The sequence below is a fragment of the Scardinius erythrophthalmus genome (genome assembly GCF_964197995.2).
Source record: "Scardinius erythrophthalmus genome assembly, chromosome: 23".
Taxonomy (NCBI): Eukaryota; Metazoa; Chordata; class Actinopteri; order Cypriniformes; family Leuciscidae; genus Scardinius; species Scardinius erythrophthalmus.
Window position 1 is genome coordinate 12,690,586 of NC_138243.1, and position 144,179 is coordinate 12,834,764.

A 144,179-nucleotide genomic window follows, 5' to 3' on the forward strand; every position below is an offset into this window, starting at 1 on the left:
TTGAGCTAAAATCAGCCAATCGTCGAGGTAGTTTAACACTCGCACTCCCCGCTGTCTCAGGGGGGTAAGTGCTGCGTCCATACACTTCGTTAATGTACGAGGTGCTAGTGATAGGCCGAACGGTAGTACTGTGTACTGGTAAGCCTGCCCCTCGAAGGCGAATCTCAAGAATGGCCTGTGATGAGGCGATATTTGGATGTGAAAAAAAATGAGTAAATGACAGAATTTTCATTTTAGGTGAACTTTAAGGGAGACTCAAGAGTCAACACTCTTGATGAGCACTTAGGAACTTCATGCTGAGTTGACACATCTATAATTTACTCTGTCTCTTTTTTTAATGTCAATTGGACAATTCTGCATGTCTTTTTACCTAACAGTTCAAGATCTATGCTACATCATTGTTCAAGATTTGGTAGGAGTTGATGACATACGAGTACTAACTCTTCATTTTAATCATATATGTATTCTTAAAAAAGATTGTTACATTTCTGATTTGACTGGCTAGCAACGTAGCTGGCTAAATGCCATGGTTTCTCCATACATGTGAAAGTGTTATTCAAATTATTACTTATGAATGCATAATATAAGATATTGCATTAATACCACAGTGTTATTATTTGATGTTTGCTATTATTTTACATAAGCTCTTCTTTATTGTGCACTTTATTATGCAGTGCAATGCAAATCTCAGCAGATGTTATCGGTTAATGTTCACACGACATGCAGGTAAACAAAAAAAAAGTTTTTTTTATTGTTTTTTTTTTTATTATTATTTTAATTAAGCATTTTTTAGGATTTAATTACTTAACCCTTTATAGAGAAGTCATTGAAATACTTGGAAATTCAATATTTCAACCCTGGAGTGTTGGTTGTTATTACAAGACTTTTTAACTTTTGTGACTTAAAAAAAAAAATGATGTTGCAAATCAAGGTCAATGAAGTTACCATATATGGTTCCTCACTGGTCTATGGTCATCCCTCCACCCCCCACCCCCCACCCCCCAATTTATTTTTCATGTGTCAAAGTCACTTCTTCGACAAACTAGGGTAATTTGTTTTCCAAAAAGTGGATATATACAAAAAATAAGACACATATAAAATATAATTAAAAAATATTAAAACACATACTATCAACGTAATAGAATATTTAGGAACATTTTTTCTTTTTCACGTGTCACAATTCCAGTACAATCACTTCGGCAACTGCTTGATAAAGCAGTTACTATCAGCATTGAGGCACAGGAGGACCTTACAGATGCTGCAGACCATGTTTGACCTCAATATGTTCCCCTTCCTGCTGCAGTACTTGCAGGTCTGGCGGTTGGTGTAGACCAGTGGTCTTCAACCCTGCTCCTAGAGAGCTACAGTCCTGCAGATTTCAGCTCCAGCCCCAATCAAACACACCTGGACCAGTTAATCAAGCTGTTCAGGGCTGCTTGATAATTACAGGCAGGTGTGTTGGAACAGGGTTGGACCTGAGTCCTTGTGGCTGAATGGAAACTTAATGGATGAGTGCACACATACCTGCATATGCTTATGTGATTACAACCGATGGAAGGCAGATTTTCACAGGAAGTTAAGGAGAAGCATTATTAGTTTTCATTTTCCTTGAAAATAAAGAATTTTCATGGACTGTTACAAATTAGTATTCAAGTCATAAGACAGTATGAATTGATCTAAGGAGTTTAATGGTTAATCTTTAAATATTTATTCTGTTGATTACATAGAGAGGGGGTCAAAAATGGCTGTGTTAATGATGTAATGTGTAATTAAAAAGGGTCTTAAATGGAAAAAGACGATATAGTTTTAATGGCATAAGGATCTAGTTCTAAACTGCCCTTGTAGTTGAACAGCAGATGTGGGCCTATAGAACATATTAATTAGCTGTCATGTTTTGAGACAAATTAGTGAAGAGAGATAGACACGTGATGGCTAGATGATTGAGGAAGTGGAGCAGATGGAAACTCACTGATGAAGGACATCAAGATGGCAAACAGGAAATAGATAAATATGTGCAGCATCTCATGGGTATATATTATACTTAAGTTGGTGGATATGCAGTCCTAGTAGTTGAAGTCTTGGCTGGTAACTTGAAATGTCAAAATTGTGCTTTTGAACAAGACATTTAACCCTCATTCAACCCCCGAGGGACTGTCTCAATAATAATTCATTGTTGCATTCTCAGTGAACACGTTGTTCAAAGGGACAGTGCGGCTGCAATGTCAAGTCAAGTCAATGTGTTGGTGAAGCATTTGCGAGAATGTTTCTGTCACTTTGGCTAAAAGTGTAAGCTAAATGACAAATTAGTATGTTAAAATGCATTAATGATCTTAGAGGAAAAAAAAATACCCCATTTAGCTCCAGCAGCAGATAAGCCAAAGCATCATACAATAATAAAAGCATCTGAATTTGCTACAGCTGGCAAGCACTGGCAGCAAACATCTCGCAGTGACAACGCCCATGTGTTTGTGTGTTGATTCCATTCATAACTGCCAAGGATTATCATCAGACCTTGAGCAGATTTCTGGGGGGCAGTGGTGTTTTTTTACAGAGCAACAGTCTTAAAAAAAATTCAGTTTATCACACTGTTTGCAACATTTAGCTTTTTCTATGTGTTGTTCACACGTGACGAAGGCTACATTTAATGTGAAATGCAACCCATTTTACCACATTAATGTGATGTTTTTTAAAGTAAAACTGGATGTTCAGAGGGAAAAAAGGCTGGCTAGGACTTGTTTGTATTGTGAAAAGTAGACATTACATACCAGAATGGAGCCAGAATGAATGCAAGTTTGCTATGGGTTAAAACGGTCCAATACAGTGCAACAGTTTGTTTTGAAGTGAAAATCCCATTTATTTTCTCCATAAAGAAATTGATTTTTAACGAGAATGGTTAAAGACAGACCTACTGTAAGCTACAAGGTTGTTAATCAATGATATATCCTTTTGTTGATTAATATGCATTATTATATTTTTTATCATATACATTTATTATTATTATTATTATTAACAGCGAAATTCCTGGTTAAAATCTACATTACCTATGATTCGGCAGCAAAATCTCCTCTTATCATAATGCTCCATGGGATTTTAGTTCTTTTCCTTATTAAAGCCATCTTGTACCTTTGTCTTTTTGGACAATTTTGGAACACTTTTTTTTTTTTTTAAATCAAAATTTGTTGTGATTCACCTCATAGCTGGTTTGGTTCATGGCGTTTAAATGTGTAGTTTGTAATATTGGCAGTCAAAATTCAAAATGTTGGAGAGAGTTGTTTCCCCCGCCCCCTCCTCCTCAGATTCGACGCTCACACGGGTTGCCAGATTGAGGACACGCAACAGGAATGAATGCAATTGACAATGGAAAGTGACTAGCCTTACACTGAAAGTTGATCAGCTAATTGCAGAGGCTTTTTTTAGGACAGACAGAATCCGCAATCCCTGACCCAGTTCGTTTTCTGGCTTCCATGGCTGCAATACGCTGTATTTTCCACAAACTGGCAATCTGTGATGTCGAAATATTATTGGGTAAATTGGCAGTGGGCCGACACGGAATGCACATTTCAAAGTAGAATAATTTAGTGTCCTAAATCTCGGCAAATATATTATATTAGTTTTATGCTTTATTACAATAAATAAAAAATACATACAGCACTTTTAACCAACAAATACTTTTTTTAAAACTCCTTATGGAAAAAAATACTGCCAAAATAAAGGCAATTGAAAAAGTGGGCAGGCACTATTGAACTCTATATGATATTTTATTAACGATGTTCGGGAAGAGCACGTTCAGATAATCTATCAGAGCAAGAGGAGGCTTATATGTAGAGCCGAATTACCTCTGTTCCACAATGCTGTTTCCATTTCCGATTATTCCTATCCCGGCCAGGGATTGGGGGGAGAGTGCTCTGGGTTCGGGCCAAATTCCAAGCTCAGAGCCCTCTTCTCGGACAGCACGCCAAATACATATATATTTTATACTATATTAGATTATATGTAAGTGTGAACTCATGTGCACATGGCCTTAGTGACATCAATAGGAAAATAGTTTGACAAAAAGTCATCTACGAAATAGTTTTTCTCTCTTTAGAATAATGTTAAACGGGGTCAATTCTCATTTCATGTTGACTTTAAATATGTAATTTTAGGTTAAACAAAACTTATTCCAAGATAATTACTCTGATCTAACTTAATTCTACAATAAATGCTGCAGTCATGACTCTTCGAGACATTACTAGGATGTTTTTATTCAGATTTAAACAAATATTTCTGACACATTCTTGAGCCTCCGTCTTGCCTCAATTTTAAAGCATCACAAATAAACCAAGACGTTTTTGAGGGTGTTGCTATTTTTGAACGTCTAAAATCATCTCAGTCTGACTTGGTGGCACATTTGCAAGTGGTATGGTCTGAAACCATTACATAAGAGAGAGGAACAGAGCAAAGACAAAAAAGTAAGGCCACACGATAGATTGCACACTATAAAATACACCAACAATTGACCCTCTCCACAAATGGATCTTTTGTTCCACTCTCCCTGGAGCACTTTTCTTTGAATATAATCCAAGTCTTTTGGCAAGAAAGAAATGATTACACATAATAACAGCCTAAGACGAACATCATTGGCACTGACGGCTCTCCATGGTGATACGTTTCACGTGGCTCTCCACTTTTGTTCTTGTTCCCCACGTCTCTCGGCTTTCCAGCACATGCTAAAGGTTCTTTAGAGATAAAACAGGAAAAAAAAGCTTGACATTTTCTCAAAGAATCTCATATACTTACAAACATCATTATACACATTTTACACAGGGCTGTATGGACCAAGTCTAGCCAAATTGTATGTTCAAACGTGTCGTTGATGAATCCTTGTAGTTCGCTGGGAACAAATTTGAGAAATTAAAAAGGGCACAAATTGAGATTTCATCAATATATATTTTTTCTTTGAACAAAAGAAACATTTACATAAAATTATTGGGTAATGATCAAGGCAGTGAGCAATATTGTACTGATGTGTGCTGGGGATAGCGAATAGTGATGTTTTTATAATGGTTACTTTATATCTCTAGGTAAATATACAGAGAGAGTTCATCAATGGGTCACATGATCGTCCGGCTGCATTTTACAGCATGTTCTCAATCATCTGTCCATCATACTATGAGAGAACATCGTGGGCTACTTTCCTCCTGGCAAGAGAAGAAGTTTATAGAAGTTCTCTGTGTTCCCTGTCAGCTTCTCAACAACGCTGGTGGTTCCTCCCTTTCTCTTGGATGGGGCAGTGGCATTTCTAGTCTTTTTGAAGCTCCTTTTAGGGATTTGTTGTTTTTTGTTTCGACTGGTTTTTAAAGATGGCGTGTGATACACACATACACACACACTAAGAGAGAGAGAGAAAGATCAATGTCAGTTTAGAGAAGTTCTTTGATTGAGGTCAGAAGAATCCTTTAGATGCTTCCTGGTCTTGTAGAGTCAGGCTGTGTTTACAGAACCTGATTGACCAGTGCAAAGGCCAGTGTCAGTGTGGCGGCAGAAACACTGATTGAAGTCACAGATGAATGTCTGGCTCTGTTGTTGTCAGCCTGGTGAGAGCCCGCCGAGTCAATGGATCCCTCCATATTGGGGTTCACCACATTCTGTAGAAATATTACAAGCTTTTTTTGGTTATATGCTTTGTTCAAGTATTCAGATTACGGGTAATTCCTGTTCCTTTATTTACTCAGTAACGTTAAACACATTAATTGGTTTGTGATATAATTTATTAAGAGGTATTTCTATAAAAGCATATAGGAGACATTCAGAAAAATGCAGGTATTTAAACTTTATTAATTTTAACTTCATTATTTATACAGTGACAATGACTTGCTGTTGTTTTTTTTTCCTGAATGAATTCACATCCTGCAGCTTGATGCCATTAAAGTTATGCCTTATTTAGTTAAAGAGATATTACAAGACTAGAAGCTGGAAAGTACAATCAAATGATATTTCAATTGAGAGAAAGAAAAAATGAACAGATGCAATACACTCACCTAAAGGATTATTAGGAACACCTGTTCAATTTCTCATTAATGCAAATATCTAATCAACCAATCACATGGCAGTTGCTTCAATGCATTTAGAGGTGTGGTCCTGGTCAAGACAATCTCCTGAACTCCAAACTGAATGTCAGAATGGGAAAGAAAGGTGATTTAAGCAATTTTGAGCGTGGCATGGTTGTTGGTGCCAGACGGGCCGGTCTGAGTATTTCACAATCTGCTCAGTTACTGGGATTTTCACGCACAACCATTTCTAGGGTTTACAAAGAATGCTGTGAAAAGGGAAAAACATCCAGTATGCGGCAGTCCTGTGGGTGAAAATGCCTTGTTGATGCTAGAGGTCAGAGGAGAATGGGCTGACTGATTCAAGCTGATAGAAGAGCAACTTTGACTGAAATAACCACTCGTTACAACCGAGGTATGCAGCAAAGCATTTGTGAAGCCACAACACGTACAACCTTGAGGCGGATGGGCTACAGCAGCAGAAGACCCCACCGGGTACCACTCATCTCCACTACAAATAGGAAAAAGAGGCTACAATTTGTACGAGCTCATCAAAATTGGACAGTTGAAGACTGGAAAAATGTTGCCTGGTCTGATGAGTCTCAATTTCTGTTGAGACATTCAGATGGTAGAGTCAGAATTTGGCGTAAACAGAATGAGAACATGGATCCATCATGCCTTGTTACCACTGTGCAGGCTGGTGGTGGTGGTGTAATGGTGTGGGGGATGTTTTCTTGGCACACTTTAGGCCCCTTAGTGCCAATTGGGCATCGTTTAAATGCCACGGCCTACCTGAGCATTGTTTTTGACCATGTCCTTCCCTTTATGACCACCATGTACCCATCCTCTGATGGCTACTTCCAGCAGGATAATGCACCATGTCACAAAGCTCGAATCATTTCAAATTGGTTTCTTGAACATGACAATGAGTTCACTGTACTAAAATGGCCCCCACAGTCACCAGATCTCAACCCAATAGAGCATCTTTGGGATGTGGTGGAACGGGAGCTTCGTGCCCTGGATGTGCATCCCACAAATCTCCATCAACTGCAAGATGCTATCCTATCAATATGGGCCAACATTTCTAAAGAATGCTTTCAGCACCTTGTTGAATCAATGTCACGTAGAATTAAGGCAGTTCTGAAGGCGAAAGGGGGTCAAACACAGTATTAGTATGTGTTCCTAATAATCCTTTAGGTGAGTGTATGTATGAATACATTTCCAGTTTTTCATGTTAGAAGTGCAGCATCATGACAAAATGAAAGAAAATGAAATTATGGTCACTTTATTATGAGTGTGATAAAAATAATATGATTTCCATTTAAAAATAAATAAATGTGCATTTGATCTTTACCCAAAATACGTAGGTAAGAACAAAGTAGGAACAAGAAAATTATGTTATGATTTATGAAATATTTCTTACCTCGTCAGCACAATCAAAACTGTTAGAAGGAGAACATTTCTGCTCACTGTCCTGTGGAAATAGAAATAATTAATATTCTTAGGATTTCATCCATAACCTCAATACAGCACTGGTCAATGTTGATTGTGTCTGGCTGCCCAACATCCATCATTCCATCATGAACCAACATAATTACCCAAGACTGCTGTATTGGAACAGTGTAATAGGGATGTTAAAGTAAATTGTGTAATTTTTGGATGTTACAATACTTCTATCCTAGCTTAATAGAGAGAGACTGTGAGTAAACTATTTGATTCCCCTGAAAAGTAAACACTGTGGCGCTGTGAAATCATTATGTGATATCGTCTCAACCACTAACGCGAGTGTGGCGAGCACGACGAGGTCGAGGGCCGTGGGAGGACGGCGCGAGGCCGGTGGCGTGATTGATAATGAGCGACACGTGCGCGACGCACCGGTCTCGCATCTCTCACGGAGGAGCGGAAGCATAAAGGAGGAGCGACGACAGTGAAGAGCGAGAGAGGACAGGCCTGATTTTTAGTTCATGTTTTGTTTCTGTTTGTGTTGCCAGCAGTCGTCCGTGAGGGGCTGCTGGCTTTTACTTTCATTTTTGTATTTGTGTATTTTATTAAATATTGTTGAATGTCCGCCGGTTCCCGCCTCCTTCTTCCCGTAACATCTAAACCCCGTTACAGCGAGTTATCTGTTTGGTTGACCAATGACAGATGGGGGTGCAGACATTTAAAACGTTCCCTTTAAATATTCAGAAATCAGTTGATTGTGAAGATGGAAATTATGTGACCTATCTTGTTAGAAGGATTCACTTTTTAAGTGTCACTTTTGTGCGAAATGTCACTCATTTCAAGGTGTTTTTAGCAGGTGGGTTTTTTACATGCCATGAAGCATGAAATAAATGCATTGGATATTGGAAGCAGTTGTGCACTTAACATGTTCAAGAACTTCTCAGCTAGTTATAGTTCGTTAACTAGAAGACAATCATAAACGTAACATCTGTCTTAGTGAGAAAAAACAACAACTGCAAAACCATAATTAAGCTTTACGGAAAAATCGCAAAATGGTTTGCTTGATTGATTCTTTGAATTGCTTTTCCCACAGGAAACATGGCATTTTTAGAGCTGTTTTAGAAAGAAAGAAAGAAAGAAAGAAAAAAGAAAGAAAGAAAGAAAGAAAGAAAGAAAGAAAGAAAGAAAGAAGAAAGAAAGAAAGAAAGAAAAAAGAAAGAAAGAAAGAAAGAAAGAAAGAAAGAAAAAAGAAAGAAAGAAAGAAAGAAAGAAAGAAAGAAAGAAAGAAAGAAAGAAAGAAGAAAGAAAGAAAGAAAGAAAAAAGAAAGAAAGAAAGAAAGAAAGAAAGAAAGAAAGAAAGAAAGAAAGAAAGAAAGAAAGAAAGAAAGAAAGAAAAAGCATGAAATCAATGAATAAAGTTCCTTTTTAAGATAAAACACTGACATCAGAGGATTAACAACACTGTTGAAAAAAAGCAAACAAACAGAAACCCAAGCAGAACTTCATAGGCATTGTGACATTAAAAAGCAAGATTAATAACTGATAGTTACAGTGCCCTATTTAACAGCACAGTCAATTCCCAGACTACATCGAGAAATTGATTCATCTCAGAAAACATGAATTTCCTTTTGTACCCATCTGTAAACATTCCATGGCCAATTCACTAAACAGTTGCAGCCATTTTGCGTCCACAATATTTCATCACAAAACCTACATCATATTCACTAGGGTGGTCCTTATCAAGAGCAATTTTCTTTTCTTTTTTTTTTTAAATGTCAGTGTCTTAACCTCTTAAACTGTTCCTTTTAACTTCAAAATTAGAAATATGCAAAAATGTTGACAAAAAAAATGATATAATATATTATTGAGGTAGCTCAATCATGTGGAAGATTGCCTATGTTAAGCTGTGCGGCGTTATTGTGATATGCAAGTAATATTAAAAGTTGCTTCAAATGAACTACATTTTATTGAAATCAGAGCAACACTGACATGACAGCAATGACAACAATCTTAAAAAAAGCTCAAAGTTTTCAACAATCCCTCATTTCTGATGCTCAGCAGCCAGTGTTGACTTTTTGCAGTCTGGATAGATCCGTCTGTGATCTTCCACCACATGAAGGAGAAACTGCAATTGTTCTTCAGAGTGTGTGAGATAGCCGTTGTATTCTTGAATCAGAGCCACTCCTCTCTCGGCGTGATCATTGACTACTTTCATTGCATGTATGGTTGCCTGTGCCTTCTGATAATCTGCTTGATTCGGCCAAAGTTCCAGGTCAATTTCAAGGAACGTAATGTAATGTAATTTTTTTAACCAAAAAATGTGTTCTAAACCCAAACAATAACCAAGGTGATCATCAGTAGAAATATGTATTGATTCCACCAGGAAAGGTAAATCTGCTAAACCGGGTCATGGATGGATTAATTTGGATTTAGTTTCTATAATAAGTAAACAGAGATATGTATCTAAAATATGTATCTAAAATACATATTTAGGAATATATGGTGCATTAGATGCTTTTATGGAGATTTTTTTGGAATTTTATCGCCACTAGAATACCACTAGACTTTGGAATATCGCCAGGTACGATACCAATTCAAATGATCTGTTTTTACGAAAATCATCAAAATCTCAGAAAGTTTAAAGCTATTGAGCTACCAGTAATTATTGTTACTGCCATAAAAATTGGCATGCTGTATTTTCTTATATAAAGGAACAATTTGAAGGGTTAAGACAACTGGAGACTTTAAAAATAAGGACCACCCTAATATTCACCCCCCCCCCCCCCCCCCCCCACACACACACACACACCTGTAATCCAGTGTAACCAGGCACTTGTGCTCTTGATCTGCTCTTGTGTAACAATATAAGCAACAGAATGACGTTAAACTCACGTCATGTGCTTTTGGTCTTGTGTATATATTGTTCCCAAAGGAGGCTGGGTATTTTATCATATTTAATAGAATCTCAAACAATTCCAGTAATCTGTCAACTAATTTATTTATCTGTTCGGATAGAAAGCAGCTCTTTTGTTTCTGCATCGGTACAATTTGATGACGTTTCTTTCTTCAATGTAGATAATAATGTTTTTTCAAATGCTTTTCTATATACTGACAATTGGTCCTGTTCATGCATAACCTCTAAACATAAAAAATACAGTTCAATTAATGAAAAGTCTGTATTTGTGAAGGCACCTTTTGTCATTCTATTCAGCACAAACGTGTATACTTTCTATGCAACTATACCAGTTCTCTTTTTCTAAATAAAAAGTTGCCAAGGTTGGAATAACATTTGAAAAGAGATTCAGACAGAACAAGTATTAAGTAAATCGAACTTGAAACAGTAAATCTGTTGTCTGCAAAAAGTGTTATGCCTTACAATATCCAAATTGGACTTTTTTTTTTTATCACAAACTAATATCATGATATAAAATGAAAATTCAACCATTATGGAAATGGATGGCTGTTTTCCCCTTGTTTTTATGAAAAGCTGGAGTTTTTCAATGAGAGACACAAAAAAATCACAGACTTGACATTCTTGATTACAGTTGCATATTCAATAAACACATTCCATACTCGCACATTTTTTACTAAAAGCACAAGTTCAACACACTTGTAAACGCGCCAAGTAATCGAGCAGATATGAGCAGCAATGTCAGAGACCATTTTTCACAGATTGACTGTTGCCTCCTATGACAATTGCCAGAAACATAAATTAAAATAGTTATTTCCTGTGTGACTACATGATATTTCTGTCTGTGGAGTTTTCATAATTTGTTTCAGCATGGATGAGAGAGTACAGTCATTTTCTTTAGTGCCCAGGGGCTTATAACTGAATCCTCAGGACTTAGGGCAGAACTGCAAGGCACGATATGATGGAAGTGGTCACACAAAGCCATATCTCTATAATGCAGCCCCTTTCAAACTTGGATTAGCTGACAAATTAGTGTTTATGATGACATCACTCATTTGCATAGGGTTACATAGCTTCCTGTCTGCAAGCAAAATCATACTAACCAAACCATCCTTTAGATCAATGCGACAATCAACATAACATCTAGAGGAGAGAGAAGGGTTAAATGGGATATGGACATGACATGGGCCAGATTCAAACCTTAATCTTACATCTGAGCATCAAGGCTCAATATTTTATGAGCATATGCATTAACCAGTATGCCATGGCAGACAACTTTCTCCAGGAATTACAGACCTCGTTGGTGTGGACAGCCATGCAGAATGTCCCCACAAGCTGACAAATGTGCTTATTTTATGAATTATTCACCTACATACTGAATTATACAAACTTGTTTTACCTTCCACTTGACACTCTGCATATATTCAGGTAAAACAGGAGAAAAGAGGAATTCTGCTTCCCTCAGTTATTTTAATGATTGTAATAGTCAGTGTCTCCAAGGTTTGGCCTATAGATTAAAGCAGGGTTTAATGGAATTTCTGTGTTTTGCTTTTGTACATGCACAAAGCAGGTTTTTGCACTATTCTTGACATCCAGAGCAATTTTAATGTTAGTATGTGACACGCACAGGATTATCTAAATTGAATGGAGGCTTCTTTTTTCTGCTTGGGCTAGCATAAATGAGGAGGGGGGAGGGGGCAAATACGACACCAACCAATAGTCACATCCTGCTTGTACAATGACAACAAACGCAACAACGGAACAGAAATCATTTAAAACTAGAGCAAGTACTTTACATGTCAACATTTTTATATTCAGAAACAAACAATCTACAAATTCAGAAACTAGTAACACTTCAGTGAATACTGCATGGCAACCACAGATCCTCAACTGAAAAAGTGCCCCCAGCTAAGCGTTTTCAGAAGAGCTAGCTAAAAACACTTTGGTGGACACATGGCCTAAGCATAATAAAAACAATCCATTGGCCAACTAGCCCAATGACCAATTAAACTAGCCAAAATGATGGCGTAACACAAATTATGCCACCGACATACCGAAAATACATATTGAAATACATAAATACTTCCCAATCACTGAAAATCACTGTACTCTTCAAGGTCCCGTTTTTCGTGTGTTTTTGAAGCTTTGATTGTGTTTACAGTGTGCATTATATAACATGTGTTCATGTTTCGCATGAAAAAAACCACAGTATTTTTCACACAATTTACTTATCTGTATACCGCTGTTTTCACTGTCCTAAGAACGGGCTGATGACTTCCTTGTTCTATGAAGTCCCCCCTTCAGAAATACGTAACGAGTTCTGATTGTGCCAGCGGTTCCTGTGTTGTGATTCGACAGCAGCTTAGCGCACGTTGCCCGGAAAGGTCACGCCTCTTACAATAACGTGGAGATGCATGCGCTCAGGGAAGACCAAACAAAGGTGATTGGACTCCGGGATGAAAATAACAGTCTCGAAGACATGGCAACAAACACACTCTACAAACGCAACTCTTCCTCTTCTCCGTGGGAGCGCAACAAGACCACGCCCCCCTTTTTTGTGTATTCTTGTGGGCGGAGGTTAGTCAAAAAACTGTTCTAGTGACGTCATTAAAGAAGGAAGTAGAGGGATGTAGTCCAAACCGGCCGTTCGATGTAGGCGACTTCTGTTAAATAAAATATCTCGCTTGGCATTGAACTTTGAGCTTTATAATTTTACAGATATTATTTATACTCTAACAACAACATTACACACTAACTAAAGTTTAAAACATGGGATCACGAAGAATGAGACCTTTCACATTACCTTAAGACTGACAGCTGGTGAACAAAATCTTTCGGTGTAGGTGATAATCCTTTCATTTTTAGCTATTTGAAAATGAACAGTTTTAAGATCTTGTTCTGATGCTACTTTCTCTTTGCTCCATGTCATATAGTACATATTAACACCAGTGCCCCTCATAAAAATATAATCTAGCATGGTTTTATCATTGGTAGACCCTAAATTGGGTAGAGTAAATTATTTAAATACAAGTTTTTCAGTCAAATAAAATATATAAAATATTTCAGGAAAAAAATCAACCCGTGGTAACAATTTTAAAAGTATCCCAATTCCGTGGTAAAACCATAGACGGGAACTTTATAACCAAAATTGGCAAAATAATGACCGTTTCCAAAAGATTTCCTGAACACTCCCGCTGTCTGTAATTGGCTAGACAATCAGATAGCCCCGCCCCAAACCCACACCATTGGTTGAGCTGTTGCTGTGCCAGGCTGGTCGGGATTCTCAAACAAACAAATCCAGTGTTGAAAACACCTCAGCACAACAGTTTACAGTTTTGTAGTGAAATCAACCTACAAATAGCTTATAAGTATTTTAGAATCAAAAAACTGCACACAACCTTTAAATTCCTTAGAGGGTTAGTTCACCCAAAAATGAAAATTATGTAATTAATGACTCACCCTCATGTCGTTCCAAGCCCGTAAGACCTCCGTTCATCTTCGGAACACAGTTTAAGATATTTTAGATTTAGTCCGAGAGCTTTCTGTCCCTCCATTGAAAATGTATGGACGGTATACTGTCCATGTCCAGAAAGCTAATAAAGACATCATCAAAGTAGTCCAAGTGACTACAGTGGCTCAATCTTAAGTTTATAAAGCGACAAGAATACTTTTTGTGCGCAAAAACAAAACAAAAATAACGACTTTATTCCACTATTAATTTCCTTCTCTCTGGGCCTCGAGTCTTTTCACGTAGTGTTTTGGTGCAGCGCGTCTGTGTTGCACGTCACACGCATCACACATGACCGGCGTCGGCCAATAGTGAGCCTACGTGTGACGTACAACACAGATATGCTATACAGTTATACTATGTGAAAAGACTCGAGGCCCAGAGAGAAGGAAATTAATAGTGGAATAAAGTCGTTATTTTTGTTTGTTTTTTGCGCACAAAAAGTATTCTCGTCGCTTTATAAACTTAAGATTGAGCCACTGTAGTCACTTGGACTACTTTGATGATGTCTTTATTAGCTTTCTGGACATGGACAGTATACCGTCCATACATTTTCAATGGAGGGACAGAAAGCTCTCGGACTAAATCTAAAATATCTTCAATTGTGTTCCGAAGATGAACGAAGGTCTTACGGGCTTGGAACGACATGAGGGTGAGTCATGAATGTCATAATTTTAATTTTTGGGTGAACTAACCCTTTAATGTTTAGCCTTGGATTCACTGGGTAATAACATAACCCCATGTAATTGACAACAATGTTTTCAGACCTACCTGAAGGTTAGCGCATGTGGAGAAAACACATGCACTGTCTATTTGCTTGACATCATTGGAGTTGATGACATGTTTGGTGATGATAGCCGGTTGCAGATTGGTACGTACTGATGGGACTGCCGACTGAGACTCCGTGATGGGAACTAGACCCGCATCCGTGCCATAACCAAATGCCTGGATAGCGTTTCCTGCACACCGAAACAAACGCACACATGTGCAAATAAAGACGTTAAAAAATCATGCATAAAAAAGCCATGACACTTTCATGTAGGAAAAAACAGACCCTCTGCAAAAGAGATCACGTGCCCGTAAGACATAGCATTTCTCATTGATATGCTATTTAGGTTAAGCCCATAAGGATGGCTGTTCAGGATGCGAGTCGTGAGGTTAGGTGAGATTTTATCTCCACTCACTCAGGCAAGTGTTCTCTCTGAAGTCTCGGAGGAAGGTCTCGCACTCAGCTTCGTGATTTCCACTGCCTCGACAGCCACACCAAGGGGAAATGGTGATGTTGGTGTGGCTGGCATCCACATAGTTTGGAGTCACATCTGATCCTGTAAGGCCAAGGGTAGAGATTCTCATAAATATTCATGAGATGGCAACATGCTGGTTTATAGGTCTCGCTATCTGGAGTATAATGTGCTGTTTGGCTCAGTATAATGGCCAGGGGTTGTTGGTCTGCTCTCTTCTAGAGATACATTTGTTCACAGCATAACCCTCCAGGATTTATTCCAGATAAAAGGCTACAAGGATGCAATTAAAAATGTTCTCTAAAGGTTTGCAGTCCTAATTTACACTCTAGACGTAGTAATTATTTTAGATTATTTTTTTAAAATTGCCACACACACACACACACACACACACACACACACGTCTGGTTTACTATCTTTGTGGGGACTCTCCATTGACATAATGATTTTTATACTGTACCAACTGTATATTATATCCCCTTACACTAACCCTACCGCTAAAACTACCCATCACAGAACACTTTCTGCATTTTTACATAAAAAAAAAAAACTCATTCTGTATGATTTATAATCTTGTTTCCTCATGGGGACTAGTGTTGGGCGATATGCTCCATTTTCATATCGTCCTATCGTCAGCCTGTGAGATCGGCAATACACGATATTATCGTGAGTGGGGCGGGGCTTACTTATTTGATTATTAACTTGCTTATTTGCTCATTAATTTGCTTGTTTTATTACTTCATTTTATATATGAGAATCTTTTTCTGTTTTGCTAGCAAAGGTGGATTGTTTATTAATAGGCTATATCAGGTTATTTCCCGGTATAGTGAGGTAAAAAAAGATCCTAATAATTTTTGTATCTGAGTATTTCAACATGTCAGCGGGAAAACTTATGACTTGACTCCGATAAAGGAAAACGGGTTAATGCGTTTACATGACCACATGCATTGTCAGTTTATTCAGCATAATCGGGTTAAGAACGTGCCTGTAAATGCGCTCATTCCCTGAAAGTGAAAGCAGAAACGGACTGAGCTTTCAGCATCTGTCGCTGCATTAATGCCGCATTCTCTCAGAGACGACGATGGATATAACGGTATAGCAACTATCTTAATTTACTGGCTTAATATTTCTTTTGTGGACTTACATTAATGACAGTGAAAAAATCAGAAGAATATTTCTTGTTAAACAAGTGTTTGAAGCTGCTTTTGATTTTCACAGATGGCAGAGTTGTGCTGTGTTCGTGAACTTAAAGATTAGGCCTACAGTATATCATTTTAGTGATATTAGTATTATTAATATTTTGTCATTGTATTGTTTTCAGTGTTATTAGTTATTATATATATGGTTTGTTAATGTGCTATGGAAACAAAATACTGACGAACAACGATGCCTTTTCATCTTTGATCTGTATAAGAATGATGCAGCTGTTAAAACAAGTACTCTTGATTACAATTTGTGAATGGATCACCTTGCAATTCAATTTTGATGTGGGATGTAGTTTTTTAGTCTGTTTTAAAAACATTTAGAGAGTCCTCATTCGCGCGTGTCGGTGATGTCGCAAGTGTTAGGTTATGTGTTAGCGTTAGTGATGTCGTTATGAATTTAGGCAAGGCAAATTAATTGTAGTTCCTAATATTAATTGAATAACAATACTAGCTTTATTAATAATAATAACAATAGTAATACATTAATGATAAAACAAGCCAATTATAGTATTGATATTACGATATCTCTGACTATCGTCAATACACGATACTATCGTCTATTGGCACAACCCTAATGGGGACCTCAATTTAGGTCCCCACAGTGACACAAGGCCCCATGAGTCAGTGTGCATTCAGGTTGAAGTCCCCACCGGGATAGAAAAACAAGCACACACACATGCACACACACATACACCCCTTGTTTAAATACCCCCAGCCTTCAACGGTTCTCCTGCTCTTGATAATCTTTCTTAAAAGTAAAATTCCTCATGCATCACTAATTAAAACAGCCAAGGAAGACAAAATACATGTTCCAAACACTCTTCTCCACAAAATTCTTAATATTGCTGTGCAACACATTATAATCACTCACCAATGAGTCCAACGTAGGACACCAGACAACCGTGGTAGTTATCATTAGGACAGCTTGTTATTGAATGTGGTGTCGTCTGGCAATTCATGTGGAAGTCTGCCAGCCTGGATCTAGTCCAAAAACAAAACAAATTATAGAATTTAAGAGGCCCAAAACATTTTTAGCACATTTGACTGAATAGGATTTAGATGCATGCCTGAATAACCCAACTAGTCTATCTATATTTATAAAGCAGAATTACGGTACATGACGCTACAGAAAGCATGGATTATCATCTACTCAAATAACCGCGGTCTGTACTTCCTCTCTACAAGGTGCTCCAAGAGTCAAACGTCTTTTGATCAAGGCAAAAGGGAAGATTTATTCTCACAGCTATTTATTGCCGCCGCTGCATCCGCTATCATCTGTGCTCTAATATCCAAGACAGAAACAATACGCAGCAGTGAATGTGCAACATTGAGATGCATTCTGTCAGGCCTAACTAGTGGCTAGTGGGGTTCCAATTCCGAAGGCCATTTTCTGCTCGACTCCATGTGGTATTTCTCCAACTCGAACAATCTGCCTCAAACAGCCTCTTCCTAGGGGGTTGTGTGCATTCAGAAACAGATTGCTCCAAGCACTAGACCTGAGGTGGGCAGGGGGTCACATTAGTACTTATTCTTGAGTATGAACTCTCTCCCCGAGCACTTTGCACACACATAAACTCACGACACAGCCTTCCCTCAAATAACGCGAGCGAGATGGAGATATCAGTCTTGGCGCCCTCGTCCAAAGACCCTGATTAATAGTGAATCATCCTTTGCAGCACTTTGAACCCCTGACTCACCAACGCAGCTACGGTGTGAATAATAACTGAACCGTTCTTACTGTGGGGTCCATAGGTGTTGCTTGCATCCCGGAACAAAGAATGTTATCTGCTTCGTTCTCATGGGCACTAGCCGAAAAGGTCATCCTTTCTACTCTGCTATATTGACATGGAAATGGATGTTCCTCTGATGCTTTTTGTGCTGTATTTTCACCCAAGCTTTATCTCTAGATAACCGCCACCGTGACTCACAAAAAAAAAAAAAAAAAAAGGCAAAAGCAGCAAGGTGTGTAAAATCAGCAATCAAGGAGCAGCGCATGCTGATGAGACGCAATCCAAAGTGGACGGCTCTGAAAGGGCGAACTGAAGTGATCCTGAATTACGGCAATAGCAGTTCAAAGATATTACTCAATTATGTTAATTCTCAACTACATCATAGCTTTAATTTCTAGAGCTGAAGTATAAGACCTTGTTTGCATAGTGCAACTAGCGGAGACTTTGTTACATGGGGGTTGTTACATGGGGTCAGTTGTAACATGGTCAGTTTAAACAATATGAAGTGAGAAGTGAGATACACTGTCAAATACACATAATTACACACAAAGACTGCACAAAATGGGACACTGTATAAGCGTATCCTTGATGGATAAAAGTAGTAATGTCAAATATTGTGGCAATTAAATTTACTCATTCAAAAAATTATATATACATATGTGTGTGTGTGTGTGTGTGTGTTAAAAACAATTTGTATTTCAAATAAATGCAGTACTTTTGAACTTTCTATTCATCAAATAATTCTGAAAAAAAAAATGTCACAATATCCACAAAAATATTAAGCATTTGTTTTTAACATTGATAATAATTAAGAATGTTTCTTACAGCAAGTAAGCATTTTATAATTATTTCTGAAGGATCATGTGACACTGAAGACTGGAATAAGGATGCTGAAAATTCAGCTTCGACATCACAGGAATAAATTACATTTTTAAATATTAAAATAGTTATTTGAAAAAAAAAAATATAATAATAATAATAAAAATATTTAAAGAAAGGATGACCTTTTCGGCCAGTGCTCCTGAGAACGATAACATTCTTTGTTCCGGGATGTAAACACCCTGCAGGCAACACCTATGGACCCCACAGTAAGAACGGTTGAGTTATTATTCACACCGTAGCTGCGTTGGTGAGTCAGGGGTTCAAAGTGCTGCAAAGGATGATTCACTATTAATCAGGGTCTTTGGAGGAGGGCGCCAAGCCTGAGATCTCCATCTCGCTCGCGTTATTTGAGGGAAGGCTGTGTCGTGAGTTTATGTGTGTGCAAAGTGCTCAGGGAGAGAGTTCATACTCAAGAATAAGAATAATTTCACAACATTACTGTTTTTACTGTATTTTAATCAAATAAATATGCCTTGGTGAACATAAGAGACTTTTTTCAAAAACATTTCAAAAACATTGTACTGACTATAATAAATCTATAGAAAGTTTGAAAGTTTTTTTTTTTTTTTTTTTTAACACCCACACAAATATTTGAAAAAAATATATTATCTTGCCACAATCTTACTTTTTAAAACAGCATGATTTTAAACCTAACATCTGTTTAATTCATGTTAAGGCCACTGAAGAAACGTTTCATGTGAATTCAGCATGTTACCTCACTTACTTCAAGTTCTACCAGAAAGACTCGGGAGAGTTATTTCAATAAACCATACATTTATTGACAGCTCAGCAAGCTGATAAACTACAAAGTCATTTGGCGTAGGCCCCGTCCGTAGTGCATAATCCGAGAGTATCGGATCTGCAATTCCTGCCTAAAGATGAAGGCAGGGGCGCAGCCGACCCCCCCTGGGAGGTATGGACGGGACCATCCTGGTGGTGGTGGGGAGGATGGGGGTAATCGTCGCTTCAGTATCTGCGAACTCAAACGTGTAAGTACCGTGCTTTTATACAGTGAGCATAAGAATATGATTGGATAGAAGTGAAGGCAATAAGTGACGTAGTAATTGAGTCTTCCCAGCAGAACTTATGCTAAAGCTTTCATTTCTGTGCAGAGATCATGAATATTCTATCAGTCTACCATCATGATTCAACCCCTTGAACTTAGACGGCCATGTCCTGAAGCGGATATGTGAAGTTTGTAGACGTGACAGAAAATACACTTGAAAAAAGTGAATGTGCAGTTTTTACCTTAAGGAGCTCTTTCTACTAGCCTACCAGACTCTCGTACATTTCATTTGTACAGAGAGTCTGGCCACTCTCCATTGACAAGCGTTAACTTCTTTGTAGGCGGGTACTCTGTTGAAGTTTAAAACGATTGAATCTGCCCAGAGCCACTCTGGATCTGCCATAACCAATCACTAATGTTTGGTCGTGACGTAACCCTACAAATCAAACTAGCGCACGACCTCAACATCATCGTTTTCAGCCACTCCCTCTGTTCACTGATTGGACCGGTAAAAATTTGGCTGGAGAACACCCACGAATGTACCGCAAACCAAGACAACGTACTGAAGGAAAATGAAAATTGAGCGGAAGTACGTAGGAGGGCGGAGCCAGGGCATCTTTCTACTGCATCTGACCCTTAAATATTAGGCTATTTATTAACAGTAATTTCAATGATTTGGAAAAAAAAAAAAAAAAACAGTTAAAGGTAGAGTGTGTCATTTGTAAACGACCGAAAGTAAAACAATGATTGTTTTCAGACATGTTCCCAAAAAACACTCCCCCATCTGCTATTGGTCACCCAAACAGATAACCCCGCCCCCAAACTCATACTATTGGTTAAGCTGTGGCTGGGTCAAACTCAAAGAGAGTAATGGTAAAAGCACATGAATTTATTTATTTATTTGTGGCAATCAATTTACAGATTACATGTTGTTTTTTCCACAAATGGCTGGGATAGAAGAACATTTTAACATTCAAAAATTACAAACATCTCCTTTATTTTGGTTGATACATGAAGTGTATTTTTAGATGACAAAATTAGGTTATATGATGAGGTTTGAGTTGTTGTTGTTTTTTTTTTAATGGCAAAGCAGGAAAGATGAACAACATGGACTGCCTTGTTTTTCTATTAAACCAGGAACATAATAACGATGCTTGCCTAACTGAACGAATCCCTCAGTGGAGCTGATGATTTACATTGTTAATTACATTCTGGCTGGCTCAAGGAAGCAGAATAGATATGTGTAAATGAATGCCCCTGGTAACAGGTTAAACCTTCATCATCAGCATTAACGTTACCCGCTTCCCTCAGGAGACATCATCAGCCCGCTATGTCATTCAGGGACATCTCTAAACGGATGTCACTCTCTCGTTGCCAAACATCCTGTGCAGAAATCATCCAATCATTCTCTAACTAGAGTTACTGAGAGCAGTGGTGACTTGCAGATGATGAACAAGGGTTACAGAAAAATAATTACTGGGTTTGGTTTTTAATTTCTCTTTCAACAACTCTTTGAAACAACTGATTGTCAAAATGGTTTAGTCAGCTGCATCTATCAAATGCTTTATTCTAGAGCTGCACGATTCTGGTTAAACTGAAAATCACGATTATTTTTTTATTTCGCTTCAAATAGAGATCATGATTCTCCACGATTTTGAACACACAACTAAACAGAATAACGTATTTTACTAGAGGTTCTGACAAAATATGAATAATTGAATAATTTTAATTGAATTAAACAAACTGTAGAATCTGTTTATCTACTTTTTGTTATCTTTCAATTATTTTTTTTACTTAAGTAAAAAGTAATGTAACTGCATTTTCGTCCGCTGGTATGGTGACGAATCAGGTCCTCCCTCGAAATCAGGGCTGACAAAACGTTGCACAACGTTTTTTAAACAGAAACGGTGATGCGTTGAACACACTGTTCTGATGACGCAAGAGTTGCAACTATGGCAGCTGAGAAGGCCATTCTTTGTGTTCTTTGTGAAGAATTTTCGGAGCCTGATGAAGTCGGTATAAATATGTGTTTAATATTACAAAATATGCCCAATGTTACAGTTACTGCACTTACCGCAGTTACCGCCCAGAACAAAAGAGAACATCCCAATCGAGTGAAGGGATTGCTGAAACTGAAATGGAAGCACACATTTTACCTAATTCAGACTAAAACAAATCTATTTAGCCTCACATACTGACTTTATTTGTAGTTCATTCTGTTTTAATACCCTGTATTTTCTTTCTCATTTTTAGGAAAAGCACTTAATTACCATTGTTTATTTCTATGCCAAATGTCATACACTTGCAATGAAGCTAAAAATATAAACAACTACATCATGTTGATATCCTATATTTTTACAATAAAACTTACGACAAACATGTCGTCTAATATCCTCAGTTGTTGCGTATACCGAGCTGCATCGAACACATTTGTAAATTACTTTCCTTGAACCCATTCTGCGAGTTCACTTTAATACCGCATGCTTTATATACATGTTGCTTCTGATTGGACTGCAGTTCTGACACACCCATCAAACGAGAAAACGTATCTCAAACCCCGTTTCACATAAGTGCACGCCGTTTCCAGGAAACATGATGTTCAACCCGGAAACCGTAGCAAAACGTTGCGCACCGTTTTGAACTTGAACGTGCCCCAGGTCTATGTTAGGACCCCAAGCAATCCCATTGGCTAAAATTACGTTTAATAGGTACTCTCTTTAGCACCTGATTGCAATTCCTACAAAATCATGTTATTATAAATGTTGTTAGAACTATGTTATAATGACCATTAATGTCTGTATTAGTTTGACCCAATTTCAAGGGAGGACCCGATTTATCATGACACCGGCTTTGCCCAGTGATTTTGGTCTTTATATTGACTCCTAGTGGCCTGGATGATGAAGTTTGTTTACTAATCACTGGTCCCTCGCTGCAAAGCTGTTCGTTTTGTTATTCATTCTGTCTCAACTGTCAGGTGGATTGCATATATGCTGACCCAAACCATCAACGGACAAAATTATGTTGCATCTGAATTATTTTTGCTTTGTTTAGACTGGGTTCTCTCTGCACTGGCTAAAAACTACAGTATATCAAGTAAAGTATTATTTTTGTTGTTATTAGTAATAGTAACTTAGTCCATTGCACGGCTGGTCAAATGACGTAGAAATGGCAGAGCCATTAAGTGGGTGACCTGCTCCATGCAGAATACACTTTTTTTTTAGAAGACTAATATGTCTGAGCGTGTAAGAGTAAATTTCTATTCTTTCATTGATTATTTTTTAAGTGCAAAACTATTTTAACTTTCACAAAATTACTGAGTGTACCTTTAAGATGAAAAATATGTTTAATTCTTCAGCTGCGTATCATTGTTGCCCAGTCATTTCCTAATTGGAGTTTTTATCACTGATGATTTAGGAACAGATGGTTTGGCTGCCAGTCCTCTTCATACTCTGGCCTCAGTCCAGCATGGATATCCACAAACAATAAACAGCACACATTCAGACAAGCAAAGTATCAAGGCCAAATATTTCAGCCATGGAATTTTTCCTTTTTATACTTCATTTGGACTTGGTTCTTCAGCTGTTCAGTGCACTTCAACTTTAGCATGTCCTTTCTGACATTTTTCTGACACACCATTAAGGGTGTGTTCACACTTGTAGTTCAGTCCTCTTGGTTCTTTTGGTCCGGACCAAAAAAGAAAATGATACATTTAGTCCTGGTTCACTTAGCGTTCACACTGAACCTAAAGATACCAAGAAACCCCCCTAAAGCCAAATGTGTAAAGTCATAAACGAAGATCTGCTGCAAGGAGACGCAGTTTTGATGCCTGTACCGAACTGTGATGGGCAACACTGCGACTATGATGACAAAAAATAGGTATGATTGAGCATTCTGTCCTTTTTAGGATTGAATCTTGTGACATCATGTCCTGTTTTTGGTTCATTTTTCAGTCAAACCACAACAGAGTTCGTTTGAAAGTGGACCGAGACCCATCTTTTCAGCAGTCTCGGCCCGCTTGTTTGGTGCACCAGGGTTCAGATGGCAGCGTTCATGCTTATTCAACTGAACCACTCTAACAGATCAATCACACCAGAGTTCATTTTATTCGAACCACACCTGCCAAGTGTAAACACACTTTCACACTAGCACTTTTAGTGTGCACCCGGGTTCGACTGACGTCAGACGCTGTCTTCCGAACTCTGGTGCGCACCCGTGAACCGTACCCGAGTCTGCATAAAAAGGGTGGTCTGGGTCTGGTACGGTTCGTTGCTGATATAAACGCGTATGATTCGCTGCTGTTTTTGACTGTGTATGATTCAACAAAACTGTGTGTATATCTAATTTCTGTTCGCCTTCTGCAGAAATGGACTCCTTCATTCTTCAGAGCATTTGCAGCACATTCGCTGCAGATATACACAAGTGCAGTTATGTGCTGATGCTTAGATAACAAAACCAAAGGTTCAAAAACAAAAATATAAAAGTGAGGTGAGCAACGCTATGCACTTTGCCACCTTCTCCTGTGTCGTTGTTACCAAGAAACGGGGTAAACAGCTTTGATGATGCAAACGCACCACAATTCAGACCCAAATAATATAATGTGAAAATAATCCAGTGGGGGTAAGGGGAGCGAGGAGCAATTGAAATATATAAACACAAATCTATGAATCACTGTCATAAAAAATGTGACTTAATTATTCCATGACACTGATCAATAATATGCATTCTTGCTGGATTTACATGGCAATAAAATGTTAAAATAAAAAGTTAAATGAAAGAGAAGCATTATGACCGGTATTTAAACTCTAAACTTTGTACCTACTTTTAATGTGATTTACTTCCTGCGTGTGCATATTTTTACGCTTGTGTGGTTAAATTAGCATCTTCTAAGAAGTCCAGAGGTCCAGCGGGATTCAGGACCATGACCATGACTTCTAAGCAATAAGACCATGAATCATTTACACAACTCCTGCAGGCACACTGAATCTAATATCCATGTCACCTGACTCAAATAAGAGTCTATGACTGGCTTTTTCAACATTTAAGCTTAAGCCAAAGCTTCATCTGTATGGTAGCTTATTCAAAATGGGGTTTGGACACTGTCAAAAGCTCAGATAAATCTTATTTGTGTTCAGTTATGGCATCAAAAAAGCATCAAAGAAGTATGTGAAATGTATCAGAATGCACCATTAAAAATTCAAATAAATATTAAATTTTTGTAAATACTTGCTTTTAATTTAGAATTGTATCACCATTACATATCTAGCAAAATCAAATGATTGTTCTTCACATTTACTTGTGAACATAAGGATATTTTATCCTTCTGAGACCTAAATTATATATTAAAATTGGTCACGCTTTATTTTAAGGTGTCTGTGTCACTGTGTAATTATGCATTTAAGTACTGAGTATTAATAATGAACATGTACTTACTATAGAGTTAGGATTAGGATTAAGGTTTGGTTTAGGGTTAGTTGCATGCAAGTATGAATATTTTATAGTTATTACTACAGTAACTACATGTAACATGTGTAACAAGGACACTGCAAAATAAAGTGTTACCTTAAAATTATATAAAGAGGACAACAAACAATGTCTTTCTTGTAAAAAAAAAAAGAAAAAAAATCCTGATTTGAAAACAAACAATATTTTGGTAAGGAAGAAAGAAGGTTGGTAGGTAGGTAGATGATAGATAAATAGGCAGACAGACAGACAGACAGACAGACAGACAGACAGACAGACAGACATGTAGGTAGGTAGATGGATGAATGGCAGGGTCTTGGGAAGTGATTCAAGTCAGGGACAACAATACATATGAGTGTGTCTGTTTACTGTATCTCTCAGCCAGGCCACTTCACTGAGTCAGTTCTATTGTTGGATGTCCTCCAGTCTCCTGCTATGAGAAAGGCAAGGTGATTTCTGGAGGCTATCACAGATAGAAAGGGCAGCCAAAGACCTCAGGTTGGCCTGGCGGGGGCCCTCACTTTTCTCTCAGTTCACACATCATACAGTGTTTGAGGACAAAGAGTCTGGGTCCCAGTGGCCATTCGTGTAATAAGAGCCGGAGTTAAGGCTGCAGCAAGCTTGTTAAAATCAGGATGGATGGTTTGTTTTATATATTGGCTATTCCTATAATGCAGTATATTTTTGTGCTCCCACCAAGTATGTCTTTAAAAAATTGGATAAAATACTACATTGTTTTTACATATTATTATATTATCATATGGATTTTATTGTAAGAAAATATAAGTTATTTAACCCTGTAAAGCCTTGAATATGAAATAATCCATTTTTAACAGAACAGTTTATTGACGCTTTAGAGAAAATAAAAAAACGGCTTGAACAAACTTTAATCATAAAACATGTTTTATAGCACATTGTATGATGCATCTGGCTTTTCTGGCACATATTGTATAGTATGATATAGTGAAAATATGGAGCTCATACTCGAGGAAGGAACTTCATCCGACCGGTATGAAACTCGGTGGCAGTTGCTATGTGGGCTTGATTTGAAAAAGCTAAATGGTTATAAATAAATATTCACACTTGAGTTGTTCGTGGTCGTCATAGGAAATGAATGGGAAATACACAAAAATACGAAAATACAGAGATTTTTTTTTGTGTGTGCATCTGTGCAATCTACAAATCAGCCACGATGCAGAAAAAAAGTGACTCTCTAAAATATCTAGAGCGCAAAACACACACCCACTCAAACACACAGTCACTTACACACAACACACTGTTATACACAATCAACTGAACTGGAGTGGCTGTAACAATATGGCAAAGAGCCAGAAGTCTCAAATTAGAGGTTGAAATCAGGGTGATTAAGCTCTGATAAAGTATTTCTGTTCATTTTTGTTACATTTTTATTGAATTTTGATGTTATGTGTAACAAAATGTATTTCCCTGTGTTCAGGTTTGACTATAGTAAAAATAATGCAAAAACTGACACTTCAAATCAACATTTCTAAAACTTGACCAAAATTTGTCTTTGAGAATGTCTAAACATATCTAAATCCACAACTTAATAAAATAAGTATTTATGTCTAAAAACAACTAGATAATTGATATGCGTTTTTATATGGAGCTATACAGGAATCTAGTGGTTACAACACAGCATTACACAAGAATACATTACACTGAACAAAACAATTACATTTCAGGTGTTTGGTCACTTTTGACCGCGGACAACACAAGCGTGACTCCCAAATGAACAATACCAGAGTTTTTTTTTTTTTTTTTTTTTTTTTTACAAAATTGTTTAATAGGTAATGTATTCAATATCACTTTTCATCCTAGTTCATAGTTTTTTTGTTTTTTTTTTATATCCCTTTAACTGAAATCAAGTTTCCCAATGACATCATCCCCCAGGAAGTGACATCATGTCTGTTGGGGAAACAATTTTATAAACATTAATGCTGTGTTATCTAAGTCCTTAGATTGATTTAATATCCATCTTGTAAATCTGAGACAGGCCAAACAACGCTGATTACATGTGCCATTTGATGTTATTTCCAATATGGTGAAATTGTCTGGGTGAGTCATAGAGCAATCTTGTTCAGTTTACGTCTGACTGTGATGATGATTGACTGGAATACTCTGGAATGGTTTTAAAGTTTGAAATGGGGATTTGGTACTGTTTTGTAGCATTAGTTTTAGATTTGGTGTGTCACTCCAAAACATTCCATCCTGTTTGATAAATTACAGAAATCTATATGAAACTATCGAAATACAGTTATCAACATGACTTTCAAGTTGATATCCTCATGTAAGTTATAACTCAAGCAATGGCTAGCTTTAGCTCCTGATTTTCCATCCTGTTATGTTCCATCTTACAATTTTTGTGAGGTTGTGTAAATAATTTTCATAAAGTTTGAGTGAAGGAAGCTTGAGCAAAGCGTACTTATTGAAGTTTTCTATACCCTTTTATAGAAATAGGCTTTGAAACTTGTTTAAAATGTATTTATTTATTTATTTTTTTGCATTTCTGTTTGGTGCCACTAGAGGCACAAATATGACATGCTTCACCTTTACACTACAAGTACATTAATTTGTTTTAAAAGTTAGCCGGTCCAAAAAGTACTTTGTTTTATAAAGAAATAAATGCCATTTCATTCACAACAGTAAGTGTGTTTACATGGAGCATTGTATTCCTATTACAATCTGTTTAAAAGTCCAATCCGAATGAAAATGCTCCATGTAAACACCTAAATCGGAGTAAAAATGCCTAAACCGATCAGGTTGAGAGAGGTTGGATAAACTTATTCTAATCCATTCAACTTTCGATAAGATTGAAAACCGAAACTGGAAAGTTTTGTGCATCTGCGATGACGTTGAAATGGCGTAATGATGAATGACACACAAGCTGATGTTGTTGCTGAATATAATAAATGACTGTAGGTTCAATCTACAATTCTCTTTCAACTCATCGTCTGTGAAGTGGTGCATGACAGCGTTGTCCCACAAGTGCTTGCTTTTTGTGTGCTCATCGTCATTCCATTTGAAACTAAAAGTGTCCATGTAAATGTGGCTGGTGTTGTTGCATTTCATTTAATATAATCTCCAGTCTTGCAATTCAGTTAAATAGTGTTTGTGACCCCTAACTTCTTTTTTAAGTATGAGCAAGAAGATTCTAGAGTTGCTTTTTCTTTCAATGCCTTTCAAAGACAGGTTTGTCTTCAGGACATCTCTTGTAGTCCCGGGTGAGCATTGATGAATGACGCATGAACTGGGGAGAGGTGAGCGCAGGCTTTAAAGAGAAAGGCTCATTTGACACACAGCCAATCGATTTTCTCGTAGTTCACCATACTAGGTTAATTAACACTCCCCATTCAATAAAACATCTATTCTAAATGTTAGTAATAGACTACAAGTGTTCTCTGGTTGTGTGATCGGTCAATGATTTTAGTTCTTCTGACATTAAGACATTATGTGATAAGACAGGGTCAAGACATTGCATGCTTGGATACACTGTATACTGATCAGATGTTATAGTCAATGCAGTGCTGCTGTGGGCTGTCTGTCAGCATGAGTGTTTGGGTCAATAATATGCTTCTAATAGGTTGTGTGCCCTTGGCTATATAGATTACATATCAGTTACATCTGTAGTGAATTGCTTTTTGACCACCTACTGATTCAATCTCTACATTGTTTTTGAGCATATGGATCTCCTGCTGATCCAATGTTTGTAATCTGTGTTCAGTATATGAATTGCCTACTGATCCAACCTCTTTCGGTTTCTGCTGTCCGTTCAACAGCTACTCAATAAGTAGGTCTTTGCACTTTTCACAAAATACCTCAGGGTTTCTGCATGCTGGGGGCAACAGGAGGACAGGTGGGACATATCGAGCAGCTCCTCCCCTTTTTTTAAATAGCCAGCAGCATTTTCGTTTATATCACAGCTCGTCCAGAGCCGTTGAGCTCCTCATAAGCTCTTATGCCAGTCTAATAGATTCCTCCTTTAGATTTAATATGAAACTGTCACTAAAGCAAAACAGTGCACATAATTTTGCTGTCTAACTCTTTCTCATCCTAATTTCCTTAATGTCGCTTTAAAATAAGGCATTTTGTGTAGAATTCAAATGGGTCAGATTTGTTTTTTGGTCCGTGCCGTATCGCTCATATGTTCCGCTCTGTGCTATCGTGTCTCTGGACCGTGTGACAATGCAAAACCAGACTTTATTCACCCCAATAGAAAGCATATTTATACTGTCTGAATCATTCCCTATCCGCTATATAGTGCACAATGTGCCATTTACCATATAGAAAATAGTAATTGTGTGGAAAAAGTAACCGATTTCAGCCACAGCTTTAGCGTCTATAGTGTAGGGGGCAGTAGGGCTCCTGGCAGTAAATTTAGATATGGCAGATTATGGGTCTTAGCGTTAGTTTATGACAAACATTTTGGAAGCTTTATATTACTTTATATAACACTTTTGGCAGAGGTCTAGTGTCCTTGCGTTATTCAGCCTGAGAGTGGGGGTCTAATGTTGATTGACATACTTTAGTACACACGACACATATAATTGCCTTAAAGTAGCACTCATTGAATGTTGTTTTAGAATATTACAAGTTGTGGAGGAATTCCTTTGAGGAAAAGAAAGTAATGTCTATTATCATAATACTAAATTTTAATATATCCTGCTCACGTTATGACTTAAAATAGTATAGAAAAACAAGAGCTGCCTTCGACTAAAGATTTTTCTAGTCGACTAGTAGTTGTTCATTTAAGCAATTAGTCGACTAATCTCGCATTTATATTATTAAGCCATAAATCATAATAATTAGCCTTTAACTGCCTATAAAATGCATGCACCTAATCAGTGCTCAAATGCATGCATAAAGCTTGCCACAGCGCACTGGCAAACGTAATGATTATAAATGTGTCATGAAAAAAAGGAAAGAGAAATTAAATCATTTTAATTTATTGGTAATGTTTTCTGTATTTTCGGCTGCAGAGATCAAGTCGACGATGCTGAATCGTCATCTCCGCAGTAGCTAGTGGACGCGCCTATACGCATGTTTCATAGGGATTACATAATCTGAGAATATTTATTTTCCATTTGAATTTGTTCATTTAAACGTAGGCATTTCAAGCTTTCTATAGATATATTTATAATGTCTGTGAGGCAAGTTGTGCTGAGTTTCAATTTGTTTCTATGACATGCTCAAGTTCAGTGAGACCGAATCGGCAGAAAACACCATTATTTTACAAAAGCACAACGTTTTGTAGTTATTCTGATTTCGCCACTTCCTGAGGAGTTTAGTATCTGTGACTAAACAACTAATACAATTTTGGTTGACCAAACCTCTTCTATTCGACTAACGGTTAGTTGACAAATAGGGGTCAGTCCTAAGAAAAATCCCAAAATAGTTGTTGCAGAATGCTGAACACATTTACAATTTATTATTGATTCAGTTCTTATAGAGGTCTATGTTTTGGATGAATAGTCCATACAGACAGGCCATGGCTGGTTAGGGGCAGGGCGCTTCAGATTCTAGAGAGCATTTGATTGGACAGAAAATCTGGTGAGATGCTGAAGTGCAGAGTGATGTCATCAAAATCATTGATGCATATTGGTTTTTGAAAGCTTATATCTTTTTAAATGTGAATTTTGTCATGGTTTTGAGCACACTTGCTTATAGATAACCTAAATGCCAAAGAAAATTAGGACTTTAAAACTTCAGAGTTTTTGGAGCATGCATACGTTTAATTGATTATCAAAATAGTTTGGTTGAAGCCCTAGTGAAATTTGTCGCGTTTCTGGTGCCGTGACCCGGACGGGATAACCTTACCTGCAGAGCGGATCTGAACGGCAGGTCCTCCTTAGCTCAAGGCAGTTGGGTTTTGTCTTCTCTTCATATGAACAAGCAGGCATGATGGTTTGGCGGCGACGTTCAGCACACGCTTTATCCCGACAGGAGCAGAAGAGTAACGGGTAGCTGAATTCCGTTTGTACGCGGTCGAAGAACTGCCGCAGACCTCTGTGGCAGCGTTTTCGGTTGCAGGTTTCATGAGTTTGCTGAATGGGAGTTGCAGGGTTGCAGGTGGCCATGAGTGCAGTGCGTTGTTTCTTGCAGGTGTCGTTGAGGTTGCAGGCCTTCGTGGCATCCAGGCATGGGTTGCAGGGCTTGCCTGTGTCAGAACACAGATTCCCTTTTGCAGAAGCGGAGTCCATGGCTGTCGGCACAAATAGAGGGCAACAGTGAGGGTCAGCATGCTTGGCTAAACAGAGACAAATCAGATTCAAGTGAAAATACATATTTAGATTTTTCTACTCAGGCAGCATACTGTCAGGTTGCTTCAGCTTTTGAACCTGCAAATGTCAGTGCACATGTATTCTTCTAATAAAAGTATTTTGCAAGGCACATATATGAAAATAATCAAGACAAGCGCATTTATTAAATATGACCCTAGCTGCGCATGTGTCCTCCAAATTAGCCTCTTTTCACATCTCGGTTTGAAAACCATGACATATTATGACCTTTTCTGACTCTTTGATAAGAGCTAACATGTGCTCTAATGGCGTTTTTCATTTCAATGTGCACAGGCGGCTTCATGGTAGTCAGGCTTTTGTCCTTTGAAGCATGTTTAATTAGATTTTACCCAATGAGAACTGCTGGATAAGCCATTGTTAGAAGTCTTGGGTGGTTCAGTGTGAAATAGCTCTTGCTTGTCATTTAGAAGATAGTCTTTTCAGATTTTTGAAATCTTTTTAAGATGACTTTGTCATTGTCATGCTCCAGGATGAGAATCATGCCACACTGGCAATATTTAATTATCTACAGTTTAAGGAAACATTTATCAGGATTATTTACCTTCTTATTTTAGTGCATCTTTAAAAAATACCAAAAACATTTTTTTTTTTTTACTTTGTAATGTTTAATCAAAATGTCATAACTGTCATAACTGCATTTTGTTTATGCGGTTTACAACACGAAATATGCAGAGTACTACGATTCCTGAATTAAATATTTTTTTAACTGATTTTTTGGTGCGAATCAGTAACATATACAGCATGACCATGCAGTCTGATTTTCAAACAAATGAACTTTATGAGCTGATTCATTTTACTGAATTAATAACAATGAATAAATGAATTACTCTTTTGAACCTGTTCTTCTTAGAGATTTAAAAACTTCTTGTACATCCAGTATAGTCCGATTTTTAAGACCAACTTCTTTTTGGCAAAAAAAAAATAAAAACATTAAAAGATAAATTACATACAGGGTGACCAGTGTAGTCTGATTCCTGAAAGCATGAATATTTTGAACTATATATATTCTGTTCTTTTTCGTGATTCAGAAACACTCAGCGCAAGCAGTGCAGAAAGATTCCTGAACGAATGACTCTTAAGACCCCCTGCTTTTGTGAATCAATCATATAGAGCATGACAGTGTAGTCCAATTTCCAAACAAATGGAAATGTTTAACTCTTATGAGCTGATTCTTTTTTGTGAATCAATAACATACAGTGCAAACAGTGTATTAGTTATGTTTAAATATGTGTATTAAATATGTTTTTGTATTTTTTGTTCATGGGCAATCCACTTGTCCTATTCATATGATGCAGAATAACGCCAAAGTGACAGGGATGGAGATAAAAATACCATGTATGCTGTAACAAAATTGCATAATGTTGCTGTTAAACAGAGCAAAGCACATGGGAAATATTTCGTAGCTTGGTCAAATATACCATTTTGGCTAAGGGGGGTCTGGCAGCAAAGACACGGCCCCCAGAGTCCCCCTTTATCTGTAATGAGTGTGTGTGTCAACCAGTGTGTGCATGTTAAGCAGTTTTAAACATCCTACCCCAAAGGAACACTGGCCAACATTTCCTCATGTTTCCAAAACTAATTATCACACTGTGCATCTTCAAATACACTAATAAATCTCACAGTTTGCAAAGGGCAAAACTGTTCAAGTGGAAAAAAAGAGAAATGCTCTCAAGCCCTGTCAGAAGTGATAAATATTCTTTGCATATAGGAACGCAATGGCCAATTAGCACTACGCCAAAGCTACCCTGTTATCTCTCTGACAGACAAGGTTTTTACAGTATCCGCGACTCAAAGCGCTTCCTTGCTGCGTGCTCGCACATGTTTTATTAAAGCTGAGGGAATCGGGCAGGGGCTTCAAAACAGATCTCACCGAGGCCTCGCTTCTCACAAGGTCATGTAAGTGGAAAGTGTACCTGTCCGCTGATTACCTCTCTGGCAAAAACATCCTTGCTCTCTCGCCAGACTCACAAACTCTCTTCTGCTTCACAAACCCCTACAGGTCCTTAGGCAATAACTGCATTTATTAAAAAGCCTGTTTTTACATTACTAAAAATGATCAAGTGGTTCTAATTAAACTTGAAATGTTATGTTTTGATATCATGTCTTGAATATTTATGTTCCTTAAACTTTTTTTGGCTTCAGAATAAATAATGGACTACTTGCACAACAACTACTTCTGCTTTCTACTAATTATGGCTCAGATGTTTCCGATAGCAGTGTTCAGCACTCCACAGACAGTTACTCGTGAGAATGGAGATTATTATGTTTTAAGGCTGTGAGTGTATTAAAACAGTGAATCATGTGCTCTGTTAACATGAATTATATTGAACCTGCTGAAATTAAATATATTTTCTTTTCCAAATATGCATTCTGAATAATATATTTTCCTACTAACCTGCAGCAGCCTAGTGCTCATCTCCTAATTTTTGTATTCCAATTTGCTCCAATAACAAAAGGAAAAATAAATCAATGATAGTGTTTCCACGGAATTCCAAAAGAGGGAAAAAGCAATAGAGAGATTGATTACAGTTGTCAAAAAGACTGAATGTTTGCCGTCAGCCATTGCATTAACACTCAAAGCAGAAGTGCTAAATGATCAAAGAAAACTTCACTAGATTTGTGATGTTGATAACTGTGGAAGCGCATCATCACAGTCTGTGAAGAGGGTCCATTCCAGTCTTTTAAAATAGCTTGAATGAGTGAAGAAATTTCACGATGTTAAACATATTAAATTAGTCTTAAACAGTAATGCACTACTACTATACATATTAATTAAGTCATTTAATTAAGAGTTTTGACATAAAAATATGATAACAAGAGTTCAATAAATGTTCGATATCATTTTTATGCGCCAAAAGCGGAACGAAACAGTGCTACTCATTTGAACTGCGCCACACGGACCATTTATCCGCTCGGCTCAAAGTTCAAACAGCGTTTACTCGCTGATCGTGAGATTACAGCACTGTGAGATCCAGTAAGAAGCACTTGAATTCAAATGTCTTGGTGTTTTAAACTAGTTTAAAGCCAGATGAAAAACAGGAGAAACACTGTGAGCAATGATACAGTCAGAAGGCTTTAAATCTACAAATCGCCATCATTTACCCTGGATTTACTGTAGTAACACTAATTGCACCATGGTATTGTGGCAGAAATGTGGAATATTCATATCAAATTGTATTATATTATTAATATAGACATATGTAGGGCCAGATTTTCTAAACAGGGCAAATTAGCGTGAGAGCACAATTCCACAAATGCGCCAATGGGAGGAACAAGTTTTGCGCGTGATCTTCCGCTGACGTGCAAATTTAAGAACACAAGTACAGTCAAATCATTTATATAATGACCAACACAATCTACCAAGAGCAGCACAAATTAGCATTGGGTCGCAAATAAGCAGAGCTGGTGCTCATCAGGTGCGGGTCGACACAGGCACAACTTGTTAAATGCAATCTGACAAACACGTACACACACACACACACATATATATATATATATATATATATATATATATATATATATATACTGTATAGATACATAGATTTTACACATATGCTTTTCTCAGGAAACAGCATGGCAACACAGACCAAGGAGAGGCTGTGGAAAGAGGAGTTTTCTGCTGAAGAATTGGAAGTGTTAGTTGAGAAATCTAATAATTATAGTAAAATACTTCAAAATCACAATGTCCAACCTGCTCGCTAAAGGGACATATGGAACTCTGTTGTGGGCAAGGTAAATGCAGTCGGGGGAACATTGTGTGTTGTCCATGGTCCTGAACCGGGAAAATCAAAGGGGAAATCTGACATGGCTTGAAAACCCTGTTTGACTTTTTGGAGAGCATTTTTGGGAATGTTATGTGAATCTGCACCATTTTCAACAGTGACTTGAGGGCCACGGATGATTCATTTAAATGTTCTCCACACATAAATTTTGCATCTGAAAGGGAAACTACAAATGCATATGCAATAAGGTCAGCCACAAAAACAACTCAGTCCACGCCTTTTCAGCGCTAATTTTCCACTGCATGTCTTTAGTAAATCCCGACAGTAGTTTTTTAACTCAAAAAGGTTTGTGCTGGCACAAGCTGCTAGTGAATCTGGCCCATAGCCTTTTAAATGCATTAAAGGAGGAATATATAATTACATTATTTTTTGTGATTAAGCTATAGCATTTGTGCATTTATACTAAATGTAGTTAGGCTACTGTTTTTCATACAAATACCATAGAAACCTATAACGGTGGTGGCCGCCCTAACTTAAATAAATATTTTAAAGAAAAAAACCTTCGGGCGCCAGACAGGAATAAACCTGTCAAAAATTAACTTAACCCAGGATAGCAGAAAAATAACCACCTGTTACACAACAAATTATAATAATAACCCCAGGAAAAAGGTCATTTCACAAGGAATATTTATTCTTCCATATGTTCAAAATCATAATTCACACAGAAAACGAAATGGGCAAAAAAATAAAACAAAATAAGAAATGAAGTTCTCAGCGGTCTCTGGTCTGTGAGATCCGAGCCCCGTGCCGGAAACCGACCGCGTCACGCTAATCCACGTTCGCAGATTCGTGTCCACATTCATTCACAAAAAATGTCCATAAAAAAAGAAAAGAGAGAACAAAGAAAACATTGGATAAACATCTCATAAATCTTGTGGTGAATCACCAACATTAAATCAACAGCAACAATAATTTTAACGGCAACAACAATTATAAACAAAATACTAAGCACACAGAATGTGCGAATATAAAAGCTATGCGAGTGGGTGCGTGCGTGTGTTGCAGTGTGTGTAATGGCGGCGCAGAGGTACTGACCACGTTTGCAGGTATTGAAGGCACCAATGAGTATTGCGAGTCACCAGACACCAAGATAAGTGGATAAGCGGTTTTTGCCCTGTCTTCAGGACAGCTCATGACAGTTGGTCTGGAAGTGCAATGCTTCAGTCACGCACCAGACATACACGTGAAACAGCTGATTGACACGCAGCCGTCTTTCCACCATAAATCCTCACTCATACGGGCAACCCTCATGTGCAAACAAACGGATGACGCTTCTGATTCAGGTACGACACACTCCCTTTAAATACAACTTCCTTCCGTTGTTAATTGACACTCCACCCAAAATCACGCTAAAATGAAAGTGAAAGTAAACAATGTTGTGGGGCAGATTCTCTTGTTTGCCACAAACCCTATAGCCTAATTACATTTTTGAGCTTGCTATATGTGTGGTTTTTACTGTGGTTATCATGATCTAAATGTATGGAAGACCAATTGTTAATTTTAATTAGAGGTGGGCATAGATTAATTTTTTTAATCTAGATTAATCTAGATTAATTTTGAAATTAATCTAGATTAATCTAGATTAAAATGGCTCATTTGAATTCTGCCGAAGGCATTCAGAATATGTGTGCTACCCAAATAATGACTATAAAAGTAAGTCTTTGAGAACGGGTTTCTCAAGTCAGGTGGCGCATTAGACCAGGGGCTCATCTCCTGTTTCCAAAAAGCATCACAAACTGCTTGAGAAAGCTGTTCGACTCACTGAAAAGGTTACTACTGTACTGTTACCGTCCGTAGGCAACATTAGGTAGGCCTATGTTATTATCAACTACTATAGGCTATCAATTAGAGATGGGCGATATGGCCTAAAATCTATATTGTGATATACATTGCAGCCTCTTGCGATAACGATATAAAACCATTTCAGAACAGGTTACACAGACCCTGCTAAACAACTGCTAAGTGTATTTATTTATTTATTTTAAAGGGTGTGTGTAGTTTTGAGAACATATAGGCTATTGTGCAAAACTGTAAGTATACAACATAATTTTGCAGATAAATAAAATGTAAGTACACTAGCTGCAGAGACTTAAGTAGGTCTAATGTTTATTATGGCTTGGAGGTTATGAAACCCCAAATTTAAAATTAGAATATTGTCTAACTGATGTCTTTTCAGTTAAAAAGAAACACAACAACGTTTCTTAAAATCGGGCGCAGACAGAGATTATGTGCTAACGTTACACCACTAAGATATTGGGAATAATACGCGCGCGCTGGTATTCAGTTTAAACTGATATGTTTCGTTTTGAATTTGAGGTGGTAGAACGGATAGTCGCGTGTTAACTTACCGAACTGTTACCTCACACACTCTGTCTATATAGTTTGCTGCTGCTCGTTGCACCGATCTTTACCAGTTCACCAGCTTTCACTTTCAGCCGTGTTGATGACGACGAATCGACGAATATGCGTTGCAGCCGGGTGTTCCTCGCGGCCGCGGGTAGATTGCGTCATCATAGCTTGTGTAGTATTAGAAAGCTCCCAACGCAACTTGGAGAATAGATTAACGGCGATATTTTTTTTATCGCGCGATAAGAGTCTCGCGTTAACGCAGCACGTTAACGCCGATAACGGCCCACCACTAATTTTAATAAAACAGTCAGAATATTTAAAATTGACCATGTAAAAAGGAGGTTGTACTACTTTCAACTCAATAACTGTCAAATGTGCATTTCTAAGAGACAAAAATGTAATAATTTGCTGAAGATACGTGTCATCAAATTCAGACAACACAAATGTTTCATGATTTGAAACAATATCACCGGTTAGCACATGCAGACACTAAGAAATCATTTTTCTAAGTCTTTGTAATGTTCTGACAATAAATATTAGTTTAAAACCACAATTAATGGTCTGTTGAAAATCTGAGCAAAAATGCCTTAAAACTTGAAAGAAATAAAGAATTGGCATTTTTCGTGATAATTATTGATATCGACTGATATGAAAAATGTTATTGTGATCATTTTTTTGGCCATATCGCCCAGCCCTAATTTGTGATATTATAAATGGTGAAGAAAAAAATGCATAATTGCATTGACAGCCATTAAAAAAAAAATCTGCATATTCTGACTAAATACAACATAATGACAGAGCAATTGCCTTTAGGAAAAACGGGAACGCTAACGGATATCCTCCAGCTCTTATAGACTTCCTTAGATCTCCTAATCATGTTGACTTTGAATTTTTGACCATGCTTCTCAGAACCCTTTCTTGCTTTCAAATCCGCTGGCAATTGCAGAGCATAAACGCTCTTTCAACATCACTCCCATCTTAGCTGGCTGTTCCACAGTAATCAATTGGAAACACTCATCGAAAACATCCTTTAATGTTGCACTGCTCTCTCTAGTGTGGCTATTTTTTTTTTTCTTCAAAAAAGTCCCTTTCTATTATCCTCTTATCTCCCCTTCCTGTCTTGAGAATCTATCATACCCGGGTTCAATGGCAATTCTTCGGTTTAAAGAACCAAGCAGATGTGAGCGGTCATCTGTTCACTGAAAAATGAACAGGAGAGCCATGTAACAAGATGTCTGATTATTTTTATGTTATGAGTGCTTTTTCCAGTCTTGCTTTTGAAGCAGAACGTGTGCTTGGATGTGTGTTGTTTTGGTCCTGATATTCATCTTATCTCATGTCGAAGGGAAAGGGGTCTCTAACAAATCCTCAAGGAGAGCCAGCTTTACGGGAGCTTCGCCAGAGAGGGAATGGATTTATGGAAGAAAAATATTTGATTTTGTTTTGGCTTCATCTCTGAGTGGAGAAAATCTGCTGCATTTAGACTGCATCTTGCAAATCTGCATTTGAATCACCTTTTACACTGTAGACTGAAGCAACATATTTGGTTCATAGTCATATTTGGTTGAGTGTAAACGTGTACAATTTTGTTTATAAGTCGATTTTGGGATCATAAATCTAGTATCATCTCTGCTGGTTCTCTTGTGTATTTTGATATCATCTGCACAAGCTTTTTAACTAGCCTACATGTTAAAAACAAGCAAAAATCATGTCAGCACAGACAGGGAGGGTTGTAATAATACAGCTTTCCAAAGTTCTCTATGCAGTCTTACGTTGTTGGTGATGCTTTCTTAAAGGGGATCTATTATGTCCCTTTTTACAAGATGTAATATAAGTCTTGGGTGTCCCCAGAATGTGTCTGTAAAAGTTTCAGCTCAAAATACCCCACTGATCAATTATTATAGCATGCCCTAATTGCCCTTTTTGGGTGGAAGCAAAAACACGCCGTTTTCGTGTTTGTATCTTTAAATGCAAATGAGCTGCTGCTTCCCGCCCCCTTTCAGTGGCTTAGATGCTGGGAGTTTATGGAAACTCTACTGTTCATTATTACAGCCAACAACAGAACAGTTATTTTGCCTATGTAGCTGAGACATTTCATCACTATTGCTCTAGCCAGGATATAAACATGGCGGACTGTGAGGCTCACATTTAGGGCAGGATCTATGCTAATAGGGTAGAGATTGACACCAGTCGTGGGTGGGGCTTGACCTAATTAGGAAGAAAATTGGGACAGCTCTTTTTGATACACTAACTGTGTCCGAAACCGCTCACTCATTCACTCATTCATTCATCCCTATAAAGTGTATGTCATTTTAGTGCACTATATCTGCAAGGAGTGAACGAAATAAGGTGAGTGAATTTGGACGCTGATGTTTACACTGTGTGTCGGAGAGCTGGAGCTGTCGCAGAAACGCTTCATCACACATAGTGACAAAACTCCTTTTAACTCCTAACTCCTTTATGTTACTTTATAAAATAAAATTAGCAACAATAACAATCATAATGACTTTATTTTGTAATTATACTGTATATACCTCCGTGCCAGCTTTGTAGATTCATCGATTGAAATTGTTAGAAACTCTCACAGATGACGTGGTCGCTGAGCGCCCTCAGACAACCGATTACATTTAAATGAATACGCACCTACAGATGATTTACGAATATTTTTATTTTCATCTCTTCCTTACAGTTTAATGAATTAAGAACAATGCCACAAATTATTAAAACACCTGGCTGTTAGTAAAACACATTAAATTGAGTAATGCCTAAATAATTATTTTAATAAAAAAAAATATGGACCTATATAATTTACCTTATTAATATAATTTCATTTCATTTTAATTTCATTTTATTTTAATATTCATCCATATAATATTGTCTCAATATTTTAAAATGTTTTATTCAAGTAATGATTAATAAAAAATAAAAATAAAACTAGCATGAACTAGCATGAAATACATGTTAAAGCAGAAATAAAAAAGCAGTAAAGTAATCTCTGGTTTAAACTCGATCATGTGCGCTCAGTCCTCTCCGCATTGGATTGTGGGAAATAGTGCTTCAGCAAGTGTACATCGAATGTACACTCATATTCAGAGAGGATTGTTGGTAAAAGTAGTGAACGAATGTAGGGAATGATGTCGTTCACTCAGAGTTCGGACACCACTACAAAATGGCCGACACCCGATATAGTGCACTATATAGTGGATAGGGAGCAGTTTTGGACACAGCTACTGTTTCTGATTTATACTGTAGGTATTAGAAAAATGGAGTGGGTGGATTTTTACCATTATAAGATGGTTGTTTACACACACTGGACATTCATGTTCAAACACCATGTAAAAGTGAATTTTGCATAATAGGTTCCCTTTAATGTCAATTTGCTCAAATAGCATACATTTTTTGTATATTTTCACTTGAAAATGAGAAGTACACGCAAATCAATGCAATAAATATGAGAATTTGTTCAAATGCGGCTAACATTTCTGTATAGACTTGCCTTAAGGCAGTTGTTTAAGTGTATAGTAATAATTTGAGTACTTATTCACGTGTTACATGCGTTTTGTATTGCCGTATACAGGAATTTAAGAAGTAAGGCACAATCTATGTGCATTATGCAAATATCCGAGGATCAGTGCAGCCCTGTGTATTCAGGTCACTTAGTAGAATATTAATACATTAAAACACCATCTTGACTGTGCTTGTTGGTCCATGTATTTAGTCTTTTTTTTTTATTCTTGCAGAAAGCTATTTAAAGGGGTTCAGATTCGATTTCACAAACCTGTAAATGAGTGTTTCTTCCATAACAAGCACATTTATGCCCCAGGGATTGACTTTTATTAAAACAAACACCTTTTTTTTCTTTTTGTTGTATGAATGTCACATTAAGATTAACACGTCTTAGAAACATTTCACCAGAATTTTATTCTATATCTTTGCCACTTCTAAAAGCTTTCTATGCTTAGACCCAGACTTTCATTCTTAAAATATATTTTAAAAAAATCACAGAATTTTATTTAGTAATAATATTTAAAATTATGATCAAATAAACAAAGAGAAATAAACCAACCCTTTTCATATCACTTTTATTTTAGTATTCTGTATACTATTATATTATTTGAATTAGCTTTTATTTTTATATTTTCAGTTCTCATTTTCATTTTAGTTTAAAGCTGCAGTCCGTAACTTTTTTGGGTTAAAAATTATCCAAAATACGTTTTGTTCAAAACTATCTGCTTGCCTTAGCTCGATTCAAAACGGTAAGCTTGTAATAATGTTTTTAACTCTAGTGGTACTGGTGGATTTCCACGGGAAATTCGAGCATGTCTTTGTGTCATTATGCCACATCTGTACACATAAAGAAGGAGTTTCGGCTAGTAGGCTATATGTGCAGCTAATGTGAGTGATTCCTTCAGAGTGATCACGGGTGAATCTGACTGCAGTAGATGTGAAAGATATTAATAAAAATGATGTTATTTCAGTCAGCGCACATACCTGTATTTACATCCTGTTTTCGGTCGAAGTCCATAGTAATCGATTGTCGAGTTCACACGCATAGGTTTAGTTATCCCGTGATCACTCTGAAGGAATCACTCACATTAGCTGGGCACTTGTAATGACACATCAAGGATGTTAAGAGGCTAAAAGCAGGTTTAAAACTTGCCCCATTGAAGTCAACAGGGTGCAAATTTTAAAAAGAGGATAACATGGTGTAGGCAACACCGATTTTTGTCGTTGTTCTCTGTATTGACAGCACTCCAAATTTACAAAAAAATGAGCTCAATGTTAAAATTGACCGGAGTTCTCCTTTAAGTTTTTAGTTATTTTGTCACATTCTTATTGTCATTTATATTAGTTTTTGTTTCATATGTATTATCTGAAAATAATTAATAATGTAAATTTACACAATTGTTTTGGAGAAGTTAGCCTACTTATTTACCAATGGTGTGTGAAGAAATAGAACAGAAAAATGTTGTAGCTCTTCTTTTCCAATCAAGCTGCAAAAAGTGTGAACATTATTTAAATGTGTGTATTTATGATTTTTAAAATGATATATGGAAGCTATACTGTCAGGAAAAAAGCTACAGCTTTGTGAAAATTTAGGGTGCAAATCATAGTCGGAGGGTGAACCAACTTCAGGGTAAGGCTAAGGAGACGTGCTTCCCCTTTAAAAATGCATACATTTCCTTGTAATAGTTTCAATTTCAAGTGTCACTGCACAACCGAACCTACACATCCTAGCATAAATGCTCCTGATCAATTATTTGTTGTTAACAATTATTTACGTTCACAAACCACTGTTAATTTTAACAGTAAAGAACTTTCTTTGCAATTATGGCCAGTTGTAAATAATTTGTCTGTCCACACTAGACGCGACTGCGAGATGCATCAAAATCAATCAAAACCCACAGCCAATCAGAACAGCGTGTGGGCGGAGTCTCGCAACAAGTGCACAGTACCAGAGAGTAATCTTGACGGCACTCGCAAGAAAATGGATAAGTAGGCTAGGTAATCAAATTCACAAATATTACACCATTTAAACATTATTAAAAATACATAGGCTTCTGAGTTGCTAAAACAATCTTTGTCAAATAATACACTTGTTTGTTCACAGTTTGAACGTTCTTGTTTCCATTTGTTTAATTTCAAGATCTGAGGTGAATTATCCATTGTTGCTTTTACAGCTACAAAGCTGGGAGCACTAAATGATATTCAAAGTCACATTGCATGCTTTTAACATTAAATAAAGCACATTAACAGTACCTGAGATTATCATTGCCACACTTTGTGTTTGTTGTTCCAGCCACGGCATCGCAGAAAAATAGAAACCGTTTCTAAAATAGAATCGTCGCGTGTCGGCGTCGCGGCTGGTTAGGACAAAAACTCTGATTATCATGCAAAAGATACCTTTTATCGCACGTCGTGTGTCGCGACACATGCTCCGCCTATGGTACAAATGCTGTGGTTGTACACTTACTGGCTCATATTTAACTAATATGTACAAAACTGGCCATCATGAGGTACAAACTGCTTGTCACTGGGGCAGCACCTTTCAGAGGATGAATTTGTACCATATTTAGAGGTACATTATAGCACTACAAGGCTCAATTTAGTCACCAAAGACACATATTTGCCTTTAAAAGGGACAAACTGTACGGGTACCAATGTGTATCCATTATAAAGGGTACACCAGGTGTACCATTGAGGGTACTGCCCCAGTGACAAGCCGTTGTATCTCTAAAGGTACAATTTTGGAGGTCTTTTAAAATAGGTTTACATATAGGTAAAAAAAAACACTTTGATTTTCTCATAATATACATTGCACATCACTAATTTCTCAAAGAGTCTGAAAACGGTTAGTTCAAGTATTCAGTCTCTCTAAACCCCTCCTTTCTGCGAGATGAATCTGCTCTGATTGGTCAGACGGCCCAGTTTGCTGTGATTGGTCTACCACTTACAGAGTGTGTCAGAAACAAAACACCTTTTACCATATCTAAATATCAGCTCCGCATCCTCAGTGTCTGATACACAGTGGTATGAAGGGGAATGATGGCGTCGGTTTTTACATATCAATTAGAACGCGAGTCCTCATCCTTTTTAAGTGCTCACAAAGTGGATTTACAGCGCTGAAAATAGCGTCTTCTCAACAGGTCGACAACACTTTTCCAGGCCTCAGCTACGTCTAAGTAGACGTTGTTCATTGACAGCATAACAACACATTTGTTACATTGTTAAGTAGGCGTGTAAAAGGAAGTGAGACTGATGACTCGTTTCGACAGCTGAGACTCTTTTCGAATCCGAGGATTTTAAGATACAATAACTTTATTTGTAGTGCCATTTGATCTTTAAAACTTTGCAAGCCATTTACATTCACAAACAGCTATTGTACACACTGCATGAAAGGTAAAATAGAGGCACTTTAAAATGTAATTTCCATCACAGAATATTTATCAAATGTCAACTTTCGAGGAAGCTCCCAAAATAGTATAGGTATTCAAAGCATTGACTCTGAAACTCTGAAACAAGGTTTTAGATTTACATTTGGTCATGTGCATTTATTGTGTGGTAATATAAAACGACAGCACAGCAAAACAGGTGCAAGACAAATACTGCAGAAATAATTGAAACTGCCATACTTCTCACAAAATATGTCCTTGCCTATAACATATGAAAATATAACACTTCCTCCTAGTGCATTTACTACCTTAAATGTCTCTGACATAAATAATTCTCGATATGATTGCATATGTTGCCATCATGTGCCTGGATGTGGTTCTAAAGCACCTGCAGCCCGCAGTGATGGTTTTTCAGATGGCAACAGTCCCTCTTATATAAGGCTAAAGATTACCTCTACTGTGATTGAAAATATGAGAAACGTAAACAGCCACATAAGGACTTGGAAACAAAAATAGTTTTTTTTTTTTTTTAGTGTCTGTGTGGTGATAGCTTTTGTAAAAAGCCATCAGCGAGACTGCAGCATGTGTTTTATTTTCTATACATGTATTCTCTGTTTACCTTTTCACCTAAACTGGTTGCTGCCTCCCAACAAACCATATCCCAACAGCCCCAGCATGTCATCTGGTTTGTAAGAAAATGTAATCCATATGGAGACAATGAATAAGAGAGAGAGGTAAAACGTATGAATCATAGAAGCTGCTACTGCTATTCAATGCCGTTCTCAAAGCTGCAATTATGATTAAAACGTTCTCGTCGGTGGTCTTCTTGAATGGCCATCATGACTAATACACATAGTCCCATTTACATTGTTTAAGATGAATTGAGGCTGTGCTTTAGTGACAGATGGCGACTGCTGTGTAATTACTGTATAGCACAGAATTTTCCTTGCAATACATCCGTTTGTTGGAAAGCGTTTGAATAATACTTTTTGTGTGTGTTTTTTTAATTACTTAGAAATATAAAGATTATAAAGAATAAAGATTGCTATTGTTAAAGAAAAGGTCTCACTTTAATCAAAAGCATGTTAAACTGGGTAGTATTTATCCTTAATCTTTTTATGAAGTAAAGAACGTGTTTATGTAGAGATTTGAACTGATTTGACGTGTTTTATTTTGAGACTTTCATATTGAGTCATTTACTGTATAATAAGTTCTGGTTGGAGCTTGCTTTGATAAACCTATAAAACAGAAATTACACCTATAAGTAGAAATATTGTGGCTGTCAAAAATTAAATAATAAAAATAATTAATCTTGCAATTTATGCATGTTTTCTTTGTAATTAATGGCTTAACACATTCATGTACTTGAAAGACAGTTGTTCAACCACTGCAGTGTTATTTTAGTGTTATTATTTTTTAATTAGCTTTTATTTTTAAATTTAAAATTTTAATTTAAATTTGATTATTTTATTGCTTATATATATATATAGCTATTTAGGTTTAATTTAGAGCCCTGCATATGACATATACATATATATATATATATATATATATATATATATATATATATATATATATATATATATATATATATATATATATATATATATATGTCATGTGTGTGTGTGTGTGTATATATATATATATATATATATAATAAATTTAATATGTATATATTATAATTTACGTAAAATGAAGGAACGAATTAGTAAAATGTGTGGACGTGGCGTATAACATGTAAGTTATAGTGGGAACAAATTCTTAATTCGTGGCTATGATATACATACTTTTTTTCCCCCGCATGGCTCCGTAAGTTTTGGGTTTAGTTTAAGATAACCCTGACCCACCGTATTTATTCAGGCTATTTAAAAAGTTAGTCATTGTAATAATGTGTATAATAATTTTATTTAAATGTAATATTAATGACAATAATATGAGTTCGGAAAACATTTCAATATGAGTTAGGAACAAAAATCGAACTTTTGCTAACTAAAAGACAGTAGCTATCCTTGAGCCATGCTATAGCATCACAGTCCCTTTCAATCATTTCAGATTCACAATTTTGATCCAGAAAATACTTGACAGTGTGGACAATGGACATTGACGCTGATATGTAAGCAATAGTTCTTTTCACTCTTGACTGGATAAAACCGGATATTTTTCTCATGCTGGTTGTGCTAATATAACATCACACTGCAAACTGAATGTCTATAGAAATCAATTTATCACAATTAAACCATCTGAGAAAGATTCTGAGAATGTATATGAACTTAAAGGACAGTGCTAACCTTGAGCAGAGAAACTGGGCTTTCTTTAACCACTGAATAACATTGAAAAGTTTATTAGATCTTAACTTACCAGAAATAATGGATGCAAGTCGAAACTCATCAGAGAGATGCATTGGTTCATATGGGGAGGTCTCATACAGTTCTTCACCTTGAAAATAATGAAAAGCATAGAAATATTAGATATCAACATTATTTGTGTTTTACAAGAATATAATATTCTGGTTAGGACACAGCATACAGGTTAATTAATTGGTATTTTTAGGAATACATCTACATCTAGCAAGAAGTGGATAGATACAAATTCTTAATTCTTTATAATTACACTTTCAAATGGCTAGACTCTTATAAATTCTAGTACACTCTCTCTCAACAATTACAGCTCAGCAGTCTTTTGTCCAAATTTGTACTGGCCAACAATCACAAATTAGCTCCCTGGTGTTGCATTCCATCGGCTATGTCCAGAAAATCTGCTGTTTTCTAATCCAGGGCCTTGAGCTGTAGGCCACAAAGAAGTGCAACAAATCTGCTAACTGGTCCCAGTAGAGGTGCCAATATAACAATGAAAGCTGTGACACTAGACCTTCAACAGACTGATGGGAAGCTCTCAAATGAAGACTTCCAGCTGTCCAGCTCCTTGACATTTTCCTTTGAGATCCAGGGGCTGGATTCACGAAAATCTTCTTAAGGAAGAAGTTCAGAAAATTCTTGAGCTAAATTCTAAGAGGTGCAATTCTTGAACAACTTCTCAAATAGTTTATTAAGAAATATCAAATATTTCATCCCTTAGGAATATTTTATCCCTTAAAACTCATCTTTGATCACTAAAATGACATATTTAAATTTTTTTTTTTTTTTATGCCTTAAAATAACTTGAATGTAACTCTAAACCCTTGCTTCATTTAGTATACGTGGATCCATAAATATGCTAATTATCCCACCTTCACTAACTCACAACTGCACTGTAGTAAACACTGCACAATGGCTGCTTTAAAGGGATAGTTCACCCAAAAATGAAAATTTACTCTCCCTCAAGTTGTTCCAAACCTGTATGACTTTCTTTCTTCTGCTGAACACAAAAGAAGATATTTTGAAGAAAGTCGGTATCCAAACGACTGATGGACCCCATTGACTTCCATAGTAGGAAAAAAAAATACTATGGATGTCAGTGGGGACCAGCAACTGTTTAATTACCAACCTTCTTTAAAATATCTTCTTTTGTGTTTAGCAGAAGAAAGGAAATCATACAGGTTTGGAACAATTTGAGGGAGAGTAAATGATGACAGAATTTTCATTTTTGGGTGACCTATCCATTTAATGGCTGCTTTAATTCAGCCATATATGTTTGAACCAGGAACTGATTCAGAAGAAGAAGTGGAAAAGTGAATTATACAGGCTCGCTACAAGTCAATATATTAGAATGGTAATGTGTTTTATGCATCGCTCTCTACAATGTCGGACACATAACAGTAATTAATATGATTAGCCTTTGGCTTGACTACGTTATCAACAGCTAACAATTTATTGCTAATGTGGCCATGTGCCATCTCAGAGTCAGGAAGCTGCCTTCTAAAAATCTGTATCCTTACAAACTTTGAACAAATCAGACCGTCAGTGGAGAAAGGCATATAGTTCATCATACCATCGTAATACATCCTATACATTCACCCGCTATATTGCCAAATGTACCCGTTTTTTTCATATCAACAGAAAAATATACCGGGATAACCTGAAATCTCATTAGATTTCCCTGCTTCAGAACATACAGTAGTTAATGATATGCTAAAGCCCGCCCTCACGTTGACGTGATTACAAGGTAGTTTGTGGCGTAGCGATTTCAAACCTCGTTTTTGAGACTGTCTTTAGATCACTGCAGTTTCCACAATGGAGCTGACTAATGAATTTGCACATGGTTTGTCTTAAAGCATATAAAAAACGACATAAAAACAACATTAAAAACTTGATTTCACCACAGGGGGTCTTTAAGAAGAAAGGTGGGTATTGCTAAAGATTCGCCGAATGAAAAACACCTCAAAGCCCATCTTTTTCCACTGCTGCAGATTACCATAGATATCATAATAAGCGTGCAGACTATTTTGGTTGGAACTGGCTTGACGGGAGTTAATCACTCAGAGACAGAGTCGTATTTTTAATGCGCTGAGTCAAAAGTTATTTTAAAAGAGCCTGTCTCAAGATGCAGCCGTCTTTCTTCCCATTCATTTGCGATCTTTCATGCACTTTCTCCAGAGTGAATGCGATCTGTGTCTGTGTGTATCTCGCTAGTTCTAGCTAGAGTGAACGCTTCATGTAGAATATACGCACAAATTATTGATTTGTGTCACTTCAGAGTACTCGTCCACATTCATGGTACTAGTAATGTGTATAATATGTAGCTAGTGTTATGTTGTAATGCTTAAAACAAGCCAATAATTTCATTAAACATCTTATTTGTGCAGATTTAAGACAGGGAGGAGGTTATCCCTGTCAGTTAAGTCCAGTCTTCCCCCTCGGGGTAGTTTTTGTTTGCATTTTGTTTTATTTGTATTATTAATAAAAAGCCCTTGTTTCCTGCACTTGAGTCGTTGCTTCCACCTACCCAAAACCTGACAATCCCAACTTTAAGAAGTTATTTACAATGATTTTTAAGAGCACTGGGTCTTGTTCACTAATAATTGTGTGGATTATTTTGTATTTGTACGCACAGGAGAACTTATCACAAAAATTCCTATTTCACAACACATACTTATGGACATGAATTTGTTCTTAAGACATAATTCAGGAAGCATGTGTATGCACAAATTATAGTATGATAGAGTTTCATTTCATCTAATATATTTCATCATAAACAGTCAAAGAGTAAGAAAAGCTGCGTTATAGCTTCAGCTGCGTGGTTTCTCTGAATAAAGCAGCAGATATACGCTTATGTATATCGCTAATCAGAGGTCTGTTTAAAATGTGTTTATTGTGTTTATAACTGGTTTGGAGAATGGCACACTTGGCATTGTTCAAGGATCTGGAAAAATCACGTCTGCAGAGAGCGACGAAAGACTGAAAAGGAAAGGTTGTGCGGAAATATGGAGATGGTTTGGACGTGTTTTATGCAAATGACTAACTTCATTCACTAACATTAGAACGAGATTAAGAACGAGCTAAAGAAAAAAGATTTTTGGGTGGACTATCTATTTAAGAGTAATGAATGTGAAAACTAGTAATGTTCAGTGTGGTGGCAGTAGTAAAGAAAGTATTGTCTTTCAGTTAAAATAGCCTTTTTTTCTTTTCTTTTAATTTAAATTAGAATGTGCTTAATTTAGCTAAAAATAATAATAAATAAATAAAAATTGTTATAAGCTTTAATTGCTTTGACATGTTATTGAAGCATGATCTTAAAAAGATTATTATTTGTTTTTACATTTCAGTCTTTCCCATTTCAAAAAAAGTTACCAAGACAACCACCTTATGAAGGGATAGTTCACCCATAAATAAAAATGTGTAATGTACTTGCCCTTTGGACCCTGCTATTTGTATGGGCATTAACAGAAGAAACATTTTTCAAATGTGAAAAACGTTAAATGTTTTTCAATCAGTTTTAAATATTTTTTTTTGTGTTCCACAGAAGAAAGTAAGTCATACTGGTTTGGGCTGTTTTTGAACTATTAAAAGGACTTAATAGCTTTGGGTCAGTCTTCCAGTAGAACTGGGTTTAATTTAAATTTTTTCAAAGATAGATGAAGATGAAGGTCACAGTCAGAGATCCACTTCCAGATAGGCTATACAATGACTCGGTGGTATGCATTGGGTAGGTTTAGGTGCCATGTTTAGAGCTCCACACTGAAGCCATGTGTGCTACCGTCACCCTAGGATGGTTCTTAACATCATCAGCCCAGCCTGAGCTTCCCTATTCCCAGCCCAATGAGCTCAGAGGGCCTTTTGGTCTCCGCAGTGTCTTTGTGTCCACTCCAAATGTACCTCTGGCTGGGAATTCTTTTATGGGATCATCCTGGATCAAGAATTTATCTGCTGTGTCACTGTAGCTCTCTGCTATCCGCCTCCCAGCTCTGCTGCTGTGTGGCCACCTTTATGTTCTGTTCCTCAATGAGTTAATCCTGCACACACAGCCTTAATCTCTGCCATACCAGCCCGCAGTGCCTGCTTGGGGAAAATATTGCAAAGTTCCAGAGGGGAACTGCTAGTGGCATAAAATAAGTGGACACATAAATCTCGGGATAGAGGCATTTGTCCCCCCGTCACATTTGTGGAGTGTACTAGGCATGTATTTAGCATAAATTAGGTGTGTAATCTTCAAAACTTGATCCTTCTGAGAGTTTTCAGCAGGGCATTAGAGAGCAGATGCTGACATGATAAATGCAAAAGAGCAGTTATTGGCCGAGAGTTACTCTAGTAAGCAGATTTAACAATGCAGAGAACACAAACATCCACTGACATCGTCCTTGCCGCTGACTTTGTCCACTGCACTGTTAAAAATGCTGTGACTTGAAGAGTTTAACAGATGGAGAGCGTTCCCAAGATACCGAAATTAGACTCGCTTTTGGATGCTGGAAAGATTTCAAATGTGCAAACTGCCGTAGAAGTGACTGTTGTGTTCATGCGTGAATTGTATTGTGAGTACTATTTTGTAAAGGAAGTCTGAACTGTTGTGTAATGATGTAATGTGTGCGAATGGAAGTGATGAGTAAACAAGATGGATGAAGCTCGCTTCTCCTGTTTGTGTGCTTTGCTTAGTCCTGACAGATGCCACAATGACCTTTCAGGAGTTTATATTCACTAAATTAGATTGAATAAAGAGATAAAACAAATTAATTAATCAAAACCTACTTAGTAGCCACAAGAAAATGATGTCATGATTGGCTGACGACAAAACCGTCAGTTCTTGCGCGATCCCAAACCCTAGTTACTTTCCTAAGCTGTGACGTCAAAGGCATCAGACCTAAAAATATAAATACATTTGATGTTTTGAACAGTCCTATAAATCAAGAACTGCTCAGTACACTCTTAAAAAAAGGTTATTTATTTGCATTGGTTGTTCTAAGAAAAAACTTTAACATCCACGGAAACGTTCCATTGCATTAAAGGTTCATTACAACAGAAAAGGTTCTTTAGATTATTAAAATGTTCTTCACACTGAGAAAAAAAGAAAAGAAAAAATGTTTTTTTGAATGGTTAAGAATTGAAAGGTTTTTTGGAGAACCAAAATGGTTCTTCTATTAAATCTGTAATATAATATAATATAATATTGCTTGGAAAAAAATATATGGTCAAAATACATTGCTGTTTTGAATCAAAGTAAATGGAGAAAGATAGGTTAACCGCCAAACCTTGACATCTTAGAAAAACAACCTGATTTACCCTTTTGTGTTCTACAGTCATTTCTATAGTTCTGTTATACGCATTGGTGGGGAAGAGGATTCAACAAGGGCTGTGGGTTTTCATAGTAACCGAGCTGAATATTAAGTTGGCTTGGATAGATACAAGTCACCAGACATGAGTCAGAAAGGCTACCCAACTTGATTAAAACTTGCACTGTCTTTGTGCTACCAATTTTAATTACCTCAGACAATAAAGTTGGCATAATTTCTAATTAACCTCTCCATCGTAAAAAAATGCACTTGGTGCTTTCTTCTTGTAAGCTGGGGCCTTTGTTGGAGAAACATCTTCAATGGCATATTTCACACTCAATCGGGGAGCAAGACTTTCAGATAAAGACTGTCCCCATCTCTGGATTTGAACAGCCTATGTCTTCTCCTCATAGGGGTAGAGATGTAACAGCATTGAAAAATCCTCTCATAAGCTGGATTTATCCTCCACTCGCATAAAACTTTAACTGTGAAGATGTGTAGAACTGTTTTCTCCAACCACAGCCTGTTCCGTAAGGCTCAAAAACCCCTTCATCAACACCAGACCAGAAATGTGTTTCTTTTACCATGCTTATATATTTTCTATTAATGATTTACTTTGAAATCTTTTTTTTTTTTTTTTTTTAGGAAATTGAAATTATTTTGATTTAATAGATTTGATTAAATTGATTACATTTGATTCATTCAAATTAAATATTATAATTAAATGTATGCATTTTTTAAATTGATTTAAAATGAATTCATGAGAGAAAAGGAAAAATAATTAAAAAATATAAATTTCCCTTGATGTTCAGATGGAATAAATCTCACAAATATTGATGCATAGATGAAAAGTCAAAATGAATATAGGAGCATAACTATTTGAGACATGTTTTGAGATTTATTCTTTTTTATTTTATTTTTTTTATTTTTTAACATTGGCAATTTACTGTCTCGAAATTATGTGTCGAAAAAAAAAGTGTTTTTACAAGACCTTGTGCTGTTTATTATTATTATTATTATTATTATTATTATTATTATTATTATGCAGATGTTAATTCAGCCATTCTGTTGGATAAAAATTGTCCCTAATGTAAAATGGAAATGAATGGTAATTTTATTTTATAAATATAAAATATTTAATATAGGCTATAGGAGAAAAAAACAATATGGTGTAGCAATATTTTAGAACTATCAAATCTCTCTGCATTAATAATAAAGAAGTAGCCCATGTTTGTTCGGGATTTGAACCCGTGTCATCTGAATTATTGAAACGTAAGTTATAGCCTACCACTCGGCCACGAATTTGTTTTGTTTTATTTTGTTTGAAATGTATTTTTACATATTTTGCTTTCGTTAATGTTAACCAATTCTGTTGTAGCATAATAGGCCTATATTTTTTCCCTAAAAGTTTGTTTTATTCTCTGCTTTGTTTGTTTATATTTTTATATATTCAATCAGTCTCATTTTTGTTCAAATAATGAAAAAAGTTAAACCGACTAACATCGGTTAGTAACTGCAAGTCCTGAAAATGTTTTAATTTTACGGTAAATTATTTTAATTTATTTCACTGTTATGTTTCAGTTAATAAATCTACAAACACATTAAAATAACACGAAGTAAATGACAAGTAACCTATTGACATAGCCTTTCTAAATTATAGAAAAACTGGGCACACAATGTTAACGTGTGTCTACTTTGTTTAAATTTAATGAATTTGAATTCGTTTAACCACAATATTTATCTTGAATTTATCTGTGACCTCAGCTCAGATTACTGCCGCGGCAGATTACGTCATAAAGAGAATAAACTGACACTTTTCAAAGTCTGTGATTACAGCGCCACTCAGCGGTAAAAGGCAGCAAATACACATCCCAATTTTGCCGCCGCGGGAACGGCGGCGGTAAAAGTCTCATTCTGGTTGTCCACCATCCGTATGGTCAAGTGGTCCCATATTTGTATTTTGGAACATTTAGTGCATCAGTTCTTACACTAACTCATCTATCTAATAAGACAGGGATCAGCAACTCCGGTCCTGGAGGGCCACTGTCCTGCAGAGTTTAGCTTCAGCCCTGATAAAAACTCACCTGCCTGTATCTATCTAGTAATCCTGAAAACACTGATTGCCTTGTTCAGGTGTGTTTAATTAGGGTTGGAGCTAAACTCTGCAGGACAGTGGCCCTCCAGGACCGGAGTTGCTGATCCCTGTAATAAGAGCTCTGAAGTAAACTGCAGTTTGTGATGTACTTACTGTACTGTAACTTATTACAAGCAACACGATTCTATTATACTCTCTCATGGCAAAAAAAAAAAAAAGTTTCCCTGCTATGATTTTTAGAAAAAGGATCCATTAGTCAGATCCATTATTGAGAAGCACCAGGACCTGATTGAATAAAACATTTCGAGCTTTTAAAACCTTGCAATGAATAATTACTGCTCACTGCGATTAGATTTTATGCAAAAAAAGATAAAGTTACATTTTGGCTGACTCGTATTTATGGACTGAAACAATCTAACCAGTTTATACATTCTCAGGTAGGTATATTTAGTGAGAGAAGGGTGTCTGTCGCAAACAGCAAAGTGGGGTCTCTGTGGTGTTGAGTTTAAGTGTTTGTGCCCATATGAGCCTGATCTATTATTATCACTATCAGAACTGGTTCAGTCTAGCTGAGCATGGCTCTGTCACTGCGTTTCTTTTCTCTTGCCACCCCCAGATATGAACTAAACCAGTCAGCAGTAATCAGAACAACAACAATGCTGTGCAAAACGAGGGGCTTTAGGGGATGCTTTTGAAATTGCTTTCTTCTTTTAAAATCAATTATACCACACAAATTCTCTGCTTGAACAAATAAATAAAGGATGACTTGCAATGCCGAAGTGAACTCATCTGCATTCATGCGTAATGTATGCACTTACATTTTAGTATGTTCAGATAACTGAAACGTACAATATCAACATTTTGACTGCATCTATACTTGCAATTTTAGAGATTCACAACTCTTTACTAGACTTCTGAAGGCTGATTGAGACTAAAGAACATTTGTGAGTTTCATACTCAGACTTAATCTCATAGCAAAACTCTCATATCAGCAAATGAAACTTTGTCCACGGAGAAACATTTTAATGTCAGTTTTGTTTAAAAATGAATTTGTAAAAAGAAGTCACCCTTTGCATGGCTGAATTGAATTTGGTCTTGAGGTATAATTCTCGCTTTGGGGTGTGAGGGGTGCTGGTTCCAAATCCCGGACAAGCCCCCAATTTATTACCTTCCTCTAATTTGATCAATAATCTTTTATGATGTTCTTTTTATCATGTCTTATGGTTTTATAAAGTATTGAGGGTCAAAATAATTGACCTAAATGCCATTTAAAGTTATTTAATTTTGCACAGGGGTGAGTAAATGAATATTCAAGGCAAAGTAAAATGCTCAAGGTTGGCTTGATGAGAAATGGTTTGTTATGGTAAGATTTATTATGAAAATATCTCCAAAGAGTCTGGAGACAGTTATTATCTTATTTTCATGAGGGGGTAGGGCTTACGTTTCCCCCATGTTGTGCCTTGTGGGAATCAAAGGATGCAATTAGCAAACAAAGAACAATTGCCTGATACATTGCCTCTATGGAACAAAGTAAATCTGTTTTGGAGTCTAAGCAGATTCATTAATCCTCAAATACCAAATGACTTGGCAACAGAGGGCCCAGTTTTGCTTCACACTTTGTCAGGTGCACAATAGCTAATGAATTCTGCCCTTTTCCCATCCTCATATCAACATGCTTGTTTAATTAAAGCTTTGAGAGAGGGTGGACTACACTGATATTTGATTAAGCATGCTGTTTAAAACCTGCACCTCCACAGCAATGAAATCCTGGACTATCTGGCGTACTTTGCTAATTATCTTCAATCAATTTAGCTCCTAAAACGTCGCTTGGTTAATACTAATCTTCTGATAAGCTGAAGGAATGTAATTACAGAATCAGCATAAGTAAAGCTGGAAAAATCATAATGATGGTCTATTTTTTATATATATATATATATTTATTTGTTGACTCATTGACTGCTGAAACGGGGTGGCTCATGTATCATTATTCACAGAGAATGTTACAAAAATTAGTGCTTTACTGGGACATTATGACAAAATGTCAATATTTTGATTACCAATGTAATTATGAGCTGAAGTACTTGTGAATGCAGACACTCTAATAGAACGAATGCGGGACTGGATGTTTAGTTAACAGGAAACCATTTACTTCAGTAATCTGACACAGGATATTTAATGAGGAAAAAATGTAGGGTGGGACTTGATTATATCAATGGGCATTTGATTGGATTATGAATGCTGCGTGGGACAGTATTATTTTTGTATGTCAGTGTAATGATAACAGCTAATGTTTTAGCACATTAACTGCTGTATTTCTGATCTGAAAATGTGATAACAGTGTAAAGCATGTTTCATCGCATGGCATTCAATGGCTCAAATGTAACAAGAACAGCTGTCCATATTCTCACTATTTTGAAAATAGATAAATAACTATAAAAGTTATGAATGAAACCCTTTGCATAATAATCTATTTGTACTATAAAAGATAGTTATTTGATTAAGTTTTCATCCTAAATATTTCTAAATACTTCCAAAAAAGAATTTATACATTGTAACCACAACAGTCTGCTATTGTGCTTATATTGGCTTGTATTAAGTATAATTTTGAGTCTTGTATTTCAGATGTACTTGCAGACTTAGTTATGCCAGGGGACATTCTGAGTTGTTTTATTTAAAGTCTAGTCTCTTAATTTAATCTACTAATTAACATGGACAGCTATGATAAAAATTAGCATGGGCTCAGGCTGAGGTCATAAGCCATATATTTGACTGTAATTACATAATTGCCCCTAGTGTTCAATGACAGAGAAACGGGCAAACTGCATGCAAGCAAAAATTTGCTTTTAAAATTGTCAAAAAAGGAAGCCAGATGAGGAGGAGGAGGAGGAGGAGGAGGAGGAGGAGGGGGGGGGGGGAATTATGATGTAGCTATGATGTCAAACTATGATGTAGTGCAATTTATATTTAGGTACAGATTGGTACGTTGTCAGTAAGAATTCTCTTATCCTCACTAATGCTATTATTTGATCAGAAATACAATAAAAACAGTAATATTGTGAAATATTATTACAGTTGTAAATATTGTATCTATATACAGTGCTGGTCAGAATTATTTGCCCCCTTGGTAAATACGATCAAAGATGGCTGTAAAAAATAAATCTGCATTGTTTATCCTTTTGATATTTAAAAAAAAAAAAAAAAAAAAGCAAAAATCTAACCTTTCACTGAAGTAAAAGAATTGAAAGTGGGGGGGGGGAAATCACATTATGAAATAAATGTTTTTCTCCAAAACACATTGGGAACAATTATTTGCCCCCTTTTATTAAATACTTTTTGCAACCTCCTTTTTCCAAGATAACTGCTCTGAGTCTTCTCCTATAATGCCTGATGAGTTTGGAAAACACCTGACAAGAGATCAGAGACCATTCCTCCATACAGAATCTCTCCAGATCTTTCAGATTCCCAGATCCATGTTGGTGCTTCTTCTCTTCAGTTCAGCCCACTCATCTTCTAGGCTATAGGGTTCAGGTCAGGGACTGGGATGGCCATTGCAGATGCTTGGTTTTTGTATAATCTTTGATCATATTTACCAGGGGGGTAAATAATTCTGACTAGCACTGTATAATAACATATTTGTTTTTTATACGTAACTTTTTTATACTTGCATAACTGAATTTACTTCAGTGTCACATGATCCTTCAGAAATCAGTCTACTATGCTGATTTGATGTTAAAGAAATATTTCTTATTAATAATATGAATGTTGAAAATAGTTTTTAGGATTGTTTTATGAATGGAAAGTTCAAAAGAACAGCATTTATGTGAAATAGATTTTTATTTATTACAATGGAAAAGTCTTTACTTCAATTAAATGCATCCTTGCTGAATAAAAGTATTCATTTCTTCTTTCTTTTTTTATCTCGCTGACCCAAGTCTTAAAACCGTAATGTATTTTTATGCACGTGGTGTACATATACAAATACAGATATATATATATATATATATATATATATATATATATATATATATATATATATATACAAATACAGATATATATATATATATATATACTGTTCTAACTGTTTTTTATTATTATTATTATTATTATTATTAATATATTAGGCAGAAGTAGGCTAATGTTTTTATCAGACAGAAACAACTGCACACTGTATGTTCTTTTTACAGGTTATATTGAAAAGTGCAGAACCAAAAATGCAGTGCTTTTCCCATTAAAAAGAGTAAATATGCATAATTATCAAATAATTTAGACTAATTATAACAGCCATTATCTTTCCATTAGCACAAAGCAATCATTACGCTTTGAAATAATCACTTAAATGTTTCTTTATTAATGTAATGTATTAATTAGTGTTCCTCCAGCTAAAATGTACTTCAACAAATCCAAATAGCAAATATTTAGTTTGTTATCTGCATTAACAAGTAAAAAATATTGTTTTAGGCTCACCATGACACCATGGCTTAGAATACAATGTTTTCAGCTACACCATCTTGTTTAAGGGCTCTGCTCTCTCCACCTGATGTTTGGCCTCACAAATCCTGCAGGTTTCATAAATCCCGGTCAACGGGAGATTTTAGTTCAGACGGAGAGCTTCATGTAAATTGCAAAGCACAACCAGTCCTGTGTTTCTAAATCTGGAGCAGACGGCCCAAGCATCCTAGTTGGCAGTGTCTATTGGTGATTTTCTGAATGCCATAACATGCCTGTCTGTATTATGGATCAGACTGACTATTGCCCACGCTGCGAGGGCTTTGACTTGGCAAGAGGGAGCGATAGAGGCGAAGGGGTTATGCTCCAACAGAGCGCTGAGTCGTTTTAGCACTGCGATGAGGGAGAACTCTGGCTTCCTGATTTTTTTTTGGCAAACTCTCAAACGTCTCACGGTCTTGCCGCAACTTCAGCTCCTGTATATGCTCTTGAAAATAAAGATTCTTTATTGGCATCCATGGTTCCACATTTAACATCCATGGAACCTTTCCATTCCACAAACGGTTCTTTATAGTGGAAAAACTTGTTCAGATTATTAAAATGTTCCTCACGCTAAGAAAAAAATTGGTTCTTTTAAGAACTGTTCACTGAAAGGTTATTTGGGGAACCAAAATGGGTCTTCTATGGCATTGCTGAAAAAACACCCGCATTTGGTACCTTTATTTAAAAGAGTGAACACTACGGTCAAAAGATTAGAATTAAACTTACTAAAGGCGGGCGTACACTGTGCGAGTTCGGACACTCGGGAGGTCGTGAGATATTGCACTCGTTACGAGTCAGTTAATCTGATAACTGCGTCAAAGCAGCTGGTACACGGCACGGCTGTCGTGCACAAATTTTATCCCGAGCCGGCATCAATCACGTGAGCTTTCACGCTAAACACAGAGACCGGAGCTTTCAATGTTGCAGGCAACTATAGCTTCAGATAGTAAAATGGAAGAAATGTGTGCAAATGATTTGTTGAAAAGCAGAGAACAGTAGCCATTCCTTTCAACATAAAGAGAGAGAGAGAGAGAGAGAGAGAGAGAGAGAGAGAGAGAGAGAGAGAGAGAGAGAGAGAGTGTATGCGCACACTGTATGGTTGCTGCCACTGAGGTATAGGATCGATTTAGCCTGTGACGTGGTTGTGTATGATTTGGCAATAGGGGACAGCATATACGCTGGTGAAAATCGGGCCGACTCCCCTATTTTTTTTTAATTATCGGAAGGTGCTCATAACGTGCTCGGCTCGTAATTCCTCTGCGAGCCACGACCATGCGAGCATCACCGATTTCCACGCGATTTCTCCCGAGTGAAAAAAATAATCTGCGAGCTCGAAAATCACACCGTGTACACCTGCCTTAAATGTAACATTAAATGTTACTAAATTTAACACTAAATGTTAAATGTTTTTGAAAGTTTCTTACTCTCGCCAAGGCTGCATTTATTTAATCATAAATAAAATAAAACTAATTTTGCTAAATGCTATTACAAATTAAAATGACTGTTTTCTATTTTATAGATTCTATAAATGCAATTTATTCTTATGATGGTAAAAACGAATTTTCAGCTGCCATCATTACTCTAAAGCGGGTCGCACACCGGACGCGCAGCTCAGCGCCGCGCCGTGCCATGTCTAGGACAACTCTCACCTGAAAATCCGATAACATCAACAATTTTCTGATTTCTGTAAATAAATATAAAACTAAATGTATATTGCAGCACAGGGTGAAGTCCGTATATACATTAACTACGATTTGAGACACATAAATGTAAATTTAATATAAAACTATGTAAATGGCGCTCTGTGGCGCGGCAGGATTTTGAACACGGTCCTGAGCCGTTGCTGGGCGCCGCGGACAGACGCCGAAGGGCGCCGCCGGTGTGTGTACTCTCATAGAGAATAATGTGTTCGAATTTAAAAGACGTGGCGCTGCGCGGCGCGGTGCTGAGCTGCGCGTCCGGTGTGCGACCTCCTTAACCTTCAGTGTCACATGATCCTTGATAATAGTAAGAAATGTTTCAAGATTTCTGAAGGATCATGTGACTGAAGTCTGGAGTAGTGATGCTGAATTAGGGCTGGGCGATAAAACGATAACGATATGTATCGCGATAGACACGTAATCAATATCAATAAAAAATGCGTTCGATAAAACGTTCGATAATTTTTTATTTTTTTTTTCGTCGGAAGAAACCAGCAAGCAGGTTTGATTGCATGAACAAAGGCACTCACTCTCTAGTAACTAGATAAAACAGGAAAAGTCAGCTCGCCTGACTTGAAGTCTGACCGTAGTCAGACCAATGTCATCTGCAGATTATGCAAGACAGTCGTCAGTTTCTCTGTTATTCGCGTGCTGATGCGCTGTTCTAGCGTGTGTTTCTCAGCGTGTACATGTGAAGCTCACATGCACTAAAAGCCTGTCTACCAGCGCCTGAATACTAAGTAATCTTTCGAGTCTTATTTTGCTCATACTGTTATATACACACAAGGTTTACATAAACTAGTCGGATATGTCTAAAGTGAAAGCAAACTTGAGAAAATTGAGAGAAAATCTGCATGTCAAATGCGTGTATAATAGACGCGTCGCGCGCAGTTCTTAAAGAGACAGTAGTAATAGTAAACACATTGCCGCTTGTCCCTAAAGGGATAGTTCACCCAAAAAATAAAAATTATCTCATTATTTACGCACTCTACTGTTGTTCCAAACCTGTATTAATTGCCTTCTAATATTTTCTAATATTAATATTTTGAAGAATGTGGGTATCCAAACAGTAGCTGGTCCCCATTGACTTCCATAGGAGAAAAATATACTATGGAAGTCACTGGGGTACATCAACTGTTGGTCATTCTTCCAAATAACTTTTATTTTCAACAGAAGAAAGAAACTTATTCGAGTTTAAAACAACGTGAGAGAGTAAATTATGAAAATTAGAATTTTTAGGAGAACTATCCCTTTAATGTTAATAAAACAACAAAATGTAAAGAGAAAATCACTCACTGCTCTTGACTAATAACTTTATTAATAGCTTTAATAAGTATCAATGTATAATTTATAGAAAATAGAAAGAAATAGATTTATAGAATTTATAGAAAGAAGTTGTAATATTATATTTTTGCCATATCGCCCACCCCTTTATAAAGCATTTATTACGTATTCTTTAATTTTGCACCTTAATGTTAAGAGATAATTGTTAAGTGTTCATTGTGATTTTAGACTTTTGAGTTTTCCATGGTCGTGTTGACATTTCTGCCTTTATAACTGATGGGATTATAATCAGAGGTAGGTTAAGTTTAAAATAAAAAATCTTTAAATGTAATATATTTGTCTCCTGAACTGGTCCTTATTTTAAATATGTTATAAAAAAATTCAATAATTATCGATATCGGCCGATATAAAACACTTATATCGTGATACAGTTTTCAGCCATATCGCCCAGCCCTATGCTGAATATTCAGCTTTGCCATCACAGGAACACATTCATTTTTTTTAGTATATTAAAAGACAGGTTCTTTTAAATTGTAATAACATTTCACAATATTACTGTTTTACTGTATTTTTGATCAAATAAATGCAGCCTTGGTGAGTGTAAGAGACTTCCTTCAGAAACATTTAACAGTAAAAAAAATGTTACCGGTAGTAAATATTGTGCCCATGCTTTCTGTTCCTCTTTTCTACTCTTTCTTTCTACATCCTAACGCAGTGTGACCAAGATTTGACCTGTTGTGTTTTGTTTTATGGAGGCCTGTTTCTAAAGAAACAGAAAATCCATTCCATTCAAACCGAATGGCAGAGAGATGAACCTTTGATGGGGCCACTCTTAGTTTGGGTGATTATTGCGTGTGCTCGTTGGGCCAATTGTGTAGCGTCGGTGGATTTGATAGAGTTCTGTCAAGGCGCAATCATTGCTGCATGGTCCCTCAGGGTTCAGATTCAGAGCAACCTGTATTTTTCTAGAGCTCAATGAAATGGCTGTAGTAGATTGAAGAGCAAAGTCGCAAGAAAAAAAAAACATCATAATGAGGGCTGGTGTTGTCCAAAGTAGGACGCGAAACTGGGTCCGGCCATTTTCAAGTGTTGGAGCGACATCAATAGAGAAATTCCCAAAGAACAAATTGTTTGTTTGGGAACAGAGGACATTTATGTAAGTATTGCGTATAAACTGGAACACCCAAACAAGTTCTTGCAAATTGTTAATTCCCTGTATGAACAACACATTCATCTATGTCTGTTGCATCACTGTGTCCTCTAATGTGACGGTTGGAATGTGGCACATTTGCATGACATTAACTTTCTGCAGTACCTAATCTGTTTGTACACAGCTTCTGATGAAAGGAAGCTGTGTGATTTTTATTTTATTTTTCCCCTTACCTCAGCAGGCAGTAAGCAGGCCCAGCAGTCCACAATGCCTCATTGAAATGCCAGACTTGAGAGGGGCAGTTGCTTTAAAAGGCTCTCTGATTACTCGCATCAATAGGACCCTATTTGTTGTGACTCCCGCAGCAACTGCCAAAGCAGATGGGTTATAATTCAGGCCGATTTGCACTGCTTAAATCCTATAATGATTCCTCAACACTCCCAAAGGCAAACGCTAACTGCCATCTCAGAAGTCTGAATGCTTCCGTGATGGACTGACTGTAAAGAGAGCAGGTACGCGTTGACTTGCTGTGAAATCTGGCTAATTGTCAGATCCGCACATCGACGCCATCCTATATCTATGGTACAGTTCTCCCTTGCGCCAAATAAAAAAACAAATCACCTATAATGCAGCACCTATAATGCAGGTTCTACCATGACCAATTCGATACACTATATTTTAAACATTTCAAACAATGTCACTTAAAGGTACAGTTCACCCAAAATGAACTTCTTTTGTGAAAGAAAAACACAAAAGAAGATATTTTGAAAAAATGTCCATACAGTGAAAGTCAATGGGATCCAACTTTTCTTTTGGACCCCATTAACTTTGATTGTATGGACAAAAACATTCTTCAAAATATCATTGTTTGTGTTTCACAGCAGTGTTATTTCAGTACTGTTTATATATTGTAATACATTTTATTAATATTTTAGTTTAGTTTATTTTTTTATTTTAATAGTTTTTTTCTGTTCATTTTTTAAATATTAATGTTTATTTTATTTTATTTCGCTTTTTGTTTATTATTATTTCCAGTTAGCAACTTTAGAGCTTCAACTGTCTTTTTTACAACTTAAAGTTTGTATTCTAATATTTATATTTTATTTCAACTTTGTTTCAATTCAAAAATGTTTTAATAGTTGTAGTTTTAGTTTAAGATACCCCTGTTTGGAACGACATGAGGGTGAGTAAATGATGATCAAATGTTCATTTTTGGGTGAGCTGTCCCTTTAAAGCCGAAGTGGGTCACCAAAGGGATACTCCCGCCCCCAAACTCACTCCATTGGTTGATCCATTGTTTGGGGCTGATCGGGATGCCTAAACAAACTTTACACAGTTTTAACACTTTTCACAGAAATCAACCTACAAAAATGGCTTACGTATAGCTGTCTCTATATGGGATGGGATAGAAAAGTACTTTAGGATCAAAAACGTACCTTCATTGAGACCCATATGAATACTCCAGTAGCTCTGCAGACATTGTAGCTCCCTCTTCATGCCCCTCTTGCAGCGGCAGTCATACAGGGGGCTGTCCTGCAGCACCTCAAGGGCGGCTTGACACTCCCTGTTGGCCAGCATGGTAGTCCTGTCACGACCTACCAGGCACTGGCGCATGATGCGAAAGCGTGAGCTGCACTGTGAGTTTTGGTTGCACAGCTCACTGGCCCTCAGGCAGTCCATGGGGGCTCTCCAGCCATGAGTTCCCAGCCCTGACAAAGCAGAATGGCTGGCCATGGAAACTACCACCTCATCTGTGGGAAGGGCATGGGTGTTATTAGACTGTGGTGTGAAAGAAGTTTTTTTATGTATTTGTTTTTTAATGACTTCACACTTGTTTATCTGACACATAAGGTCTATATTTAAGTAGAACACATTTAAAATGTACAATATATGACAATACAACTTGAAAAATTGAGATGTAAAAAATCCTAGGTGTATAAAAGTTAGGCCTATTTTATTATATAAGTGGTTTTCTCTGCGCCTCTCCTTCCCGTGTGTTCAGCACCACGGACAGTTCCCCTTTAGCACGCACACAGTACATGCCAATCTCTGTGCTTTTTTCTCCCAAAAGCATCATTATCTAATTAGCACCTAAAAACGTTTACAGGTTATAAAGAGACAAATTCACATATGCATAATTTGCAACATTTGCGAATCCCACACACTAGGCCTAAATTTAGTTGTAATGTATTGTACTATAACGTGTAATATGACAAGTCGGACAACTAGCCATAGCTTTATGTAGGCTTACTTTAAAGCATCAACAACTAGCCTAATGATAATTGATGGGGCACAATCTTTTGAGGTTAGCTTTGCATAAGTGTATTTCTGGTCCTATTTTTTTTAATTGCTGTTTTGGTTGTAGATAGTTGAGATGAATGTTTAATAAATTATGTACAATAGCCTATTTATGTAGGCTATTTGTATTTCTCCAAGGTACTATTTGGTAGACCACCAATCCAAACTGAAAGTGCTTGAACAGCGTACTGTTGCTATGGTTACCTCAAGCGAACGCGATTTATGTTTTAAAATATATAAATATTATTTATAATAAGTATATATTTATTTTATAGGTAAAAACGTAACTTTGGGATTGGTATTTATTTTAATTTTTTAAGTCATTGAAAAGTATTCAGGCTTTGTACTTTTTATTAATGTATCCCGACTCCACTCCCCGATCCCAATATGAACCCTGGACCAAATAAATAAATTATATATAGGCTATATATATGTGTGTGTGTGTGTGTGTGTGTGTGTGTGTGTGTGTGTGTTAGCCTAAATTAATAAACGTCTAAATAACTGAATAAATAAATAAACAAGCAAGCGATTATTTCGCACAGCTTTTGTTAACTTAATGTCTATAAAGCTCACATGAATAACGTTAGCCTATATTCGAAACGAGTAGTAGACGACGCAACCTTTAAATAAAATTAGAATCGTTTATGTTTCAGCGTCTCGAAAAATATAGCTTTTTAGGTTTTGACAGCATTTTCACGTTATTAAGTTTTGACATTGGTCTAGTTCAGCACCTTTGGACCTGACAGCTCCCGTAACAATGCCCTAAAGTTAACGAGCAATCTACTGCTAGTTGGGAAACGCGTTTCTGCATCGTAATATAAGCATTGCATTGCAACATTATCGGGATGGGAAACATAGTATCTAATATTACACTGTTCATTTAATCCTGATCTTTCCTCTGACTGAGTTATGTTGCAGTCTATATGAGACTATCAAAGTATAAAAGACTTCCAGCATGAAAGAAGAGTGAGTTCATTCTGTAAACTGTACACCGTCAAATGCCTACTTTACTCAGGCAGTTAAGCCATATTACACTCTCTCTCAATATGATAAATGATTGTCTGCGTGGGTTTTCATCATTCTCTCGGGTTATTACTTTTTGTCTCTAGTGTCATTTTTGAAAAATTAGATGTACTTACCCAGTAAAAACAGGACGCTCAGAATATTCAGTAAAATCATGATAGATCCCATTCGAACTACCCGTGAAGTATTACGATCCCAGATTCCGTTAATGTTCGCAGACAAATCCAACGGTTATTTAACGGACGTCCTTTTCAAACATCAGGTTCATTTCCAACAGTCAGTCGCTGGTTAAAATAGCGTCAGAATTAGTTTAAACCTTACAATTCCAGAACTTGGATATTTCCTGTTGGGGCTTTTGAGAAATAAGAGAGTAAAAAAAAAAAAAATACTAATTGACGTTTATTTGATGAAACTGTTCAACATATCCTTTCCACAAGAGCGTCGAAGCATTCCTCTAGTTTGGGAAGAAAAGGTAGCACGAGACAGCGTTTTAGTCCGCGTTTCCAAATGTGAATAACACTTGAATATACGACCGTTAGATAATCTTTAAAAACTTTTATTTCATAGATGTTATGATGCAAACGACAAAACTTCGAACGCCAAATAAGTCGGTTTTGTCTGTCATATGACCGGTCATTCCTGTATCGTACAAACGCATGTTTTAAGCACGTTCAAACTGAAGTTGGTTGTTTGCGTGAACTAAAAATCTCTCCGGACTCCTGTGAGTAGCAATGAATCTTCCAAGCTGGACAACCTTGACTTTCATCAGAAAATCCTTATGTGTCCACCAGCGTGCCTGTGGCTTTAGAACTGCCTTCGTTTTTCCGAGTCTGTGATAATGAAGAAAACAAACAGGGAAAATGGCACTTCCAGTTCAACTTATCTTCTGTTTTCTGTGGCGCATGCAAACGCTTTCTCCCACGAAACTGAAGTTACATGTCCGACCCTTGGGGCTCTGTCGCGCTTCACGTCAGAGAGGGCGCAATGAAAACATATCACCGCATGAATCTGACCGCTTCGCACTGGATGAGTGCACAAGGGCATCGACGCACCACAGCACAGTCATGTCTGAGACGACCTTGTACTACACAAATATGACTTGTTGGCACTCTTGTTTGGATTTATTTTCTCCTCCTCCATCATTGGATTAGCTTACTTCCCTCACATTTACAATTTTCATTTGAAAAAATATATATATATTATATTAAACCTGTTAATGGAGGACAATTTGCCATTTTTAAGTGAGCACTATTATATAGAATGGGATGTGCTGTGAATTACATTTCCATTGGTTAGTGTGTAATGTGTGCTAAAGTAGCCTACTTCAGTGGCAGTGTAATGGAGACAGGGGCTAGTTGTCACAGGGGCAAATTGTTGGATTACAAAAACGTGTTTTCTCAAGCAGTGGTTTTATATTATGGGTTAAACATTAAAATAATATCACCATATTTTGGATAAAGACAATAAAAACCAAAATCACTTTATACATCTTAGATTAAAGCAAGTTATCACATTTTTAGGAAAGGTTGTAATAATGTGTTGATTAAATAATATTTAATTATTATATTATAATTATAAAGTATTTTTCACCAAAACAATTATATTTTTGTATAACATTTTGCTGTGTCAAGAAGTGATCTTATTTCATACGTGTTTAAAAATATGTTGCTACAAACCGTAGGCTACAATACACTAATTATTTGGCAGTTTTCTAATGTGACAACTAACCTCTATATTGTGATGTTTGCTATAGCTTGAGGAGGAGATGAGGAGGATATATTCGCATCAGCTAGATTGTATTAACAATGATTCAAAACAAAAACTATATTTGAAAATCAGAACAACCATGTTAACCTGACAAGAACAGACAATTATGAAAAAGAAAAAAATACAAACAAAACAATTAACAAAATAAATAATAAATAAATAGCTGTGCATGATAATGAAATTAACAAGAAACCATAGAAACAAGATTGTTTGGTTTTGCATGTGTTCTACTTCTGTTAAATATATATACAGTGTATATATATATATATGTGTGTGTGTGTGTGTGTGTTTGTGTGATGCGATCTGGGAAAACCCGTCTGATGTTGCGCTGGTACGTTTTCAGTAAAGGGCTTCAGCCTCCGCTCCCGCTAGGCCACCGCAGCAGCCTCCAATCAGGACTCAGCGTGGAGCCGGCCGCAGGCAGGCCGCCCAGCCCGTCTCGGGCACTGCCAAACCAGGTGGCAAGTGTCAGACCAAGTGTCCCTGAGGCAAGCCACCCAGGGATGGGGGAACGATCTCTTCAGATTGGTTACCGTTCCGCCGCTGGCTCCCCAGAGTTCAGCAGTACCTGAATTGTCAAAGAAAGAGCAAAGACTGGCGGTGTGCAACCCTGTAAAGCCTTGCACCCATCAGCCACCTCTTGTAGGACCACTCTTTGCCACTTCTGCCAGCCGGCAGTGGGTGCGGTTCGAGGACCCGGTCACGCTTTCTCACGCACTCTCTGTCGTTAGAGACAGGTAAGTGTTGCACCACACACTCAGACTCCGCTTCAGGCCGCCTTCGGGCCTTCCGAACCGGGTCCTTGTCCTCTACCTCGCTGCCTCACCCGGGGTACATCTGTGGTACCTTTGGTCCCCCTGGGCCGGTTCATAGAAGCCTAGAAATTGCTCCCAACTGATCCAGCTGGCTCATCCGTACTAGCAGACTCGGCTATACGATTCAGTTCGGCCGGCGTCTGCCCATGCTCAGCGCTATTTGTTACACTTCGGTGTTCAGCGAATGTGCGTCTGTCATGTGCGCGGTCATCGCACTCCTACTGGTGAAGGATGCGATTGAGCCGGTCCCTCCAGCCGATTTGAAGACCGGCTTCTACAGCCCGTACTTCATTGTACTCAAGAATGGTGGTGAGTTACGGCCAATCTTGGACCTGAGTCTCTTGAGTCGGGCCCTTTACAAGCTTCCGTTCAAGTTTAAAACTCAGAAACACATTTTCTAATGCTCCGTCCCTGAGATTGGTCTGCAGCGTTCGACCTGAAGGATGCGTACTTCAGATCTCTACCCTTCCGCAACGCAGTTCATGCCTGTGTTCTTGCATTCAAGGGGTCGAAGTCTCAGTACAAAGTCCCACCCTTCGAGTGCTACATAGCCAGTTGGGTCTTCAGGTCAACTGGGGAAAAAGTCAACTCTGGATCTCTTTTCTAAAGGATCTGTTTTTCCGGTATGGAGATGGACTCGGTCCAACACGTCCCTCAAGAGGAACGTGTCCGGTCGGTGTTATACAGAAGTGAGAAAGGGTCCCACTGAAACTTTTCAGAGGCTCCTGGGGCATATGGCAGACGCAGCTGCAAATAGATCGGCTTCCTCCATATGAGGACCGCTTCAGCACTGGCTTCATGGCCGAGTCCCGAGTTGGCCGTGACCGAGCGGCCCGCTCCGTGTGACAATCACCCTGTCCTGCCGCCAAACTCTCAGCCTGTGATCAGACCTTTTGTTTCTCCGGGCCAGACGCCTTTAGAACAAGTGTCCACTAACGCCGGCTGAGGGGCAACGTATAACGGGCGTGCAGTAACGGGAGTCTGGGCGAGCCTCCAACTGCATTGCCTTGTCCTGCCAACATCCATTGCCTCGAGTTGCTAGCAGTACACCTTGCTTGATGCTGCAGCTCAGCAAGCCTGGACTGCTCAGTACAGCGACCGTTGCGCTACACTTCCCTCGCATGTCTCAACTCGCCCGTCACCTCCTCTTATAGAGTCAGAAGCTTCTGAGGTCGCTTCATCCACTTAACCTTCTGGGGTCGGCGGTCGCGCCGGCGATACCAGCTCGCTTTTTTTCTTGTCAGTGCAAAAGAGACTCAAAATACTTGTTTAGAGGTGATGGGGCAATTACAGGTCTGCGTTCCTTCACATGGACGATTTGCATGTCAATTGCTCTTGCGCACGTGGGTGTGGTCACATTAGAGTTAATGAGCATGGGCTGTAGAAACTGTACACGTCGTTGCTATCATGCGGATTATTTAAACAGAGAATATTTGTTTTTGATAGAATTTACATCATTTAAAAATAGAGACTTTGTAAAGACCACCCATTGGCCCAACGACGGAATCCAATGGTGTTGGCGAAGGTATAATGCGTGTATGTCTTTCCAGCGCTCCAGTGAAGTTCACTTTATTTATTAGAATTTAGTTTCAATATTACTTTAGCTCTACGCTTAATCTGACTCCAATTTCAAATGATAATCAAATTTAGATTGTGTTTCTTATTAGAAAATAATAATGAATATTGATTATGACTTAATTTAGATCTTTGATTATTCTGATTATCCCATACTTTCAATTATTTATTCATTAAAGGACCTGGTATTGCTTTGAGACTTCACGTCGCGAATGTGCGCTCATGATCACAAACAAAGCCAGTTCTGATATAGTCAGAGGATGCAGTGCGAACTGTTTTACCCTTAAGCGGTCGCTCTCTGCTTACTCATAACAAAAGGTGTAATTTTTTTAATAGTCGCAAGATGCAACATGATTAGTCAGTGAGTCAGAAATCGGAGGGTCTCCTTAATGATGTGCCCCATGCTCCATTCATTAGTGCCTTCGGTTTGATCTATCCTGAAAGAGATTTGCGGAAACACCAGACTACACATTAATCTACTAGAAATAATGATTTCAGAATAATGCAGAATAATTAAAATATAACATTTTATTTGTCAGGTAAAAATGTATCATGCCAATTACACAAGTAAATTATTCAAATCCAATTCAGAAATAATAAATACATGACATCAATTACTCCACATGTTACCTCCCTATGGGCAGGATGTGGCTTCCGCAGCGTACACTTTCCCAGTGTTAACAAGTCTGAATGAGTGGGTCTTGCGGAACAGCAGTGACTGACTTCCCTGGCCTAGCCCTGTCCCATCTCTGCCTCAATAATGCAGGGGGATCAGAAGGCTTTTGTCTAGGCACTGGAAGGTGGCAGCACTAGTGGCGTTTTAATAGGGATCCCGATCAGTTGACATGTTGACTACATTGAACGTGAACGACTGAAAGGGAACGTCTTGGTTATGTCTTTAACCCTCATTTCCTGAAGGAGAGAATGGAGACGTAGTCCCGTCGCCACTATTGCTGGACCACCACTGACTCCGGGCTCTTCAGCGAAAAGTGGTGTGTGCATCCACTTCCGTATTTATACCCGCACTGCGGGGCGGAGCGTGAATGCAAAGCTCGCCCACCAATGTGTGTATTGGCTCGAGGTAGCCAATAATACGAGGGTTAAATACGTTTTTATATAATAAGGCAAGGGTGTAGAGTTACATTCAAGCTATTTTAAGGAATGAAGACGATAAAAAAAGAAGGCAATAAAATCTTCAAAAATGTCATTCAAGTAGACACTCTTCAGAGTGACCCTATTTATTTATTTATTTATTCATGAATGATTGATCTATTTGTTACTAATTCATTGACCTAAAAAAAAACTCATGTTTGAGTTCAAGCTTATGTTTGAACAAATCTATTTGTATGTCTAAATGAGAACAAGAGGAAAATGCCATTTATATAATGGCGTGTCTAAATGAGTCGAGCTAATTAACCATAAACAGAGATAAATTTGTAATGTAAATCTGTAAATGCACATTGCCTGTCATAAACAAACTGTTTGGGATGAAGCATAGATGCATTACATTCAAAAGCTTAATCAGATCACTCCAAGTAAGTACATGCTAATTCTTCTCCAATTTCCTCTTAAAAAAAAAACAAACAAACATGTTTTTTGCATTTATAGTCCCTATTACATAAATGACTATCTTGTAACTGTATAAACTGATAATAAATTCCATTACATCATCAAATATAGCTCTGAGTAATATAAATAATAAAAGTAAGCACTAACATGTGCAAATGGCTTGTTTCAGAGAGAAATGGGCTTTAACAGGAGAGTTGTTTTTCTGTCTGGTAAAAGCATATTCATGCACTTCAAGTAGCTTGATATTTGCCCCGTCATCGGTTGCATCGCTCTGCAATTTGGAATGATACAGTTATAGCTTTTTTTAAATCGACAGTCAGGGAAGAGAAACATGGCTACTTTGTCAACATGTCATCGTGCAGGTTTTCCCCCTAAGCCTTTTTAAAGTAGAGAGAGGAAACAGGCAGTCGACATAAAAGACGGCAGTCCCTCTTAGCGAGCAGAAAGCAGCTTTTGACAAGCCCATTATGAGAAAGAAAATAATTGTCTCGCTTCTCGTTGTGCAGAACCCTTCAAGGTCCTTCAGAATCCTGCACAAAGCTGAGACGTTTTGATGTAGTTATCTAATGCAGTCATCAGTAATGTACATTTCATCCTATCTGCTCTGTTTGCTCCAGCAGTGCTTAACAGGGCCGCTGCATAACCATGTATTCCTTTCACCTGGGTGCAAGCGTCTGTAAAACACTTCGAATGATTTAACTCTAATGGGAAACGATTGTTTTGTGCTTTAAGCGATAGTGTAGGATTTCCTGCTTTCTAACAGCTAAAAGCTGATTGCAGATTTGTTGTCTCACACACTAGAAGTTCCCAGTTCTATCAATATTTATGATATACAGTAGCTCGATGTTCTGTGTAAAACCGATGGAGGTATTCAAATAAGCCTGAACGAGGCAGGCTTTTACTGCAGAGGAGGATAGAATATCATTATCCCGGCAGGCTGTTGTGCTGTTGTCGTTTATGTGCATTTGATATTTTTTGGCTTGTCTCTCAATCTTCCCATCAGCATTCGCTCTGCAGGATCAAACTGGCACGCATAGTGGTCTCATCATTCCGCTATCCTGAAAAAGAGTAACTGGCTGTGTTTTGGTCACTATTATCTGATGTAATTATCATGTCCCGTTTTCATATTTCACACACAAAGGCATGAGCCACCATCTTTGCCATCGTAGATTATGCGAACTGAGCCAATCTATGACTCAAAATGCGAGATTCTCAATGAGGTGAGTCATTTGAATCCATGTAGTGTATTTTAATGATGTCTTCACTGTGTTTTGCTAAAACCTTATCTGAGTTCCGGCTGAAATGGAGAGCGTCATTAAATCTACATGCTGTAGGCGACTTGCTTTTGTTTGTGTGTACGTCATAGATATGAAAACAAAAAGTCGCATTAGCAGCTCTTTCTAATTACCATATTGGAAAGGTCAAGGGCCGCCTGTGAACACATGTGTGTGAATCAACAGATGCTGTCTGCAGAAGGAAGTTGTCTGTTCTGCATATGCAAGGATCAATGACAAATAAGTAGCAACAAAGATGATAAAGGAAAAAAATATTTAAAACATGAGATAGTTTCATAGGAATTTACTTTTTGTATTCATGTTGGTTTCCTTTGTTTTTGAAAAACTTTTATTTAAACCATGTTTACAAATGTTTAAATGTATTAACTCGAAAAAGGTCATGTAATATTAATATATTTTCCTTTGACCTTGTACATGTGAGTGAACAAAATGGTTTTTTTTTTTCAAAACAAGAAAGAAATTAAATATATAAATGTTTATTTTATAATGATTATTTAATTCATTTAAATTATTATTTTATATAATTCATAAGCATCAAGGTTTAGGGATTTATACCACATGGCAATTTATAACCTGAGCTAAACATGTCTTGTCATAAAAAAGAAAAGTTTTCTGACACTTTTACTTGACGACCTTGACACACAGTCACAAGGGTCTGTGGGGGTCTTCTCTATGGTGTCATTTATTGTTTTATCATTTTTTAACTTCCATTTTTTGGTGTGTTGATTTGGTGGATAAAATACTTTTTTTTTTCTTCATTATGATATGACAACATTTGTATCATCCTAACATTTTTGTCTTTATTCCCATGGCAACAATTTTTTTATAAATAACCTCAAATGTAACACAAATCACCCTAATTTACATTAAAATAAGAATAATCCAAACTATTGAAATAAAATATAATGATGTGATGGGTCAATCAGGGACTTTTGGAAATGTCCTTTTACTGTTTTTCATTGTGAGGTATATGGTAATATTATTCATTTTTACTTGCAAAATAGCTACACATTTGACAATATTTTACATTAATGTACATATACTTTCATATTAAACCATTTACAGTTTTTTTAATATGGTAAGGTAACTTACCGTTTACCAATAAACAGGTTTTATTGCAGTATTTTTACAGTATTTTTCTGTAATAAATCACAAAACATTTTTACAGTATTCTATACATGGTTGTATATGTATGTATATATATATATATATATATATATATATATATATATATATATATATATATATATATACAATTCATATATATAATCTTAAACACAACTCTTACCCAGCATTCTCTGCTCTTCGACCTGGAGGCTCTCAAGAATCTGCGTGGGTTTGTTTGCTCAAACCTCATGCCCATAGACTACATGACAAGGTTATTCTCTCAGACATACAATAGCAGCAAAAGCAATGACATATTTAAACAACATAACCCAGCGATCACACAGCAACAGTCCTTGCCCGAACTTCCAATCTGAAAGCACTGACCTTGTCATCAGCAGAGACAAAGGTGACTTTAAAGTGAAACGAAAAAGCGCACTCCACCTCCTAATCTGTCATAAGCGGTGCGGCGATGTTTGTGATGATGGGAAAGGAAACGATGTGACAGACTTTCCTAGTGGAAAACTCTCTGTCCACAGAGACTGTCCACATTCTTCACATGTCAGTGGGGCGGGACAGGCTGTTTGTACGCTAATGAGAAACAACTCTCTCTTTTTCTTACCTCCATTTGACAGCATTATGAATTCTTACATAATTCTGCATTATATGTTCTATATTTCAAGATTGAGTCCAATGTCTGAAGGCTCTGCCCTAAATGCAGCTTGATAAGCCTTTAGACAAAATCTTAAAAAATAAGAGTTTGCATAAGTGTTTTTTTTTTTTTTTTTTTTTTTTTTTTTGAGAATCATATTTAATACATCAGGCTTTTATGGCACATACATAATCCGAATATGGAGAATATGGAGCTCAGTTTTGTTCAGAGGCCTAAACTGAGCAAAAAATATCCAGATTGGTGCAGTTGCTGATATTATTATATGGCCACAAGTAAGATGAAATTCTGGTGGCTTATAGAGTTGTCGCTCTATAGCTCTTAGTAAGATGATATTTATGATAGTTTTATGATCAAAGTGCTGTAACTATCAATCAGATGGCAGAAGGCTTGTAAAAGATGTACTACAGGTTTTTAAGCAAAATTTTTATCATGTCAAAAATGTAGAGGCCCTGTTTGCATGGATCGCAATGCATCAGATCATTACCGTATGAATAGCGCTCGCTCTCCGTAGGCGTGTTTACATTAGTGTCTGGACATCTCTCTATTTTCATACAGATTACATAAACAGAGGATATTTGTTTTCGTTTTTGAATTTGATCATTTAAAAGTAGACACTTAAATGTTTATATAGATATATGCTCATGTCTGTGTGACAAGTATTCGCTGAGTTTTGTTTCAGTTTAGAGACGTGCTCCAGAAAACGTTTCACAGAGATGGCAGGAAGAACACCCTGTTTGTCCATCCTATCCTCCTTCCACTCCAACGCATGTTAAACACTTTATTTATTATTAGCGTATGATATCGTGCTTCTGTGTAGATATCGTTATATATAGTTTATTATTAGCGCACAATATTGGTCTTCCATGTTGTTATCATCATATATCGTTTATTATTAGCACACGATATTGTGCTTCCATGTCATTATAGCCTATATCGTTTATTATTAGCACACAATCTCAATCTTCTGTGTCGTTATCGTTATACAGTGCTATGCATAAGTTTAGACACCCATACAGTTTGACTAAAAAGAGGAATAAAAAATCATCTTTTGGAAACTGAACTTAATGCCTTAATTTAGAAAAATTAGGAAAAATCCAACCTTTAATGACACCAATTTTCTTTGTGAATGAATAATGTATCGTAAATAAATAAATGTTCTTCCTTAAAATACAGGGTGCATAAGTTTGGACACCCCTATGTTAAATTCCCATAGAGGCAGGCAGATTTTTATTTTTAAGTATTTAAAAAACATCATCACATAGCCTTCACCATACCTAGAGATTGGCATGGTTTTATTTCAGTTAGCATAATAGCTGGTTTAATTTGCATTGAGAGATGATCTTATGGAAAGTACCCCATGCCAATCTCTAGGTATGGTGAAGGCTATGTGATGATGTGGGGCTATTTTAATTCCAAAGCCCAAGGGAACTTTATCAGGATGCATAGTATCCTAAAAAATTTTTTTTTTTTTAATACTTAAAAATAAAAATCTGCCTGCCTCTATGGGAATTTAACAAAGGGGTGTCCAAACTTATGCACCCTGTATTTTAAGGAAGAACATTTATTTATTTACGATACATTATTCATTCACAAAGAAAATTGGTGTCCTTAAAGGTTGGATTTTTCCTAATTTTTTTAATTAAGGCATTAAGTTCAATTTCCAAAAGATGATTTTTTATTCCTCTTTTTAGTCAACTTTAGCATGGGTGTCTAAACTTATGCATAGCACTGTATATAGATTATTATTAGCCCACAATATTGTGCTTCCGTGTCGTTATCGTCATATATAGTTTATTATTAGCACACGATATCGTGCTTCCGTGGTGTTATCGTTATATATCTTTTATTATTAGCGCACAATATTGTGCTTCTGTGTCATTATCGTTATATATCGTTTATTATTAGCACACAATCTCAATCTTCTGTGTCGTTATTGTTATTTATAGTTTATTATTAGCCCACAATATTGTGCTTCCGTGTCGTTATCGTTATATATAGTTTATTATTAGCACACGATATCGTGCTTCCGTGGTGTTATCGTTATATATAGTTTATTATTAGCACTTCTGTGTTGTTATTGTTATATCATTTATTATTAGCTCACAATATTGTTTTTCCGTGACGTTATCGTTATATATCGTTTATTATTAGCGCGCAATATCTTTCTTCCGTGTCGTTATTGTTATATATTGTTCATTATTAGCACACGCTATTGCTCTCCCTTGTCGTTATCGTTATTATTGCATATCAAATGTGATACAGCAGGGTCCTTATATAGGGTCCTTGCAGTCCTTCTGTCACACTTTGTTGACAAAAGTAGTGTATAATTTACTTTTGTGATCTGACTTTTCCACTGTTAAGTGTAGGAAGTAGAAAAAAAATTAAGTAGAAAGGGTGAGAATGCTATCAGGACATATTGAAAATAAGATTTGAACCTGTATCTCCCGCATCTCCAAAACCCCTTAGTGGTTTGCATGTGCGCTAACCACTATGCCAAGACAGGTGCTACATCTAAATTTGCATTCATTTAGTGTTAAATTCCATCAGTGCAGGTACAAGGTTGTTTTCACGTCTGAAGTCATTTTTGGTTATCCTTCAAGGGCCACAATTAATTAACTTTTTACCTCTATAGGTAAAAGCAGTCATTGTTGTTTTGTGATTGCTGTAAATGGGAAAACACAATCTTACCTGTCAAATTGTCAGAAAAACAGGCATCCTCATTTGTGCACTGCAATGAAGGGCATGCCATGCAGAGAGGGAATTCTTAAGTAATTTTCAGCGGTACTGTGCTTCAGGTAAATTGATTGCTGAACAACTGCTGTTTATGTGTGCATGTGAGTGTGTGTGTGTGTGTGTGCGAGAGAGAGATAGAGAGGTCTCTGCGGCTCCGTGGGGAGTTTTGCACTTTAGTGGCTGAGGTTTATAGGTCAAAAATGATTAAAGTTCGGGATGCCCCATACCGTTCTGCAAGTAGGTTCTGATGAAAGATCAGAGCAGCGAGATTGTAAGGAAAAGCATGGCTGGGATTGCAGGGATGCTGTATTGAAAAAGCCAGAGCAATTTACCTGTGCTAACCCTCTGAAAGGGTTTATGTTAAAATGTATGTTTTTAATGTAACCTTCTACCTTTAAATAGATTGGTCAGGTCAAGAATAATTTATGCGACTTTATATTATTTATTTGAAACAATTAAAAGAGCAGTTTCATGTCTATCCTTATATTGCTCATCTGGTTGAGGTTGATTTAGGATTTGAAAAGTAATCAGTAATAAGTAATAATAAGTATTCTTTTGAGAGAGAGTAATCTAGTAGAGTAATCTAATTACTCTGTTGAAGATGTAATTAGTAGAGTACTATACGTCCTCAGATATGTCTTTCAAATTATTCTTGCATAAGACATTTACAGTAGTCAATTATAGGAATTAATAAACATAAATATTATTGTTTTTCTGCATGACGTTGCAGTGGTCTGGTGTTACAAGTCGGAGCTCTCAGAAAGTTTGGATTTTTCCAGTTACAAAGATTAATTACAAGTTGTACAAAGATGTGAAGTCAGAATCTCGTAATTACGGTAATTTTGACATGCCGTGAACTCACCTTTAAACCACCACTACTCGATCTCTCTTGTTTCATAAAAAAAAAAACAGATTGTTTTGTAAATTGGTAATGGACCAATTGGTAATTGGTATCAAGCAAAAACTAGAACAGCTACTCTAGGAAATTGGTTGCTGAAAAACAATCAGTTTTTTTTATAAAAAGTATATTTGTCTTCGGAATGTCATGACTGACCAATCAGAATCAAGTATTCCAGTGAGCCGTGTAATAAATGTTGAGCCAGCTTCACATACTCGAATCAATAACATAAAAGACAATTACCATGCAAATAGCAAAAGACCTTTGAACTTGATATGCTACTTAATTAGAAATGGCCAACGATAGCACTGTGTTTCTCCAAGCATGCCAAGAACTCAAACTCACTGTCTGTGCTGTTTAATTAACGTTAAGCCAATTTAAATAGCCTTTCCCAAAGGACGACTCCTCAGTTAGCACTCATCCTCTCCTCTGATATGTCTCTTGTCATAATATCCTTGATTGCAATAAACTAACAATCATGATGATATTGTTGATAATATCAGTGATTTTTGGGCAGCATATAGTGGGACACTGCTGATTATCCGTACCTAATGCACAGCTAGAAAACTTGAACGACTTGAGAGACACTTTGCTGTCTCATTAGCAGCAATCTTGCTGTGTATATGTTGTTTGTGATGTCATGAGGGACTTTACACTGAGATTCCATCACCTAATGTGTCAAATAATAGCCGAAATGAACTATTCTGGCAGATGTGCTAATTGCTCCATACATACAGCCTTTATTTAGATAACCTGTATCAAATCTTCACATAGTTTGTTGGTGCAAAAAGTACCATAATGAAACTATTGATTAACATAGCATAAGCTAGGCTACCTACAGAGGCAGTATTTTAAAGGGGAAATGAAGCAGTCAATCAAGTTTACATGATTTACAAGATGGATTTCCACTATAATCAACACTTATATAAGAAAAATGACAAATGTAAACATATAAAAGAAAAAAGAAAAACTGTTATATCTTTCGTGGCCAGGGATTGTGCAGTATTCTAGCATGTGACGTCACGGGGTTGGTTGGCTTTAATAAACCTGGCTGAATGTAGGAATATCCCGACATCAAACTGTCTACACCACGGTGTTTTGACCGCGAACAACTAACGTTAGGTACAGTCATTATTAGCTAACAGCTGTAAGCATGAACTAGCTAACGCTAACTTAGAGTTTAGCTAACTTAGTGAAGTTTATTAGTACCAGACAAAAAGACGACGTCTAACGTTATATGTTAACAAACTGCACATGGAAACATTGTTTGCGATGTCTGCCATCATATTCCTGTCTCTTGTCAACACCATGTAAGTTAGCATGTATTATGCATTTGAGCCGATACGGCGTGGGAACCGAGCAGTGGTACGTCGTTATGTCGAACAGCCAGTGGTGGTTTGGGGCGAAGAGTGGGTTGGCAACGCTACCTGGTGTCAGTGTGGCTGTTGTACTGCGTTTTTTTTTTTTGCTGCCTTAAAAACCTCACAACACCCTCCCCCTGTCGGTGATTGGTTGGAACACTATTTGTTTTGATTTTGAGTGTTTGGCTAAACCATTTGTTTTTGTGTGCAGATCTCAGAGCCTAGGCTGCCTACAGAGACGCGTTTTTTTGACGGCATGCTTATGGGGCGGGCAGCTAGCGGATCGTTAGGAAAGATTAGATGAATGTGATAAAAATATTTTTGGGCCTGAAATCACTGATACCACCTTTAAAGGTCAGTGATCTATGTACAGTAGTTATAGCAATGCAGCTCTTTTGGTTTTATATCAGAAAAATAGTGAAGTCCCATCTCTGTTTTTATTTAATGAACAAGCTTCCTCTCAAAAACGTCTTATTTACTTCATCCCTTCCGCTAGCTTTATCAGAACAGCGAAAATAACACTTATGTCTAGAGTTGCAGATGATTCCATTTTCCAAACCTAGATATTTTTGGAGGGGATGTATTTTTATACCTGACCTTGTCGCCTCAACACTTCTAAAACTGGGTCTCTTCATCCAAACACTCACTCAAAACAAAAAGCCTCGCTCTCCCAGTCAGGAAAGACACAAAGAAGTACAATCTCTTCTCTCTAAGCCTCCAGTCCCAACCCATTCTTATAAATCTCCCCTTCAAGCTCGTTCACGTCCCCCAGAGTCTCAGAGTTCTCCATCTACACCATGCTCTTCGCTGCCAGAGCACCGCGTCTTTAAGTTAGGGACAAGCATAAAGTGAACCATAATAACTGCAATTTCCCTTGCACAAAATGTTCTTTTCCACGACTGCTGCAAGCACTATTTAACTTGTCAGGCGGTCTTATATCTTCCAGCAATTCTTTCAGAATCCTGTTGCCGAAGCTTTTTTTGCCATCAATATAATTAGACAGCGCAAGAGCAGAGAAAAGGAGCCGAGGGACTGTGGGAAATATGAGCTGGGTACAATGATGGGGTTGGTCCGTGGCTCAGAAGATATAGAACTCGATAGAAAAGTTCTAATTAAAATGCATTTCAGCACATTTGCCTTAGCGACTAAGCTTTAATTTAATTTAACTCATTCCCCAGTGAGAAAGTGAGATAAAATTAATTAGTTTTTTTTTTCTTTCTTTTTTTCTTTTATATGTAACATATATAAATCTATATTACTTTGTTCTTATGCAGAATCTTCTGCACCTGAAAATGATGTGTATAAGTTGCTCATTTTATGCCTATAATCAATAATGCAGCAATGGAAATGGATTACAATAAATAATGTTATAATGTTCTCACACACACACACACACACAAAAAATCTTTTATTATTTATTTATTTATTGTTGTTGTTTATATTATGTGTTAGTTAGTTAGTTAGTTAGTTAGTTAGTTAGTTAGTTAGTTAGTTAGTTTGTTTGTTTGTTTGTTTGTTTGTTTGTTACCAAGGTGACAAAGGTGTAATTTTTTGTCAACATTAATTAATTCATTTATACATTTCAAAGAATTGCGAAATTTTATTTAAAATTGTATATTTGCGTTTAATATAAGTTTTTAAGCTATTTTGATCTCATGACTAAAACATTTTTGACAAAAAACAACAACAACAAAAAGTGTTGATGTAATAAGTAAAGCGTACAAAATGTCAATGTGACAAGCTCTGCCCTCAAGTTACTTAGGACATTGGACATTTCTCTCAGAGAAAAATTAATTCAAACAATATCTTTAGAATGGCCCCGAGGGTTTGTCCTCTGCTGTCTGCGAGACTGTCCTCTGCTCACCCTTATGCCTTGAACAAACATTGTATTTTATTGAGCTGATATATGGAAGTTTCTGTAAAATGATGACCATGAACAACCACCAATCAATTGTAACAGCCAGGCACGTGCACACATAGACATCAAAGGGGGCTTGAGCACCTCCCCTTTTTATTCCTGGAGAGAAAGTGCCCTTTTTTCTGGGGTGCTTTTTTCTATTTTTGAAAAATAATATATATTCCTGTTTGTGCACAGCTTCCCTGTCAAACAAATATATTTATTGAATTAATTAATAATAATTTAGCCGTAAATAAAATGACCCACATGATGACCTTTCACCTCATTCCTCACGCTGCACGCACATTTTTTTTTATTTCGCGCGGCTATGCGCACTACCAGAGGATATCTTCAAATCTGCGGCTGCTGGTAAGTGGCGTTTCATTCTCAGCGAAGTGATTTTGATGTTCGTTTACTTATTATTATTTTACAAGGACGACGTGAAGAGAGCATGCAGAGATGTTGTTTGCTGTGTGTAACGTTAGGCTATAGAAGTAACTGTTTTCCTGAATGCCATCAAGATTGAAACCGAGACTGATTTCATAGCAGGTCAATAAACAAATAGTTCAAATTAAATCACTTACATTTTAGACGCAATGACTTATTTTGTTCTGTTTCAGCAGCAAAAATAGTTCCAAACAAAGATCGCTGCAGAACCATAGCGCATCTCACAGCAACACTTGTTGCATTACTGAATGATTCAGCATTTTGAGCGAATCGGTTGAGTCAAAGATTCAATTACCCATTCATAAACTGCCTCTGTCACGGATCCACTCAGCACACCTCAGCCAGCGTCAACTCAACACACCTGGTCGCGATCTCACTCACCCGAATTCTGATTGTCTGCACCTGCAACTCATCACTTCACTCTGGATATAAACCCCAGTCACACCACAGCTCACTGTCCGGTCTCGTCTTCAGACACCCGTGACTCTTCAGCGCTATTCTCCATGCTCCACATTTGCAAGTATATCTCAAGTTCAAGACTCTCATTACTCTCTCTGTGTGTTCCCTGCCAGCCTCAGTAACCGGTGATCTCCTGGAATCCCTCAAGATCCAGACCAGTCCTGTTTGTCTCAACCAGCTAAGCTTCATTTATCCAGTTCCACGCCCCGAGTGACTTCCTATGTTTCATGCATTCTAAAAGACTCTAGTTCTATGTTATATTCCCTGAGTTTGACCCTTTTGTGCTTCCCAGTTATCCGGAGCTGCATACAGTGTCTAAATAAACCTTTGTTATCCTTTACTCTGTGTCCTCGTTCATACAGTGGTGTGACAGAAGACCGGACCACACACAATGCAGGCTCCCACGGCTTCCGGAATCTCCGCTTCACCCACCGAAGCCTCTCAGAGTACCCCTGCGCACGCAGCCGTCACCCCGCACCCAACACTACAGGAAACGCTAAGGGAATTCAGTCATACTCTTCAGAACTATCGACCTGCCTCAGTAAGTCCCATGGCCAAACCTGCTAATTATTCGGGCGACGGAGAGTGCAAAGGGTTTTTGCTACAGTGCAAGCTTTATATGGAGGTAAATGCTGTTCAGTTCATTTCAGAAAAAGCCAAAATTGCTTTCATAATTTCCCTGCTCACAGGTCGAGCGTTGAACTGGGCTCAAACTCTCTGGGATTCCAATGCACCGGCATTACAGTCTTTCAACGAGTTCCTTGATCATTTCAATATAGTATTTTCTCAAGCATCCAATACCATATCAATTCATGATCAGTTGTATCGCCTACGGCAAGGCAAATCCTCTGTTTCAGATTACGCCCTGAAGTTCCGAACTATCGCTGCAAGCAGTGGATGGAATGAAATCGCTTTGATGACAGCCTATCGGCAAGGACTCAACTCTGACATCTGTTTACAACTGGCCATTTATGACGACACCATCGGGATAGAAAAACTTATTCAACGCTCCATACTCATAGCTCAACACCGCAATGCTTGCTTTCAAAATTTCTCTGCACGAACTCCTCGCCTCTCCGAGCCCGTAAACCCTCCAGTACCAGAGCCAATGGAGATCGACTCAGGACGTCTAACCACAACAGAACGTAATCGACGTCGTACCAATAATCTGTGTTTCTACTGTGGGGATTCTGAACATTACCGAGCTGAATGTCCTGTTCGTCCCAGTCGTTCGGCGGTGAGTACAGTTGAACTACCATTTCCTGTATCAAACCTGAAGCAAACTCCCGTGTCACTTACCTACCGAAACCATTCTGTTTCAGCGAAAGCTCTGATCAACTCTGGTGCTGCGGGGAATTTCATATCAGCCTCTCTGCTCAGCCGGTTACAAGCCCGCCGTCGTCGCTTGAGTCGCCCACTGAGTATTCACTCCATTCTGGGAAAACCCCTCAGTAACAGAAATATCCTTCACTGCAGCCCCGAGTTACAACTTTCCATCGGATGCTTACATCAGGAAAAATGTTCATTACTGGTACTGGAGGGCTCCACATCTGATATCGTCCTGGGACGCCCTTGGCTTAACCAGCACTCGCCTGACATCTGCTGGACATCTGGAGAGGTACGCCAATGGAGTGATTACTGCAAATCGCATTGTTTACGTCCCATCAAGAAGAACTCAACCGCCCCGTCCTTGGTCACTTCTCCTGCTATCCTGGGTTCAACCTCCATCGAGAGTCCAGCCACAGATACAACTCCTCAGATTCCTCCAGAATACCGGGCGTTCCAGGACGTGTTTAGTAAGCAACTCGCCACCATTCTTCCACCTCACCGGCCATGGGACTGCGCAATCGACCTGCTGCCTGGGGCCACACTACCGCATGGGAAAATTTATCCATTGTCCATCCCGGAGCAGAAGGCCATGGAGGAGTACGTGGAGGAAGCTCTACGCCAAGGATACATTCGACCATCCACGTCCCCTGCCGCTTCAAGCTTCTTCTTCGTTGGGAAAAAAGACGGAGGACTCCGTCCATGTATTGATTATCGCATTCTTAACGCAGCCACAGTCAAGTACAGATATCCGTTACCTTTGGTGCCCTCTGCCCTGGAGCAACTCCGTTCAGCGAAAATCTTCACCAAACTCGACTTGAGAAGTGCTTACAACCTGGTTCGTATCCGTGAAGGAGACGAGTGGAAAACGGCCTTCATCACTCCTGCGGGGCACTACGAATATCGGGTTATGCCCTTTGGCCTGTCCAACAGTCCAGCGATCTTCCAGGGCTTCATGAATGAAATCTTCCGAGATATGCTCCACCGGTTTGTGATCATCTACATTGATGACATCCTAATCTACTCCTCCAACCTCGACGAACACATCCTTCAGGTGAAGAAAGTGCTAAGACGCCTCCGTGAGTACCAGTTATACCTGAAGTTAGAAAAATGCGAATTCCATCGAGAATCCATGCACTTCCTCGGGTATGTAATCCGTCCAGACGGCATCTCAATGGATCAAAGTAAAGTGGAGGCGGTAATCAACTGGCCTAAGCCTCAAACCCTGAAAGAGCTGCAACGCTTTCTCGGCTTTGCCAATTTCTATCGCCGGTTCATCTGCGACTACAGTAAAATCTGCGCTCCAGTGACATCCATGGTGAAGAAGGGCACCAAGCAGCTAACCTGGTCTACAGAGGCGAGTCAAGCCTTTGTAAACCTCAAAGAAGCCTTCTGTTCTGCTTCTATGCTAAGTCATCCAGATCCAGAACTACCATTTCTAGTGGAAGTGGACGCCTCCACCAACGGAGTTGGAGCAGTTTTATCCCAGCGGCAGGGGACCCCTCCACGACTTCATCCATGCGCCTTCTTTTCACGTAAGATGTCCCCGGCGGAGCATAATTACGATGTCGGTAACCGAGAACTCCTGGCTATTAAGTTGGCGCTAGAGGAATGGAGACACTGGTTGGAGGGAGCCAATCATCCGTTCCAAATGATCACAGATCACCGCAACCTTGAGTATCTCCGGGAGGCCAAGAGATTAAATCCTCGCCAGGCTAGGTGGGCTCTCTTCTTCACACGCTTTAACTGTCTGCTAGCGGCCTCTCGTCACCAAGGTCAGATAAATCCCATCACATAGAGCCTCTTTCACCTAGCTATCATCATATAGAGACTGTGTCTGTTCCCCGAATTTGGAAATCCAAAAAACGTTTAAACCCAACTAAGGTTAAAAATTTAATTGATGTTCAACAAATAAAAAACAGCTATAATACAGATGAGCAAATGCTAAAGCTTGGGTTGCTGAATATTCGATCGCTTACTTCAAAAGCACTCATTGTTAATGATATGATTTCAGATAATAACCTAGATGTGCTGTGTTTGACAGAAACCTGGCTAAAACCAAACGATTACATTACTTTAAATGAATCAACCCCGCAAGATTACTGTTATAAACATGAGCCTCGTCTGAAACGCAAAGGGGGTGGTGTTGCTGTAATCTATAGTAATAGTTTCAAAACCACTAAGAAATCAAGTTTTAAAGGTGCTGTATGTAGGATCCAGCGGCCTCTAGCGGTGATGTTTCAGATTGCAACAACAGTGCTCGTGCGCGTGCTCAAACTCAAGAGCGCGAACTCACTACCGGCGGCCACACTTTTCAACACAACGGAGAAAGCATCACACAACATGCTGGAAACTCATGTAAACTCCGACTGCAACATTACCATAATAGGCTACTTTTATCAGCTTGACGTAGAACTAATGCTCCATGCTCGTACCATGATAACGTTACATTGACTGTATTTTGCCGACATGTGGTGTTATCTAGCATTATTTTACTAACTATTTGTGTATCTTTCACAATCAGCAATGTCAATATAAGGTCAATTAATGAAAACGAAAACGGTTAGTCAACTAGACTGGACAATTTCAGTGTAACAATAAGACAGTAAGTAATATTACTGTACTGAACATGTCTGGAAATGTGTATTATAAACAATATGATAGTAGTGGGATGAGTGACGTTAGACAGTAGATCTAGAACATAAAATAAAAGTTACATCCTAAAGCACCTGCTTTTTGTTATCATGGAACAGTCTTTTGTATTCATTTCATGTCTTATGTATGTTATATTTTACCTTGCTATTTCAAAACGGAGGTCTCTCCACAATTCAAACGCTCTGCCGATGTTGATCCGTGTTTTCGTCCTGAGTCGATCCGATTGACGTTTGGCCTGACGAGCTTCAGCAGATATATATATATATATATATTTTTTTTTTTGGAGTTTGTGTTGGAGTCTGTGTTGTGCTGGAGGCAGGTCGTTTTTTGGTGTTATCAGACTCCATGTCGTTAGCTGCAGTGCAGTTGCAATAGACTGTAGGCTCGGGAGCGCGCATGCACGTCACATCCGGTGGATTTCGCAGAAAATCCGACCCGGAGACTTCACATAAAAATAGGAATACTGGCCTTCAGAGGTAATAGCAAAACACGAAAAGTGGATCAATGTAATGTGTGATTACAACCCCTTCACAGACGGGCAATAAAAAAAGGATTCATTTTATAAAAAAAGTTACATACAGCACCTTTAAATATAATTCTTTTGAAGCATTGGTGCTTAATGTAAAAATATATAGTGTAAACGATAAATCACGTTTGAGATTTGTGCTGGCTACTGTATACAGGCCACCAGGGCACCATACAGAGTTTATCAAAGAATTTGCGGACTTTCTATCAGAATTAATATTGACTGCAGATAAAGTACTAATTGTTGGTGATTTTAATATACACATCGATAATGAAAAAGATGCATTGGGATTGGCATTTAAAGACATTGTAAATTCAATTGGAGTTAGACAACACGTGTCAGGACCTACTCATCGTCGTAATCATACTCTAGATCTAATATTATCATGCGGAATAGATGTGGATGCCGTTGAAATTCTGCAGCAGAGCGATGACATCTCAGATCATTATCTAGTCTCGTGTAATTTGCATTTAGCCAAGGCTGCAAAGCCGACTCCCTGTTTCAAATATGTGAGACCTATCACTTCTGCTACTAAAGATTGCTTTATTAATAATCTTCCTAATCAGTTTCATCATCTCAGCATCTCAGATAGCTTAGAAGAACTAGATATTACAACAGAAACGTTTAACTCTCTCTTTTCCAGCACTTTAGACACAGTTGCTCCGTTGCGCTTAAAGAAGATTAAAGAAAATAGTCCAACGCCGTGGTACAACGAGCACACTCGGGCCCTTAAGAGAGCAGCCAGAAAAATGGAGCGCAACTGGAAGAAAACAAAACTAGAGGTATTTCGCATTTCATGGAAAGAGAGCTCAATTACTTACAGAGAGGCTTTAAAAGCTGCTAGATCTGCTTATTTTTCAACCCTATTAGAAGAAAATAAACATAATCCTAGGTATTTATTTGAAACGGTGGCTAAACTAACGAAAAATAAAGCTTCAAGCACCGAAGTTTCCAAGCAACACAGCAGTAATGACTTTATGAACTTCTTCACTTATAAGATTGATAATATCAGGGACAAAATTATAACTATGCAACCGTCTACTACAGTATCGCATCAGGCAGTGCATTGTAGTCTCCCTGAGGAAAAATTTGATTCATTCGTTGCTATAGGAGAGGAAGAATTTACTAAACTCATTAAATCATCTAAATCTACAACATGTATGTTAGACCCTATACCGACTAAGCTACTGAAAGAAATACTTCCAGAGGTCATAGATCCTCTTCTTAATATCATTAATTCGTCTTTGTCTCTAGGATACGTACCAAAAAACTTTAAGCTGGCTTTGATTAAACCGCTTGTTAAAAAAACGCAACTTGATCCTTCAGAATTAGTCAATTACAGGCCGATCTCGAATCTACCTTTTCTGTCAAAGATATTAGAAAAGGCAGTATCCTCACAACTGTGTTCCTTTCTTGAAAGAAATGATATCTGCGAGGATTTCCAGTCCGGATTTAGACCGTACCATAGTACCGAAACAGCTCTCGTTAGAGTCACAAATGATTTGCTCTTATCATCCGATCGTGGTTGTATCTCTCTATTAGTGTTACTCGATCTTAGCGCTGCATTTGACACCATCGACCACAACGTTCTTTTAAATAGATTAGAACATTATGTTGGCATTACAGGAAATGCACTAGCATGGTTTAAATCATACTTATCTGACCGTTATCAGTTTGTAGCAGTAAATGATGAGATGTCTCATCGATCACAGGTTAAGTATGGCGTACCACAAGGCTCAGTATTAGGACCGCTGCTGTTCACTCTGTACATGCTACCATTAGGAGATATCATTAGGAAACATGGAATTAGCTTTCACTGTTATGCTGACGATACTCAGCTCTATATTTCTTCAAAACCTAACGAAACTTATCAATTCACAAAATTAACGGAATGCATAGCGGATATAAAAAATTGGATGACTTGTAATTTCCTACTTCTAAATTCTGAAAAAACAGAGTTTCTAATTATTGGACAAAAAACTTCCTCACGTAATAATCTAGAATACTGTCTAACACTTGATGGCTGCTCTGTTAAGTCTTCGTCGTTGGTTAGGAACCTGGGTGTGCTCTTTGATACCAATCTTTCATTTGAAAGTCACGTGTCTAGTATCTGTAAAACTGCATTTTTCCATCTTAAAAATGTATCTAAATTATGTCATATGCTCTCATTGACAAATGCGGAACAATTAGTTCATGCGTTCATGACCTCAAGGCTAGATTATTGTAATGCTCTACTGGGTGGTTGCCCTGCACGCTTAATAAACAAACTACAGCTGGTCCAAAACGCAGCAGCTCGAGTTCTTACCAGAACCAGGAAGTATGACCATATTAGCCCAGTTCTGTCAAAACTGCACTGGCTCCCTATTAAACATCGCATAAATTTTAAAATATTGCTGATTACTTACAAAGCACTGAATGGTTTAGCTCCGCAGTACTTGAGCGAGCTCTTAACGCATTATAGTCCGTCACGTCTATTACGATCTCAAAATTCCGGCCAGTTGATTATACCTAGAATATCAAAATCCACTGCTGGCGGTAGATCCTTTTCCTATTTAGCACCAAAACTCTGGAACAGTCTTCCTACCATTGTCCGGGAAGCAGACACACTCTGTCAGTTCAAAGCCAGATTAAAGACACATCTCTTTGACCTAGCTTTCACATAATACATTATAGACTTCTATAATTTAATGTTATGCTGCATAGATTAGGTCAGCCGGAACCGGGAACACTTCCCAAAAATCCTGATGTACTCGTTACATCATGAGAAGAATGGCATCTACGCTAATTTTAGTGTCTGTGTTTATTCCAAGGTTTTTCCTGCAGCCTGCCGGATCCAGGCCGTATCCAGATCTGACGAAGGACCTTCACCTGGACCGATGACAACGCAGTGCTGAAGTGCCAACTAGTCTCTCCCTATGGAGGATCCCACTACCACTCTACAGATAAGGCGTTGTCAGGAAAATTCGTCTTGCGGTCCTACCCCAAAGCAACAAATAAAATAAAATTCCTTATCAAAATTTATAAGGAAAGACAAGTATTTTGTTTAGGCTTGGCTTGTAGGGAATTCCAAACCTGCGTATATTCTAACGCACATAACTATAGAACCCATTCTAAATGCGCATGTGACCGCCATCAGCGTTTCTCACAGGTTCGCGTTTAAAGTCTGTGTAGAGAGAATGGTGTCGTCTTAGCGGCCCCTAATTTAATAACAAATGATCATTGCGACGGAACCAAATCAATTAAAACTAACTTTAGATGGAAATAACTTAACTCTGCTGTAAAGCCGAAACAATCTCTGTTACCTTAAATTATACGCTTATCTCTGTAAAGCTGCTTTGAGACAATCTACATTGTTAAAAGCGCTATATAAATGAAGATGACTTGACTTGACTTGACTATGCCCAGAACTCCCTACGCCAGACATCCACCGGATTGACACCGTTCCAGTGCGTTCTAGGGTATCAACCACCTCTTTTCCCTTGGACAGGTGAACCTTCGGACGTTCCAGCGGTCCAACACTGGTTCACCGAGAGTGAGAGGGTCTGGGACTCAGCCCATGTCCATCTTCAGGGGGCAGTCCGGAGGTTCCAACAGCAGGCCGACGCATGTCGTAGAGCCACACCCCATTATACTCCTGGCCAGCTGGTGTGGCTCTCCACCCGGGACATTCGCCTCCGGCTGCCCTCTCGTAAGCTGAGTCCCAGGTTCATAGGTCCGTTTGCGATACTGAGGCAGGTCAATGAAGTCACGTATCGACTCGCACTACCCCGTCACTACAGGATTGCACCCACTTTCCACGTATCACTGCTGAAACCTTACATTGCACCTCTCTCTTCCCCTTCCACAGAAGCTGACGCTGGTGAGGTACCCCCTCCTCCTCCAGTGGACCCCACTGACGAAGCCGTGTATCAGGTCCACGCCATTCTAGATTCCCGACGACGGGGGGGCCAACTGCAGTATCTCGTGGACTGGGAGGGGTTCGGACCAGAGGAGCGCTGTTGGGTACACCGGGACGACATCTTAGACCCCACGCTCCTCCAGGACTTTCACCGTGAACACCCGGATCGTCCAGCCCCTCGTCCTAGGGGTCGCCCTCGTCGTCGGGGCATACGGCCCTCAGGAGCTGGCCGTGGAGGAGGGGGTACTGTCACGGATCCACTCAGCACACCTCAGCCAGCGTCAACTCAACACACCTGGTCGCAATCTCACTCACCCGAATTCTGATTGTCTGCACCTGCAACTCATCACTTCACTCTGGATATAAACCCCAGTCACACCACAGCTCACTGTCCGGTCTCGTCTTCAGACACCCGTGACTCTTCAGCGCTATTCTCCATGCTCCACATTTGCAAGTATATCTCAAGTTCAAGACTCTCATTACTCTCTCTGTGTGTTCCCTGCCAGCCTCAGTAACCGGTGATCTCCTGGAATCCCTCAAGATCCAGACCAGTCCTGTTTGTCTCAACCAGCTAAGCTTCATTTATCCAGTTCCACGCCCCGAGTGACTTCCTATGTTTCATGCATTCTAAAAGACTCTAGTTCTACGTTATATTCCCTGAGTTTGACCCTTTTGTGCTTCCCAGTTATCCGGAGCTGCATACAGTGTCTAAATAAACCTTTGTTATCCTTTACTCTGTGTCCTCGTTCATACAGTGGTGTGACAGCCTCATTCTGAATAAATCAGCCGTTTGAATGAATCGTTTGAATGAATGACTCAATGACTCGCTCATTAAGACGGTCGCCTGCCGCCTCCTACTGGCGGTTTAGTTTTATAAAGTATCATTCTTTTCAACATTCCTTATTTGTATATTCAAAAATATTTAAAATAATCCAAATTAATACAGTTATAATTTTTCAAAGTTAATTATTTAATTTGATTGGTAACAGCCTAGAGCAGGGAACGTCAACTGGCGGCCCGCGGGCCAAAAGTGGCCCGCCAACAATATTTTTTGGCCCGCCGGATTATTTTGGAAATCCGTTTTTTTTTTTTTTTTTTTTTTTTTTTTATCAGCCTATTTTTATTTTACAATAACGGTTTACAAATAGGCCCCGCATATCATTCGTTCAATCGTTTTTTTTTTATTAAAAAAAAAATCAAAAATGAAAAACAACTTAATTGTTTTTCCATTATTTATTTCCTGAACTAAAATGAAAAAACAAATAACGACTCGTTTTCCGATTTTCTGATTGTGCGTTCAGATCAAAAATAAAAAAAATAAATAGCCTAACAGCCAGGTTTAGACGAATTTTAATGTTGAATTTTAATTTAACACCTAGCAGATATAGCCTACCAATAATTTTAAACAGATCAATTATTCGGGTATAACACACTGATAATGTGTAGCCTATTACCTGATAAAAAATATTTGCACTATGCTGCTGCACAAAACTCTTCCAATACTTGAGAAAAGCCGTGGCCGCGCGCCTACATTTGACAATATTGTTTTCTTGTTTGTGGTTTAAAAATAAACATTCTGACATAAAACACCCAGTCAGCTACACTGTTAACTTCTGAATATTATATTTTGGGTTCAAACACGCGCCGCTGCACACCACACATAGCCTTAACAGTGTTAAATTTGAAAAATACTGTTCGATAGAACTGCTTTGTTAACTTACCACAGTTATCTGCGTGCTTCCTGCGATGAAGTTCCACATTTGCGGCTATCCAACACGAAAATGCAGCCTTTCACAATATTGTTTTCTTCAGATAACTACAAATTTCTCCCACACACTGGACTTGATTTTTGATGACTTTTGTCGACAACTTTACAATCTCCACTAGCTATTCTTTTCTTCAACTCCTCAGCATCCATCTCGACGACTGCAGTGCAAGCAGATCGCGCGCGCGGTTATGAGGAATTTTTAAAACTGAAAGTAGGTAACGTTATAGATTCCTGCAAGGCGTGGCGCGTGGGCACAAATATACTTATGTGATTACACAAATTACTCTAATACTAATGTGGATTTTAAATTATTTTATAAACTTGAAATACAGGCATATTTTTGTAGATGTGTTTCTACAGTAGGCTACAATGTTAAAATAGCCTTATATTTATATTGACACGAACACAATATTTGTATAGCATTTATAATTGTTATAGGCTACTTAATCTCTCTCTTTCCGTTAGAGACATTTGAATGTGAGATTCTGGAAGTGAGATCTAAATTTTGCGGACCCGTCAGGTCGGAATATAAAGCGGGTGAATACAGAGTGTATTTTAAGCGGTTTAATTTGTGTAGCTACGTGTAGCTGGCCCGCCACCTACTGGCTAAAAAAAATATTGGCCCGCGGCCATAGTTACTTGCCGACCCCTGGCCTAGAGTCTTATTATTTTAATTGAATATATTGATCAAATTTGAGAATTTGAAATGAAAGATGGAGCATACATTTAATAAAAATAGTGGAAAAATGCCCTTTTTAAAAGGTACAAAAAATTAGTGTTTTCAAAGTGATGTAATGAAACATTGACAATTTAAGTTTGAAGGGAGAAAAGCCTCTGTTTAGGCTATTAAGGAAATGTAATTTTGCCAAAAGAAGAACTTTTATTTTAAATAAATGTTCGTTTTAAATCAGCCTACTTCAGTGTGATATGTTACCATATTATCATGCTGAACACTGAGAATTTGAATAATTGTAATGTGATGATCAGATGCAGATATCTAAATCAGAGAATATGGGCGGTTTGCGGGTGGATTATTTATTTTAAACAGTGGATTCGGGTGACTCAAAGTGCACCAAATTAATGAATTTATCTTTAAAATGTACAAAAAAATGTTACGGGGGGGCATGCCCCCGGACCCCCCTAGAGGTACCACACTCCACCAACAAAAATAATGTGGGAGACACATTAGGCTATATGATGATCTACAAAAAAAATACTAATTTAATTATCTTATTATTAAAATACATTATTAGGATTTTTACCACCTCCGCCTCATTTTGAGGCTGTAAAAACCCTGTTACTGTATTTTGATCACAGCCCTATTTAAAGCCTTGTTCCATGTGCCCCCTTTTATACTTTGAGCACCTGCCCCTCCAGAGGTCTCTGCACGGCCCTGGTAACAACGTTACGCTGAAGTTATACCGGAATTTTGAATCTCTCTCTCTCTCTCTCTCTCTCTCTCTCTCTCTCTCTCTCTCTCTCTCTCTCTCTCTCTCTCTCTCTCTCTCTCTCTCTCTCTCTCTTTTCAGAGAATCAACTGGACAAAATTCAAAATTGGATAAAGGCTTAATGCGCATTAGGGTAGATGAAACCTGCATCTCCTGCATGAGAACCATTGCTCAACATTTCGGGGTGCTTGTAGGTTAGTCTTTATTTGAGGCCTATTTCACAGACAGACAGTAAGGAGTTCTTATTCCAAGGACTATCTGTTTCCTTAGATGCAGCTTCACAAGAAGTAGACCTGTAATAGCATGAGCCATTACAAAGACACTCTCCATGTCTGTTGTACAGGTAACATACAATGAAAGGCTTTGGTTACAATGTTACAATGCTCTGGAGATTAGAGAAAACATTTGGATACAATGATAACTATTGGATGAATTGAATTGAATTGAATTGAATTGAATCCATTAAAAGTCATTTACAAGTGATTTGTAATGATTAACTAATTATTTATGAAACATGACTATGCGTTCATAAATGATTAATAAGTGATATGTTAATTATTGTATGTGTGTTTTGTAGATTCAGTTAATTAATCATTTACAAAACATGAATATGTGTTTCATAATGTTTAATAAATGTTTTTTTTTATTTTTTTTTTATGTATGCAGCAATTAGAGGGTGCAGACAGTGTTGTAAATGCCTTGAATACACATACAGATCATTTGTAACAGGTAAGTGTAACACATTTACAAGTGATGAATAGTTTACACTTTAGATTAGGGGATGCAGAAAGTGTTGTAAATGATTTATTCATGCGTTTACACATCTATTAAAGGGGTTGAACACTGTAGTGTGAGTTGCAGTGTAAGTGCTGACTGGTGAGGGTATAGACAGCTGTCTTCTCTGAAACACATGGAGTCTTTAATCACTGTGCACCTGATGTGAGCAAAACATGCAAAAAAAATGTAACATCATTTATTAAACATTTATGAAACGCATAGTCATGTTGTGTACATGATTAGTTAATCATTAACTAATCAATTGTAAATTACTTATAACTGAATTTACAAAACACATAAAATAATGAACATATCACTTATTAATCATATATGAATGCATAGTCATGTTTCATAAATGATTAGTAAATGACTTGTAACACAATTTACAAAACATACATACAATGTTAGTATATCACTTGCTAATCATTTATGAATGTTTTGTAACTGATGTTCATCATTAACTAACCACTTATTAATGACTTACAACTGAATGTTATTATAAAGTGTTACCCTCTCGGGGTCTTCATCAGCCACACAAACACATAGTCTGCAGATGACAGCATTTAATTAAAAAGACAGACACAGTGCACAGAGTATTAAAGGTTTAGGTCACCCTGGTTCTTTAATGGCCTTATACCTAGAGTAGCCTGACCTGCTATATTCAGCCGGACTATGAGAGGTGAATCTTTGGTTGAGTACTTTGCACACATTTTCATCATTATAGTCTATTAGCCTGAGCTGAGTCTCTCCACGAGAGCTTGAAAAATGTCATCTGTGAGCTGTGTTCATCGCTCTAGTCAGTCCCAACCATGCCAAGATTCATTACACTCATTTATTCAATTTCCTCTCCTGCACATAATGAACTCTTTGCAGTGGACCTTGGTAAAGATGCCACCAAAAGATGAACTATTGAACTACATTTGATACATCATGATTTCATGGAACAAATCATGGCTGTGGAGTGAAACAGCCCTCAGAAATTCATAGTAAAGCCTTTGAAGATGGGACCAACATTAAAGTCATGGCTATTATTCATAGGCACATTGCTATATTGCTATGATTATTTCTTAGTAATGGGAGGGAGACAGAGAGAAGCTAAGGGGAGTCTGGTCAAAATCAATGTGCCAGACACTGTACAGTAACTGTCCATTGTCCAGTTTAGGCTTAATGCTGAAACCCTCAGGATTCAAATCACAGCTTAATACAGTTCAGATGGCTCATAAATGTCCATCTGTAATGAAACAAGATTCATTTCTTTCATTAGCTTACCTCCATGCTAATATAGTCTAGCACTCTTCAGTATCCAATAAGACTAAAATGATCCCTATAAGAGTCACTAGGCCAGTTTGATCTGACATATAGGAGTGATTTTGTTTGCCTTAAAAACCCATTAAATAAAAATGAGAGCTTTGTGGCTTCTAGTCCATGTCTTTTTGCTAACATACTCAACAAAATCCACTCTTAGCAAATAAACACATTTACAATATTTCTCTTGGAGCAAAAAATAGTGATGACTAGGGCACTACACAGATTTTTTTCCAATCAAATTGTCCATTATTGTCAATAGTATTGTGATTGTGAATAACAGCTCACACAAGTCACTTTCAAACCAAGTAGTTTTCTTTTGGTCAACATGGCAAATCCGCCGGACTAACTTGAATCCGTTGTGAAATCTGCTTGGGGGAAATATTTCGCCCTCACACAAAGTTGTAGATTCCTATTGAAATGACTGGATTTCGCCCATGAAAACTCAGCAAACAATGTTGAATGACACCGCTGGTAATTTCCATATAATAACTACTTTGGCATGGTCCATGCTCCTTTTACATTTTATGGATTCAACCTTGTCTCCTGTTGTGATTGTGCCCGTTTTCCATTTTAGGAGGCCCGAAATGGACTGAAACTGAAAAATGTGTGCTCATTTAAAGAACAGCAGGATGCTCGCATTTCTGTGGACTAAGTGTTGTGTGTAAAGCACAATTAGCGTAGCCATATGTAAACACAACGCTTGTCCTAGCTGCTGTGAGCCAATCATCGAGTGTCATGTACTGCGCAGGAAATAATGGGGTCTCAGTTGAGCTTTTTTGCATGCTTCGGTCTACATAATCATACACATCTACCATTACAACACACACACAAATTGAAAGTTAGTAGGGCTGTTATTAAACAACTTTTCCGGATGTTAAATTTGCACTTTTTGGGAATATCAGCATTAGGGTCACCACATAAAAGCAATTTCTTCAGGGCACTGGTTCAGCTGCGGAAATAAATTCGTCTCATTGTGTATAATGAGGATATCCTTAACCGAGACATAATGTAGGACACAAAGGCACAGTGAGACCATAAGATGATTTACAAGCCCGCTTTGCAGCTCTGGTCCTCTGTAAAGTGGTCACACATGCTGTACATTTTATAAAGCTGCACTGCAGACACATGCTTGTTTTGTTCTTCACCTCACATAGGTTTTAAAAGGCTATTGGAAGTCTTCAGATGTTTGATTATTAAAGGTATTTGCTAGTTTTGAGCAAACATGAGTGGTGATGAAGGCTGTTAATTACTGTGAAAGCTTAATAGGGGATGAACTCTTCACAAATGATGCTTCACTATGGGGAACCTTGGAAGCATTGTTGCATCTAAGAGCCCTTTTTCAATGCACAATGATTCCCCCCTCCCTTCATCCTTTCTTTTTAGAAATATATAGTAATTATGTTGAATAGTCTGATGGATGTTTTCACGTTGTATTTGTTCAGAATGAATCAGGGTATGAGGCGTGTGCCAGTTTACTTACTGAGATGTCGATTGCTGTGATTTGGTGGTGAAATATATTCCCGCATAATCATTCATCTGTGAAATTACTAATTATCTTTTTTAATAACAGAACTTCATACTCAATGTCGGCTAGGTTTATAATGTGATTGTGTGTCAAAAGTGTTAGTGACATCACCCCAAAAAAATGTAGGGGCGTGTTTACTGAGCTATTGTGGCACTTTTGTGTTTTTTTTTTTTCAGGACAAACATCTGCATCTTATTCACTAACCAACAGCAATCATGTTTAACTAGATGCTATCTGTGCTAGCACAGTATTCCTTTTAAATAAATTAGGCTACAGTGCATACTTTTGCTATTCACAAAACTTTGTGAAAGCGCTGTTTAACGTTGTGCTAGTAATATCTGCAGAAAGCTGGGGGTAAAGCTAGCACACAGTTCAGTCTTAGTGAATTCACCCCTACAGGAATATTCAGGTTCTTTACAAGTTAAACTTAATCAGCATCAGCTATGGCATAGCACTGATTGCAACAAAAAATAAATCCACTCAGGTCTCTTATTTTCTTTAAAAATGTGAGGCACTTATAGTGTTACAACTGTAAGTGCTAGGACTATTGTATAACTATTACAATGTTATTTTGTTTATTTTAAATTTTATTTTAGTTTAAAGTATTTGCATTTAGCCCTATTTTTTATTTATTTTTATGTTTAGTTTTAGTAATGTTAGTACTTAGTACTTAAGCATACTTTATTTCAGTTAACATTTCTAAATTTTTTATCTAGTTTTTCATCTAATATTTTATTTATTTCAACTTTATTTCAATCAACAAAATTATTTTTAATTGTTTTAGTTGACAATAACAGCACTGATTAGACACAAGACATAAACAATAAACAGTCAACATGATTTTAATGTGAAGACAAAAATCGCCTACTAATCGTTTCTGTGTGAACTTGTTAATATACGTGATTTTTTAAGTATCATATTTCTGAGTAAATAATTACAGTAATTTACTTTTCCCTTGAAAAGGGGATTACTCTTCATTTTTCCTGTAATTTAATTGCATTAAATACTTTATAGACTATAGTACAAATATAAAACAATAGTGGATTTAACATCAGGATTTAACATCTAATGTTAAAATGTATGTTAATGTAACCTTCTCCCTTTAAATACTTTCAGTCAGTTTAAGAATAATTTATGCAATTTTATATTATTTACAGTATTCGATAGAATTGAAAGAGCAGTTTCATGTCTATCCTTGTATTGTTCATCTGATCAAGGTTGATTTGGGATTTAGAAAGTAATAATAATTAAGTAATAATTAATACAATACTTTTTAATAAGTAATAAGTACAGGAAAGTTACACTGTTAAATATAATTAGCTGGTAAATTCTTTTTTTACAGTAACTTACCCAATACTGGTCACTGTGATCTCGATTTTTGCTTTTTTATTTATTTTTTTTTATATAAAAACGTGATGAGACTAAAATAGACTAAAAATGAATGTATTTTTTGATAATCAACATTATGCTTCAAATGCTGTCGATTAAACTTAACTTGTCGATTAACGAGCCTACTTAGTTCACTGTAAAAAGTGATCAGTTGACTTAGCTTAAAAAAGTGAGGAAACCCATTGCCTTAAAATTATTAAGTAAATAAACTTCATGCATAATTGAAAAAATTAAGTTGTGTGAACTTGACAAGTCCACACAACTTATTTTTTTCAATTACGCATTACGTTAATTTACTTAATTTTAAGGCAATGAGTTTCCTCACTTTTTTTAAGTTAAGTCAACTGATCACTTTTTACAGTGAACTAAGTAGGCTCGTACCTTAGTAACACTGTTTGAACACCCATATGGATTCACAATTAGTAAGAGCCATCACATTTGTGTCATTATCGATCTGAAGACTTGATCTTTCCGCAGCTTATAGCCAGTCCAGTGTGCTGGATTCATTTCGGTATCTAATAGATTGTTGCCTTGGGCGAGTTTCTCGTGATTCAGTCTCCAGCTCACTCAAGTCTGGCTCTTAGCTAAGTATTGACCGTTTAGTGTCCGTGTGTAGACTGTTTAAATGACTTTGTACTGTATACTGACCTGACCTAGATAATCGTAATAGTTTTTGTATTGCCGTGCACTGCTTTTCTTGCCCGTGTGACAGGCTATTAGTTCATTTGAAAAGGTATCAATATAAGCTGAACAGAATGAGATATGCCAGGAAAATTAACATGGAAGAAGGACATATGAATAGAGGGTAGTCATTATAGAGATTGACATTAAGGCATTGAAAAAATTACATTTAAATGTATGTCTTTAGCAAACACTCTTCTCACCAAGAAGTGCACACATTGTGGCAATTACCAGAACAGGTAGCTCGAAAAGATTACCATTAAATTCTCGCATTATCTGACGTTTCCTGTCACTTACTGTGAGAATCTGCTGACAACCTGCAGGTATGTTGAAGTCACAGATTTGCATAGAGCAAAGTCCCTTTCACGTGGATTGTGACAGGGTTTTAATGTACCTCTCGACACAAACGCCATGCATGCTTTGACCTGCGCATGAAAAGAGTACAAGAATAGACAAGATAGACAAGAAAACACTATTGAGTAGCTTGGCATCCTTTTTTTATTATAAATTCTTGAAAAAAATATTTGAACAAAACTGCTTCACTGCTTATTGATATGTAAGTTAAAAAGTTGAAATGTGTTGCGTCATGAGATCATGTGGAGCGACCAACGCCATCTCACAACCAATTCGTACGAGTGAGTATGAGGTGGCTAATTCGTACGAATTTGCACGACCTCACTCGTATGAATTCGTACGATTTGTCTAAACCCCAGTGATGGGAAGGTTTAGGGGCGGGGTCAGGAGTAGGTCATTCGTACGGATTCATACGAATTGCGCAACTCGTAAAATATGTATAAGTTGGCAAAAATCTTACGAATTCGTATGAGTGAGGTCTTATGAATTCGTACGAATTAGCCACCTCCTAAAATACGTACGAATTGCCATGAGATCGGGTTGGAGCAGCCTACATGCAGAAAAAAATTAAACAGGAAATGATGTTATAGATGACAATAAGTCAATCTTAAAATATCAGATCATTTGACCTTTTATTATAAGGCAAGGTAGTTCAGGTTTTAAAATGTCATGTGGTGCGATTACCCCAAAACATTTGATTTTTATAAAGTAATAACTCATGATATGTGTAATAAATGAATTAAGTGTATGTTGAAAAATGTGGCTTAAAAAGTTATTTAGAATAATTATTAATGGATTCAAAGTATAATTAACATAAGTTATATTGTTGTTTACATTGCAAAATCTTTTAGAAAAGTTTTTATGTGAATTTGTAATGTTTTTTTTTTTTCAAAACCAAATGAACTGAAAAATCAAATACATTTGTAGTAAAATAACTTGGTATATGTGTTTGAAAATAGTTTTTTTTTCTTTATCATGGTCACTTTTATCACAAACTTTGCATTCTGAATCAGTTTCAATATACAAATTTCACTTCAGTTACTTCTGCAAAATCAAATAATCTGAGCTATATCCACAATAATATTATACCTCTATAGTCCTACTGTATGACAATAGTTTTCTCTTTGGTGCCTATCTTTATTACACCTGGGGAAAAGGAAGAAAGAATAACCTTTGTGCAATAAAATCTCCCATCAAGGATGGCATAATTTGGCAGCACAGACCAGATATTAATACAGTTATGTAATCATGTGTCTTGAGCTATATGAGAGATCGCTTCATGCAACTTTTTCATATCACTGGATAGAGAGTTGCTAATAGAACATTTAGCTGGAGAATGAACTAGTTAAATCTGGGCAACCATCTGTGAAAATATAGCATTACAGAAATACTGTTCATTCATTCATGTAGACGTCCAAGTGTATTGTGTTCACAGAAACATATATAAGCTGCTGTCTATATTTGTTAAGGTTATTGCAAATTAAATCATTAGTTAATCATTCATTTCTTAAGCTAATGACATGAATTGTGCATTTCTCTGTGCGTGTGAGTGATTAACTTTGAGATTGCTGTAAATGTCAATTACTGAAGTGCCTAAAGCAGAAATAGGGTTTTCTTATTCAAATGATAAGAAAAATTGCACAGCAAATCTCTTGATGCTAAGTCTATGGATGGCATATGCAATAAAGATTTTTTTTTTACTAGAGAGAGGGCAGTCAAATTTCAGCCTGTAGTTTATCTGTGAGTCTCTCTCTGTGTTCGAAACAGAATGCAAATATTCATTCTGTAGTTTCAGTGGAAAAGTTCGGTAAGGTTCACTTGCTTTTTCCTCTCAGAAATGGAGGCCTCTAAAGAATTTAAAATTTCACACATAAAAGAGTCGGACAGGAGTGAATTATTGCAAACATATGCAGCATTATTTTGTCTTTACTCTCTGGCTGTGCTGGTGTGATGTAACCTGACTTTGAAGAATATTGTATTTATTCAGAGATCAGTCTGACTGCCGAATGGTGCAATTAAGGTTTAATTCAGCTGCAGATATTATGTATTCAGCAATTATCAAATAGGATAACTCTTTCAGCATGCTTTATTCCCCCCTTTTTTATTTGGGAGTACAGTCCCCCTATTAATGTCATAACAGCTGAGAACCGATAACAAGGAATGAATCAGAACTGGATTTTATTAAAGATATCTTCAGATAACTTCACAAATGATAACTTCACAAATGAGCATTTCTGCCATTTTAATAGATTGCAGTAATGATTCTCGACTCATTTTGAGTCAGACATAACTGCATTTCGGTGAGCAAGTGAATAATACAAATTAAAGATAACGTCTGATAAATTGGTCCATAATTCAGACTGATGCATGTGTTCAATTCAGATTTATTATGTACTAATTTTATAATGACAGATTTCATGTAGCCTATATAATTCTATATAGGCTATTATAGTTTTCCCGGGGGTCGGTAAGATTTTTGAAAGAAGTCTCTTCTGCGCACCACGGCTGCATTTATTTGACCAAAAATACAGTGAAAGCAATAATATTGTGAAAATATTATTACAATTTAAAATAACTGTTTTCTATTTTAATATATTTTAAAATGGAAAGCTGAATTTTCAGCATCATTACTCCAGTCTTCAGTCGTTCGATCCTTCAGAAATCATTCTGATTTGCTGATTTGCTGCTCAAGAAACATTTCTCATTATCAATGTTGAAAACAGTTTTTGGAAACCGAAATGCAATTTTGATGAGTAGAAAGTTTAAGAACAGCATTTATGTTAGTTACTATAGTTTAATGTAACACCAACAAAAATCTTATTGAACTAAATGTTTGAATAGTAGTGTGCAATATTTGGCAATACTGTACTGTTGACCATGATGCCAAAAAAGCCATTTTGAATTTTAAGTTACCAAACACTTTCATTAATATCAAATACATTACTATATGATCAATATCTAATTTTATGGGCTTTCTGCATTTATAGGCCTATACGGTATGCGGGAAGGTCTTTAATATATTCATTATTTTACATATTATGCAAAACTGTGTGGCCGACCTGCAAGTATGACGGCAGCTACAACACGTTAGTCACATCTGCTTTCATTTAAATAGTGCAAGTACTGCTATGTGTTGCTTAAAAATCAACAACAGAGTAAACGCATTTGCATTTTAATGAGGGAAAGCTGAGGCATTTGTTATGTTTGTTCGATGGCAGGCCAGAAGAATTGACAAGCTTCTAAAAACATTGAGTTCATGGTGAATAGCGCATTAATCATTGTGACTGGGCTTCCATTACAGCGAGTGGTCTGGAAGTAGCGTTCCACTTCATTATCCGTGTGGCACAATGCGCTGTCATAATAGGCCAAAGAGAAGCGTGAAGACTTCAGATAGAGGAAGCAAAACAACTGCCTCATCTCATTCCCAACAATCCGTGTGGGGGCTCAGTGATAGTCCTGCACGCAACATGACTAGTATATCAACTTCATGGGTGGTCGAGAAATTTTTGGATGAAGACTGGCATCACTACTGGTCTGCCAGTTTATATTTGTGATTTACTTGATTATAAATTATAAATGGCATTATAAAATTTGAAAAAATAAAGTGTAGGATTTACTTTGAACCAATCTTCACTCAGAAATTGCATAGTGAATTTTACAAATAATAACAAAGAAAGGTCAAGTAACACATATACGTACATGTATATAAAACACCAAATTAATCGACAGCCCATTGGCTGATCTTCAACATGTTTGCTCTTAAACATTCATTTTGGACTAGTATATATTTTTTTTGATTTTTCACTGAAAAAAATGCTGTTTTATAAGAGAAGTCACAGAAATGTTTGTGACTGGTATGATTCAGTTTTACGGCATTTCTCATTCATTTATGGTATTCGCAAAAAGTGTTTGACTGTCACACAACTCTGAACAAAACTCAATGATGTCAAGCCTGTAATGTGATTGGTTATCAAGGCACACGTGATCCAAATTAGCCATTACGCTTTGTCCAATGGTAGAGGCACAGACCCTCATATCTCCCAATAATAAGACCATGGTCACATCCGAAAGCTTAAAAATGCTGCCTCCGGAGGCTGCATGCGAAGGTAGGAAGGCATCAAGGCATGTCCGAATCCAATGAGAGCTTCAATACCTGTCTCCTGAGATACCTTCATCTGATACATTTTTGAAGGCAGTATCGACGTATCCTTCGCTGCTTTTGATATCCCACAATCCTGTGCGTTCGGCTCTGTGACAGTGTTGTGGTTTGTGGTCAGTTTGTGTGTAAATATATGTTTTTGACCAACGTTTTCCACTTTCGATGTCATTTCAATGGCGAACTCTGTTGTAGTAATTAAATATTTGCTTCGTTATCCCTAAGCTCGTTTTATTCTGATGTAGATCATTAAACCATTACTTTGCCACCAAAATCTGTCCGAAATCAGTTTTGTGTGGTGCCTTCATGCTCAAACACTGCCTACAAAGTAATTGTCTGATAAGGCAGAGAGGCAACAAGTCAGCTGCCTAAGTTTTTGGATGCAGCCCATCAAAATCACATACTCTTTTGAGTATGTATTTATTTTGAACAAGTAATTACTTCACGACCTCTAAAAAAGTATCTTCTATATAGGATAAATGTGTGTCGTATGAATGTAATCCGGACATACTACATTCGCCATGCTGTCATTTTCATGTGACCTACAGCTTTGTTGTTTCACTGCCATTCATAAATTCTCTCCCGTTGCCTCATGGGATAGTAAAGTGTCCATCGTGTGCTCACTTTAGAATCCTGCCGGAAGTAGTTGTCAGAGTTATGTTTGTTTTTCCTCTGTGATTTTGGATTTTTGTCTTCTGTTGCATTAATTAATCCCATTCACCTGTGCCTTGTCAATCACTTTGTTAATGATCTTGTTTGCTCCTTTGTTTGCCTTGTATATAAGCCCTCAGTTTGAGTCTGGTCCTTGTTCTGTATTGATGTTGTTTTGTATTGATATTGCCTGTCTCTCTGTATTTCCCTGAAGTAAGTTGGATTAAAGACTGTTAGTTTATTAGTCTTTGTGAGCTCTCTACCCTTACAATACATGACAGAATACAGGACCAAAACTGAAACATGGACTCAGCAGAAGAGATACTGTGTTCAATCTATAAAAATGGCAGTGCAATTAAATCGTACGTGGATGAATTTGTGCAATATAGGCATATTTCAACCTGGATGGACCAACAGTTGATGGACTTGTTGTGGAGTGGTTTGGACCCACACATATCCCTATGGATACCAGTGGGTAATTATAGTTACAACCTAGAACGGTACTTTGATATGGTCCTCTGGAGGTGTGGCTCTCCCTACAAAGTTCTCATCGCCCAGTATCCCTTCATGTCTTGAAATCAACCTCAGGGTTCCCATACCCAGAGCATGGAAGGCGGTGTACAACAGTGCAGACCTGATAGTGGATCCTTCCCTTCATATCCATCCAAGTGGCTCTAAAGAAATTTTCCCCTCTCCAGTCCCCACATTCAGAGTCCACTCCAGCCCTTGAGCATGCTCCTGAGTCTGTTCCAGTGATTGAAATCTTTGAGTTCATTCCAGTGGTTGAAAACTTCGAGTCCGTTCCAGTGAGTGAAATCCCTGAGTCCATTCCTAAGACAGAAAACCACGACTCTGTTCCAATGGTTGAAATCTTCGAGTCCCTTCCATTGAGAATTTTCTGGGTCTTTTCCTGTGAGATAACTTCCTGAGTCTGTTCCTGTGAGAGAACTTCCTGAATCTGTTCCTGTGTGAGAATTTCACCAGCCTATTCCCTGAGAGAAATTCACCAGTCTGTTTCCAGTCCTTGAGTCAGTGCCTGAGAATGCAGTCCAGTGATGGTTCCAGCCCCTGAGCCCAGCCCAGTGATGGCTCCAGCCCATGAGCCCATTCCAGTGATGGTTCCAGCCCCTGAGCCCATTCCAGTGATGGTTCCAGCCCCTGAGCCCAGTCCAGTGATGGTTCCAGCTTCTGACCAGAGTCCAGTAACGGCTCCTACCCCTGAGCCCGCTTCAGAGTCTTCTGCAGCCCATGAGCCCATTCTAGAGTCCTCTCCAGGCCAGCCCTGTAAATAAGCCCTCAGTTTTAAGTCCTTGTCCAGTATTGATGTTTTGAGAAGTGTTGTGAAGCCTTTCTCCTTGTATTTCCGTGAAGTAAGTTGCATTAAAGACTGTTCTCCTAGTTTGTTAGTCTTCGTGAGATCTCTACTCTTACAATATGTGACAGTTGTAGGTAAACTGGGTACGTTTTTCCTCTTTTATGAGTACTGTGAATTCGAACATACTACTTTTGTTATATACTGTTTTTCGCCTACTATATAGTGGGTGAAGTGATTTCAGATACAGCCCATCTCTGTTGTTATCGTTCATCAGCTGAAAAAAATTGTTCTGAAAGTGATTGCAACTATATAGTTTCACTGTGCCATTATCGTTAACATGATGTGCCGTTTAATTAATCTAATTAATCGCACATCTAATCTTTCTGAGAAATTACCCCAAAAAGATCATTTGAAGTCATAATAATAATAATAATTCGTTACATTTATATAGCACTTTTCTGGGTCCTCAAAGCGCTTCACATATGGAAGGGGGGAATCTCCTCAACCACCACCAATGTGCAGCATCCACTTGGATGATGCGACGGCAGCCATATTGCGCCAGAACGCACACCCCACACCAGCTTGCTGGTGGAGAGGAGACAGTGATGAAGCCAATCAGTATATGGGGATGATGAGGAGGCCATGATGGACAGGGGCCAATGGGCAAATTTGGCCAGGATGCCGGGGTTACACCCCTAATCTTTTTTGAAGGACATCCTGGGATTTTTTTTAATGACCACAGAGAGTAAGGACCTTGGTTTAACGTTTCATCCGAAGGACGGATGATTGTGTTAAATGAGAAAAGCATCAAATAGACTCTGCTACTCCATTATATTTAGAAAGATTTTTAGAACTATATCGTTATCGTCCTTGGTGTGAACGGGTCTTTTCCGTACCATGGTATGTATCAAGGTATGTTTGTTTTTTTGTTTTGTTTTTTGTAAGGGAATTGTGGCTGAAGAATTAAATATGACATTATCTAGATGGGGACACTGAGTGTTTTTACACCAATCACTGAGTGTTTCAAGCATTTACTCAACTCTCTCATTAACCAGGGACCAAGATGCACCCAACAAAAATCAGGCAACATTGGTTTGAAACAGAGTGTATGGTGGAGTAACCCCTCATCATTGGGCTCTTTAGTAACTTTTCATTCATTTAAAAGTGAATGAACTCAGCTGTATTTGAAGTGAGTTTCAGCTAAACTTTAAATTTTAATCTAGTCAAGATTGTGTACATACAAAGAATTAAAAATATTGCTGGTTTGCCAAGTTGCAAATTTGCTACATTGGTTAATGAATGCAATGATAATTGTTAGTGCCATTTTGAGTTATTTTCTGTGCTGGCATAAACATTTTTAGTTGAAATTATTTATTATGACTCCATCAGACTGCATCAGAAGTTTTGAGAGATAATTAAAGTGCTAATTTCAACACAGTAGTGTTATGTTATGTGGCTTGAACAAAAGTTAATTGAGTAATCGATGTGTTTTTAATGAGTGACTGTCTCCAGAATATTTATATCATAATTTCTCTCTCAATGCACCAAGGTGACTTGCTCAGTGTCCTTGTGGTGAACACGGACAACCGGACCGTCGGTTTTGGCTGTCGTCGACACAGTCTACTGCTAATCTGATTGAGGACCAGGACTTTGACCACAGGCCATTTCCGTACTACTAGAGAGACCCGTTTACTGATCTAGACAGCGTCTAATGGGTTGCTTTAAATAGACGTGTCCTAAAACAGGTCCTGGGCGGCCCCTATGGGTCCCTGTACCGATATCCTGACTATAACAGATGACAACTAGTGTAACAGCAATTAAAGTGGTGCATTTGTGGGCAGAGTGGATTTTCCACTTCCAGTGTCACATTAGTTTTTTCCAAGAGTCTAATATTCTGGTATTTCTAGCATTGCCTTATGTTACATTTGCCTTCTATTTGGAAAATAAATCACTTTCAGAATATGTTGTCATGGTAACAGGAATGGTTGGCAGGGTCATCACTCCAAGGGCATGGTGTTATGAGAGAGAAAAATAATGACACAGTAGATGATCCTTAATGGCCTTGACTATTAAGTCAAATCACTCCAATAATAGGCAGGTAAGTGCAATGCAATTTTGCTCTGTTGGTGGCCTCCCTCTTCGCTCTCCCATTTTCATTAATATTTGTATAATTTTTCCCCAATCACTTATTTTTCTCTTTTGTAACGCTGAAACAGATGGACAAAATGTCTGCACCTCAAAGAAAATCCAGTACTATTGACTCAGCTGTCATCATTATCATGGATGTTGACATGAGTGATCATAACTGTGATTCTGATATATTTGGGAAACATGCTGTTTTCAGCAGTAAGTTACAACTATACATAGCTCTACATTAGCCTCCAAGATACTGGATCCATGGCAATTTATTTATATAAAGCTGTGAATACAGTATTAGTGCTAGTGGTTGACTGAAATGAGGAGGAAGTGTTTTCTCTCTGTTTATATATATATATATATATATATATATCCAATTCATATTCCAGCTCAATTGAACGTTTCAACAGTTTATGGAACTGTATTTATTTTACACTCTATAATAAGCGACCAAACTATAATAATATATTTTTATTTACACTTTACAACAACCAACAAATGTATGGGAGGGGAAAAAGATTTTCAAAATCTCAAAATGTGTGCATTTTTTTTTTCACACCAAATACATATATTAGTGTATATAATCTAACTTATTACATGATTAATTCATCTAATGAAATTACCCCCAAAAGATCATTTAGTCATTATTGTGTTAAATGTAAATAGACATTGCAAAAAGTAGCTTTAGAAAGAAATATTTTATTTGATTCAACATAGAATTTATTACTGTCATAAACATGAAGTGATACTCTAAATAAGAAGCTAAAAATGTTAGTATGTGGCGGTAAATGTCTAAATGAGTAAACCATTTGCTGAAATTCGAACCGCATACTAGCATACCACTACTACTTTTACCATATCTTTCTATGGCAGAAATAGTAAGAGTAGTATGCTAGTATGCAGTTCAAAATTCAGTGAGCAAGTCATTCATTCGATTCATTCAGGAATGAAGGAAATGGCTCTCTTTATGAATGGGCCATTGAATCATTGGTTCGCCCCATTGATTCGCTCAAAAGACAGATTCAGATTCATTCAGAAACGAAACACCACTGTGTGTCGCTCAGAGTTCTGCTGTGGCTTTACAGGAAACATTTTGTTGGCGAAAGTAAACAAAAGCAGACAATATTGTGTTTAAAATATAAAACAATATGACCTTTTTATTTATTGAACTGTTGTATAAAATCAGTATCACATTTGCACTCTTGCTATTGAGGACAAAAACAGCACTCACATATGATATATTGCACTCGTTATTAATGTTATATTGCTTAACTACAGTATATCATAAGATATTATGAAAGATCATACTTGGGCATTTTTGCCCTGATATCTTGAATTTTATGTGCATTATAACTGCATTTTATAGCCTACATCACACACTGAGCTGTTGCCCTGCTTCATGTTCTTCACCAATCAACTGTATGCATTGTGAGATTGCTCACTAAGGCTGCATTTACTTTATTTGATCAAAACTACAATACATACAGTGATATTGTGAAATATTATTAAATTTTTTAAAAAGCAGTAGCCATTACTCCAGTCTTCAGTGTCACATGATCCTTCAGAAATCATTCTAATATAGCGTATGCTAATACGCTGCTCAAGTAACAATTGTTTTTAACAATGTTGAAAACAGTTGTGCTGCTTAATATTTTTTTGAGGAAACGGTGATACAATTTTTTTTCAGGATTCTTTGATGAATAGAAAGTTCAAAAGAACAGCATTCATTTTAAATAGCAATCTTTTGTAACAATTTAAAAATTGTTAAGATCACTTTTGATCACTTTATTATATCCTCTCTGAATAAAATTATTAATTTCTTTAAAGAAATGTCAAAACATTTTATTTGCTGATGTCACTATTGGACAGTGTTCCTTTGGAAAAGTGATTTAGAAATTATTAAATGACACGTTTCTTAATATTTGAGTTGTCTTATTGATTGTTATATGATCCAACTAATTTGTTTTATTGTTTTGAGAGCCACTTTCTCCCTTGATTTTTCTGTGAAAATGCCCCTGATAGATGTATTTTGGCAGGTTATTTAGATGATCAGGTGATGTACATAAAAGAAGAAAACACTTGCTGAAAGACGACCTTCCTTGACGTCAGCTCTTTAGACTGCCATCTAGGTTACTCAGATTCCAGGATCTAACATAGAGTCTGACTCCTGAGTGCTTTTACCCCCCCCAACAATGTGAAATGATTGCTGTGGAAAATTGCAGCAAACATATCAGTCACATTCCAGCAGCAGGCTGAGATTATGTTCGCGTACTTGTGCCAATATGAATTTCTGTATATATGAAGAATGACTTTCAGTATCAACACACCGTAAATCTGTTCATTTCCCCTTGAGTGTGGAGGCAGAGACTGAGATATCATGAAACATTTTTCATGTGTCCATGTTCTGTGATGAATCCTAAGGTGCGTTCCAATTTGCGTATTTAAGCACTATTCTATGATGTTTTGTAGTATAAATAGTGTTAGTGTGTTCTCATTGAAAATTCCAAACAGAAAAAATACACTTTAATGAAGTGTGGAATGTTGGACACTTCATGTACTCAACTGTCGCCTTATAAAATGTATACACTACACTATGAGTACATAGTGTATAAGTATGTGGTGTAAAGTGCGTCATTTGTGATCACAACTCTAGAGTACATGGGGTTTTTCCAAACCATATAGAAATATTTTCTTGCATTTAAGCAGCTTTCCCCTTTTATTCAGCAAATTATATTTAATATTCAATCAAGAACACCTTTTAGTCATTTTGTTTTTTTAAGGTAAACAAATTATTTTATTTTTTTTGGTTCTTTTTTATCTGTGCCAACGTATCAATTGAATCCTACCAAGAACTACTGAAACATGTTGTTTCAAACCATGATTTTTTCTTCACTAGAATGCAAAATGAGTACAATGTCTGTACTGTAATTTCCATACAATGATAATAAATGGTGCACAGTTTTCCAATGTTATATAGACATAGTCATAGTTATACACTGAAAATATACGTTGAAAATATATATTTTTAAATCCTCTCCACTGTAGTCCTCAAGTTTCATTTGTGTGCGAAAAATTCATATTTGGTGTCACAATGGCTTTAGAAGAGTTGAAATACACTCACCTAAAGGACTATTAGGAACACCATACTAATACTGTGTTTGACCCCCTTTCGCCTTCAGAACTGCCTTAATTCTACGTGGCATTGATTCAACAAGGTGCTGAAAGCATTCTTTTGAAATGTTGGCCCATATTGATAGGATAGCATCTTGCAGTTGATGGAGATTTGTGGGATGCACATCCAGGGCACGAAGCTCCCGTTCCACCACATCCCAAAGATGCTTTATTGGGTTGAGATCTGGTGACTGTGGGGGTCATTTTAGTACAGTGAACTCATTGTCATGTTCAAGAAACCAATTTGAAATGATTCGAGCTTTGTGACATGGTGCATTATCCTGCTGGAAGTAGCCATCAGAGGATGGGTACATGGTGGTCATAAAGGGATGGACATGGTCAGAAACAATGCTCAGGTAGGCCGTGGCATTTAAACGATGCCCAATTGGCACTAAGGGGCCTAAAGTGTGCCAAGAAAACATCCCCCACACCATTACACCACCACCACCAGCCTGCACAGTGGTAACAAAGCATGATGGATCCATGTTCTCATTCTGTTTACGCCAAATTCTGACTCTACCATCTGAATGTCTCAACAGAAATCGAGACTCATCAGACCAGGCAACATTTTTCCAGTCTTAAACTGTCCAATTTTGGTGAGCTCGTGTAAATTGTAGCCTCTTTTTTCCTATTTGTAGTGGAGATGAGTGGTACCCGGTGGGGTCTTCTGCTGTTGTAGCCCATCCGCCTCAAGGTTGTGCGTGTTGTGGCTTCACAAATGCTTTGCTGCATACCTCGGTTGTAACGAGTGGTTATTTCAGTCAAAGTTGCTCTTCTATCAGCTTGAACCAGTCGGCCCATTGTCCTCTGACCTCTAGCATCAACAAGGCATTTTCGCCCACAGGACTGCCGCATACTGAATGTTTTTCCCTTTTCACACCATTCTTTGTAAACCCTAGAAATGGTTGTGCGTGAAAATCCCAGTAACTGAGCAGATTGTGAAATACTCAGACCGGCCCGTCTGGCACCAACAACCATGCCACACTCAAAATTGCTTAGTTTGGAGTTCAGGAGATTGTCTTGACCAGGACCACACCCCTAAATGCATTGAAGCAACTTCCATGTGATTGGTTGATTAGATAATTACATTAATGAGAAATTGAACAGGTGTTCCTAATAATCCTTTAGGTGAGTGTATACTGAACAATTCATATGGAGGTCATAACCCTGGTCACCATTCACTTTCATTACATGAAAGAAAAGCATCAACATTTTGCTAAATTTCATCTTTTGTGTTCCACAGAAAAGAGAAAATCATGCAGACATAACATAACATTTGCTACGATATTTAACTTTATTTTTCAGTCCAGCCCAAATATGTTCAAGTTAATTGGCACCGCCTGTTTTATACTTAGGCAATTACTGTAGGAAATGGAGATGTTTTTAAGTTCTTATGTTCTACTGCAGCATAAATGTGTCTTCAGCCACTTTCCCATGTGATTGATTGATTGATTGATTGATTGATTGATTGATTGATTGATTGATTGATTGATTGATTGATTGATTGATTGATTGATTGATTGATTGATTGATTGATTGATTGATTGATTGGTTGATTGATTGATTGATTGATTGATTGATGAAGATCACATTCGATTTTTAAAGCTTTTAACCATGGAAATTGTATTAACTGAGAATTGGGTAAGAGACAAACATAAATTACTTAATTGGGGAACTTGAGAGATAAAACCATGCTGATGACCTGGGTCTGTGGTGGAGTTGTGAGTTTGTGTAATTAAACCTGAGGTTCTGTGGGATGCGGACTAGATCGACTCCATTCCTAGAGCTTCCAAACAAATGGGTTTTTGGGGTGCAATAAACCCGAGGTTACCCTGTGCGCCAGTCCTCCTGTCCGATTTTAGGGGAAAATCGGGTCCATCAGAGACTTCCAATGGATTTCTCAGGCGTGCCAAAAGATCTCACAGACACATTGTAATCCCCATAGGATAATCTCACAGTAAAACTGGGAGTTGTGAAAAATATGATACACTGGTGTTGTGCCAGATTAGAAGTTTATCTATGTATCATCTTTTTACTCTTTTAATTAGGGGTTCAAGCACGAAGTGCTGAAACCCTATTGTAATTGTACTGATTTTTATTAGGGGTTCAAGCACGAAGTGCTGAAACCCTATTGTAATTGCCCTGATTTTTATTAGGGGTTCAAGCACGAAGTGCTGAAACCCTATTGTAATTGTACTGATTTTTATTATTATTATTATTATTATTATTCTGCCGTAAAACGCATCGTGCAGCCCAAACCGTAAGGGCTAGAGCTTTGAAACTTTGCCAGATGGTAGTACAAAAATCGAGGAGAGGTTATCAAATTATGACCTCGATTGGCCCATAGGTGGCGCTATAACAACCAAAAGCGCGAAAGTGGTCATAACTCCTGGACCGTATGTCGTAGACACAAGTGTCTTATATCATTGGAAAGCTGGTCGTCTGACGAACAAAACGTATATCTCCGATTTCATTTCCGTCATGATAGATTTTCCGCCATTTTGAATTTTGTCGAAAACCTACTTTTGCGAACTAGTCCCTGGTTTTTTGCTCGATCGGAACCAAACCAGTGCAGAATTGTTCTCTGGAGACTGAAGATCAATAATTATCGAAAAAAAGTTGAAATTTCGATTCAGGGTCGCTAGGGGGCGCAAAATTAACGTTGTGGGCGGAGCCTATTTTACTAAAATGGCTATAACTCCAGAAGTAAATGAGGTATTTTCAACAAACTTGGTACACATATGTAAGAGGTCAATCTGAGGACACGGTAAAAAAATCGCGGCGATTGGCCACATGGTGGCGCTATAACATGAAAAAAACATAAAACAGGCTATAACCACCTGACCGTTAGTCCGATTGACTTGAAAATTGGTATGCAGTGTCTTGGTCCAAGGTGCCATGTATGTCTATGAGGACATTGGTGTATCTCAAAAAACATGGCCGCCATTGGCCAATGAAGTTGAGCACCTATTAGACAAGGTTAACGGAGGCCGATCGGAACGAAACTCGGTGGGCATGTTCGACTCATGGCCCTAGAGGTCTGTAAGAATTTTGAAAGAAATCGGCCACTAGTTGGCGCTAACGAGTTTTATGGCTCTGTAATCACGTGGTGTTAGATATATTGTCACAAAATGCATATCATTTGATAGATCTGCTCATGCTGAACAACTTTGCCTCTAGAACCATTGCTGTCAATCAAACCGTTCATTAAATATTCATGAATATGTTAAAAACCTACTTTTGCGAACTAGTCCCTGGTTTTTTGCCCGATCGGAACCAGACCAGTCTAGGACAATTCTATGGACTCTCTAGATCAATAATTATCAAAAAAAAGTTGAACTTTTGTATTTGTATGGCTGTAATAGGGTCATTTATAAAATGGGTGTGGCAAAATACACTCAAAAGCCTATAAATCCTAAATGAAAACTCAGAACTTCACAAAAAGTGGTCAGCATATGTGACATAACATCATTAACAAGCATGAAAAATTCTATGGAGATCGTACGATAGGTGGCGCTATAACTGTTAAAAAGCTTTAAAATCATATATTTCCTATGGTAAACTGCCTGTATTGGCTGTAAATGGTCTTTTCCATCTCTGATCATATAATTTTCATATCATAATGTTCAAAACTAGTGCAATACAATTCTCTGGACTCACTAGATCAATAATTGTCAGAAAAAGTTGAACTACTTCATTTGGATAGCTATAATAGGTTCACTTCAAAATCTGGCCTTTACCAAGTGTCCCCGAAAGCCTATATCTCTTTAATCAATGCTCAGACCTTCTTAAAAACAAGTCAGAACGTGTGAAATATCACCCTGAACAAGCATGAAAATTTTCAGACAGATCGGACAAAATTTGCCTCTATAACAGTTAAAAAGGTGAAAATGATATGAATTAATGGCATGTTAAGCCAATAAGTGGTATTTTACTGCCCCCCGCTGTTTAAAATAGTCATTTTCTCATATTGGAATTGGTATCAGCCATGGTAAATCATGATAAATGATGGTGTGTGTGTGTGTGTGTGTGTGTGTGTGTGTGTGTGTGTGTGTGTGTGTGTGTGTGTGTGTGTGTGTGTGTGTGTGTGTGTGTGTGTGTGTGGTACAAATATAACAAAGGTTTTATTTTCCAACATGAAAACAAACATAACAGAGTGCTAGTGCACAAACAATAACCGACAATGATAATGGATGAGAGGGGAACTTAAATACACAGATCAAGACAAGGACAACAGGTGACGGTTATGATGATGAGGAGCAGGTGATGATGAGGAGGGTGATGAGGAGCAGGTGCAGGTGATGACGACAGATGGTGAATGTGATGAAGACAGAAGGTGAATGTGATGAAGGTGAATGTGACACCAATATCACTGAAACATTTGTGTGTGTGTGTGTGTGTGTGTGTGTGTGTGTGTGTGTGTGTGTGTGTGTGTGTGTGTGTGTGTGTGTGTGTGTAGCATTATTGTGTGTAGCATATGTAGCAATTATGCATTATTGAGTTAACATGGAAACACTGGTTTGCTTTAGTGCAGAAAACTGGTCAAAATCATGAGGTTTAAAGTGAAAGTGAGCCAATAAGTGGTCTTCTACTGCCCTCTGCTGGCCATTCTACTTATTAATTAAATTTTTCCACATGTGCTTGCATTTATACTTGAATACACACTAAAAATCACTTATATAGCAATAACTATTATAACACAATCATATTTTGTCAGTGTTAATCACTTTATTTGCACTGACACTTCAAATAATTGCTAGTAATGTGGTAAATCATGGTAAATCATGGTTAACTATGCTCTGTGTGTGTGTGTGTGTGTGTGTGTGTGTGTGTGTGTGTGTGTGTGTGTGTGTGTGTGTGTGTGTGTGTGTGTGTGTGTGTGTGTGTGTGTAAGCATGCATTGAGTTAACATAGATAAACTGGTTTGCTTTAGTGCAGAAAACTGGTTTAAAGTGAAAGTGAGCCAATAAGTGGTCTTCTACTGCCCTCTGCTGGCCATTCTACTTATTAATGAAATATTTCAACATGTGCTTGCATTCATACTTGAATACACACAAAAAAAATCACTTATATAGCAATAACTATTATAACACAATCATATTTTGTCAGTGTTAATCACTTTATTTGCACTGACACTTCAAATAATTGCTAGTAATGTGATAAATCAGGCTAGAAACATGGTAAATCAAAGTAAATAATACTAGATTGTCGTTTATCTCCTGGTAAATAATACTAGAACGTGGTATATCATGGTAAATCACGGTTAACTATGCTGTGTGTGTATGTGTGTGTGTGTGTGTGTGTGTTTGTGTGTGTGTGTGTGTGTGTGTGTGTGTGTGTGTGTGTGTGTGTGTGTGTGTGTGTGTGTGTGTGTGTGTGTGTGTGTGTGTGTGTGTGTGTGTGTGTGTGTGTGTGTGTGTGTGTGTGTGTGTGTGTAAGCATGCATTGAGTTAACATGGAAAAACTGGTTTGCTTTAGTGCAGAAAACTGGTTTAAAGTGAAAGTGAGCCAATAAGTGGTCTTCTACTGCCCTCTGCTGGCCATTCTACTTAATAATGAAATATTTTACATGTGCTTTTGCATTCATACTTGGACACACACTAAAAATCACGTATATAACTAACTATTATAACACAATAATATTTTGTCAGTGTTCATCACCTCATTTGCACTGACACTTCACATATTTGCTAGTAATGTGGTTAATCATGCTAGAAACATTGTAAATCATAGTAAATAATACTGAAATGAGGTGTATCAAGGTAAATCATGCTAGAATCCTAATAAATCATTCTGGAACATGGTATATGATAGTAAATCATGCTAGAATCATATTAAATAATTCTAGAATGTGGCAAATCGTTGTGGGAGGAGCCTATTTTACTCAAATGGCTATAACTCAAGAAGTAAATGAGATATCTTCACCAAACTCAGTACACATGTGTATGGGTTCAATTTGAGGTCACAGTAAACAATTCTATGGAGATCGGAGCATAGGTGGCGCTATAACTGTTAAAAAGCTTTAAAACCATATATATCCCATGGCAAATTGCCTGTATTGGCTGTAAATGGTCTTTTCCATCTATTATGTCAGTGGTTACATGCTTGCTAAATAAATCTTAATAACTTTTGATGCTTTTGTGCTTAAATGCCTTAAAGGCCTTAACTGCTTGAACCCCGATAAATGCTGCTTGCAGCTTTAATTAGGGGTTCAAGCACGAAGTGCTGAAACCCTATTGTAATTGTACTGATTTTTATTATTATTATTATTATTATTATTATTATTATTATTATTTTTCTTCTGCCGTAAAACTCATCGTGCAGCCCAAACCGTAAGAGCTGGAGCTTTGAAACTTTGCCAGATGGTAGTACAAAAATCGAGGAGAGGTTCAGAGAATATGACCCCAATTGGCCCATAGGTGGCGCTATAGCAACCAAAAGCGCGAAACTGCTCATAACTCCTAGACCGTATGACGTAGACTCAAGTGTCTTATATCACTGGAAAGCTGGAAACCTGAAGGTCAAAACGTATATCTCCGATTTCATTTCCTGTATGCAAATTGTCCGCCATTTTGAATTTAGTTAAAAACCTACTTTTGCGAACTAGTCCTAGGTTTTTTGTCCAATTGGATCCAAAATAGTGCAGAAATGTTCTCTGGAGTCTGAATATCAATAATTATCGAAAAAAAGTCGAAATTTCGATTCCTGATCGCCAGGGGGTGATAAATTAATGTTGTGGGAGGAGCCTATTTTACTAAAATGGCTATAACTCGAGAATGAAATTAGATATCTTCACCAAACTTGGTGCACATGTGTATGAGTTCAATCTGGGGTCACAGTAAAAAAATCGCGACGATTGATCACTAGGTGGCGCTATAACATGAAAAACACATGAAAACGGCTATGACCACGTGACCGTTAGTCCGATTGACTTGAAAATTGGTATGCAGTGTCTTGGTCCAAGGTACCATGTATGTCTATGAGGACATTGGCGTATCTCGAAAAACATGGCCGCCATCGACCAATGAAATTTGAGCACCTATTAGACAAGGTTAACGGAGGCCGATTGGAACGAAACTCGATGGGCATGTTCGACTCATGGCCCTAGAGGTCTCTAAGAGTTTTGAAAGAAATCGGCCACTAGTTGGCGCTAACGAGTTTTATGGCTCTGTAATCACGTGGTGTTACACTTATCGTCACAAAATGCATATCATCTGATAGATCTGCTCATGCTGAACAACTTTGCCTCAAGAACTAATGCTGTCAATTAAACCGTTTATTAAATATTCGTAATTATGTTAAAAACCTACTTTTGCAAACTAGTCCTAGGTTTTTCGCCCGATCGAAACCAGACCAGTCTAGGACAATTCTCTGGACACTCTAGATCAATAATTATCAAAAAAAAGTTGAACTTTTGCATGTAGATGGCTGTAATAGGGTCATTTAGAAAAGGGGCGTGGCAAAAAAACACTAAAAAGCCTATAAATCCTAAATGAAAACTCAGAACTTCACAAAAATTGGTGAGCATATGTGACATAACATCATTAACAAGCATGCCAATTTTTATGGAGATCGGACCATAGGTGGCGCTATAACTGCTAAAAAGCTTTAAAACCATATATTTCCTATGGTATTTCCTGTAAATGGTCTTTTCCATCTATTATGTCAGTAGTTACATGCTTGCTAAATAAAACTTAATCACTTTTGATGCTTTTGTGCTTAAAGGCCTTAACTGCTTGAACCCCGATAAATGCTGCTTGCAGCTTTAATTATTATTATTATTCTTCCCTAAAACGCATCGTGCAGCCAAAACCGTAAGGCCTAGAGACGTGATACTTGGTCAAATGGTAGTAGTATTGCTCGCTACTCAGATACACGGACTTAGCCAAATCGGCCCATAGGTGGCGCTACAGCGACCAAAAGCGCGAAACTGCTCAGAACTCCTAGACCGTATGTCGTAGACTCAAGTGTCTTATATCATTGGAAAGCTGGATGCCTGACGAACAAAACGTATATCTCCGATTTCATTTCCGCCATGATAGATTTTCCGCCATTTTGAATTTTGCCAAAAACCTACTTTTGCGAACTAGTCCTAGGTTTTTCGCCCGATCGGAACCAAACCAGTACAGAAATGTTCTCTGGAGTCTGAATATCAATAATTATCGAAAAAAAGTTGAAATTTCGATTCACGAACGCTAAGGGGCGCCAAAACGTACGTTGTGGGAGGGGCCTATTTTACTAAAATGGCTATAACTCCAGAAGTAAATGAGGTATCTTCACCAAACTCGGTACACATGTGTAAGAGGTCAATCTGAGGTCACAGTAAAAAAATCGCGGCGATTGGCCACATGGTGGCGCTATAACATGAAAAAATCATAAAACAGGCTTTAACCACCTGACCGTTAGTCCGATTGACTTGAAAATTGGTATGCAGTGTCTTGGCCCAAGGTGTCATGTATGTCTATGAGGACATTGGTGTATCTCAAAAAACATGGCCGCCATCGGCCAATGAAGTTTGAGCACCTATTAGACAAGGTTAACGGAGGCCGATCGGAACGAAACTCGATGGGCATGTTCAACTCATAGCCCTAGAGGTCTGTAAGAATTTTGAAAGAAATCGGCCACTAGTTGGCGCTAACGAGTTTTACGGCTCTGTAATCACGTGGTGTTACACTTATTGTCACAAAATGCATATCATTTGATAGATCTGCTCATGCTGAACAACATTGCCTCAAGAACCATTGCTGTCAATCAAATCGTTCATTAATTATTTGCGAATATGTTAAAAACCTACTTTTGCGAACTAGTCCCTGGTTTTTCGCCCGATCGGAACCAGACCAGTCTAGGACAATTCTCTGGACTCTCCTGATCAATAATTATCGAAAAAATGTTGAACTTTTGAATTTTTCGTATGGCTATAATTGGGTCATAAAGAAAATGGGCGTGGCAAAATGTACTCAAAAGCCTATAAATCCTAAACGAAAACTCAGAACTTCACAAAAATTGGTGAGCATATGTGCCATAACATTGTAAACAAGCGTGCAAAATTTCATGGAGATCGGACAATAGCTGGCGCTATAACTGTCAAAAAGCTTTGAAAACCATATATTTCCTATGGTAAATTGCCTGTTTTGGCTGTAAATGGTCTTTTCCATCTATTATTTCAGTGGTTAAAAGCTTTCCAAATAAAACTTAATGTCTTAAATGCTTATGTGCTTAAAGGCCTTAAATGCTTGAACCCCGATAAATGCTGCTTGCAGCTTTAATTAGGGGTTCAAGCATGAAATGCTGAAACCCTATTGTAATTGTAAGGATTCGTAAAACGCATCGCGCAGGACAAACCGTAAGGCCTAGAGACTTGAAACCTGGCCAGATGGTAGGCCTCAATTTGGGGACAACCTATCAGAGTATGACCCCGATTGGCCCATAGGTGGCGCTACAGCAACCAAAAGTTCAAAATCGCTCATATCTCTTAGACCGTTTGTCCCAGGATCAAGTGTCTTATATCGTTGGAATCCTTGGCTCAAGGCGGACAAAATGGCTATCTCCGATTTGGATGTAGGCAGGGAAAATTTTCTGCTATGTTGACTTTTGTCCATAACCTACTTTTGCGAACTAGTCCCTGGTTTTTCGCCCGATCGGAACCAAACCAGTCTAGGACAATTCTCTGGACTCTCTAGATCAATAATTATCAAAAAAAAGTTGAACTTTGGCATTTGCGTGGCTGTAACAGGGTCATTTAGAAAAGGGGCGTGGCAAAATACGCTCAAAAGCCTATAAATCCCAAAGGAAAACTCAGAACTTCACCAAAATTGATGAGCATATGTGTCAGAACATGGTGAGGAAGCATGCAGAGTTTCATGGAGATCGGACCATAGGTGGCGCTATAACTGGCAAAAAGCCTTCATTCTTATTAGGGGTTCAAGCATGAAATGCTGAAACCCTATTGTAATTGTAAGGATTCGTAAAACGCATCGCGCAGGACAAACCGTAAGGCCTAGAGACTTGAAACCTGGCCAGATGGTAGACCTCAATTTGGGGACAACCTATCAGAGTATGACCCCGATTGGCCCATAGGTGGCGCTACAGCAACCAAAAGTTCAAAATCGCTCATATCTCTTAGACCGTTTGTCCCAGGATCAAGTGTCTTATATCGTTGGAATCCTTGGCTCAAGGCGGACAAAATGGCTATCTCCGATTTGGATGTAGGCAGGGAAAATTTTCTGCTATGTTGACTTTTGTCCATAACCTACTTTTGCGAACTAGTCCCTGGTTTTTCGCCCGATCGGAACCAAACCAGTCTAGGACAATTCTCTGGACTCTCTAGATCAATAATTATCAAAAAAAAGTTGAACTTTGGCATTTGCGTGGCTGTAACAGGGTCATTTAGAAAAGGGGCGTGGCAAAATACGCTCAAAAGCCTATAAATCCCAAAGGAAAACTCAGAACTTCACCAAAATTGATGAGCATATGTGTCAGAACATGGTGAGGAAGCATGCAGAGTTTCATGGAGATCGGACCATAGGTGGCGCTATAACTGGCAAAAAGCCTTCATTCTTATTAGGGGTTCAAGCATGAAATGCTGAAACCCTATTGTAATTGTAAGGATTCGTAAAACGCATCGCGCAGGACAAACCGTAAGGCCTAGAGACTTGAAACCTGGCCAGATGGTAGGCCTCAATTTGGGGACAACCTATCAGAGTATGACCCCGATTGGCCCATAGGTGGCGCTACAGCAACCAAAAGTTCAAAATCGCTCATATCTCTTAGACCGTTTGTCCCAGGATCAAGTGTCTTATATCGTTGGAATCCTTGGCTCAAGGCGGACAAAATGGCTATCTCCGATTTGGATGTAGGCAGGGAAAATTTTCTGCTATGTTGACTTTTGTCCATAACCTACTTTTGCGAACTAGTCCCTGGTTTTTCGCCCGATCGGAACCAAACCAGTCTAGGACAATTCTCTGGACTCTCTAGATCAATAATTATCAAAAAAAAGTTGAACTTTGGCATTTGCGTGGCTGTAACAGGGTCATTTAGAAAAGGGGCGTGGCAAAATACGCTCAAAAGCCTATAAATCCCAAAGGAAAACTCAGAACTTCACCAAAATTGATGAGCATATGTGTCAGAACATGGTGAGGAAGCATGCAGAGTTTCATGGAGATCGGACCATAGGTGGCGCTATAACTGGCAAAAAGCCTTCATTCTTATTAGGGGTTCAAGCATGAAATGCTGAAACCCTATTGTAATTGTAAGGATTCGTAAAACGCATCGCGCAGGACAAACCGTAAGGCCTAGAGACTTGAAACCTGGCCAGATGGTAGGCCTCAATTTGGGGACAACCTATCAGAGTATGACCCCGATTGGCCCATAGGTGGCGCTACAGCAACCAAAAGTTCAAAATCGCTCATATCTCTTAGACCGTTTGTCCCAGGATCAAGTGTCTTATATCGTTGGAATCCTTGGCTCAAGGCGGACAAAATGGCTATCTCCGATTTGGATGTAGGCAGGGAAAATTTTCTGCTATGTTGACTTTTGTCCATAACCTACTTTTGCGAACTAGTCCCTGGTTTTTCGCCCGATCGGAACCAAACCAGTCTAGGACAATTCTCTGGACTCTCTAGATCAATAATTATCAAAAAAAAGTTGAACTTTGGCATTTGCGTGGCTGTAACAGGGTCATTTAGAAAAGGGGCGTGGCAAAATACGCTCAAAAGCCTATAAATCCCAAAGGAAAACTCAGAACTTCACCAAAATTGATGAGCATATGTGTCAGAACATGGTGAGGAAGCATGCAGAGTTTCATGGAGATCGGACCATAGGTGGCGCTATAACTGGCAAAAAGCCTTCATTCTTATTAGGGGTTCAAGCATGAAATGCTGAAACCCTATTGTAATTGTAAGGATTCGTAAAACGCATCGCGCAGGACAAACCGTAAGGCCTAGAGACTTGAAACCTGGCCAGATGGTAGGCCTCAATTTGGGGACAACCTATCAGAGTATGACCCCGATTGGCCCATAGGTGGCGCTACAGCAACCAAAAGTTCAAAATCGCTCATATCTCTTAGACCGTTTGTCCCAGGATCAAGTGTCTTATATCGTTGGAATCCTTGGCTCAAGGCGGACAAAATGGCTATCTCCGATTTGGATGTAGGCAGGGAAAATTTTCTGCTATGTTGACTTTTGTCCATAACCTACTTTTGCGAACTAGTCCCTGGTTTTTCGCCCGATCGGAACCAAACCAGTCTAGGACAATTCTCTGGACTCTCTAGATCAATAATTATCAAAAAAAAGTTGAACTTTGGCATTTGCGTGGCTGTAACAGGGTCATTTAGAAAAGGGGCGTGGCAAAATACGCTCAAAAGCCTATAAATCCCAAAGGAAAACTCAGAACTTCACCAAAATTGATGAGCATATGTGTCAGAACATGGTGAGGAAGCATGCAGAGTTTCATGGAGATCGGACCATAGGTGGCGCTATAACTGGCAAAAAGCCTTCATTCTTATTAGGGGTTCAAGCATGAAATGCTGAAACCCTATTGTAATTGTAAGGATTCGTAAAACGCATCGCGCAGGACAAACCGTAAGGCCTAGAGACTTGAAACCTGGCCAGATGGTAGGCCTCAATTTGGGGACAACCTATCAGAGTATGACCCCGATTGGCCCATAGGTGGCGCTACAGCAACCAAAAGTTCAAAATCGCTCATATCTCTTAGACCGTTTGTCCCAGGATCAAGTGTCTTATATCGTTGGAATCCTTGGCTCAAGGCGGACAAAATGGCTATCTCCGATTTGGATGTAGGCAGGGAAAATTTTCTGCTATGTTGACTTTTGTCCATAACCTACTTTTGCGAACTAGTCCCTGGTTTTTCGCCCGATCGGAACCAAACCAGTCTAGGACAATTCTCTGGACTCTCTAGATCAATAATTATCAAAAAAAAGTTGAACTTTGGCATTTGCGTGGCTGTAACAGGGTCATTTAGAAAAGGGGCGTGGCAAAATACGCTCAAAAGCCTATAAATCCCAAAGGAAAACTCAGAACTTCACCAAAATTGATGAGCATATGTGTCAGAACATGGTGAGGAAGCATGCAGAGTTTCATGGAGATCGGACCATAGGTGGCGCTATAACTGGCAAAAAGCCTTCATTCTTATTAGGGGTTCAAGCATGAAATGCTGAAACCCTATTGTAATTGTAAGGATTCGTAAAACGCATCGCGCAGGACAAACCGTAAGGCCTAGAGACTTGAAACCTGGCCAGATGGTAGGCCTCAATTTGGGGACAACCTATCAGAGTATGACCCCGATTGGCCCATAGGTGGCGCTACAGCAACCAAAAGTTCAAAATCGCTCATATCTCTTAGACCGTTTGTCCCAGGATCAAGTGTCTTATATCGTTGGAATCCTTGGCTCAAGGCGGACAAAATGGCTATCTCCGATTTGGATGTAGGCAGGGAAAATTTTCTGCTATGTTGACTTTTGTCCATAACCTACTTTTGCGAACTAGTCCCTGGTTTTTCGCCCGATCGGAACCAAACCAGTCTAGGACAATTCTCTGGACTCTCTAGATCAATAATTATCAAAAAAAAGTTGAACTTTGGCATTTGCGTGGCTGTAACAGGGTCATTTAGAAAAGGGGCGTGGCAAAATACGCTCAAAAGCCTATAAATCCCAAAGGAAAACTCAGAACTTCACCAAAATTGATGAGCATATGTGTCAGAACATGGTGAGGAAGCATGCAGAGTTTCATGGAGATCGGACCATAGGTGGCGCTATAACTGGCAAAAAGCCTTCATTCTTATTAGGGGTTCAAGCATGAAATGCTGAAACCCTATTGTAATTGTAAGGATTCGTAAAACGCATCGCGCAGGACAAACCGTAAGGCCTAGAGACTTGAAACCTGGCCAGATGGTAGGCCTCAATTTGGGGACAACCTATCAGAGTATGACCCCGATTGGCCCATAGGTGGCGCTACAGCAACCAAAAGTTCAAAATCGCTCATATCTCTTAGACCGTTTGTCCCAGGATCAAGTGTCTTATATCGTTGGAATCCTTGGCTCAAGGCGGACAAAATGGCTATCTCCGATTTGGATGTAGGCAGGGAAAATTTTCTGCTATGTTGACTTTTGTCCATAACCTACTTTTGCGAACTAGTCCCTGGTTTTTCGCCCGATCGGAACCAAACCAGTCTAGGACAATTCTCTGGACTCTCTAGATCAATAATTATCAAAAAAAAGTTGAACTTTGGCATTTGCGTGGCTGTAACAGGGTCATTTAGAAAAGGGGCGTGGCAAAATACGCTCAAAAGCCTATAAATCCCAAAGGAAAACTCAGAACTTCACCAAAATTGATGAGCATATGTGTCAGAACATGGTGAGGAAGCATGCAGAGTTTCATGGAGATCGGACCATAGGTGGCGCTATAACTGGCAAAAAGCCTTCATTCTTATTAGGGGTTCAAGCATGAAATGCTGAAACCCTATTGTAATTGTAAGGATTCGTAAAACGCATCGCGCAGGACAAACCGTAAGGCCTAGAGACTTGAAACCTGGCCAGATGGTAGGCCTCAATTTGGGGACAACCTATCAGAGTATGACCCCGATTGGCCCATAGGTGGCGCTACAGCAACCAAAAGTTCAAAATCGCTCATATCTCTTAGACCGTTTGTCCCAGGATCAAGTGTCTTATATCGTTGGAATCCTTGGCTCAAGGCGGACAAAATGGCTATCTCCGATTTGGATGTAGGCAGGGAAAATTTTCTGCTATGTTGACTTTTGTCCATAACCTACTTTTGCGAACTAGTCCCTGGTTTTTCGCCCGATCGGAACCAAACCAGTCTAGGACAATTCTCTGGACTCTCTAGATCAATAATTATCAAAAAAAAGTTGAACTTTGGCATTTGCGTGGCTGTAACAGGGTCATTTAGAAAAGGGGCGTGGCAAAATACGCTCAAAAGCCTATAAATCCCAAAGGAAAACTCAGAACTTCACCAAAATTGATGAGCATATGTGTCAGAACATGGTGAGGAAGCATGCAGAGTTTCATGGAGATCGGACCATAGGTGGCGCTATAACTGGCAAAAAGCCTTCATTCTTATTAGGGGTTCAAGCATGAAATGCTGAAACCCTATTGTAATTGTAAGGATTCGTAAAACGCATCGCGCAGGACAAACCGTAAGGCCTAGAGACTTGAAACCTGGCCAGATGGTAGGCCTCAATTTGGGGACAACCTATCAGAGTATGACCCCGATTGGCCCATAGGTGGCGCTACAGCAACCAAAAGTTCAAAATCGCTCATATCTCTTAGACCGTTTGTCCCAGGATCAAGTGTCTTATATCGTTGGAATCCTTGGCTCAAGGCGGACAAAATGGCTATCTCCGATTTGGATGTAGGCAGGGAAAATTTTCTGCTATGTTGACTTTTGTCCATAACCTACTTTTGCGAACTAGTCCCTGGTTTTTCGCCCGATCGGAACCAAACCAGTCTAGGACAATTCTCTGGACTCTCTAGATCAATAATTATCAAAAAAAAAGTTGAACTTTGGCATTTGCGTGGCTGTAACAGGGTCATTTAGAAAAGGGGCGTGGCAAAATACGCTCAAAAGCCTATAAATCCCAAAGGAAAACTCAGAACTTCACCAAAATTGATGAGCATATGTGTCAGAACATGGTGAGGAAGCATGCAGAGTTTCATGGAGATCGGACCATAGGTGGCGCTATAACTGGCAAAAAGCCTTCATTCTTATTAGGGGTTCAAGCATGAAATGCTGAAACCCTATTGTAATTGTAAGGATTCGTAAAACGCATCGCGCAGGACAAACCGTAAGGCCTAGAGACTTGAAACCTGGCCAGATGGTAGGCCTCAATTTGGGGACAACCTATCAGAGTATGACCCCGATTGGCCCATAGGTGGCGCTACAGCAACCAAAAGTTCAAAATCGCTCATATCTCTTAGACCGTTTGTCCCAGGATCAAGTGTCTTATATCGTTGGAATCCTTGGCTCAAGGCGGACAAAATGGCTATCTCCGATTTGGATGTAGGCAGGGAAAATTTTCTGCTATGTTGACTTTTGTCCATAACCTACTTTTGCGAACTAGTCCCTGGTTTTTCGCCCGATCGGAACCAAACCAGTCTAGGACAATTCTCTGGACTCTCTAGATCAATAATTATCAAAAAAAAGTTGAACTTTGGCATTTGCGTGGCTGTAACAGGGTCATTTAGAAAAGGGGCGTGGCAAAATACGCTCAAAAGCCTATAAATCCCAAAGGAAAACTCAGAACTTCACCAAAATTGATGAGCATATGTGTCAGAACATGGTGAGGAAGCATGCAGAGTTTCATGGAGATCGGACCATAGGTGGCGCTATAACTGGCAAAAAGCCTTCATTCTTATTAGGGGTTCAAGCATGAAATGCTGAAACCCTATTGTAATTGTAAGGATTCGTAAAACGCATCGCGCAGGACAAACCGTAAGGCCTAGAGACTTGAAACCTGGCCAGATGGTAGGCCTCAATTTGGGGACAACCTATCAGAGTATGACCCCGATTGGCCCATAGGTGGCGCTACAGCAACCAAAAGTTCAAAATCGCTCATATCTCTTAGACCGTTTGTCCCAGGATCAAGTGTCTTATATCGTTGGAATCCTTGGCTCAAGGCGGACAAAATGGCTATCTCCGATTTGGATGTAGGCAGGGAAAATTTTCTGCTATGTTGACTTTTGTCCATAACCTACTTTTGCGAACTAGTCCCTGGTTTTTCGCCCGATCGGAACCAAACCAGTCTAGGACAATTCTCTGGACTCTCTAGATCAATAATTATCAAAAAAAAGTTGAACTTTGGCATTTGCGTGGCTGTAACAGGGTCATTTAGAAAAGGGGCGTGGCAAAATACGCTCAAAAGCCTATAAATCCCAAAGGAAAACTCAGAACTTCACCAAAATTGATGAGCATATGTGTCAGAACATGGTGAGGAAGCATGCAGAGTTTCATGGAGATCGGACCATAGGTGGCGCTATAACTGGCAAAAAGCCTTCATTCTTATTAGGGGTTCAAGCATGAAATGCTGAAACCCTATTGTAATTGTAAGGATTCGTAAAACGCATCGCGCAGGACAAACCGTAAGGCCTAGAGACTTGAAACCTGGCCAGATGGTAGGCCTCAATTTGGGGACAACCTATCAGAGTATGACCCCGATTGGCCCATAGGTGGCGCTACAGCAACCAAAAGTTCAAAATCGCTCATAACTCTTAGACCGTTTGTCCCAGGATCAAGTGTCTTATATCGTTGGAATCCTTGTCTCAAGGTGGACAAAATGGCTATCTCCGATTTGCTCGCCCTTTAGGCGCCAATTTGAGTAAATTGCATTTTTCAAAAACCTATTTTTGCGAACTTCTCCTAGGTTTTTTGCCCGATCGGAACCAAACCACTGCAAGAATATTCTCTGGAGTCTGACAATCAGTAATCATCCAAAAAATTCCAAATTTCAATTAATGGTCGATAAGGGGACCAAAATATTTGATGGCACCAGGGCCACTTTTACTAAAACGGTTATAAATTGTGAACACAAAGAGATTTTTTTGCTAAACTTGGGATACATCTTCCTAAGCTCAATCTGAGATCACTTGAAAAAAATCGCAACAATTGTCCACTTGGTGGCACTATAAAATGGTTATAACTTGTGAACAGAAAGAGATATTTTCGCAAAACTTGGGACACATGTTCATGAGCTCATTCTGAGGTCACGTGAAAAAAATCATGACAATTGGCCACTTGGTGGCACTATAAAATGGTTATAACTTGTGAGCGGAAAGAGATATTTTCGCTAAACTTGGGACACATGTTCATAAGCTCAATCTGAGTTGACATGAAAAAAATCTTGACAATTGGCCACTTGGTGGCGCTATAACAGTGAAAAAAATCATAACAATTGCTATAAGCGCACCCAACTGTTAGTCTGCTGAAAATTGGCACGCAGTGTCTTTGTCCAGGGTGCCATGATAGTCTATGAGAACATTGGTGTATCTCAAAAAACTCAGTATACGTCATTGGCACAATGCCTTGAAGGAGCCTTAGAAGTTTCAAGCCAGTGTTTTTTCACAGGAGTGACCTCCTAAGACTCCTGAATCCTTGCCGAGTCCAACAATACCAAACATGACAGGTTTCGCCCATAGACTGTAAAAAATATGGACAAAGCGTCTGTGACGTCACCCATAGACTTTCTGCAGAACGGTTTTGAAGCCTTTTATGGGGGGTATGGGCGGCACCATCTTGGAAAATCTTGGGAAATCCTAACCCCGCCCACCTTCTGACGCAGCGCGCGTCACTCAGCTCGCTCTGCTACTCCGGTTATCTCTGTGTATATTTTAGGCAACGGAATATGTTATAAAACACCATACTAACTCTTTTTTTTTCATTTAAAGAAATCTTAATATTATAGCCACACAAATGTGGTTCAGGCAACGCGTATTGATTATATTCACTGCACATAGTTTGCATATTTATAAAAAAAAACAAAATATAAAACACAAACCTGCCTCTTTTCGTTTTAAATATAATATAAAAATATTAAACATTTTGAATATGGTCCAGGCAATATGTGCATTTGTACTAAACAACAGATTTTGCAGTAAACAACATATAGATCATCTTCGTTGTGTTAAAATTTAAAATGACAAAACTCAACCCAGTCTCTTTTTGTTAAATTTCAGTTGTATCAATATTAGCCATTATAAAAGTATAAGTAAAAGGTATAAGAAGCTATACAAATAAAGCAAACAATTCAGTCAAACACACAAAGTCAGCGCTCGATCTAGTCTAACAATACAACAGTAAAGTTAAATAGTTTATAAAGTTATGAAACTTCCCCTCAGCAAAAACGTTTGGCCAGGGAACAAATTATAGTTTCACAAAACCAAAAATCGCCCGTTGGATATAGACAAGACGAATTATATCTCATGTTTAACCACTACAGAGACCCCAGGGTCAGCGGCGAACGACTAGCCGAGGAAAAGCTGTTCCAGGCAGGGTACATGCGCCGAGCGCCCGGTCATCATCGCTGGATCTCACAACTGGATAAAATTTTCATAAATCTTTAAATAAACCACAGATTTGAGCTTTAAATAACTACATTCTCGCCTGAAAAACTCTTAAAACTACATTTCATGATACAGAAACCGTAGTATTATATTTCAACTGTGTTAAAAAATGGCGCTTCTTATGTTGTCATTCTCCTTGGCCCAGCCATTATTATTATTATTCTGCCGTAAAATGCATCGTGCAGCCCAAACCGTAAGTGCTGGAGACTTGAAACTTTGCCAGATGGTAGTACAAAATCGAGGAAAGGTTGACAAAGTATGACCCCGATTGGCCAATAGGTGGCGCTATAGCAAGCAAAAGTATGAAATCGCTAATAACTCCTAGACGGTTTGTCATAGAATCAAGTGTCTTATATCACTGTAATCCTTATATCTTATATCCACTGTAATCCTCAAGACGGTCAAAACGTATATCTCCGATTTCATTTCCGCCTAGGAAAATTTTCCGCCATTTTGAATTTTGTCAAAAACCTACTTTTGCAAACTAGTCCTAGGTTTTTCGTCCGATCGGAACCAAACCAGTGCAGAAATGTTCTCTGGAGTCTGAATATCAATAATTATCGAAAAAATGTTTAAATTTGATTCACGGTTGCTAAGGGGCGCCAAAATGTTAGTTGTGGGAGGAGCCTATTTGACTAAAACGGCTATAACTCGAGAAGTAAACTAGGTATCTTCACCAAACTCGGTACACATGTGTAATAGTTCAATTTGAGGTCACAGTAAAAAAAACGCAACGATTGAACACTAGGTGGCGCTATAACTTGAAAAAAAACATGAAAAGGGCTATAACCACCTGACCATTTGTCCGATTGACTTGAAAATTGGTATGCTGTGTCTTGGTCCAAGGTGCCATGTATGCCTATGAGGACATGGACGTATCTCAAAAAACATGGCCGCCATCGGCCAATGAAGTTTGAGCACCTATTAGACAAGGTTAACGGAGGCTGATCGGAACGAAACTGGATGGGCATGTTCGACTCATGGCCCAAGAGGTCTGTAAGAATTTTGAAAGAAATCGGCCACTAGTTGGCGCTAACGAGTTTTTCCGTCTCTGTGATCACGTGGTGTTGCATACATCCAAAAAATATGCATATCAGTTGATAGATCTCCTCATACTGAACAACTTTGCCTCAAGAACCATTGCTGTCAATCAAACCGTTCATTTAATATTCGCAAACATGTTAAAAACCTACTTTTGCGAACTAGTCCTAGGATTTTTGCCCGATCGGAACCAAACCAGTCTAGGACAATTCTCTGGACTCTCTAGATCAATAATTATCAAAAAAAAGTTTAACTTTTGCATTTGGATGGCTATAATAGGGTCATTTATAAAATGGGCGTGGCAAAATACACTAAAAAGCCTATAAATCCTAAATGAAAACTCAAAACTTCACAAAAATTGGTGAGCATATCGTCGCATCACGCTGCGTATCTCCCGCCCTGTGGAGGCATCTCGCGGTCTAAGCGTCTCTGGAAGCTCAGCATTGGATAGCCGAATAACTCTGTGAGGTAAAGTATCAGCAAACGTTTGTTTTGACAACTGTTCAAGTTTATTATATATTCGCAATATATTTACAACTGTTATTTACCAGTAAATGGTCTAGACGAAGTAATTGTCACTGTTTATTGTGGAGATGTAAACGCACGGGCCTGTTAACTTAAGCAATACTTTTAAGGTAGTCTAATATTTTTCTGACTAATAAATTACTGACACAGTAAAGGGTAGATTTAAATAAAGAATAACGAATTTTAAATAAAGAAAAACAAAATTTAAATAAAGAAGAAACTAAATAAAAAAAAAGAACAAATGAAATTTAAATAAAGAAAAATGACATTTAATTAAAGAAAGAAAAAACGAAAATTAAAGAAAAAAACGAAATTTAAATAAAGGAAAACGAAATTTAAATAAAGAAAAACGAAATTAAGTTAAATTAAAAACGAGATTAATTTAGACTGATAACGGGTAAAAAGGCTAATAGCCTACATGTTGGGTCCGTGTACTTTTTCGTCCATTCATTATTCTATTTCGGAATGAAAGATGAAATGTAAAAAAAAGGGTGCAGCTTGTTTTTTGTTTTTTTTGTTTAAAAGAAAAAAAAACAGAAATGGCTATTTTTTTTGTACATAGCATAGCCTACTTTGTTGTGATTTTTAGTATCATAATGATTAATAAATGCAAGCACAATTATCCGTGAACTTGATTTGAAGCCTTTCAACTTGTGTGTGTGCAAAATTCAGAATTAAATGAATGTGCAGCAATTTGTACAAATAGAGTCTGTAGGTCTACTATATTGTTGAAAGTATGAAAAGTGAACAGCACGAGTAACAGGATGCACAATTTGAGACGGATCAGACATGATTTTGACCACTTCATTAAGTTTGGTTTTGTAGAAAGCCTTTCTTTAAAGTGAATTTCGTTTTGTATAAATTGTATCTTAATTTTAATCAATTTTTCATCAGCCGATTGCCTGGAGTGGATTTAATAAATAAGAGGCAAATATATAGCAGACAATATAATCATGGAGGCGCCCGCGCGGTCACTTGCATTGCACGTTAACTGGAGCTCATCTCATCCTAACTTAACGAACTCAGTGTATGCCTCACACAGACATGAGAAAGACATCAAATACACATAGCTTGAAAAGTCTTTTAACGAAATAATTCAAAACGAAAAGAAAAAGGCTACTCTCTGATTATGTATGATTATATGATCATAGCCTAGCCTATTTTGTGAATTGTTCATTCCCGGTTGGCACACATTTTGCCTTTACAAAAGTGCCGCACTAGGCAATTGCCTAGTTCGCCTATATGGACACGCCGGCCCTGGGGTCAGCAATGAGTGTATTGATTCATTGTCCCTTCATAGTTTGCAAGAGACATTTAATAAACTGAGCGTATTTAATAAACTGAGACGTAGGCTATTTAATAAACTGAGCGTAGCCTATTCATCTGTCAATATGAAACGCGACTTGGCCATTCTAATTATTGATCGGAAGAACGCGTATCGACCACCGTTACTGTAAAATATGCACGTATGTCCATTTAAACTCGATTTTGGTCAAATGTCGATTATATCATTACACTGGCAATAATATGGTTACATTTAAAGATGCTGTACCAAGTATGACAACGCTACGTTCAACTGATTTTGAAATTAGGTGTTTTTTTCACTTCCTGAAAAGTAACCGTTTTGGACATACGTGAGTTTCATCGGGCAGCGACGATATGTAACATAACATCATTAACAAGCATGCCAGATTTTATGGACATCGGTCCAAAGGTGGCGCTATAACTGTTAAAAAGCTTTAAAACCATATATTTCCTATGGTAAATTGCCTGTATTGAGTGTAAATGGTGTTTTCCATCTATTATGTCAGTGGTTAGATGCTTGCTAAATAAAACTTGATAACTTTTATGCTTAAAAAACCTTAAAGGCCTTAATAGCTTGAACCCCGATAAATGCTGCTTGCAGCTTTAATTATTATTAGGGGTTCAAGCACGAAGTGCTGAAACCCTATTGTAATTGTGCTGATTTTTATTATTAGGGGTTCAAGCACGAAGTGCTGAAACCCTATTGTAATTGTGCTGATTTTTATTATTATTATTATTATTATTATTCTGCCGTAAAACGCATCGTGCAGCCCAAACCGTAAGGGCTAGAGCTTTGAAACTTTGCCATATGGTAGTACAAAAATCGAGGAGAGGTTATCAAATTATGACCCCGATTGGCCCATAGGTGGCGCTATAGCAACCAAAAGCGCGAAACTGCTCATAACTCCTAGACCGTAAGTCATAGACTCAAGTGTCTTATATCATTGGAAAGCTGGACGCCTGACGAACAAAACGTATATCTCCGATTTTATTTCCGCCATGATAGATTTTCCGCCATTTTGAATTTTGTCGAAAATCTACTTTTGCGAACTAGTCCCTGGTTTTTTGCCCGATCGGAACCAAACCAGTGCAGAATTGTTCTCTGGAGTCTGAATATCAATAATTATCAAAAAAAAGTTGAAATTTCGATTCACGGTCGCTAGGGGGTGCAAAATTAACGTTGTGGGAGGAGCCTATTTTACTAAAATGGCTATAACTCCAGAAGTAAAAGAGGTATTTTAACCAAACCTGGTACACATGTGTAAGACGTCAATATGAGGTCACGGTAAAAAAATCGCGGCGATTGGTCACATGGTGGCGCTATAACATGAAAAAAACATAAAACAGGCTATAACCACCTGACCGTTAGTCCGATTGACTTGAAAATTGGTATGCAGTGTCTTGGTCCAAGGTGCCATGTATGTCTATGAGGACATTGGTGTATCTCAAAAAACATGGCCGCCATCGGCCAATGAAGTTTGAGCACCTATTAGACAAGGTTAACGGAGGCCTATCGGAACGAAACTCGGTGGGCATGTTCGACTCATGGCCCTAGAGGTCTGTAAGAATTTTAAAAGAAATCGGCCACTAGTTGGCGCTAACGAGTTTTATGGCTCTGTAATCACGTGGTGTTACACTTATTGTCACAAAATGCATACCATTTGATAGATCTCCTCTTGTTGAACAACTTTGCCTCAAGAACCATTGCTGTCAATCAAACCGTTCATTAAATATTCGTAATTATGTTAAAAACCTACTTTTGCGAACTAGTCCTAGGTTTTTCGCCCGATCAGAACCAAACGAGTCTAGGACAATTCTATGGACTCTCAAGATCAATAATTATCAAAAAAAAGTTGAACTTTTGCATTTTTCGCATGGGTATATTGGGTCATAAAGAAAATGGGTGTGGCAAAATGCACTCAAAAGCCTATAAATCCTAAACAAAAACTCAGAACTTCACGAAAATTGGTGAGCTTATGTGCCATAACATCATTAACAAGCATGCAAAATTTCATGGAGATCGGACTATAGATGGTGCTATAACTGTTAAAAAGCTTTAAAAAACACATATTTCCTATGGTAAATTGCCTGTATTGGCTGTAAATGGACTTTTCCATCTATTATTTCAGTGGTTAAAAGCTTTCTAAATAAATCTTAATGTCTTAAATGCTTATGTGCCTAAAGGCCTTAAATGCTTGAACCCCGATAAATGCTGCTTGCAGCTTTAATTAGGGGTTCAAGCACGAAGTGCTGAAACCCTATTGTAATTGTACTGATTTTTATTATTATTATTATTATTATTATTATTATTATTATTATTTTTCTTCTGCCGTAAAACTCATCGTGCAGCCCAAACCGTAAGAGCTGGAGCTTTGAAACTTTGCCAGATGGTAGTACAAAAATCGAGGAGAGGTTCAGAGAATATGACCCCAATTGGCCCATAGGTGGCGCTATAGCAACCAAAAGCGCGAAACTGCTCATAACTCCTAGACCGTATGACGTAGACTCAAGTGTCTTATATCACTGGAAAGCTGGAAACCTGAAGGTCAAAACGTATATCTCCGATTTCATTTCCTGTATGCAAATTGTCCGCCATTTTGAATTTAGTTAAAAACCTACTTTTGCGAACTAGTCCTAGGTTTTTTGTCCAATTGGATCCAAAACAGTGCAGAAATGTTCTCTGGAGTCTGAATATCAATAATTATCGAAAAAAAGTCGAAATTTCGATTCCTGATCGCCGGGGGGTGATAAATTAATGTTGTGGGAGGAGCCTATTTTACTAAAATGGCTATAACTCGAGAATGAAATTAGATATCTTCACCAAACTTGGTGCACATGTGTATGAGTTCAATCTGGGGTCACAGTAAAAAAATCGCGACGATTGATTACTAGGTGGCGCTATAACATGAAAAAAACATGAAAACGGCTATGACCACGTGACCGTTAGTCCGATTGACTTGAAAATTGGTATGCAGTGTCTTGGTCCAAGGTACCATGTATGTCTATGAGGACATTGGCGTATCTCGAAAAACATGGCCGCCATCGACCAATGAAATTTGAGCACCTATTAGACAAGGTTAACGGAGGCCGATCGGAACGAAACTCGATGGGCATGTTCGACTCATGGCCCTAGAGGTCTCTAAGAGTTTTGAAAGAAATCGGCCACTAGTTGGCGCTAACGAGTTTTATGGCTCTGTAATCACGTGGTGTTACACTTATCGTCACAAAATGCATATCATCTGATAGATCTGCTCATGCTGAACAACTTTGCCTCAAGAACTAATGCTGTCAATTAAACCGTTTATTAAATATTCGTAATTATGTTAAAAACCTACTTTTGCAAACTAGTCCTAGGTTTTTCGCCCGATCGAAACCAGACCAGTCTAGGACAATTCTCTGGACACTCTAGATCAATAATTATCAAAAAAAAGTTGAACTTTTGCATGTAGATGGCTGTAATAGGGTCATTTAGAAAAGGGGCATGGCAAAAAAACACTAAAAAGCCTATAAATCCTAAATGAAAACTCAGAACTTCACAAAAATTGGTGAGCATATGTGACATAACATCATTAACAAGCATGCCAATTTTTATGGAGATCGGACCATAGGTGGCGCTATAACTGCTAAAAAGCTTTAAAACCATATATTTCCTATGGTATTTCCTGTAAATGGTCTTTTCCATCTATTATGTCAGTAGTTACATGCTTGCTAAATAAAACTTAATCACTTTTGATGCTTTTGTGCTTAAAGGCCTTAACTGCTTGAACCCCGATAAATGCTGCTTGCAGCTTTAATTATTATTATTATTATTATTCTGCCGTAAAACGCATCGTGCAGCCCAAACCGTAAGGGCTAGAGCTTTGAAACTTTGCCATATGGTAGTACAAAAATCGAGGAGAGGTTATCAAATTATGACCCCGATTGGCCCATAGGTGGCGCTATAGCAACCAAAAGCGCGAAACTGCTCATAACTCCTAGACCGTAAGTCATAGACTCAAGTGTCTTATATCATTGGAAAGCTGGACGCCTGACGAACAAAACGTATATCTCCGATTTTATTTCCGCCATGATAGATTTTCCGCCATTTTGAATTTTGTCGAAAATCTACTTTTGCGAACTAGTCCCTGGTTTTTTGCCCGATCGGAACCAAACCAGTGCAGAATTGTTCTCTGGAGTCTGAATATCAATAATTATCAAAAAAAAGTTGAAATTTCGATTCACGGTCGCTAGGGGGTGCAAAATTAACGTTGTGGGAGGAGCCTATTTTACTAAAATGGCTATAACTCCAGAAGTAAAAGAGGTATTTTAACCAAACCTGGTACACATGTGTAAGACGTCAATATGAGGTCACGGTAAAAAAATCGCGGCGATTGGTCACATGGTGGCGCTATAACATGAAAAAAACATAAAACAGGCTATAACCACCTGACCGTTAGTCCGATTGACTTGAAAATTGGTATGCAGTGTCTTGGTCCAAGGTGCCATGTATGTCTATGAGGACATTGGTGTATCTCAAAAAACATGGCCGCCATCGGCCAATGAAGTTTGAGCACCTATTAGACAAGGTTAACGGAGGCCTATCGGAACGAAACTCGGTGGGCATGTTCGACTCATGGCCCTAGAGGTCTGTAAGAATTTTAAAAGAAATCGGCCACTAGTTGGCGCTAACGAGTTTTATGGCTCTGTAATCACGTGGTGTTACACTTATTGTCACAAAATGCATACCATTTGATAGATCTCCTCTTGTTGAACAACTTTGCCTCAAGAACCATTGCTGTCAATCAAACCGTTCATTAAATATTCGTAATTATGTTAAAAACCTACTTTTGCGAACTAGTCCTAGGTTTTTCGCCCGATCAGAACCAAACGAGTCTAGGACAATTCTATGGACTCTCAAGATCAATAATTATCAAAAAAAAGTTGAACTTTTGCATTTTTCGCATGGGTATATTGGGTCATAAAGAAAATGGGCGTGGCAAAATGCACTCAAAAGCCTATAAATCCTAAACAAAAACTCAGAACTTCACGAAAATTGGTGAGCTTATGTGCCATAACATCATTAACAAGCATGCAAAATTTCATGGAGATCGGACTATAGATGGTGCTATAACTGTTAAAAAGCTTTAAAAAACACATATTTCCTATGGTAAATTGCCTGTATTGGCTGTAAATGGACTTTTCCATCTATTATTTCAGTGGTTAAAAGCTTTCTAAATAAATCTTAATGTCTTAAATGCTTATGTGCCTAAAGGCCTTAAATGCTTGAACCCCGATAAATGCTGCTTGCAGCTTTAATTATTATTATTATTCTCCCCTAAAACGCATCGTGCAGCCCAAACCGTAAGAGCTGGAACCTTGAAACTTGGCCAAATGGTAGTCCTCAATTTGGGGAGAACCTATCAAAGTATGACCCAGATTGGCCCATAGGTGGCGCTATAGCGACCAAAAGCGCGAAACTGCTCATAACTCCTAGACCGTATGTCGTAGACTCAAGTGTCCTATATCATTGGAAAGCTGGACGCCTGAAGGTCAAAACGTATATCTCCGATTTTATTTCAGGTATGCAAATTTTTCCGCCATTTTGAATTTTGTCAAAAACCTACTTTTGCGAACTAGTCCCTGGTTTTTCGCCCGATCGGAACCAAACCAGTGCAGAAATGTTCTTTGGAGTCTGAAGATCAATAATTATCGAAAAAAAGTCGAAATTTCGATTCCTGGTCGCTAGCGGGTGATAAATTAATGTTGTGGGAGGAGCCTATTTTACTAAAATGGCTATAACTCGAAAAGGAAATGAGATATCTTCACCAAACTTGGTACACATGTGTATGAGTTCAATTTGGGGTCATAGTAAAAAAATTTCGACGATTGATCACATGGTGGCGCTATAACATGAAAAAAACATGAAAAGGGCTATGACCACGTGACCGTTTGTCCGATTGACTTGAAAATTGGTATGCAGTGTCTTGGTCCAAGGTGCCATGTATGTCTATGAGGACATTGGCGTACCTCGAAAAACATGACAGCCATCGACCAATGAAATTTGAGCACCTATTAGACAAGGTTAACGGAGGCCGATCGGAACGATACTCGATGGGCATGTTCAACTCATGGCCCTAGAGGTCTGTAAGAATTTTGAAAGAAATCGGCCACTAGTTGGCGCTAACGAGTTTTATGGCTCTGTAATCACGTGGTGTTACACTTATTGTCACAAAATGCATATCATTTGATAGATCTGCTCATGCTGAACAACTTTGCCTCAAGAACCATTGCTGTCAATCAAACCGTTCATTAAATATTCGCAATTATGTTAAAAACCTACTTTTGCGAACTAGTCCTAGGTTTTTTGCCCGATCGGAACAAAACCAGTCTAGGGTAATTCTCTGGACTCTCTAGATCAATAATTATCAAAAAAAAGTTCAACTTTAGCATTTTTCGCATGGGTATATTGGGTCATAATGAAAATGGGCGTGGCAAAATGCATTTAAAAACCTATAAATCCTAAACGAAAACTCAGAACTTCACAAAAATTGGTGAGCATATGTACCATAACAGTCTAAACAAGCATGTAAAATTTCATGAAGATCGTACGATAGGTGGCGCTATAACTGTTAAAAAGCTTTGAAAACCATATATTTCCTATGGTAAATTGCCTGTTTTGGCTGTAAATGGTCTTTTCCATCTATTATTTCAGTGGTTAAAAGCTTTACAAATAAAACTTAATGTCTTAAATGCTTATGTGCTTAAAGGCCTTAAATGCTTGAACCCCGATAAATGCTGCTTGCAGCTTTAATTATTATTATTATTATTCTCCCGTAAAACGCATCGTGCAGCCCAAACCGTAAGGGCTAGAGCTTTGAAACTTTGCCAGATGGTAGTACAAAAATCGAGGAGAGGTTATCAAATTATGACCTCGATTGGCCCATAGGTGGCGCTATAACAACCAAAAGCGCGAAAGTGGTCATAACTCCTGGACCGTATGTCGTAGACACAAGTGTCTTATATCATTGGAAAGCTGGTCGTCTGACGAACAAAACGTATATCTCCGATTTCATTTCCGTCATGATAGATTTTCCGCCATTTTGAATTTTGTCGAAAACCTACTTTTGCGAACTAGTCCCTGGTTTTTTGCTCGATCGGAACCAAACCAGTGCAGAATTGTTCTCTGGAGACTGAAGATCAATAATTATCGAAAAAAAGTTGAAATTTCGATTCAGGGTCGCTAGGGGGCGCAAAATTAACGTTGTGGGCGGAGCCTATTTTACTAAAATGGCTATAACTCCAGAAGTAAATGAGGTATTTTCAACAAACTTGGTACACATATGTAAGAGGTCAATCTGAGGACACGGTAAAAAAATCGCGGCGATTGGCCACATGGTGGCGCTATAACATGAAAAAAACATAAAACAGGCTATAACCACCTGACCGTTAGTCCGATTGACTTGAAAATTGGTATGCAGTGTCTTGGTCCAAGGTGCCATGTATGTCTATGAGGACATTGGTGTATCTCAAAAAACATGGCCGCCATTGGCCAATGAAGTTGAGCACCTATTAGACAAGGTTAACGGAGGCCGATCGGAACGAAACTCGGTGGGCATGTTCGACTCATGGCCCTAGAGGTCTGTAAGAATTTTGAAAGAAATCGGCCACTAGTTGGCGCTAACGAGTTTTATGGCTCTGTAATCACGTGGTGTTAGATATATTGTCACAAAATGCATATCATTTGATAGATCTGCTCATGCTGAACAACTTTGCCTCTAGAACCATTGCTGTCAATCAAACCGTTCATTAAATATTCATGAATATGTTAAAAACCTACTTTTGCGAACTAGTCCCTGGTTTTTTGCCCGATCGGAACCAGACCAGTCTAGGACAATTCTATGGACTCTCTAGATCAATAATTATCAAAAAAAAGTTGAACTTTTGTATTTGTATGGCTGTAATAGGGTCATTTATAAAATGGGTGTGGCAAAATACACTCAAAAGCCTATAAATCCTAAATGAAAACTCAGAACTTCACAAAAATTGGTGAGCATATGTGTCATAACATCACAAACAAGCTTGCAAAATTTTATGGAGATTGGACAATAGTTGGCGCTATAACTGTTAAAAAGCTTTAAAACCATATATTTCCTATGGTAAACTGCCTGTATTGGCTGTAAATGGTCTTTTCCATGTCTGATCATATAATTTTCATATCATAATGTTCAAAACTAGTGCAATACAATTCTCTGGACTCACTAGATCAATAATTGTCAGAAAAAGTTGAACTACTTCATTTGGATAGCTATAATAGGTTCACTTCAAAATCTGGCCTTTACCAAGTGTCCCCGAAAGCCTATATCTCTTTAATCAATGCTCAGACCTTCTTAAAAACAAGTCAGAACGTGTGAAATATCACCCTGAACAAGCATGAAAATTTTCAGACAGATCGGACAAAATTTGCCTCTATAACAGTTAAAAAGGTGAAAATGATATGATTTAATGGCATGTTAAGCCAATAAGTGGTATTTTACTGCCCCCTGCTGTTTAAAATAGTCATTTTCTCATATTGGTATTGGTATCAGCCATGGTAAATCATGATAAATGATGGTGTGTGTGTGTGTGTGTGTGTGTGTGTGTGTGTGTGTGTGTGTGTGTGTGTGTGTGTGGTACAAATATAACAAAGGTTTTATTTTCCAACATGAAAACAAACATAACAGAGTGCTAGTGCACAAACAATAACCGACAATGATAATGGATGAGAGGGGAACTTAAATACACAGATCAAGACAAGGACAACAGGTGACGGTTATGATGATGAGGAGCAGGTGATGATGAGGAGGGTGATGAGGAGCAGGTGCAGGTGATGACGACAGATGGTGAATGTGATGAAGACAGAAGGTGAATGTGATGAAGGTGAATGTGACACCAATATCACTGAAACATTTGTGTGTGTGTGTGTGTGTGTGTGTGTGTGTGTGTGTGTGTGTAGCATTATTGTGTGTAGCATATGTAGCAATTATGCATTATTGAGTTAACATGGAAACACTGGTTTGCTTTAGTGCAGAAAACTGGTCAAAATCATGAGGTTTAAAGTGAAAGTGAGCCAATAAGTGGTCTTCTACTGCCCTCTGCTGGCCATTCTACTTATTAATTAAATTTTTCCACATGTGCTTGCATTTATACTTGAATACACACTAAAAATCACTTATATAGCAATAACTATTATAACACAATCATATTTTGTCAGTGTTAATCACTTTATTTGCACTGACACTTCAAATAATTGCTAGTAATGTGGTAAATCATGGTAAATCATGGTTAACTATGCTCTGTGTGTGTGTGTGTGTGTGTGTGTGTGTGTGTGTGTGTGTGTGTGTGTGTGTGTGTGTGTGTGTGTGTGTAAGCATGCATTGAGTTAACATAGATAAACTGGTTTGCTTTAGTGCAGAAAACTGGTTTAAAGTGAAAGTGAGCCAATAAGTGGTCTTCTACTGCCCTCTGCTGGCCATTCTACTTATTAATGAAATATTTCAACATGTGCTTGCATTCATACTTGAATACACACAAAAAAAATCACTTATATAGCAATAACTATTATAACACAATCATATTTTGTCAGTGTTAATCACTTTATTTGCACTGACACTTCAAATAATTGCTAGTAATGTGATAAATCAGGCTAGAAACATGGTAAATCAAAGTAAATAATACTAGATTGTCGTTTATCTCCTGGTAAATAATACTAGAACGTGGTATATCATGGTAAATCACGGTTAACTATGCTGTGTGTGTATGTGTGTGTGTGTGTGTGTGTGTGTGTGTGTTTGTGTGTGTGTGTGTGTGTGTGTGTGTGTGTGTGTGTGTTTGTGTGTGTGTGTGTGTGTGTGTGTGTGTGTGTGTGTGTGTGTGTGTGTGTGTGTGTGTGTGTGTGTGTGTGTGTGTGTGTGTGTAAGCATGCATTGAGTTAACATGGAAAAACTGGTTTGCTTTAGTGCAGAAAACTGGTTTAAAGTGAAAGTGAGCCAATAAGTGGTCTTCTACTGCCCTCTGCTGGCCATTCTACTTAATAATGAAATATTTTACATGTGCTTTTGCATTCATACTTGGACACACACTAAAAATCACGTATAT

The 144,179-nt window shown here is 37.9% G+C and overlaps 1 protein-coding gene across 1 annotated transcript; it reads right to left on the bottom strand.

The window, feature by feature from the left end:
• Positions 1–5,474: 5,474 nt before the first annotated feature.
• Positions 5,475–67,457, bottom strand: gfra2b (GDNF family receptor alpha 2b; the record flags this gene model as incomplete). The annotated part of the gene is made up of 9 exons (XM_081354646.1): positions 66,550–67,457; positions 64,549–64,863; positions 47,115–47,192; positions 31,251–31,635; positions 17,209–17,318; positions 15,076–15,216; positions 14,663–14,850; positions 7,453–7,503; positions 5,475–5,627 (listed from the first exon to the last, which is right to left on the bottom strand). The coding sequence occupies exons 1-9, from the start codon at positions 66,599–66,601 to the stop codon at positions 5,475–5,477; spliced, it is 1,473 nt and encodes a 490-aa protein (XP_081210772.1). The 5' UTR covers positions 66,602–67,457.
• Between the last annotated feature and the right edge of the window lie 76,722 nt (positions 67,458–144,179).